The sequence below is a fragment of the Prionailurus bengalensis genome, chromosome B2 (assembly GCF_016509475.1).
Source record: "Prionailurus bengalensis isolate Pbe53 chromosome B2, Fcat_Pben_1.1_paternal_pri, whole genome shotgun sequence".
Taxonomy (NCBI): domain Eukaryota; kingdom Metazoa; phylum Chordata; class Mammalia; order Carnivora; family Felidae; genus Prionailurus; species Prionailurus bengalensis.
The window spans coordinates 10,051,962-10,196,140 of record NC_057349.1 but is presented as its reverse complement, the minus strand read 5'-3'; the positions used below and the strand labels follow the sequence as shown (position 1 = coordinate 10,196,140).

Sequence of the window (144,179 nt, the reverse complement as noted above, 5' to 3'; positions counted from 1 at the left end):
CATGACTCATGAGATCGGGCCCCATGTTGGCGCTCTGTGTTAGCACAGAGCCTGCTTGGGATTCTCTCTCTCTCTCTTCCCCTCCCGTGCTGGCACATGCTCTCTCTCTCTCTCTCTCTCTCTCTCAAAATAAATAAATTAATTAATTAAAAAAGAATAACTTTATTGATGCACCAGTCACATCTCATACAATTCACTCATGTAAGATGTGTCATTCAGTGGTTTTTAATATTGTCATTTATTCAACCATCAGCACAATCTGAGTTTAGAATATTTTTGCTGTTCCAAAAGAAGTATTAGCAGTTAGTCTACACTCCCCCCCCCCCATCTCTGGCCCTAGGCGATCACTAACCCATTTTTGTGCACAGATTTTACCCTTCTGGCCATATTCATGGAATCATCTGCTGTGTGGCTTTTTGTGACTGGCTCCTTAAATTAGCATAATGCTTTCCAGGTTCAGCTGCATCGTATCTCGTATTAGCCCTTCATTCCTTTTTACGGCTGAATACTACTCTTTATAGACACAGCACATTTTATTCATCTATTCATCAATTGGTGGACAGTCAGGTTGCTTTTACTTTGGGCTATTGTGAACAATGCTGCTCTGAACACTCATCTGGAAGGTTTTTGTGGATACGTGTTTGCATTTCTCTTGCCTTTATACCAAGGGATGGAAGTGCTGGGCCAGGAACTGTCAGACAATTTTCAAAGCCTCTGTGCCATTTTACGTTTCCACCAGCTATGTGTGAGGGTTCCTATTTCTCCTTATCCTCATCAATACTTACTATTGTCTGTTGTTTTTCTTCTAAATATCTTAGTGGGTATTTATTATCTCACTGCGCTTTTGATCTTATTTTCCTAATGACTAGTGTTGTTGAACATATTTTCACGTGCTGTTTATGTAACTTCCTTGGGAAAATGTCCATTCAAAGTCTTTGACCATTTTTTAGTTGAGTTACGTATATTTTTTTATTATTGTGTTGTGGTTTTTACATATTACAGACATAAGGCTTTTGCCAGATATACAATTTGCAAATATCTTCCCTCCTTCTATGTGTTGACTTTTCACTTTCTTGACTAGGTCCTTTGAGTCACAAAAGTTTTAATTTTAATGATGTACAATTTGTCTGTTTTGTTTTTTGTCCTTTGCACTTTTGAAGTTTTATCTAAGCCATTGTTGCTTCACCCAAATTCATAAAAATGAACTCTTATGTTTTCTAAGAGTATTATACATTTGATGCTCACATTTAGGTGTATGATCCATCTGGAGTTAATTTTTGTGTATAGTATGAAGGGAAGTTCAGCTTCATTCTTTTGTGTAAATATCCAGTTGTCCCAGCATCATTTGCTGGGAAAACTAAGCCCTCTTTTAAAGGACTCACCTGAGTAAGGCTGACCTAGCCAGGATAATCTCCTTCTGATTAGCTCAAAGTCAACGTATTAGGCACCTTAATTACATCCGCAAATCCATTCACCTTTGCTACATAAGGTAACATATTCACTGGAGTGATACCCAACAGACACACACGTCCCACTTATAATCAAGAGGAGGGCATACACTCTAGGGGGGAAGGTTTTAGAGGACATGTTAGAATTCTGCCTGCCACAGGAAGCTGCCAGTGGCTCAGGCCTGGGCTTGGATGCTGACAGAGCATCATTTCCATTATATTCTGTTGGCCAAGCGGTCACAAAGCCCACCCAAACGCAAAGGAGGAATTATAGAAAGAGAATTTAGGAAGTCGTGCCTGTCTGTAATTTACCACAGTGTGCTGTCGCAAAAAGCAGCTTTAGGCAAGGCTGTTTATTAAAATATTTACTTCTAGTCTTCCCTACCTTAAAATTCGAAAGAACTTTGTAAAGCAAGGAGATAACATCTTGTAAAGAAAAATCTGGAACAGAATGCAATAGCTACCTGAGTCCATGTACTAAAGAGGAAATAAAAACCCAGTTCTAATGAGAGTTGGGTCTGATCCTCTATTAGTCTGGACTCAGGACACACCCAGATGAATCACCTTGGCTGTCCCTTGGAGTACATTTCCTTCTTTGTGAGCAGCAGGTGGCCTATGAATGACCTTGGAAAGATGATTCAAATCACGCACAGCAACAATTTTCTCAGAATTAAGAAGTCCAAAAAGACTTGATTAGAGCTGAAAGGGAAAATCTCATTCTGATCCTGGAGGAGACGTTGATACCAATTTGATTTCTGTGGCTCCAGGCTCTGAGCTACTGCTACCAATGACTCTATGCCCGCCTACATTACCCTTCCTCTGTCTTCTGGGTTAGGTCCAATGACACAATGTAATTAGTCAAATTGACTCTGAGTAACCTATGGCAGTTTTTGTTAAAGTGTCCAGAAAAATGAGGGGCGCCTAGGTGGCTCAGTCAGTTGAGCGACTGACCTCGGCTCAGGTCATGATCTCACGGTTTGTGAGTTTGAGCCCTGAGTCGGGCTCTGGGCTGACAGCCCGGAGCCTAGAGCCTGCTTCTGATTCTGTGTCTCCCTCTCTCTCTGCCCTTCCTCCACTCGTGCTCTGTCTCTGTCTCAGAAATAAATAAACATTAAAAAAATGTTTTTTAAAGTGTCCAGAAAAATGAGACCTATTTCAATATGCAAATTACATAGGAATAAGCAGCCTGTAGTAGCCAAGGCATTGCAGAAAGCTTGTCCGCATGCAAGATGACCAAAGTTTTCTTTACTTCAGATAACTTCCTACATTACTCAATTTATGCAGCATGTGAATAAATTGAGTAATGTAGGTCTATCAGATATATTAAAAATAGAGTCTGGAAATAGATGAAAACCAACGGCCTCTCTTTCCTTTGGAATCCAAAAGAAAAACTGAGTGGAAATCTTGAAATCTGAGGCAGGTTGGTAGAATATACAAAGGAACAATTAGGATATTGAAGTAGATGTGGATTTTGCTCTTTTGTTTTGTTTTTAGCCTGGCTGGAATGACTCTAAATGTCTTTTTTCCAGTTGGCCGCAACATGAAAACAAAACAAAACAAAACAAAACAAATATATATATATATATATATATATATATGGATTCACAAAAGACCTAGCTAGGTTCCAGAGCAGTTTCTAAAATTTATCATGATTAGTACTCTCAGTAAAGTCATCTCCACATTTCTTGCTTGCATTCTCATTTTTTAAACGATAATAGTCATACCTATCCTACCTGCCTCACAGAGATGTATTATTAAAATCTAGTAAAATATACCTGTACGTCAAGCGGGATGCTTTGAACTGCTTTGAGGAAACAACCTAGCTTGAAGAGTCAGATAATTTCTCTTCACACGACTTCCAGAGGAATGGCTAACTTAGAGGTCGACTGCTTCGATAACCCCATGATGTCATTAGGAACAGATGTTCTTTCCAAGTCTCTTTTCTGTGGTTGACAGATTTTGGCTTAACCCATTGGCTTGTTCTCCAACTCACTGTTGTAAGGCAATCTTTGCCTCTTTTATTTATCCAGGGAGAAAATAGAAATATTTCATTCCAGGCCTTATAACTATTCCTGGACCAATAACAATGATCGGCAAACCGCGCTATGATTGACTTATACCTGGATTCCTAAAACGATCCGCCTTTGATTCATCAGGATCTTTTCCAGGAGCTGAAGAAAAGAGAAGGTTGCAAGGGTTATGTGAGGGACAAGAGGACACATGAACAAAACTGGGGTTCTGTGAAGAATTATGAGAAGGAAATAAGGGCTGAGGAGGCAATCAACAGTGGTACATCACTTAAAAATAGCACATTTTAATAAATATTCTAGAAAGTGTTTTTAAATTGTATTTCATTCAAAGGCACTGGTTCATCTTCCCCTAGAACAATATTGAAATTCTCCAAAACAGATTTCATGGGGAGAATTTGGCTCCCTCGGTAACTATCAGTTATGACATGATAAGTTATGAATTTTTTATAAATTATGAAAACTATGATATAAGCAGGAATGGTTCAAGGCGTACGTATAAAACACAACATTGAGAGAAGAGTTTTGAACAGATACATAGAAAGATTTTATAATACTTTAAGCTATAATATTTTATAATATTTTAAGCAGGTTTAAAAAACCAAAAGATCGTCAGGCTCTGAGCTGATGGCTCAGAGCCTGGAGTCTGTTTCCGATTCTGTGTCTCCCTCTCTCTCTACCCCTCCCCCATTCATGCTCTGTCTCTCTCTGTCCCAAAAATAAATAAACGTTGAAAAAAAAAATTAAAAAAAAAAAAAAAAAGGGGCGCCTGGGTGGCGCAGTCGGTTAAGTGTCCGACTTCAGCCAGGTCACCATCTCGCGGTCCGTGAGTTCGAGCCCCGCGTCAGGCTCTGAGCTGATGGCTCAGAGCCTGGAGCCTGTTTCCGATTCTGTGTCTCCCTCTCTCTCAGCCCCTCCCCCGTTCATGCTCTGTCTCTCTCTGTCCCAAAAATAAATAAACGTTGAAAAAAAAAATTTTTAAAAACCAAAAGAATGGAATTGTAATTTTACCCTACACTTCAGACAAAAATCAACTCAAAGTCCACAAAGATCTAAATGTAAGAGCTAAAGGAAAAGACTTCATGACATTGAATTTGGCAATAATTTCACGGATAGGACACCAAAAGCACAGGAAAAGTAAAAAAAAAGAAAAAAAAACAGACAAACTGGACTACGTTAAAGACAAACAAACAAACAAACAAACTTGTGTTCAGCAAAAGACGCCATCAACAGAGTGAAAAGGCAACACACAGAATGGAAATATTTTCAAATGGTATATCTGAAAAAGGATTACTATATAGGAGATGTAAAGAACTCCTACAACTCAACAACAAAAAAACAAACAACCTGATTTAAAATGTGCAAATCATATCTACTTTTATGTATATACCCAAAATGATTGAAAGCAGGGTCTCAAAGAGACATTTGTACACCCATGTTCCTAGCAGCATTACTCACAATGGCCAAAAGGCAGAAGCAACCCAACTGTCCATCAATGGATAAATGGATAAAGAAGATGTGGTCTATGCATACAATGAAATATAATCAGCCTTAAAAAGGAAGAAAATTTTGACACGTGCTGCAACATGGATGAACCTTGAGGACATGACGACAGGTGAAGCAAGCCAATTACAGAAAAACAAACACTATATGATTCCACTTACATGAGGTGCCAAGAGTAGTCAAGTTGAGAGACGGAGAATAGAATGGTGGTGGCCAAGGGCCAGAGAGGGCAGAATGTGCAGTTATTATTTGGTGTGTATAGAGTTTCGGTTTGGGACGATGAAAAAAGTTCTGGAGAGGGATGGTGGTGATAATTGCATAACCGTGTGAATGTCCTTAATGCTACCAAACGGCACACGTAAAAATGGTTAAGACAGTAAATTTTGTGTTATACATATATGACCAGTTTTTTTAAAGCAGTTAGCAGTTAAAGGATTTAATAAGGATACAGGTGAGTAACAGGTAAAGAGATACATAGGAGAGGTCCGGAAGGGTCCCAAGCAGAGGACCCCATAAAGTTGAAGTGCATTGCCCTCTCAGGTACATGGATGTGTTCACCTATCAGGAAGCTCCCTGAGCCCTGTACTATTGGGATTTTTATGGATGCTTCATCAGGTAGCCATGATTGATTATTAATTCCATGTCCATCCCCCCCGCCTTCTCTTCATTAGAGAATAACACAGAGGGGGTGGGGACCGAAAGTTCTAAGCTTCTGCTCATGGCTTCGTTTTCCGGGTGACCAGCCCTCCCCCCATCCATTAGCCATCCAGAAGTCCACCCCGAGTCACTTCATTAGAACCAAAAACACCTCTATCACCCGGGAAATTAAAGGGTTTGGGGAGCTCTGTGCCAGGAACTGGGGGCAGAGACCAAGATAGATTTTCCGTCATGGCACAGCTTGAACAAATGAATGGGGCAGAACTGCAAGGAGGGAACTACATTAGTTAAAATGTCATATATTATCCACCCACAAGCACAAAAAATTTGTCTGCATTTTAGAGCCATTCCATAGCTCCTTAAAGTCCATCCGAGATTCCAAATTAAAAGTCCCTCTCTACCTCTACTTTTCCTTCTCTGTAATGTTTTTATTGATATTCTAGTCTTTATTTCTCTGTTACTCAATTGTCATTTCTAAATAGGACTCACCAACTCAGCTGAGTGCCTTTTCTGAGTGCATTGTATCATCTTTATTTTGGTTTCTAATTTTTTATGAGTATACTTGGCATACAATGTTACATTAGTTGCAGGTGTACAACATAGTGATTCAACATCACTATATCGCAAGTGTCTCTATACTACCTTATTACAGTATCAGTGACTAGATTCCCTAGGCTGTGCCTTTTATTCCTGAAACTTAGCCGTCCCATAACTGGAAGCCTGTAACTCCCTCTCTCCTTCACCCAGTTTTCATCCCCCCACCTTCCCACCCCCCCCCATCTCTTTGTAAATATTCTCTGTATTTATAGGTCAGATTCTGCTTTTTGTTTGTTTGCTTATTCACTTGTTTTTCAGATTCCACCTATGACTGAAATCATATAGTATTTGTCTTTATATGATTTATCTCATGTAATATAATACCTTCTAGGCCCATCCATGTTATCACAAAAAGATTACATCTTTTTATGATTGTGTAGTATTCCAGGTGTGTGTGTGTGTGTGTGTGTGTGTGTGTGTGTGTGTCTCACATCTTCCTTATCCATGTATCTATCAACGGACATGTATGGGCTGTGTTTTCTGTCTTGGAAATTATAACTAATGCTGCAGTAAACATGGGGGTGCATCTAGCTTTCTGAATTAGTGTTTCCATTTTCTTTGGGTAAATATCCAGAAGGGTAATCATTGGATCACATGGTTTCTCTTTTTAACTTTGTGAGGAACCTCCATACTGTTTTTCCATAGTGGCTACACCAGTTTGCATTCTCACCAATAGTGCACAAGGGTTCCTTTTTCCCCCACATCCTCACCAATACGTGTTATTTCTTATCTTTTTTTTTAAATTTAAACCACTCTGATATGTATAAGATGATAGCTTACTGTGGTTTTAATCTGCATTTTCCTGATGATGAGTGATGCTGAGCATCTTTTCATGTGTCTGTTGGCCATCTGGATGCCTTCTTTGGAAAAATGTCTATTTAGGTCCTTTGTTCATTTTTTTTTTATTTTTTTTCCAACGTTTATTTATTTTTGCGACAGAGAGAGACAGAGCATGAACGGGGGAGGGGCAGAGAGAGAGGGAGACACAGAATCCGAAACAGGCTCCAGGCTCTGAGCCACCAGCCCAGAGCCTGACGCGGGGCTCAAACTCTCGGACTGCGAGATCGTGACCTGGCTGAAGTCGGACGCTTAACCGACTGCGCCACCCAGGCACCCCGGTCCTTTGTTCATTTAAAAACATTTTTTAACATTTATTTATTTTTGAGAGGGGGGGGAGGGGCAGAGAGAGAGGGAGACACAGAATCCAAAGCAGGCTCCAGGCTCTGATCTGTCAGCACAGAACCTGACGGGGGGCTCGAACTCATGAACCATGAGATCATGACCTGAGCTAAAGTTGGACGCCTAACTGACTGAGCCAACCAGGCGCCCAGATGCTTATTTTTTCAATTATATTATTATACTGTTGTTGTTGTTTGTTGTTGTTTATTGTTGTTTTGGTGTTAAGTTGTATAAGTTCTTTATATATTTTGGATATTAAACCCTTATTGGATATGTCATTTGCAAATATATTATTCCATAAATTGTCTTTCATTTTGACGGTTTCCTTCACTGCACAAAAGCACTCCTAATAGTTTTTGCTTTTGTCTCCCTTGCCTTAAGAGACACATCTCAAAAAGTGTGGCTACGGCTGATGTCAGAGAAATCACTGCCTGTGTTCTCTTTCAAGATTTTTGTGGTTTCAGGTCTCACATTAGGTCTTTAATTCATTTTGGGTTTATTTTTGTGTGTGGTGTGAGAAAGTTCACCACAATTATTTTTTCTAAGTGTACAGAAATGTTTACAATTTTGCTATTTTACTCCTAAAGTTTATAAAAGGTATTATGTGTGTAACAAGAAAAGCATTGATTTACTACAAATATCTAGTCTAGGTGTTATCTGGTTCCTCTCTGCCTCCTAAGAGTTTCAAAATGTTGCTTGAATTCCTATCCCAAACCTTGTAGAAGTTGAAACTTCTATCCAAGATTTGTACTAATTCTTAGTAGTGGAGTTTGTCTCTGGTGTTTAGTTCTTTATCCCATTAAATTATCCCACATTAAGAAACTTTTTTTTAAATTTTTTTTTCAACGTTTATTTATTTTTGGGACAGAGAGAGACAGAGCACGAACGGGGGAGGGGCAGACAGAGAGGGAGACACAGAATCGGAAACAGGCTCCAGGCTCTGAGCCATCAGCCCAGAGCCTGACGCGGGGCTCGAACTCACGGACCGCGAGATCGTGACCTGGCTGAAGTCGGACGCTTAACCGACTGCACCACCCAGGCGCCCCTAGAAACTTTTTAGACACTCTCAAGAAAGCTATTCTCCTCTGCATTCTATCTACCTAGACTCTCATCAGTTTCACAAACATGAAATGAAGCATTAAATGTTTCACAGATGAGTGTAGTTGGAGAGTTAACTGAAGTTTTTCAGAGATGGAAAGTGGGGTTGGCTTAGATCACAACCCAAACAACATCAAATTGAATATTAGCCACCTAGCTCTTTATTTTATTTTATTTTATTTTATTTTATTTTTATTTTTGAGAGAAAGAGAGACAGAGTATGAAGGGGGGAGAGGCAGAGAGAGAGGGAGACACAGAATCTGAAGCAGGACTTGAACTCACAAATGGGAGATCATGACCTGAGCTGAAGTGGGATGCTTAACCGACTGAGCCACCCAGGCTCCCCAGCCACTCAACTCTTAAAAGTCATTTTTGTCTCTCCGCCTTGGTCACTTCACACATGTAATACCCCAACCTCACACCACATCCAGCTCATACTATCTCCTGTCTTGCTTTTATCTCTAACAATAACTCCACGAGTAACAATTAATACTTCAAAAATGAATGCACAAAACAATTTGAGTCTCTATACAAGGCTGGCCTGGTTTGGCTTTTCCTAATCATTTATTTTGAAGGAGGAGGAGAATGTTTTCAGTAATGTCTTTCAAGTTGTTGAAAATGAACGGTTGCTAATGTTTCAATACAATATTTTAAGATTCCTAGCCATCAAACAAAAAACAACAAAACACTCCATCATGTTACTCTGATAATGTAAGGGAATTACCTGCAAAATATTTTGGACCAGTACTTTATTATTTTCTGAAATTTATTCCATTTATTCCTCTCTCTATAAATTAAGTGACTAATCTGTTTCATTTCACTCACTGACATCACTCTCCAAAGATGTACACATAATATATTATATGCAAGACAAAGCAAGAAGAGTGGGAAGGAAAGTAGTGGAAGTCACCAGAATGGTGAATGGAAGGGCTTCTATGATTTACTAGGATAAGAAATCAGAGGAGAAAAACAAAAACGCAAACAAAAACAAAAACCCTATAGTCCAAAAATAGCCAAATGGATCATCTTGAAAGAGCTGCCAAAATGAAGCTGTTAAGCTCGCAAACCAGAAAAGTGACACATATTTAAGAATGGAGGGGAAAATATCTACGTGCATGTACCTTACGTGTTTTGGCAGCCAGATGAATCGTGAGACTATTCTGAAGACTTTCTACCCGCATTCAGCAAAGTGCACTCTGGTGTACAAATGTGGTCAACACAACACACACGATCCAGCGTGAAATGATTGAACTGGTGCCAGGCTGTAAGTTGGGGACCCCCATTAACTCACTAGGAGACCAGATCATAGTCACCGAGTCACATTCATTCGTCCTTTGTGGTCCTTCCATAAGTTTTTTCTTGGAATGCTCATTACTATGTGCTGACCCATGATAGTACATTCTGGATTGCAAGGATTACTTAAAAATGGCCAACGACCTCAATGAGCCGCTAGTGTAGATAACAGACATTTGCTGTGTGTCTTGTTTTTAGGGTAGCACCAGGCAGCACGTATTGTGCTAGCCAAGAGGGAATCACATTCTTGTACCACATTCCTCACTGTCAGAGGAAATACCACAGGGCCTGAGCACCTTGGTCATGACGCAAATACACCACTGAAGATAAAGTTCTGGGTGAGCTGTGAAGGCCTATCCAGCCAGCCCAAGTGGGAGGAGTAGAATCTTCTCATTCATTCCCAGGCTCCTGTGTCTGGACAGTAGGTACCACAGATCCGATGCGAAATGTATGCACCCTGAAAAAGACAAAAAGCAAAAGAAGAAAACTGCGAACTCAAAAACTATAGCTGTTTTAAAGCCATCAGTTTCGACTTTTTCAAATGTGACCCAACAGAGCTGGTGATATATAAATACTGTTTGAAGCGGGCTGTTGATCTGAATATATTTGAAAGAACATGGGCTGGGGCCCCCGAAATTAAGCGTATCAGGACTCACAAGGGTCTTTGAATAGTCCCTGCAGAGATAAGCCTGGGTTCCAGTCCTGGCTCAACCATACACATACTGGTTGGGGGCCTGACAAACCAACTTACATGTTTTAAGCTTTAGCTTAGTGTTCTATAACATGGGGACAGTAATATCCAACAAATCATTGTCAGTAACAAATGCTTTATTACATAGAAAGTGCCTGGCACACTTTAAAAAAATATATTTGTTGGGGCGCCTGGGTGGCGCAGTCGGTTAAGCGTCCGACTTCAGCCAGGTCACGATCTCGTGGTCCGTGAGTTCGAGCCCCGCGTTGGGCTCTGGGCTGATGGCTCGGAGCCTGGAGCCTGTTTCCGATTCTGTGTCTCCCTCTCTCTCTGCCCCTCCCCCGTTCATGCTCTGTCTCTCTCTGTCCCAAAAATAAATAAACGTTGAAAAAAAATATATATATATATATATTTGTTGTTTTTCTTTTTTTCCATATATTGTAGGTGCTGCTGTTGACATATCTTTTTTAATTTTTTTAAATGTTTGTTTTTGAGGTAGAGAGAGAGAGAGAGAGAGTGGGGGGTGGGGTACACAGAGAGAGGGAGACACAGAATCCGAAGCAGGCTCCAGGCTCCGAGCTGTCAGCACAGAGCTCGATGCGGGGTTTGAACCCACAAACTGTGAGATCGTGACCTGAGCCGAAGTCGGATGCTTCACCCACTGAGCCACCCAGGCGCCCCTGCTGTTGATGTATTTCTTAACATGTTGTTCGTGGATAAGGATGTTTGGAATGGATTGACAGGTAAACACTTGGGCACACAATTGTTCTGGTCATGCTAATCCCAACTTCCCTCTGTGCATATCTGATTGTCGCTGTCCTCCCAAACAATAAGCCCTGGGGGGATTGTTAGGAAAATAATGATATATCAGGAGATGCCTTGACTTCCCAAGGTGGTGCTATGGTGATACTCAGGAAAGGGCTTGCCTCGCTGGGCTGGAGGATGATGACTCCAGGGACACTTCATGGTCTCCTTAGACACTTTCCCTCTCGGTTTCTCCCGTTCTCTCCTCGTCTTTCTTTTGCTTGAACCTCTGTGAAAAAATGAACAGATTTTGCTTTTGAGAAAGGTATCCATGTTAATTAGTGATGTGCTTGATCATAGGATTTCTTTTTAAAATTATGAAGCCTTAAGTAGTTTTCTGAGAGTTCATTTTTTTAAATTTTATATTTGGTAGCTACGGTCCTGAAATAAATTTCATCTCCAGAGAGATAGGAACATTTGTGTGAGGGACAGATGAGTGAAATTTTCACAGTTCAGCCTCCATTTCTCCTCCTTCCCCAAAGTCCATCATTTTTGTTTTAAGCATCGCTTTCTTGCCAGTACACCCCAAGGGTATTCTTTTCTTAATCTTTCTTAAAAAGTCTTATGTGGTTTCTTGTCCATGCATTAACCAGTCGTCTGGTTAGAAGATCGCATTGATTTTATTGGTGTTAGTATGGTATACAGCTAATAAAAATGTTAATAAATAAACGTAATTAATTCCCTTCCAATCTCAACCACCTTGTTTCTGTCCGCTAAAAGTAAGATTTACTGCATTTTGAGCTTTGCATGGTCCCGAACACCCTGGCTCGCAGTGACCCAAGAGAACAGGAACCCACCAAGAACAGGAACAGGGATGCTCTGAGATTTCCACTTTGCTCCAAGACGTTACATCAAGGCATCCATGGAGACAAGAGATTTTTGGCTCTTGTAGGGCCAGCTCTAGTCACACAAACAAAAATTGTTTTTTGATAGAAATATTGCACAAAGTGTATGTCTTCAGTGGAAGGCCACAAAAAATCCCAACGATGAGCCCATGCCAGTGGGCTTCACTGTTTTCCAGCCGTACTCTTCTCTTCTTATGAGAACCTGAAGGTCCGGGCAAGAGACTCCTTTCGTAGAGAAGTGAGTTTCCCAAGCTGGCCACTGGTTTGATGCAGAAGTAGGAGAGAGTTATCTGACAACAGGTGAGTTAGCAGTCATGTTTCTTTGACCCTGACCAACCCATCAGGGGTCTAAGTTTGCGGTCTTCCGCCTTCCTGAAATTCTGCTTTTTATTTTATTTTATTATTTTATTTTTTATGCTAAAAGGAGTACAGGAGTCAGATACTGTGTGGCACAGCTATACTCCCGAGTGGAAGTGTGTATTTTTCATATACTCAGAGTCGTTCCACAGTGATACTTTATAGATACATTTGTTGTTGTTTTTAATCCACTCCCAGGTTGTGAATTATTTAGCTGAATATAAAACCCTTCATTCATTTTACAGCAATGTGGACTGACAGAACGGAAACCCAGAAACAGTGAAGTTAGATAGCTACACTTGCTTAGCACTTCACAGGTTAGAAAGCCTTTTTCATATACATTCTCTTTACTTGACCCTTCCAACAACCATACAAGCAGAAATTGTTGTTTCCATTTTGCACATCAGAAACAAAGTCTCAGTGAAGTGACATGACTTGGCCAAGGTTACTCAAAGAAGCAATTGGCAAACTCTTATAACCTTGGATACCATTGGCAAGAATCTAAATATTCATTTTCATATGCATATGCTTATTTATAAGTTGTACATACATGACACTGTTCATATGTGGAATATATTAGAAAACCTACTCCCAGGGCGCCTGGGTGGCTCAGTCGGTTAAGCGTCCAACTTCAGCTCAGGTCATGATCTCACAGTTTGTGAGTTTGAGCCCCGTGTCAGGCTCTGTGCTGACAGCTCAGAGTCTGGAGCCTGCTTCGAATTCTGTCTCCCTCTCTCTCTGCCCCTCCCCTGCTCACGCTCTGTCTCTCTATCTCTCAAAAAATGAATAAACGTTAAAAAAATTAAAAAAAAAAGAAAACCTCCTTTCAAAATGGGAATTTTAAGGACGAGATAAAGATAAAATAACCAAGAATTGTTTAAGTTACATATTCTTACCAATGAAATAAAAATTTGTGCTAACACAAAAAAAACAGTATTAATTATACTTTGAGTGAGAAAACTATAGCTCAATAAGGTTTATTGTTTTTTCAAAATTCTGATTTATTCTCGTATTTTAGCCATCTGAATTTCTGGTTTTAAGCTAATTTTATTTGGGCACTTGGTATTATGGCCAGACAAAAATGTAAAGTCACTCAACATTAATATGTAAATAAAATAGAAGTGTGTTGTTGGTCGTACTGATTAAATTGTGGAGATCATTTTCAAGTCCAACCTCTAATTATGCAAAGTTTTCTCTTTTTTAATTTTTCAATGTTTATTTATTTTTGAGACAGAGAGAGAGAGAGAGAGGCAGAAAGACAGAAAGAGAGAGAGAGAGAGAGAGAGAGAGACAGAATCCGAAGCAGGCTCCAGGCTCTGAGCTGTCAGCACAGATCCCGACGCGGGACTCAAACCCATGAACTGGGGGATCATGACCCATGACCCAAGCCAAAGTCAGACGCTTAACTGACTGAGCCACTCAGGTGCCCTGCAAAATTTCTACTAAAATTCTGTTCAAAAATTTTCCTCTCATCTGACCCGAGCTAATCATTCTTACAAACTAAGCAGAAGATATTAAAATACTGCTATCTCGTATTATGAGCCAACGGGCTCCATCTTCCAGTTCTGTCTCTGACAGGGCACTTTCAAGGCAACACTGTCATCCTTTCAACAAGATAAAATTTAACGAACTAAAAAAATCAATGATTTTTCTTGTATCTGGGAGAGAACTGATGTCATGAGGCAAACCATGACCCTGAAATCTCACAGCTGAGGTCTGGTGTCCAGAGCAGAGGCCACAAGAGCCTCTAGGAGAAACACTTAAGTGTAGGCTAAACATGGATGACCTGGAGGGTGAGCCACTTCTGGTGGCTGCAGTCTCGGGGGGGGGGGCGCCTCACTTTCTACATCTGGGAAGTCCAACAATTCCTCAAGATGGAGAGCCAGGAAAGATCCACTCATGGAATACACCCAGAGTGTTCTCTGTCACAAAGGCCTACTCTCCAAGGGAGACTAACAGTTCAGAAGGCTCCTATCCCATCCGGAGAAAGGGCATTTCTTCCGGTATAGCCTTCTCCAGTCTTCTCGCCTCATGTAAGGGGAGAACGAAAGCTAGAAATTACTTGCACAGGTCAAAGCCCAGGGACTCGGGCCACTACAAGACTGAAGTTTAATCATAGGATGATAAGACACTTTCCCTTTCCTACCTTATCCCTATACCCACAGGACTCAAGTATGATAACGGCAGTTTAGAGCCGAAAGAGCAGCGAGGAAGAGTACGTAGGCAGTAGTGGGAATTTAAGGCTGTTACTGTCTACATCTATAGCAGACAGTAAACATAGCAAGACTCTAGCCATTACCGTAAATCTTTACACTAATGACCCCAGTTCTCTCCATTCAATATATGTCTACCTTTTATTTTTTATTTGTTTTAATTTTTAAGTGTTTATTTACTTTTTGAGAGAAAGAGAGGGACACAGAGCATGAGCGGGGCTCATGAGGGAGACAGAGACACGGAATGCAAAGCAGGCTCCAGGCTCTGAGCTGTCAGCACAGAGCCCGATGCGGGGCTCAAACCCATGAACCGTGAGATTGCGACCTGAGCCCGAGTCAGATGCTTAACCAACTGAGCCACCCAGATGCCCCTATTTCTACTTTTTAAAAAACAATTCCAGGCATACTAAAAGGCAATGAAAAAAAAAAATACAACACAGGCTCAAGAGACAAAATAATCATCAGAACCAGACTAAGCTATGACCTAGTGTTTGGGACTGTCAGAGAATTTAAAAATAGTACAGTATGTTAAAGGCTCTAATGGAAAAGGTAGACAACATGCAAGAAAACATGGGTGACGTAAGCAGAAAATAGAAAGTCTGAGAAAAAACAGATTTGTTCAAATCCATATAAACTTGAACGTGTTCTCATTTAGAAGACATAAAAGGATGCAAATAAATAAACAATGTCATCATCCTCAACCTCTCCCTGATATGGAGGTCCCGCTCTTTTTCTAGGATTTCTTCTCAAATCATATATGATGAGAGACACTGATGTGCAGATCTAATGAATGAGTAAATATCAATCTGTATATTAAATATGCATGCATCCATTTGAGAGACAAATGCCCTATTACATAGCCAAACTCCAATTTACTTTGGCAACGGATATATGGAAGAATTCATTCATATTCATTCAAATTGATACCATTTTCCATTGTGACTCTTGGGTGAACTATGGCTCCAATAGTTGAATTTTCTTGTATAGAGAATAATAATACTTTCCGCTCAAACTGACACTCACCTGAACTGATATACAGAATCAAAAGCTAGTCAGAGTAAACCAGTACTTACAAGGAGGGAGATTGGGTGACCAAAAGTTAATTCATCTTGCATTTAATTTAAAAATAGAGTTGTCTCCACTTAATATTTATTTCCAAATTATTTTAATTGACATGTGTGGGAATTGAAGAGTCTTGGGTTGGACTCTTTCTCTGGTTGATTAGGACAGAATTGTAGTGTTTGTCAAATGTTCATGTCCCAGCCCTCTTTGAATACAGCAGGGCATGTGACTGGCTCTGGACAGTGGGTTGTGAGCAGAACTGGCATGGGTCACTTTTAGGTCAAAGCACAGAAGAGGTGTGAGTTCCTCGTCTGTGTTTTTTCCATACGGTAGCGGCCATGTTGGTTATTTCCAGGGGTAGAAATTCTCATACCACACACACACACAACTCTCTCTCTCCACACACACAACTATATTGGAATACAGCAGGCAGGGAAAAGCATTGGCCGAGCCACCAAGACTTCAGAGCTGATGAGTTAACCCTGGTATGACTGAGCCACACAGTAATCGTGAGGCTCTTGTGGTCTTTCGCTCTTGTGTCTTCTCTGCAGTAGAAAAAAACAAACAAACAAACAAAAAACAGAATTAGAAATCTATCTCTTTGCAAGTCGTCATGAAGAGTTAGTCCTGGTTAGTCTATATAATCTTATATAGAGATTAGAAAATACACCATAATACTATATAACACTACAACACTATATATGTGAATATTAAGGTTTCTATAGATGGTATCATTCAGGAAAACACTAGATATCTTCTACATAGGAGTAGGGCAGCCTGTGATTTTCTCAGTATTGGGCTAGGTCTTTCTAATCAGAAGAATACACTCCAATATGCTCTCCTGGTTTGCCTTCCGGTGTTACTTCAAACAAAGATCTTCAATTTGGAGCTGAGTTCTTTGTCCCCCATTCCCCCGATTATGTCCATACCCACGTGCTGTGCCGTGACCTCCGCAATCACACACGTATCTCCCGTCTCCTCAATACACAAAAAATGAGATCCCTAGAATCTTCAAAGTTTCGTTCTCCGGTTATGTTAGCACTGGCCTGTTGCAGGGAAAGACAACTCTGTGGAGAAGAAAACACGAGAGAGTAGGAGTTAAGTAGACACAGGCAGGATCAGCCTGCATTTTTCTCTAGCTCTAAAGCTCTGAATACTGCATAAAACTGTCATGAGTAAGTGACAACTGAGAGCAGGCAATTTCTTGAGTAACAGGTGAGGTGACTCACAAGTTAGTTCTTCCAGTAAGTTGAAAGATAAAAATCTAACCACTGAAGCAATGCTTTGTGTTGTCACTAATTGTGAATCATAAATTTAAAAATATGCTGAAGGTAGAAAAAGAGATCAAACTGATTTTCATTGTTGCCTACTTACACAGTCGACTTATTTAATAAATGACAGTGATTCCGTGGTCTACATACTGGGCTTAGAAATATTAGCAACTCAACTGCTCAGAGTGATAAAATGTTTCTAATTTAAAGTTCTCCTATTTTAAGTAGAGGACATTGACAACACAGCATGTGGAGATTTATAGAATTAGAATTGTTGAAATGACTGTGTTATATGTCTTATACCTGATTTGTCCAACATAGAGAGGTCTATTAAAACATTAAGTATGCATTACTACAACTTAGAACTTTATGTCATTTACTTCTCAAAAATGTAGTCTTTTAATTTTAAATTGGGCTTAAAGACAGAGTAAGATAAATAAGTACTTCAGGATAAATTGGTCGCAAGAACAAGGAAAGATAAAATTGCCATTTGTAATTCAGCTGCCTCTAACTGTAAATGTTTACTAGGAGCATGACCCCAAAGGAAACGCTTTGAGTTGATACTTAATGTTTGATTTATCCTTAGATACGGTTTCAAGTGCCTTCTAGGAGTCAGACAGAGAACTGGATGTTAAAAAGACAGATTTGGGTGTTTTGTTTTAAAGAGAAACTGCATTCAGTTTTTCTTTTCTTTTTTTTTTTTGAAGAAATGTTTATTTATTTTGGGGAGAAAGAGAGAGAGAGAGAGCACATGAGCAGGGGAAGGGCAGAGAGAGGGGGACAGAGGATCTGAAGCGGACTCCTCATTGAAAAGAAAGCCCGATACAAAACTTGAACTCTTGAACCGTGAGATCATGACCTGAGCAGAAGTCTGCTTAACTGACTGAGCCACTCAGGCACCCCAAAGACTGATACTGATAGCAGGGAGTTCACACTCTAGTGGGAACAGGCAAGAAAACACAACCACAGTGAGTGTTCTGCAAGAGAGGTCCATAGGGCTGCAAAATCCACAGAAAGAACACCCGCCCCAGGTTGGGATGGGTTTGGGACAAGGTGAGTAGGATGTGGCTAAGAGAAGGGTCACTGGGACACTGGATGGAGGGGAGAGGCTGGGCAACAACGTGGAAGAGAGGGGAGTGTGTGTGGTTGGGAAACTCGTAAGCAGATTGAGCACAGGCTGGCCGTGTGAGGGACCTCCAGACAGTGCCACCCAAAGGGACCGTCCTCATCGATGCTAAGGTACCCGCTCCCCGTCTCACCAATGCGGGGCCACCGGCCACACATGACTATTAATCCCTTGAAATGTGGCAAGTGTGAGGGATGGAATTTTAAATTTTATTCCGTTTAAACTCATTAAAAAAAAATTCGAGCAGCCATCTATGACTAGTGGCCATCCTACCAGACACACAACTATAGATTCAGAGCTGCTGAATCGGGGGGGTTTGCAGAGTCGTTGAAGAGTCTTATAAGTCACGTTAAGTAGTTTGGATTTTAGCCAAAGGTAAAGAGGACTTAGTGATGAAGAATTTTAAGCAGGGGGTAGAGTGATGAGATTCCCGTAGAAAAGTCACTCTAGCAGCTGTGCTCACGACAGGTGGAGAGGCTCGCGGCTCAGGAGAAAGAGCAGAGAAGCTAAGTAGAGTAAAGGATAAAAATGAGGAAGAGAGTGTGAGGGAATTAGGAGGAGGAGACAAACGTGATCGGAGGTGAGAGTAAGCAACCGTATGAAGAGCCGCTTCCTGGTGTCTGGGTCAAGTGCAGAGATGGGAGAACGTTGGTCTCCCTCATCCACAACAGGTGTGAAGAGTGGGAGGTGTTGCTCTATTCCAGTGACCGCGAGTTTGAGTTGCCTGTGGGACAGTGAAGTTGAAGAAATGCATAACAAGGACTTCTGTGGGCCCATTAGCAAACAGAGAAAGAAACAAAAATGGCACCTAGGCACATTTTCTTAGTTTCTATATTCATGGGCAGAAATTTTGTGACCATCTGTTGACACCTTGCAACCTCAGAGGATTCCGGTTTAGTTAAATGCATTCAATACTAAACACTGTTAAATGTAATATAATAAAGATTTTTTTATTAAAAAATTGTTTTAACGTTTATTTTTGAGAGAGACAAAGAGACAGAGGCGCAAGCAGGGGAGGGGCGGAGAGCAGGGGAGACACAGAATCCAAGCTGGCTCCAGGCTCAGAGCCGTCAGCACAGAGCCCGACCCAGGGCTCAAACCCATGAACTGCGAGATCATGATCTGAGCCGAAGCCAGACGCTTAACTGACTGAGCTACTCAGGTGCCCCGATATAATAAAGACCTTAAAGTGCTTGCAAGTTTTACTGTAAACATCACTGTATAATGCTTTGAAAAGCATATTAATTATTTAAACTTTGGGACTAATTATACTTTGGATTAATTTGAGGTTAGTAAATTCTCACATGCCAAATTACAGTGTCTTTCCAAAGATGCATTCTAGTGACTGATGTCCTGTATAAATAGATTTAATGTTAGCATAATATGAATGTCCTTTTCCTTGCCAATGTAATCAGTATTTACTCTCCTGCAATCCCTTTCCTCCATATAAAAGAACTTTTATTGTTTCAGAATTCCTTCTGGAAACTTATAAATCCATTCCAGGTTTCTACAGATAATAATTATGGCTCATATCAAAATATGCAAAATACTAATAGGAAAAATCATTTCAAGCCTACCCAATGACTATGTTAGTGTCCTAAACTCCTATCTGACATCTAAACGAAAACCCTTTATGGGGAAATATAACCCACTGAACACATCTCAATTTTAGTCACAAATAATAAAATGATCATTGGTTTAAAATCAATCTTTGGACTTTTCACATCATTTTTCCAATGATTTACGTGCATCTTTGCAATTTCCACACCAAAAATCTAGTTTTTGTATGTGGGTCCTTTATTATTTTTTTAACTATTTAAAAAAATTTTTTAATGTTTACTTATTTTTTGAGAGAGAGAGAGAGAGAGAGAGAAACAGTGCAAGCAGGGGAGGGGCAGAGAGAGAGGGAGACACAGAATCCGAAGCAGGCTCCAGGCTCTGAGCTGTCAGCACAGAGACTGAGGGGGCGTGGGGGGCTGGAACTCATGAACTGCAAGATCATGACCTGAGCCAAAGTCGGATGCTTAACCGACTGAGCCCCCCAGGCGCCCTGTATGTGGATCCTTTAACTATGGAGATGCACGTCTCCAATCGTAACCTGGCTGTGTCCTAAAAGTCTGGGTGGACGGTTTGGTGCCCAGAATAGATCTTTACCACAGAAACAACGTCCTGTTTGGGAGCCTCCCGGGATGATGCACAAATGCCAATCTGCCATGTGGTGGGAGCTAACAGTGCTGCAAAGCCAGAAGGCAGGCTGCTTGCGGTCCTGAGACCCGGCCTGCTGGAGGGGTGAGACCACTGACGGAGGGCTAGAAAGGGAACCATAAAGGAGAAGAAGGGAAAGGACAAGGGCCAGGGATAGTGAGCAAGGTGGAGAGAGAACTTTTGGAAGGGCGAGGTAGGGAACGAGACCGACGGACAGGACCACGTCACAGTCCATTGCTCTGAGTTCGCTTTCATTTTAATCCCCTAGTGGCTAGTGAAGGAGAGAATGAAGAACAGGAGAGAAGTTGGGAGTGAAGGAGAGCTTTTTCCTTCTCTTTTCCCCCTCCCGATCCTCCCCTCCCAGAACTGGCTGTTCCAGCTACCCCCGCCCCCAGCCTGGCCACATCACATGGAGAGAAAAAGACTGTATACAAACAAAAAACTTCAAGAACAAAGGCTACCCAGTGAATTGTTTCATGTAGATAATTATAATATTGGCCACTGTCTTTCAGAACCATTGCACGCTGTGGTCACACGGCTGTAATGAAGAGATCACGCTGTGCACTGAAACGTCTCCTTATCCTCTGGGATTAGATTTAGATTCGGCCTTCTTCAGAAGGGTTTCCCATGGTAGGGAGAAGAGAAATCGAAAGAGGCAGCAGAAGGAATTGTCTAGCTCTCCCGTTTTGCTAGCCTGTAGAAAAGGTGCCTTAGCAGGAAACTCCGTTTGCAAACAATGAACATCTTTTGTGTTCCTTGTTGGCAAAGCAATTGATTCTAGTTAGAGATTGGCCGGGTGCCACGCTGTGAGCAGTTTGTCTTTTCTGTTCTGAGGGGTACAGTAGGAAGAGCCGTGGTCCAGGCTTTTTTTTTTTATTCTTCTCTTATTATAGCCAGCTTATTTATAGCCTTTCTTCCGGCCACCCTTCCACTGTGGCCAGCTGTATGCAATGCATAGGTCACATTTTCAGAACATATATTTATTAAATAGAGAGAGAGAACAAAAATAAACCGTTTGAGACATTAAAAATGTTTTAAATGCTTATTTATTTTTGAGAGAGAAAGAGAGAGACAGACAGACAGCATGAGCGGGGGAGGGGCAGAGCGCGAGCGAGGCACAGAATCCGAAGCAGGCTCCAGGCTCTGAGCTGTCAGCACAGAGCCCCACGCGGGGCTCGAACCCACGAACTGTGAGATCGTGACCTGAGCTAAAGCTGGACGCTCAACCCACTGAGCCACCCAGGCGCCCTGAGACAATTTTTAAAGTGAGAAGCTAGAAGACAATTTCTTACAACCAATGTCCTCTCCTCTCCCCTGTCCCTTATGTAATTTACACTGACCTCTTCTGTCCTAAGGAAGAAACCAAACCCAAACGTTATACTATAAGCAGAAAGGGAATGGGATTTATTCAAACTTTATTTTTTTTTTCAACGTTTATTTATTTTTGGGACAGAGAGAGACAGAGCATGAACGGGGGAGGGGCAGAGAGAGAGGGAGACACAGAATTGGAAACAGGCTCCAGGCTCTGAGCCATCAGCCCAGAGCCCGACGCGGGGCTCGAACTCACGGACCGCGAGATCGTAACCTGGCTGAAGTCGGACGCTTAACCGACTGCGCCACCCAGGCGCCCCTATTCGAACTTTATAATGCTGATGTGGATGTAACAAAGATGTACTTCACTGTAAGAACGTTCCTTTTGCCTAAGGAGCATACGGGGAGCCCACGGCAACCGTTAAGTTTCTGTTAAGTTTGCTTTAATAAAAGTAAAAAGTACCTAATATTGATTTTTATTTAAATTTTAACTGTTTTATGAAGAAAGAGTTGAACATCTATTATTACTATCATATTTATTAGCTCCTTCTTATCTGCTGTTTAAAGAAACTTGAGCCCTTTATTATGACCATGGAAGGTATTATACAAATGGTTTAATATGAAATGGTATCTTATGATAGGCTTTGGTATCACTGACACTTTGAAAGCAATGGAAATTGAGGACCCTCCAGATGACCACAGAGTGGCTGAGGCCCCGAAGTGTGGCTTCCCTGCTCTGACAAAGGGGGCCACCACGATGTCAGAGAGGTGCTGAGTAAATCCGCTCCCCTCACACTACCGCTTTCTCGTTCGTGACATGTGATCAGGACCAACTCTGAGCAAAACCCATTTTGAGTATCTCCTGGGATGTCCCTGAGTTGGGCTTAGAAGACAAATTCTGTGCCTAGGAAGGAGAAAGAGAAGGTGAGCCATTTCCCCCAGATCTGGAAGGGATGTTGTTTGTTTGATTTTACATAGGGAAGGAAATATAATCCTTTGTAACAGTAGAATGGGTTCTGCAAGATAAACATCCACGCTTATTTCCCAAAATGCAATACCCAGCAACAAATGCGAAAAAACCAAGCAAAAGGCCAACCAAGAAAAGGCTTTCGACATTGTTGTACTGATTAATCGCTATCCAGGCCAAGCGTGAAAGAACAGCCTTTCCTTTTAGCAAATATCCTGATGGCAACAGAAGAATATTTTAGAGGACTATTATTTAAGTGTATTTTTTTAATGTCATAGAACATTGGGGCACCCAGGTGGCTCAGTTCGTTGAGCATCCGACTCTGGATTTCAGCTCAGGTCATGATCTCACAGTGTGTGGGTTCAACCCCCACATCATGTTCTGCATTGACAGTGTAGAGCCTGCTTGGAATTCTCTCTCCTTCCCTCTCTGCCCCTCCCCTGCTCATGCGCTCCCTCTCCCAAAATAAATAGATAGCCTTTAAAAAATAAAATGTAGAATATTTTGGGAATGTAATACTAATCAAAACCGTTTCTAAAGATGAGTCACCAAATGCTTGCTACACCTTAAAGAATTACAGAATTGAAAACCACAAAGGGATCTCACCACATTCCCCTGAAGATTTTGATTTAGCTATCCAGGAATATACACTTGTGAAACATTCTCACAAAAGTTAAGAAATCAGCTCAAGGCAAAAAGATGAATTTGACTTCTTTTAGTCAAATTTGATCTCTGAATAGAAAGATAGAGAGCCGAAGGATTTAATAAGAATTTTAAAAATTTAAATAACAAAATCAGCAGCAGCTTAATTAGGACTGTTCACGAGCAACTGAGAGGTAAGACTGTGTGCTAACTCCTTCTTCCATTTATATGGGGGTATAATTTATGGCAAGTCATTTAACCTCTATTTTAAAGGTTGATTTGTTTTATTGTAAAAGAATGCATGCTCATTAATAAAAGGAAATAAAGGAGAATAAGAAAAAAAAATATGACTCATAGTTTTGGCACTTGAAGACCCTGTAGGCATTTTGGCTTGTTTTCTTTTTGTTTTATTTGTGTGCCTATATTTGTACATATTTATGATATAGTCTTCTGTATGCACACATGATTTTGTCTTCTTCCCTTTGTTTCTTTCATACCTTCTTTGTTTAAACACTAAAATACATTTAATAAGACATTCTCTTTTTTTCTGATGATAAAAGTAACATTTTAATTATTTTGTTTAAAAACTATGGAAAGCTATGTAAGGAAGACGAAACATCATCATTAATTCCACGACAATGGAAATAACCACATCTGGTGTGTGTCTTTTTCACCCACAGTCCCACATTCACCCATTCATCCATTCGTTCAGACACACTTTTGGAGAAGCGGTTATGTTCCAGGCTCTATCGTTTGCGCTAGGAATCCAGCAGTGAATGAGACGAAGCTTTACGTTCCAGGCACATTAAACATAAAATAAGTAAATAATTTAAATGTGCCATTTGTCTGACAGTGAGAGGGAAAGAAAGCAGGAAGAAGCCACACGGGGAGTTGGGGGAGTTGCAATGTAAAACAGCAAAGTCAGAAGAGAGTTCAGGGGACCTTGAAGGATGCTTGAAAAAAGACAGGAAGGAAGGAGAAAGGGAAAATATTTGACTATTTGGCAGAAGAGCGAGTGCAAAGGTCCTGAGGTAAGAGGTCAGCCAGTGAATTCAAGCAATAGCAAGAGGCCAGAGCAGACAGAATGAAGAAGGTATAAGTAGAGATCCAAAAGGCAAGGACAGTGAGATTCCCTTTCTTTTTCTCTGCATGAGATGGAAGTCGCTGGAGGATGTTGAGGAAAGAATTGCCCTGACCTACTTATGTCTTAAACAGTCCCTTCTGGAACCTCGGGGTACAGAGGACCCGAAGGAGGCTGTTGTGATCATCTGTGTGAGAGATGATGGTGGCTTGGACTAGGGAATTAGAAGTAAAGATGATGTAAAGTGTTTGCATGCATTTTGAAAGACCAGACAAGAGGATGTGAGAGACAGTGGAAGGTTAAAGGGAATCCACCTTGGGTCCAAGCGTCTGGTCCAAGGTTGTCTCATTCCCTGAGACGACAAGGACTCAGGGAAGGACAGGTATGTGTCAGGGGGCCCCAAGTTCAGTTTTAGACACGCCGAGTTAAAAGGGACGTTTGAATCTACAGTTGAGGGGAGGGGTCCAATCTTGAGATAAACCTTTGATAATTATCAGAATATTTTCATGTAATTTCTGATAACTTATCGGAATATTTGACATGTAATGGGATGAGATGACAGGTGGATTGGGGGACAGTCTCTTTTGGGCAAAGCAAGAAAAGAGAACCGTACAGGAGTGATTAACAACATAAGATTGGTGGGATGGTTAAGGAGGAGTTTACTCAACCATAGGCTAGTCTCAAAAATAAAAACATCTGTGGCTTTGGATGTTTAACATCTAGAAGGACTTTTCAGAAAATAACGCTAATTTGTCTGGATGACATACACCGTATTTGGTCTCCAAATATCATGTAGAGACCTTTAGCAGTGCCTCAAATAGTACACTGAGGATTGCATAGAAACCATCAGACATCAACTCTACAAGAAGTTAAAATCTAATATATATTGTAATGATAATAATATTATATTATGTGCTTTAGGTGAATTGACAGTAATATGCATGTACGTGTGCACACGCGTGAAACAATTTTCAAGGCGAGAGATTTAAAACGCTTGGAAAACACCGTGCCATAGGGGTAGCATCGGCACAAAGCTGCGAAGGTGTTTTCACTGCTTACTTGTGTTATGGATCGCCTGGCTACCCGTAGCCACCCTCATATTTAAACAGGTGAGTTAAAGGGCCAGAAAGTGACCAACCACGTGGCCCAGCAAGGGTAGGTCCCTCACATAAGCATTGACTTCTCCTCTAGCAATTTCCCCACCCCGCGGCCCAGGCCCTGGAGATCCTGGCGTGGGCTCCGATTCCATGCCTGGTTCACCCACACACCGAGAGGATCCTGCTCGGCCACCACCCCGAGAGGAATGTGGGCCGCACAGTGAAATCAGAGGGCTTGAGAATATCGGCCCGTTTCCCTTTGTTGTGTTTTTCTGAAATTATGTCATCTGAGAGTGACCCTCTATGGTTCCTGCATTTTGTCCCCTGGGCGGGGGAGGGCAGCCCAGCAAAGTCTGGAAGCCTGCTTAAAAACCCTGCATGCGGCACTGTGATCATTTCTCGTCATTTATTTTTGCTGAAGTTATGTACCTTTGATTAAACCTGGCACAGCACTTTAGAAGCCAGTGATACACATCAAAGAAGTTAGCTCTCCTAGATCAAAATAGACTGCAGGTTTGGACCTAGACCAGCACTGTTTGAACACTAAGAGCAGTCCACAGCAGGAAGCAATTGCTTTTGGACAAGAATCAGGAAAGAACCAAATGGATTTCCTCTATTTCTTCCTTCATTAGCAACATGGCAAATGCCTTCATCACATCAGAAGAGAAATCTTTATTGGGTTTTCATTCAAAAACCTGTTTGGGAGGTAGAATTTGAGGCGGAAAATTTAAGCAACCTTCTAACTAATTAAAGTTTGTAATAAGGGTAAACATAATTTATATTTGAGAGGTAGAATAAATACTTTATTGTTCCCTTTGTTAGGTAATTGTCAATACAGCCCAAATACGTTTGGAGAATGTGGATTTACTTTGTCTCCTTTTAGTGATCCAAGCACAATTGAAAGGAATATATAGATGCGTCATAAATAGGATTGAGTGGAAAAAATTATACACATAGATAACGCTCTTGAGAACTCTTCTCCGAAGGCATTTTGAGAGAACGACGGAGTTTCGTTTTTATATAATCTGTCTTCAGAGAAGAGCACCTGGTTTATGATAGACATTCAGTAAGTATTTGTTTAAATCCTTCTCGATGCCTATTTCTAAATCACACATAAACAGATGTATGACGTAGACCACACATCGTCTATTTAAAAGTAAGTTCAGTCAAACTGATAGAAGGTCAAGTACAATGATCGGAGTGAACCAACGGGTAATCAATAATTCTGTTTTTTACTTTTGCAACAGTAACTAGTAATTCTGTTTTGATTTTTTTTTTTTTTTAACAATGAGATTTCTAAACGCTGAGAGATTAATGACCTCTTTTGTTCTTCACAGGAGCCCTGTGATGTCGCCGCTGTTATTGATCCCGGTCTCCGGATGGAGCCACTGAGGCCCTGAGAGTAAATTAACTTGCCCATGATCAATCAACTGTATGAATCGGGGATCCGCAAAGCGTTTCTGTAAAGGGCCAGATAGTGAATATTTTCGGCTTTGCGGGCCATATGGTTGCTGTTCCAACAATTCAGCTCTGCTCTGCTGTGGTAGCATTCATTTAGACCATGCCTCAATGAATGAGTATGGGCTGTATTCCAGGGGATTTTATTTATGGACACTGAAATTTGAATTTCGTGTCATTTTTGTCCTGAAATATTGTTCTTTTGCTTTTCCCCAGCCATTAAAAAAAAAAAAAAAAAGGTAAAACCCATTCTTAGTCTGCAGTTAGCACCAGACGGGGTGGTGGGTGGTAGTTGACTAACCCCGGATACAAGTGGTACGGTCAGGACTCAGACCTAGGTCCTCTGCCACAACCCCGCTCTTCCCACTGCGCGATGTGGCTTTGTTTCATAATTGAGGAGAGACCCTACTCTGAGACTTGAAATCTGGAGAGTTTTACTGCTGTTCCTACTTTTGAAATTAAGTACAAGGCTCAAGCATTAAGCCTCAGCATCCAAAGAGAGAGAGAGAGAGTAATCACAGTCAGCAGAGCAATTAGCAAAGAGAGAGCCAATAGCAAGCCCCAAGAACACTTCATTGTCAGCTGGAGGGTTTGGCTAAAAGTAAATTTAATACTCATTAAAAAATGAACATTGCTTTAATGCCACTTCAGAGGCTGGTAAATTGTAGCCGGCTCCAAGCAATTCAGGAAGCAGTCCCATTGCTTCAAGGCTAACATCTACTTACACGCAGTTCCTTCACGAGGCAGAAAGACTGGGAGAAACCTGATCTTGGAGAGGTTAGGGATCCCCTGAAACAGTCCAGACTTGGAATTCTGTCCCCCGCCCCACGCCGCAGAGTGAAACACACATGGTCGTGAGCAGAAGAAAGTAGCCATTGATTCTACAAAGGCGCTGGCAGATAAGCTTCATAAAGTATGGCCCCACCGAGAGAAAGTTTTGAGAATTGCACCTGCCTATAAAAATAGTGATTAAAAACACACTCCTATCAAGGTACATTTCATCATTTTTATATTTGTTTTCCTCCTCCCATGCCATGATTTACAGCCACACCTCTGAAGCACGGAGCTGAAATCTGTCTCCTTAAACCTCTCTTCCCTGAGTGATTTTGTTGGGATAGAGATGTTCCCGAAAGTTGAGCAATTGCTGGTGTGCTGTGGAATAAAACTGTCAGTGTGATTTAAAAATACATATTGTAGAAAATAAGAAAATGCGTTTTCGAAACTTTGTCATTTTGTCTTCTCTGGAAAATGAAGGCAGTGACGCGGAGAGTTCAAAAAAATAAAAAGGCTTTGTTAATTGTGAGGCATTTACAACCTCAAAATCGTATCTGAGTTCCCTGAGAGCTCATAGTTATTCAAGTATCTCGGATCTAAAATAATAGGAGCTAATTGCCTGAGTGATCGATGACCTCAGAAAAACACACTTGAGAATGTACATTAGTGAAGACAGACAGGGAAGGAATTGAGTGACTACCCACATATATGTACACGTATGTTCTTTTTGGGACATTTTTCACTTTTTGGATTTTGGATACAGGAGGTTGATCATTTTTTATAGTCCCCATTTTCTTTTTGTTCTGGTTGGTTTTATGACATCATGGAAATTGACCTAAAAAGATGAAATGCTGGGCCTGTATTTAAATTGCTATTAGTTTTACATTCGCCTACTGCCTATAGTTGAAGAACTTCCTCAGCTCCGGGGGCTTGTACGCACACATATGGGCTTGTGGGATATTCTTTCATCAGAATGACATTAATATATCTCATCTCATAATGAATATTCTGCACTACCCTTTGAAGAGAAAATGCATATTCATGCACTCATGGTGAGTGGGTAAGGGAGGCAAAGAAAGAAAGGAAAGAAAGACTATCTGCAGAAGAGGGAAGAATTTACTCCTCCCATCTCAATAGATACATCGATGATAGAGATAGATAGATAGATAGATAGTAAATAGAATTTCAATACATCCCTTAAGCACAGAAACAGATATTTGCAGTTTGAAAAATAAATTCTTCCCAACCCTTTTTTTTCATGAAACACACAGAAAATGATAATATTTTTTAAATGCACTGTGGTAAACAGGAAGAAGTTTGAGAATGCTACTTAGGGATTGGTTACCGATAGTCTCTTATTTTACTCATATTGTAAAGTCGTGGTAAGAGTACTGGGAAGGAGATCCATGTTAAATCAAGTGTCCAGTACAATTATATCAAAATATTTAAAGAGAAATTTGAGTTTGATTCTGTGAATATCTTTTTTTCATGCCAGGTTTTAAGCTTGAAACAGCTATGCATAATTCCTAGCCAAAGCTTTGCAGTGATGATTTCTTCAAATTCTTAGTATTTGTGATCTATGAGATACATCTGTATGAGTAAATAACGTATTTTTAAAACATCTTTAAAACTTCTCCATTACAGCAGTTGACTTTTTAAAAGAATTTTCTTTTCTTAAATTATCAATTATATTGAAAGTTCTTGAGCTATTGTGTTTGGATTTCAAATCCACGTTAACTTTTTCTATATCAATTATTTCAGTAACGAGGCTCCAATTTGCAAACCATGCCTACATTTGTTGGAGTATTCACTCTGTGGGTAGCTTATATGTCAACAGAAGGCATATCCAGCAAATGGACAGAAGTATACCAGAAGGCCCGAGAGGCCCTGACCAAGGTTCTGCTTGTGTCTCTCAACTTTCCAACCTTGCAAGCAAAAGAACCAATCACCAGCTTGGAAAATGGCTTTCCGTCCTCAGATATACTGGGATTCTGAGGGTCTCCAAGCCCACTGAAAGTTTCTATACAAGAGATTTGCTATCTACCAAGCAACCAACCTTAAAGGTGAAGCAAGAGGTTTCTATACAGCCCTGGAACTAAGAGGTCTTTCCATGCAGAAGGGAGTCAACCCCTTTCCAGCCATTATATCACAGATGATCCCAGTTGGCTACACTCTCATCCAAGGAAGCTACGATTGCTTATTCCTGGGCTTTTTCACTAGCTTATTCTAGGGATGGGGCAATTGTGAAAACAAACAAACAAATAAAACAGTTTGATCAACATCACTAACACAACCTAAAGCCACAAATTAGGTTGGTTTGTTCGTCGTTACACCTTGCTAATGGTTGGAAAATGCTTTTCTGTATGTAAAGGGATTTTGTTCTGATTTGCTAATATTATAAAAACCACAAGCTTATCATTGAATTATGAAGAACTCAAAAAAATGTATGTCTTAAATACAGAGTTTCCCTGACTTATGATGGGGTTACATCCTGATAACCCATCGTAAGTTGAAAATGTAGTAAGTTGATACACTTATCCACCTAACTTACTGAATATCACAGCTTAGCCTCACTTACCTTAATGTGCTCAGAACACTCACAGTAGGCTACTGTTGGGCAAAATCATCTAACACCAAGCCTATGTGGTAAAAAGTGTTGAAAATCTTATGTATTTTATGGACCCTTGTACTGAAAGTAAAAAACAGAAGGGTTGTGCTAACCACTGTAAGTGTATCCGTGGTTGACATTCCTGATCACGTGGCTGGGGCTGTGGCTGCCACTGTCCCACATCAAGGGGGAGGATCATACTGCATATACCGTAGAAAAGATCAACATTCAAAATTCGAAGTACAGTTCCTAGTGAACGTGTATCACTTTCATGCCATTATAAAGTTGAAAACTCAGAAGTTGCACCATCATAAGTCAGGGACCATCTGTAAATTACATCTCTTGCCTAAATTTTACTTTCCCCAGAGATTGTTTGTAGAGGTTTCACTTTGACCTTGGTCAGCATGTGACGTTTAGAATTAAACGTTAAAAAATGTATGTTTTGCATCAGGTAAAAATTAGATCATTTGTAATTGCAATATCAGAAATTTGTTCTTTTGTGTTCTTCATCATTAATATATGCAAGGTACTTGTTAAAAATAGTCTCCATTCTTTACAAGCTCAAAAGATATTCTGATGGGGTGTCTGGGTGGCTCAGTCGGTTGAGTGTCTGACTTAGGCTTAGGTCGTGATCTTGCAGTTCATGAGTTCAAGCCCCGCATCCAGCTCTCTGCGGTCTGTGCAGAGCCAGTTGCAAATCTTCTGCCCCACCCCCACCTCCCCTACTCATGTGCTCTCTCTCAAAAACAAATAAACATCAAACAATATTCTGATGGTAAGAAAGTTAAAATCAGTTTGACAGTGTGGGATTTTAGGTAGGATCTATGAGCCCAGGACAATCTGGGGACATCAAATCCAGTCTCATGAAGCTGAAATCTTTAGACAGCTACTTGTCAGGTCTGGTTAATCGTCACAGGAACTACCAAGAAGAGCTGAAAAGAGCCAAAAGTGTGAGGCTACACTCTAGTTATTTGGTTACTTAGATACCCCCATAGTCCAGCAATATAAACAGAAATATTTAATAAGAGAGAAAGCAGATTAAAAATGAGTTGTATTGATAGATGTGATTAACCCAATTTCAATGACAAGGCTCTAATATTTTAATAGGCTTAAGTCTTTTGTTCTTAGTCACACGCATAATTCCCTGTTCTCATTCCTTTGACTTAACAACAGAAAAATCTGAATCATCTCTGTAGAAAAATACACAGTCGGAAAAACTGATCTGAGTGGGTGCAATTAATTGTTACCACAGTTCTTCCGTTATGTTCTGTGTACATTATATATGACCAGGTATAAAAAGAAACATTTATAATCATGTCTGACTGTGGTGAGAAAGACATTGTTTCCTCCAAGTGTGATTATGGCAGAGCAAGACAACGTTTATCTAGTCAGCCTTTAACTCGAATAGCTTGTGTCAAAATTGAAAAGGGGAAGGAAAAGACAGAAGTTTTCAGCATACAGATCCCCGGATGCAGGCTGACTCCCACACAACAATTTCCTCCGAGCTTCTTAAACACAGGATATGCTCAAGTCTCAGAAAACCGGCAAAATTCAATTACTTAGTAATAAGTTCTTGGGAGGCATATTTAGATGGTTTACTGCTGTCAAATTCAGAGATTCCCAATTAAAGCCCTATCAGAATCACGAAGAGAAGCTTCAAAATGCGTATTTTGCCATGGAGAAATGATGCACATAAATGAATAGTAAACTCACCCCTAATCCACTCCAGCTGGAAACGTCTGAAACAGAAAGAGAACAATGAAGAAAAACTATTCATCCAGGGGTATCATGTAATTATTTGTGTGGGGGATGTTACCTATGTGTGTGCCTACATATACGTATATATGTGTGTGTGTGTGTGAATAAAATGAGCTTCTCACCCTACATCTGTGGGCAAGAAGTCCTTAATTTGCTGTTAGAAACATTCACTTTCAACAGAGATCCCAGGTCCTGTCTCTACACCCTAAGGCATGGTTAGAAGGGGGATTTGCCAAGCATCCGTGTTTCAGTTCCCCAGGGAAGGGATAATCACCCTGACCATGCTTTCCTCTCATTATGCCATTGAGTTTACCAGAGACCTGATAGGCAAGGGCAGAGCCAGGATTTGCCCATGTAATTTGGGGGATTCTGTGGTCTCATTCAGAAAGCTTAACACATTCATAGTTTCTGGGAGGCCAGGGAGTGAATGATTGATAGGCATGGGCTAAGATTTCTCAGAAATGATTTCCATGGAAGCGTAGGTGTCTAAACATTAGCAAGGGCCATTTGGGTTTAGTAATGCCTCCTATTAATGGACAAATTCTGCAGGTTTTTGTCAAGGTGAAAACGGTCTGTGAATACTTAAGTATTATGCAATCATTCTTACCTGTTCTTTCTCCTCCCTTTTTTTCTTTTAACCCAACCCCTTCCTCTAGGGAAATCAGTCATCCTAAACATTGTCCAATGAGGTCTTCAAACACACTGGGACCCCCTGGAGAACTTTTCAAAACACAGGTGCCTGGGTCACACCCCCGGAGGTTTTGCTTTGATTGGGCTGGGGTGGGCCTGGGCATCAGGGGTTTTAAAAACTCCCCCAGGTGATATGCAGCCAAGATTGAGGGATCACCGCTCTTTGGAGAAAAACAAAAACAAAAACAAAAACAAAACCCCCAACGAACAAACAAACAAACAAACAAACGAAAAGCACACACACAGAAACTGAGTCTGGGAGTGAGAGGAGTTAAAAATGTGAGTAAATCAACACGATCCAACGTTCTACTTCCAAAACAGAGAGATACCCACTTCTGTAGGGGTAAAGGATAGCCCAGCCCCCTTTGCTCAGAATTTGCGGTTTGTTCACTGTTTCACCATCTCCGTGGTATTAATTTTCCGTTTCATAAACCTGACAAACCTAATTGTTAATTACGTAACATACGCTCCACCCTCACAGCTCCGGTTCCTCTCAGAACCCTCAACTGATATAAAGCTACCATGCTATGACCCACTATATTAAATTTCAATTTAATTATCTTTATGACAGCATCGCCTCCTTGGAGGAAACGATTAACTCTGAGATGGACTTCTAATACAAGGGAACGGTATTGCAGTGAGCCTTGCCCTAAAGCCCTGTGCTACGATAGAGGCTGCATTCGCAGACACAAGAACAACAATAAAATGGTGGAGAAATGAGCTTCTTTTACGTTTCTCTCAGATCCCAGGGATGGGATCCCTCAAAGGTCCCTCCTGGCACACACAAAAGTGAATGGCATAAAAAAATGGGGGGTTCATGCACAACTCATTTGTGCATTTGCACGCGCACACACAGAGGCACGCTTTAGTTAACAGCAGAGAATGATTCTTAAATAATCAGCACGGAGACAATAGTCAGTAGCTCATGGACGGTACATGTTCATTACTTAATATTAATCTTCTTCTAGTTAAACTTGATTTAGTACTATGTAACCTTAAAAAAAAAGCTTAGAGTGTTTTACTTTTAAACATTACTGGAGATGACTTTCAGTAAGAATCTCTTTAACCTTGGTTTGCAAATTAAAAGAGCTAGAAGCTTGCAAGGTTAGTCGAAGTAATCGTTTCCCTAAATTAACACTAAAGGGGCTTCAATTCCATGCAACTATGAGATTAGGTGACTGCGAAGAAACGGACTAGAAAATGGAACCGCGGGGCTTTGAGAGCCATGTTCTGGAAGCAAAGCCGGGAAAGGAATTTTGTTATCGTTAACTAAGCATTTATATAGCACGTATTTACAGAGAGTACTTTGAAATCAACTGCAATCAGGAGTGGACTGTCACCATCCCACATACGTGCTGCCTTGTTCCCGTCTTTGTTCTCTTTAAACAGGGTAAGGAAATCCAGCCACCGAGAAATCAGTTGGTCCAAATCTCAAACAATGGCCTCCAACGTAGACACAGACAATACCATGGAAACTTGGACTCTTTGATGAACTGAAAATATTGTGTGTAGCTAGGGCTCCAGCTTGGGCCTGGTTCAGACTCACTACGGTTTGGTTTGTGGGGGATGTGGGAGGGAGAGGTGAAAATCTAAGAAGCCTTTTTGGTAAGAAGGCATCTTGAGGGAGGACACACGTAGACATTTAAGTGAAGAACCAGTCCAAGGGGAGGGAGTGTTTAGAGGGCACCACGTGCCTGTGACTCATACAACCAACACCTTCAACCCCAGGGAGAAGTTGCAATAAAAAGTAATACTTGAAATAGATATGTTACTAAAATTTCTGCAACAGATTCGGGTGATGGATGCTCTATCTAGTTGGGGTTATACCCAAGTACAGACGAATAGAAAAGATAGCTTTACAGAATTTGCAGATACCGTGTATCAGGGGAGGTAGGAAGAGGCTTTACGATATCACTGAAGTCCGGCTTTCCATAAGCGCTCGTGTATTTGATGGAATAATATGGTGGCAAATGGGAAGTATGAGGTGATAACTCAGAGCGCCGTGCTAAGAGGGGAGACGGGTGACAATGCCAGAGGTGTTTATTGTTACCATCAAATTGGTGTGTATGGAATCAAGATAAATGATTAGAGTCCAAACAAAATTCTCGCATCATAAGTTAGCAACCTATGTAGCCTGAATATACAATCTTTGTACTCTGTTCCGCATTAGGACTTAGTGCAACGTGTTGCCAATGGAAATTTAATAATATTTGCTCAATGAGACCTGTACGAACAATCACTGCCCCACGATTCCCCGTTTGGGTATTTCCCCTCTGTATTCTAAGATACTGTACAGTTTTGCAAGATGCATGGGTCAGGGCTCAGTCAGGAAAACAGAAACAACTTTTGGAATTTCAAATGGAGCTAACAATACAGGGAAATGGTTACTAAATATTGGGAAGGCTAAAAGAGTAACAGGCAAGTGTTTGAGGGCACCAGGGTGGCTCAGTTAGTTGAGCATCTGACTCTTGATTTTAGCTCAGGTCACGATCTCATGGTTTGCGCAACGGAGCCCTGCTTCGGGCTTTGAGCTGAGAGTGAGGAACCTGTTTGAGATTTTCTCCCTCTCTCTCTCTCTCTCTCTTCCCCTCCTCCAATCTCACACATTCCCTCCCCCTCTCTCTCTCAAAATAAATAAATAAACATTAAAAAAAAAAATAAAGGAGTAACAGGGGAGGGTTTGATTAGTAACTGTGAGACAACATTTCCAGCCCATTGGAGAAGGAGCAAAAGAAAAAACACAAGCCAAGAGCCCACGGGTCTCTGTTATTGAAACTGCTGGATAATCTGCCGCTGGTGGAGCCGCTGTCCCTGCCACTTCTCTGCAAGACCAGGGACTAAGCTGATTGTTCGGCAGCTGTTGCCAGAAGAGCTGCCTGAAGCAAAAAGGAAAGAAAATGTCCCCTCTCCTATTCCCACCTTTCAGTCTCCTGCTATAGGGCCTCCTGCTAGAAGATCATGAGGAAGCCGCTGGCTAAGGGAGTCTGTTAAATAAAGTTTGCAGACTTCCACCCTGCTTGTAAAAGAACGCAGATGCATGGGAACGGACCTGAGAGGCAACAGACAACCAGCCAGCAAACTGGCCAACCAATGCAAGTCAAAGGAGGAAGGAAGCTGACAAGACTGCAGAAGTCCCCGTAGACTCAACTCCGTGGCCAGAGGGGATTTTTTGATAGAAATTGTGTGGCGATTGCCTCGTGGCGTAACAGGATAACCGTCCCATTTCACCTCTTTGCTCTGTGATCCATAGATTTCGCTTTAAAATATTTGCTTCTATTTACTTGAATTCTGGTTGGAAAACTTTGACAAGCGCCATCAATAATACGCATAATGTATTACAAGCTAAAGCACAATCAATATAAATAGTATACATTTGACTAGACTCATAATCGGCACATGGATCACCTGTAGACGCTCAGGAGAAGAAAGACAACGCCAACAAAGAAATCGAATGCCTGACACAGGGCCAAAGGCGGCATCTGAGCATGAGACTTGATGGAAATAGCTTGTGAAAATTCACTCCCATTAGAGAATGGCTTTTTTTATGTCAGCTCAATAACTTCCAGGAAATAAATGAAGACATGTAAAAAATCAAAGTGATATAATCATGTAAGTGGAGCTTTCTAGAAATTGATAATGGCATAGCATACCAGCTCCAAAGTATGACAACATTAACCACATCAGGAGAAAGTAATGAATTGTAATAAGTCTGGAAACAAGCTCAGAAGTAATTAATATCTCTGAATCAGTTTTGTGAATCTATTATCTTAATTTTGTGGTATTTTGAATAGAATGAGAAATACTGAGTAGCAAGATGTTAACTAAATGATAGTGATTTCTGAGACTTGGGCACATACCGCATCTTGCCTTTTTTTTTTTTTTAATTTGTTTTTCAACGTTTATTTATTTTTGGGACAGAGAGAGACAGAGCAAGAACGGGGAAGGGGCAGAGAGAGAGAGAGGGAGACACAGAATCGGAAACAGGCTCCAGGCTCTGAGCCATCAGCCCAGAGCCTGGCGCGGGGCTCGAACTCCCGGACCGCGAGATCGTGACCTGGCTGAAGTCGGATGCTTAACCGACTGCGCCACCCAGGTGCCCCCGCATCTTGCCTTTTTTATCGGAGACTGGAACGCTACATTTCGTCTTCGGAGAAAGTAATCATCTGTATAAGGAAGGAAAAGTTTTAAAGCAAGTTAGCAGTCAAGTAGAACCTGAATGACAAATGCCAGATCTCCCCGAAGGCTGTAGCTACGGACAACCCATGGTCTATGGAGGGAAGAGGTATCCAGTGCAAATTATTATAATGGCTTTATTTCACATTGACAGACTTGGCCATACTTTGGTGTATACTCCAAAATAAAAGCCGTATCATTGGTTTTGTTGTTTCTCATCCTGTTTATTTACTTTTTTTTAAATGTTTATTTAGTTTTGAGAGAGACAGAGCACGAGCGAGAGAGGGGTAGAGAGAGAAGAAGACGCAGAATCTGAAACAAGCTCCAGGCTCTGAGGTGTCAGCACAGAGTCCCACGCAGGGCTCGAACCCACCAGCGGTGTGATCATGACCTGACCCAAAGTCAGACGCTGAACCAACTGAGCCACCCAGGAGCCCCACATCACGTTTCTTTCTTTTTTTTTTTCAACGTTTTTTATTTATTATTTTTGGGACAGAGAGAGACAGAGCATGAACGGGGGAGGGGCAGAGAGAGAGGGAGACACAGAATCGGAAACAGGCTCCAGGCTCCGAGCCATCAGCCCAGAGCCTGACGCGGGGCTCGAACTCACGGACCGCGAGATCGTGACCTGGCTGAAGTCGGATGCTTAACCGACTGCACCACCCAGGCGCCCCATATCACTTTTGTTTCTAATAATCAACTGCTGTTCTTAAGCCAAGGATCCGAGCCATTCCCTGTGAAGAGGCTAGCATTACTCCCCTGAGCCCCAGAGGTGGCTCGGGTTTGCTAGAGACAATCAAGCCAAGCCCTGAGGGGACGAGAGAGGCAGCTCCCAAGTACACGCTTCTCCCAAATGCACAAGGGCACATCTACCAGCAGTGGGAGCAGTGGGGAACAGCCACCATCAGTGCCTCCCTGAAGTCAACCCCGAGTGCATAGGAGCTTTGCCCAATTGCTGTCATTGAGGTGGTGTCCTACAAAAAAAAAAAAAAAAAAAAAAAAAATCACAAGCTGCAGAGAAGGAAAGGTCTATAACCAGACAAGGATATTGGAAACTTATGCCTTGCATGGGCCCAAGTAATATGTTTCTGATTCTAGGACAGCCTCTAGCCAAAGAATGTCTTAAATCTGGGTGCAGTCCTATCTTCTACTTCCTCTTCCGGTGGCTGCCTGCCTCCCCAACCTAAACAGCTATCCTGATTTCCCCTTCCCTTAGGAGAGGACATATCCCTATTCTCTACAATGTTCTGTTTACGAAAAATGAGGGTGCAAATTATGTATTTCATGAACGAGAGGTATGTTTGTATTAATGGGGTAGACTTACACTTACAATCTCTCTGCAACTGGGATGTGAATTTCCGTCTTACTGTCCAAGTGAATTCATAATTTCAATCCGCCATGTTTCTTTTTCTGTCTTACCGGTCCATGTAGCAATGGTATATTTTACAATCTTTGGTGTTTAGAGACTAGATAAAATATAACACTTCATAAATGTGTACTGTTGGGTGAATTTCAGATTCTGGCTCTATAAAAAATGAGGGTCACCGGTACGCGAAGGTGATTTCTTAAAGTTTCTCCCACCTTTGATACCTACTATACCGTATCGCGGATTCTCAGCAAGGATTGTGTGGTAAAGGAAATGAATTGTTATTGATGAATGATCCTGTGAAGAAACGATGCTGTGGCTCAAAGTTAATAGGTATGAAACAGCTTAACGGACTCCAGGCTGTTCTGACTCCAGAACACCTCTCCATACCGGATATTTTTAAAGATCAGGAAGTGGTATTCACAATTTACAAATCAAGTTAGAACTTTTCTGTTGGGAAGAAAAGGGAATGAATTATTCCATGCCAGAAAGAGTCCAGCGATTTCTACGACGGGAGTGGTTCCGGAGAAAGCGACCAAAGCCATTTATCTGCCGAAGGTATAATTACTTTTGAGTTTACAAACTGTATCGAAATTTGAATGTGTTATGGACTGTGATAAAACGCCCCCTTTCCCCTTCGCCTTTTGAAAGTGAGTGCACTCAAAGACCCGCTAGATGCATTACAGGGACACATCAGGCGTTCTGTGAGCTGAGAATGTCCCACTTTGATCTCCCCACAAGCAGATTTGTGACACAGTGTCCCCACAGAGCAGAATGCACCGGCACAGGAGGGTCTTTTAACTAGAATGCACAGAGGGAAAAATTTATGAGGTTCTTATGAAGTGGTTTGTTTTAGCTCTGAATGGAGGACAGGAGGGAGAGAGGAAAAAGGGGCAGTTTTGTGACATAAAGATCCAGTTGGGGCCTGGTGTGATTTTTATCATCTTAGATCACATTTGAGGAGACTAACTTCAAAGCCTAAGACTGCCTCAGTACAGCACGTGAGACACGAAAGGCGAAAAGTAGCTGGTCTGTAAACAGCCCGTGAAGCCAATCGCCAGTTGATATTTCCTGAACTAAAATTCTTTCAGTTACAATGGGAACAGCTTCTCGGCATATAAAGAGCGTCAGTCCTCTTTGGTTCCAACGGGGCTTTGTCATGACTTGTAATGAGCTGAACATTGTAATGCAGGTTCTAAAAAAAAAAAAAAAATTGACTATTACTGTGTGTGCAAAAAATACAATGCCCATGCACCAGGACGTTAACAAAACAGCAACGTGCACAAACTAAGATCACACGTCTATTCTCAGCTTATCTTTGCTTTTCGCTCCCTGGGATCGTTTCTGTCTCAAAGGGAAAGGAAAGCCGCGTGGGCAAGCATAATTCATATGTCAGAACGGGCGCTACCACTTTTGTGTGAATCGGCACTCTGTAAACAAAACAAAAATCTGAGAAATGTTGAAGTCCAAACATTCTCGGACAGACAAACAGAACAAGCTTTCCGATGACAATGGTAATCAGGGGAGACGGTAGGTAACACAGGCTTTTAAAATTGGAATTGGAATTTCGGGGAGGCGTGCCGGAATTAGGAGCTCTTTAAAGAGCTTTAAGGTGACCATACTCTTAAAAAGGGGTACATTCAAACTTTATTCAAAGCCACTCTTAAAAATAACTTCGTTAATAGAATTACAGAAAGGAAGGTTAGGATCGGTAAAAGGGTATAAATCGCAATGATGATTATACTGATTCATCTTTTTTTTTTTTTAACGCCAATAATTAGCAAAACCCTCCAAATCGAATCCATCATCCGTCTGTGGCAGGCGAGTGACAGATGTGCCGACTAATTGGGAACAGACAACCCAGGTGACTAATCAAAACCACCACAGCTAACAAATACTGAATATTTGTAATTGTCTTCACTGGACGTGCCATGCTTTGCACGGGATCCTTCATAGTTACCTTAGCCTTTTCGGCAGCCCTGTGAGGTAGGTAATTTGAGCTTGGCAGATAAGCAGCCTGAGGTTGGGGTGTTTCGGACCTTGCTCATGTCAGACTGCCGGCCGTGCTCGATGTGACACTGCGGCTGTGCCCGGAGCCCTAGCGCCTGACTTGCCTCTACGTCTCAGTTACTATCGCTATAAAAGGAAAAGGGAGAAACGACATCAAGATTGCTGTTACTTGGGCATTTGTGGAAAGTGAGATGGGAGAAGCTGGAAGTGAATGGTGAGCCCCCGGAACAGGAATCATTACGATCTTGCAAGACTGAGACTTGGTCCGAGCACAGAACCTTAGATCAGGAAGAAATTCTCAAGAGGATTATATCCTCTTCTGTGCAGTGCGTTCCTGGCCATGTAGTCTTTCCTTGAATACTTCCAGCGACAGGAAGCTTACCACCTATCGGGCGGCTCATTCCAATGTCGAATGACATGAACTTTTGGAAAGGCCATCCTTATATGGAGCCAAAATCAGGGTAATTGCTTTTACAAAAGTCATACTAAGCCCTCTATCCCTTGATCATTCAAAGGGACCACTGTTTCACTATAACCACGAGAGGTAGAGTACAACTCAAAGGGCATTATATTCGGTTTCCTAAGTGGTGTATCCAGATTTGGATCTGTTTCTGTCAGCTGGGTCGAGGCTGGGAAACCCCAACGGCAAGCTCGATTACGGTGCACAACCCTAAATGACAGGTACCAATAAGCCGGGGGCGTCGCACGTCACAGAATCATCGCACTTTTCTACAATCTTCATGGAAGCTGTGTCGGCAAAGATAGACCGGCCACATGACTGAACCAGGATTCCGAACTGGGGAAGGCAGCAGGGTGTTGGCAGTGGGTCTGAGAACGGCCGGTTCCTGCCAAGTGGGTGAGGAGCCCAGGAGGGCGTGAAGACTGATCCGGTGTCGCGGGGAAGGGAGGACGCAGGGACAGGCCGAAGAGTGACCGTGGCTCTCCAGAACCCCAGGCTTCCTTCGGGGGCACGGCCTCTGAGGGACGCAGCCAGGCATGGCGCCCCGCTTCACATGCCCACTCTGCCCATCCAGCCAAACAGACTTAACTTCAGGGAAAATATTTGTTCTCAAAGCAAACAGAATAGGAGCACACGTTAGTCTCTTTTACAGACGCACGGTGCCGCCTCTTAGCCAAATGCCTCGCTCCTGCGCAGTTCACTGCACTCTGTAAACCAAACGCCAGACGGGACAGGAGAGTGTAACTCCTTCGTTTCTAGAAGGAAATGTAAGACCTGCTGGTTCCACCTCGAGCTTTACATCCATTTCGTCTGACATGAACACTTAGCAGTGACCGAGTCTGCGTTGTATTCGAAGTAGAAAGTGCATCAAAAGAACTTGGGAGTGTGGTTCCTTAGGCACGCTTGGCAAATCCACACAGCCCTGCTGAATCCCCCCACACCCCCACGTTCCCCACCCCCCATCTCCGAGACGAGCTCCCCCGACCTCCAGAACCGGCACAGCTCTGCGGTCTCGCTCTGAATTTCTTTTTTATTTTATTTGTTTTATTTTTAAAAATTTAATGTTTGTTTCTTTTTGAGAGAGAGAGAGAGAGAGAGAGAAGGGGACAGAGGATCTGAAGCGGGCTCCAGGCTCTGAGCTGTCAGCACAGAGGCCGACACGAGGCTTGAACCCACGGAATGTGAGATCACGACCTGAGCTGAAGTCGGACACTTAACCGACTGAGCCATCCAGGAGCCGCAGCTTTGTGAATTTTTAGAATTTTTTTATTTTAATTTTTTTCCAGTCTCTCTTGTGGAAGATGGTACATACTGCTTAAAAAAAGTTAAAAATGGGGACGCCCGGGGGGCTCAGTCGGTTGAGCGTCTGACTTCGGCTCAGGTCATGACCTCGCGGTTTGTGGGTTCGAGCCCCCCGTCGGGCTCTGTGCTGACAGCTCGGAGGCTGGAGCCTGCTTCGGATTCTGGGTCTCCTCCTCTCTCGGCCCCTCCCCCACTTGTGCTCTGTCTCTCTCTGTCTCTCAAAAATAAATAAATGTAAAAAAACCAAAAGTTAAAAACGAGGGGCGCCTGGGTGATTCAGTCAGTTGAGCATCTGACTCTTGATCTCTGCTCAGATCACGATCTCACTGTTTGTGAGATTGAGCCCCGCGCTGGGCTTGGTGCTAACAGCGTGGAGCCTGCTTGGGATTCTCTCTCTCTCTCTCTCTCTCTCTATCTCTCTCTCTGTCCCCCCCACCTCTCCCTCTCTCTCAAAATAAATAAATAAACTTAAAAAATTAAAAATGATTCAAGAGTCACAAAATTTCATACTTGCAAAAGGAACACAAATAATTACTATTTCACAAGATTTCTCTAAGGTAGTGCATTTATACTTCTGAAATTTTAAAAGCCGAAAAGTAAATGGAAGCTTTTTTTTTTTTAATTTTTTTTTCAACGTTTATTTATTTTTGGGACAGAGAGAGACAGAGCATGAACGGGGGAGGGGCAGAGAGAGAGGGAGACACAGAATCGGAAACAGGCTCCAGGCTCTGAGCCATCAGCCCAGAGCCTGATGCGGGGCTCGAACTCACGGACCGCAAGATCGTGACCTGGCTGAAGTCGGACGCTTAACCGACTGCGCCACCCAGGCGCCCGTAAATGGAAGCTTTTGAGACACCCTGTGAACAGCTTCCTGTTTACAGTATGTCTGGAGGGAATACAGCCACTGGACGACATCTTTGTGTCGAGGCTCCTTCACTCACTGCCTGACGGTGAGCAGGCCTCAAAAAGGAAGAGGATCCCCGCCTTTAAGATGCCATTTCCGGTTTGTGAACACTCTTCCTCAATGGTGGAGGAGTTTGCAAAAGGGCATCTGCTTCTAGATTGAATCCTGGCTCTGCCCACGACTCACGACTGGAATTCAGAGAGCAACATTTCACCCGCCATGATTACCGGATATAATCGCCATGAAGAGGAGAGGCCGAGAAGAGATTTTCTTGACTGAACTTCCAAAGCCAGAGCTTTCAAAGAGCCTGCTTTGAGAAATTGAGGGGACGTGCTGACTTGGTTCATTCTTTCTCCTCTCTGAACTAGAAAAATACAGAAAATTTGAGCGCGGAGCTCTGATTTTCATTCCCGTTCTTTGACCTCAACTCTTGACTGCCTCTCCCCTTCCCATTTCCCCTAAGGGCCACTGAATGTCACCACCCCAGAAAAATATGACTGGACTGTGAGGAAACCAACATCAGGCTTCATCACTCAACCAATACAGGATAATCAAGCAGAAATCATTTCCTAGCCTAATCACGTTGAATTATTTCATGAACACGGAAAACAGACAGAATGGATCTTTCATCATCTCGTCTTTTATTAATCTTGGATAAAACTCTGAGTTGGAACAGAAGTTTCCTGCCTCTCAGTAGACACTTTGTGGAAGACACTGTTCAGGCAGCTTATGTTTAATTTCATTTCTCCCACACAGACTATAACCTGATTGAAGGTAGAGACTGTGTCTGTTCCGTGTTCTCTCGCTGGCACAGACCTGGCTCATGGAACATAATCCAAACGGAATTATCAGAGTAATAGCAAGGCTCACACTAAAGCAAGCTGTGAAAGAATGCTCATGTTTTGCTTCCTTCCTGTCTATTCTGGGTGGGATAAAAAAGCAAGTGTACTGGGGCGCCTGGGTGGCTCAGTCGGTTAAGTGTCCGACTTCAGCTCAGGTCATGATCTCACACTCCGTGAGTTCAAGTCCCGCGTCGGGCCCTGTGCTGACAGCTCGGAGCCTGGAGCCTGCTTCGGATTCTGTGTCTCCCTCTCTCTCTCTCTCTGCCCCTCCCCTGCTCGTGCTCTGTTTCTCTCACTCTCAAAAATAAATAAATGTTAAAAAAAAAAAGAGCAAGGGTACTTTCATAATAAAAGGATGATGTACCCTACTCTAAATTTTGACGGGCCAAATTCCAGGAAAGGGTCGAGATGGCTCTGGCTTGAATTTTCAAAGGGAAAGATGCCAACCATAAGACAAAGTGTGTTGGGATAAGAAAGAAGTCTTGAAAATGGTACAGAGCCATAAGAGACTCAGAAGAGGATGTAGATTGCAATGGAACGGAAACTTGGGACCATTTCTTGTGAATGTTGCTTTACACGTGTGTGTGTGTGTGTGTGTGTGTGTGTGTGTGTGGCAGACAGGGCTCCCCATGTAGATTTCGTTCCAGGCCGGCTTTCTCACAAATGTCTACGTTTGCTGACAAAGGAAAGTAACATGTTCATTTCAACCAGGAAGGCCTATTGTCTCTGTGTGTCTCTGGCTTATTTGCTTGGGAGGCTTAACCAAGGAGCAACATGCAGGCCTGAGAACGGGCTTTGAAGTTGCGCAGACGGCTAGTTAAAACGTTTCAAACTGTGTTCTGCCTGTGTGTTAACTGCTGTGGAAGAAAATGCTTCAGAACAAGAGGTACATTTTTAGTATATGGAACCCTGAAAAGCTATTTTTATTTGTTCTGACCCTCGCAATACCCTGTGCCTCTAAATTCCTTCGGAAACACTAAGAGTTTTCATTCCCGCGTTGCCTTCAAAGCACTCCAAGGGATGGGAGGCTTGTGCAAGTATCTTTTGAAAACGTGGAAAGGAAAAGTAAATTTAAAATTTTTTTTTCAACGTTTATTTATTTTTGGGACAGAGAGAGACAGAGCATGAACGGGGGAGGGACAGAGAGAGAGGGAGACACAGAATCGGAAACAGGCTCCAGGCTCTGAGCCATCAGCCCAGAGCCCGACGCGGGGCTCGAACTCACCGACGGCAAGATCGTGACCTGGCTGAAGTCGGACGCTTAACCAACGGAGCCACCCACGCGCCTCTGGACACAGCTGTTTTCATTAATGGTTAAAAACTATACAGGGCGCGTGGGTAGCTCCGACGGTTAAGCATCTGACTTCGACTCAGGTCATGATCTCACGGTTGCCGGGTTTGAGCCCCGCGTCCGGCTCTGGGCTGACAGCTCGGAGCCTGGAGCCTGCTTCAGATTCTGTGTCTCCCTCTCTCTCTCTCTGCCCCTCCCCCGCTCGCCCTCTGTCTCTGTCTCTCTAAGAAATAAACAAACATTAAAAAAACTTTAAAAAATTGTGAAAGAGATGCTTCCTTTTTCACCTCTTTATGTCTGACACACAGAAACCACCCTGAGAATTTGCTAGACGGTACCTGGAGACTCCCGTCATACCATACGTGCAACTGAGACCTACTGTCTGGTATCTACCCAACAACCATCCAGCTGGTTCTGTGGACCCAACCCACACTGCTGCCTTGTACCGTATCCTCTTTCTTCGGCGCTGTAGTAAAATATACATCTGTTTTGGTGGCACTTTGCTAGATGCTTTACATGGATTACATCAACTGTCCTTGTTATCTCCCTACAAGAGCATCTACTCTCTCCATTTGGATGAGAAAGCCGAGGCCCAGAAAGGTTACCTCCAACATGACAAAGCCTGGACAAGAGCACAGTTCGGACTGATCTCAAAGCCACAGTGGCTAAGCTACCATGTCCCTAAATCTCCAAGTCAAATGAAAATCTGTATCTGGAAACGGAAGTGAAGGAAGGGGTTTCCCTAAAGACTGTGACAGGAAAAAATTGTGACGATCAGGCTGTTTCTTGACCGTCATGGGATCGGCTTCATGGGAGAAAATCGCGCCTAGACGCGGAAGCCCCAGTCCTGCTCCGTCAATCACTAACTGAGGGGAACACTTGCACAAACCCACCCCTCTGGGTCTCGGCATCCTGTTCGCTGAGGCCAGGACTCGAATCCACTCCACCCTCCCCCATCTGGCTGCTGGGAGGATCCAGTGGGGAAGACAAATAGGAAAACAGTTCCGGCCAGGTATTAGAGGACTGATCGTTTCAAATTCTAAGCACGGTGCAAAGTGTTTCAACACTCTGCCTTTGCCATCATCAAATGGAGAATTAACTAAGTTGATGGATGGATCAGTACAAAACTGAAAAATGAACACTTCTCGGGGCACCTGGTGGCTCAGTTGGTTAAGCGTTGGACTCTTATGGGAGCTCAGGTTGTCATCTCTCAGTGGTGAGATCAAGCCCTGAGACGGGCTCTACAGTGACCTTGTGGGGCCTGGTTGTGATTCTCTGTCTCGCCCTCTGCCCCTCCCCTGCTCTCTCTCTCTCTCTCTTTCTCTCTCAAAATAAATAAATAAAAATTAAAAAAAATGAACACCTCCACTATGTTGCTCAGGGAGGAGATCATTAAGAAGATTTGCACCTGCCATTTGAGAATCTCCTGCCGTTTATATCATTCCAAGAAATAGTGAGAGTGAGAATGTAGTGGGTTGAATGGTGGCACCCCTAAAATCATGTCCACCCAGTACCTCAGAACGTGACCTCATTTGGAGGTAGGATCTTTGCAGATTAGTTAAAGATCTTGAGATGAAATCATCATCGTGGACTTTGGGTTGGCCGTCGAACCCATGACTGGTGTCTTTCTAAGAAGAGGAGAGGACTCAAGGACACTAGGAGACTAAAACAGAGGGCGATGGCCTTCCTGAGTGCTGCTCTTATGTCACCATGGAGACCACCGCTCCTGTATTCCCACCTTGAGATGCTCCCCCATACAGGGGAGCTTCAGGGAATGGATGGCATCTGTCAGCCTGCATCCGTTGTTTAGAGCTAACCCGCACTCACCGATCAGTGCTTGGCTGCTTGATAGGATAAATATCTTAAATATTACCCCTGCTCACAGATATTACAGGGAAGCAATATTCAGTTGCAACCATATGACTCTGCTAACTGCTTATCTATCATTACGTTTGATATAATTTTGTGTTTGGAGCTTTCCATGCAAATAGACTAATGCTGGAAGGACGCAGCGTCGCAGCTGGGTCAAGAATAAAAATGTTAGCGATAAAAATTACACAAGACTTGGGCATAGCTTATGGTCTCTGCAGAAACAGTCCCAGCGGATAATAATTACTTCTACTTTTCACCTTTGCCGCAAAAAGAATGCGAGAGACAGGAAATGGGAAAGAGCTGTTTTAGCTTAGAAAAGGAGAGAGGGTGTAAATTAAAAGAAAAAGAAAGAGCAATCCTTTTACGTATTAAAGGGATTGAGATCAGGGCCAGGGTTCAAGAAGTTTACTGAGGACTCCATGGGTGGGAGGTCCTTAGTATTTGATGGAAGAACAAACAAGAAATAATTTTCTCTATAACTATTATTAAAATTATTATAGGCTATACTGCAACGTGTAATCATCGAGACTGAAAATATTTGGCAAATGGTAAAACACTGACTGCTCTACGGGGGACCAGGAATGGAAATTTCCTAGGTAAGGTCAGCTCCAAGCATGTTCTTGCCCTTCTTCCCTCTGGTTCAAATTCCTCCCAAGTCACCATTATTAACCACATCTAACCAGAGATATAAAAAAGGCTAAAGAACCATGAGGGGCTGTTGAGAAGAACAATAAAGCTTAGCTGTAATAAAATCCTAATGTTTAACACTCTTCACCTCGCTGATCTTGCAAATAGAACTTGAGGCCCCACCTCACATATGTCATACCGGGCAAGAACGCAGGCAAAAGAAATAGAAGCAGGTGTTGCCCATAAAGGCTTGGACCCTTAGGGCACCACCTGTGTCCACATAAATCCAACGCAAACAGTATCCAGCTAAGTCGTGAGCGAGGTTATAGGATTCATCACGACTGCTGCCAAGGCAAGAAACCGAGGACAGGTAATTTGGCCCCCTTTAAGCGTTTGAGACACATCGCCAACTATGTAGAAGGGGACAAAATTCTCTTCCCTCCCGAAATTCTTCAGGGAAAAAAAAAAGTGGGAGTCTTGGCCAATACAAAGTGAAACCTCGGAAGGTGCGCCGAAAATGTCCAACCGTTCAGGGGGGTCAAGCAACTCTACTTCAGTACGTGGCTCATTTGCCAGAATACGCCAAGTCACACGCGCCAGGAAGTGAAGACAGTACCAGCTCCAGAAACAGTACAAAGTTGCCGGCTGTATGTCACCCGACCCTTTGATCATCAGGCTTCGTGGTAATATCTCCCTTCTCCTGGCAGCAGTTCTACAGGAGGAGTGACAGATCGAGTGTAGATGGATTTCTACGTTCAGTAAGGGGACCCCATATGGAGCCTCCTCTGTTCTGATCCCAGCGTGGAGCCCGACGCCGCAAAGCACACGGAATGTCTAAGAGCGGGGGAGACGTTTAGGGAAGACGTGCTGATGTATCCACAGGGTGAACTGTGTCTAATCTTCTCCAACGACCTTCTCAGCATCGGCTGGAATCATTTCCTCTCCCAAAGCAGACACCCACTATTAAAATGCAAAATTCCACCCTCTGGAAAATCACACGTATGTGCCTGACTTCCTTGGAGGTTTTGCCTTCACTGGGCCAAGGTGACACCTGTTGTATTCCAAGCTGCCCGCTGAGTGCCTGCTTGGACGCTGCAAATCTGAGAGCCTAAAAGGGGGTTCCTCTCATATCCGGAGAATGCACAGCAAATCTAGACATGCCGAAGGAAGCATCTGGAAAAACACACAAAGAGCCCGAGCCTCGTCGAGAACACTCAGTCTCGAGCTGTTGGACTTTGACTACTACGGGTTACAGCTCTGATTTCCCAGGGGCGATGCTTCTGATGAAATATGTCAGTTCTTTGATATTTTTGCATGATGGGTTTTATTGACATAATGCTGGACCCAACACCTGGGCCTCATCAACGCCATCGTTAGTGATGATTTGTGAACGCTTTCTGGTCTTTGGGCATATAGAGGTGCCCTCCAGTCAGACTCTCCCTGTTCACTTCACATGCCCAGCGTGAGATCCTCAGCGTGTGGGAAGTGCCTGTGACTCTCGGCCAAGGGCCGGGTGGCAAAATCAGACCTACTGTTGTAAAATAAGAAAAGAATGTCCAAACTCTAGATGCCTTTCGAAAGCTGTTATAATGGCTCAAATCCGTTTGTGCATAAAACATTTATACATCTGTATAAATTCATGCCTCTTTAATTAAATTCTTTACTCATTAAATTTAACTCAGTTCTCTCTCAATCTCTCTCTCAAAATAAATAAATAAACTTTAAATGGAAAAAAAAGGTAGGGGGTGGGGGGAGCCGCCTGAGTGGCTCAGTCGGTTAAACGTCCGGCTCTTGGTTTCTGCTCAGGTCATGGTCTCACGGTTTGTGAGTTCAAGTCCCATGTCGGGCTCGGCAATGACAGCACGGAGACTGGTTGGGATTCTCTGTCTCCCCCTCTCTCTCTGGCCCTCCCATGCTCTCTCTCTCTTTCTCTCTCCAAATATATAAATAAACTTTATGAAAAATGTGTTTAACTCAAGAATATCTTATTCGTTTAGACACAGGAGAAGACAAATGTTTTGGTTTACAAGATTTTCTTAAAATATGAATAGTCAGTTTTGTTCCTGCAGAATCAGTAGTTAAAATATCTATTGTTGTTTGCCCGGGTATATTTCAGGTGTCTCCTTCCCGTAACCAGGATGTCATCTCATAAAACAGCCAGGTCAGTGGCTTTCGAAGGTGTTGTCGTCAAGACCAGATCTTTAGCAGCGCTTTTAAAGCTAAAGGGACACTCGGATGGTGATTTCCATAGCGCACACAAATTACTCCGTAAGATGTGTACAGGTTAAAGAACCGAAAGGAACACACGCTCGCTAAAACCATCGCCGAATATTGCCGAAATTAAATGTGCAAGAAATTCAGGGCACTTAATAGCATCAAGAGGCGGTGTGGTTTGTCGACCCCACCCCCGAAGGCTCCATGGCTGAAGTTCCTGCTTTGCAAATCTGCTTTCTTGGCCAGGATGCTGCTGATAATTGGCTCCTGGGCAGGCATGCCCACTGAGAGGTACGAGACGGCTGTTGATATTTTGATGCCGGAAAGGGTCTGTCAGATTTCTCTTTCCTGCAACCGCTCACTTTCTCTTTGCCTCTTGTCACTCCCCGCCCCCCTTCTCCTGCTCACTTTACCCACATTAAAGCTGTAAGTAAATAAATGACAGGCTGTGGCCTATCATCAGGTGACAGATCGTCCAGCACGGGCTCTGAAGAACGGAGACGTCGTCATCTGTCTGGTCCCCCTCACATTCCCTGTCAGCCTCGCCGCATCCGGGTGGCATGTCACAGTCGACGGAGCAAGATGAATACAGCAGTGTGAACATCAGCTTGGGAGCGAGTCAATCAAACATGTGACTCTTAACTGCGCAGCAGCCCTTCTGCTCCCGGGAAAGAAAAGCACTCCGAGAGAAAGAAATGCCTTTTAGTGGCCTGCTTCTGCTGCTGGTGGTTGTTACTTAATTGAATTTAAAAGGTTTTTTTTTTTTCTCCTTCTTCTTCTTCAAGTTGAGGGGATGCGTCATATTTCCCCCTATTGAGAGTGGGGGGCACGACACAAATCTCCGTGTAAAGAGATCAACTGTTATGGAACCATCCGAGGAAGAGGCACACCAGTGCCATGGTCCTAAAGCGCTCTCACAGAGCTTCATACCCTCACCCAAGAGAAAAGTTTAGGCAGCTAGTAAGAAGTGACAAGAGAGGACATGATGAAATGTCTCATCGGCTACGCTGAAGGGCCATTTGGAGGAATTTTTTTGAGGGCTGTTCCAAAACAAACAATGAACCATGTATTAAAATAAACGAAGTCATAAAAATGTCAGGAGGCGTGCCAGAATCATAACGACTTCCCAGTGTGAGAGGAAATTTAAAGAAAGATAATGAACCTTCTCCCCAAATGAGAACAGCCAGCTCCGACTGTCCCCATGGGTCTGTCTCCCATCTCCTTCCTGCTATGGTTTGAGAAGCTTTTGGGTGCCTCTTTCACGGCCCATGAAGAGAGAAAATGTGAAGGACACTTCCTTTGTTCTGTTGAAATAAATCACCGTCGGCCGCCATGTAGGTTGAGGTGGAGGTGCAAAGACCAATACGACGACAGCCGCCTTCTGCTCGCTTCCTGGACACTGGGCACCTCACCCCCATGTCGACAGCAGCCATTGATGGAACTTCCACCCTTTAAGGCCATGCACTCAAGCATTAATGGTTTCTGAAAACTGGGTAGTTTTGTTGTCTGCCCAAAGCACTTATGAGACTATTCAACAATATAAAGCACCAAAGCGAGAGTGTCAAAAACTCTGGAATTATCCCAAATCCTTAGCGATTCTGAGGAAAGGATGCACAGTGTTAGATGAAAAGCCACTGAACACTGAATGCTGTTATGCCTCCATTCCTTGATCTACCATTGGAGTCTGCACATTCTGGCCCTCTCTGAACTTTTCAGCCAGATTTCTTTACCTTTTAGTACTCCCCTGCTTTGGTCTGAAGGCTTGTGTCCCCCCTGCCCCCCGACCACCGCCCCAAAATGTATGTGTTGAAACCCCAACCCTCAAAGTGATGGTATTTGGAGGTGGGGCCTTTGAGAGGTGATCAGGTCATGAGGGTGGAACCCTCATGAATGGATTAGTGCCCTAGAAAAGAGACCCCAGAGAGCTCCTTCATCCCTGCCACCAGGTAATGACACCAGGAGTTGGCAGCTATGAACCAGGGAAGGGCCTCTCACCAGATACTGAATCTGTTGGTGGACGCCTTGATCTTGGACCTCCCAGCCACCAGAGCTGTGAGAAATAAGTTTCTGTTTGTCAGTCACCCAGTTTGTGGCATTCTTGGTCTAGCAGTCTGAATGGACTGACATCTCCCTCTACCCTATTCTTCAGGCAAAACATAATCTCCATTACCCTCTATCCCGGTGGCCCACACTTTCCTATACCTTGGCTATTGTTTACATTAATTCCCTCCTGGGAGGCATCTCAGCCTTCTACCAATTTGTTAAAAAAATGCATATGCATTGACCTAAAAATTCCATTTCTAGACATTCGTCATTAAGGAAATGAATTCACTTTAAGGAATCCACTTTCCAGCATGTTTATGACAGAAAATTAAAAAAAGACAACAGCTTCAAATTCCCAACATTATAGGTTTAGCTGAATAAATCATAATACATCTATATACAAGATAGCATTCAGGCAACAAAAAACGATGCTATAGATCAATACTGATTCCCATGAGTGATATCCATGGTACATTTCTTTGGAAAAAAAAATAAGTCACAAACTGTCGTGTATAAAGTGGTTCCATTTTTATAAAAATGTCGATTCCCAATTATGTCTATATCCATTTATAATTATACTTATGTTTGTATCGACATTCCTATTTATATTGAGACAGACACTAGAAACGCCCACCTATGCATACATGTAGATTCTCTGTGGACCCGGGAACAATTTTGTGTGTATCTGTGTACAAATGTGTATATTATGTAGTCTTTCACAAGTACAGATGGATTGCCTTAGCATTAAAAATAATTTCAGCGTGAACCATGTTTCAAACTTCAGCTCAAATGCTCTTTTTTTTCCACCCAAAGCTTTTCCAGAAACTTCATCAGTAAATTCTTCTTTTTCTAACTCTATCTATATCTATTTTACGTCATTGAAATTTCAGCTTACCTTAAAGACATCTGTGTATTATCAGACTACAAACTACACTGGGTGTAGCACTCCTTTCTAATTTATCCTTGCGTATAGACTTGTAGCAAATGTTTAACAAGTGTCTGTTGTATAAATCAATACGGTTTGCTGAGTCAGTAATTCAGAATTTGGCCCCACATCAGAATCACTTGTAACGTGCCTTTTTTTTTTTAATTTTTTTTTCAACGTTTATTTATTTTTGGGACAGAGAGAGACAGAGCATGAACAGGGGAGGGGCAGAGAGAGAGGGAGACACAGAATCGGAAACAGGCTCCAGGCTCTGAGCCATCAGCCCAGAGCCTGACACGGGAGCCCAGAGCCTGACGCGGGGCTCGAACTCACAGACAGCGAGATCGTGACCTGGCTGAAGTCGGGCGCTTAACCGACTGCGCCACCCAGGCGCCCCGTGTAACGTGCCTTTTAAAGGTACAGAGCCCTGGGTCCATCCACACTGTTCTCAGCCCAGCCAGCCTTGCTTTTTAGGTCAGAAGGGAGGAATAACAGTCCTGAGGCTACTTCTAGATGGCTTCCTTAGCATAATAAGCATTTCTTCTTCTTGCAGGCATGCTTACAATACCTGTCCACAGACTAGGACTTTGGCTGTCAATGCCCTGAATTAATTACTGCTCCTGCAAAAAACACATGAGCAATCATTAACTGATCAGACTTGATAATCAAGGTGCCTGGAACATTGTAAATGTTTAATAAATGCTTGCTGAAGAATGGTTATATTCTCCTATGTTCCTAACCTCAGAACGTGTACATCACCTAACTCTTGACTTATGTAGGGATTTCGCTGTCTAATTGCCTTGACTTGGCCCCTTTCTGTCTCCTCAATACTCATCTAATTGTCTTCTTGAGAGCTGATTCACCTCGAAGGCTGATCATATTATTTGTGTAAGTACAGACCTCTCCGCCAGCCCGGCACAGGAAAATCAGACAAATGTGTACCAGGGGGATGTTTCAAGTACAGGATCAGAGGTTCTTGGGTGGGGAATGGGATCCTTGGGGTCAATCCATGATCTCAGAGGTGAGTTTGGGGCAGAGAGGAGCAGGTAATGAACATCATCATCTGGCAGTAGGAAAATGGGGAAGAGAAGGGAATCCGAGCAAGGACATTCCAATATTGCAAGGATAGTCAGGGAGAAAGCTGTGCAGTAGGCATGTGGGAATCCTACCAGGGAGGTGAAAGTGGAGACGCTGTTCAAAGGGTTGCGCCAGGCACCCCCTGCTCCCCACACAGGCACAGCTGGGTGCGTATCACTGTCACCTGTTGTCCCTGCTGCTTAGCAGCTTTGTCCTCTACTTGCCATTTCTGCTGACCTCACTTGCCTAGTTCTATCTCCCAGAGATGGGCTGTGGTGTGTCTGCCCAGAGAGATACATATCTTGGGGAGGGGGGAGAGAATATGGAACACAACAGGAATTCTCACCGAGGCTACTGCATCGCTATAGACCACACTTTACCTGTGTAATTGTTGTGTTTAGACAATGTAGCATACAGAATGTTATCGATCGCAACATTGTCACATTGCAAATCCTTCTCCACAGAGGTCGAAGCCCCTTTTCTGGACATTCATGAATTACAGGTTTTAAAAGCCCATGAGCCCATATTGAGCAACACTGTCTCAATTTTTCGATTTGAAACCAGTATCTACGGTAAAGCTAGGTTCCAGTCCTTATTCAGTGGAAACAAAGAGGATACTCTGGTAATTAAACTGTGTGAATGTGTGCTAATATCTCGAGCACACTTTTTTTTTTTAATTTTCCTGAACGCCCCTCCCTTTTTCTTTGAAACGAAATAACTGTCACAGACTTTGGAAGTCACTTGGGAATACCTTTGAAGATGTTTGTTCATAGAAAAAAACTGAGTCTTATCATGATATAAATATTTAAAAGTAAAGTCTGGCAACTTTTACGAAAGTGAAATGATTTGATACTTTGAGCTCCTCTGTCTCCACGAGCAGATTATCTGGGAAACAGCAAGTATAGGTCACCTTTCTTGATATTTTTCTTAATTTTTTTAATGTTTATTTATTTTTGAGAGAGAGAGAGTATGTGAGCAGGGGCAGGGGAGGGTCAGAGAGAGAGAAGGAGACACAGAATCTGAGGCAGGTTCCAAGCTCCGAGCTGTCAGCACAGAGCCTGACGTGGGGCTTGAACTCACAAACTGTGAGATCATGACCTGAGCTGAAGTCGGATGCTTAACCAACTGGGCCACCCAGGTGCCCCGATACTTTTTCTTTAGCGAGTTTATTTGTAATTGATAGGATGTGAGTCTTTCCCTGAAAAATCCATATATTTACCTTAAATCACCCTTTGATGCCTTCTTATTCTAGAAGCCTCTTTCTTTCTTATCAAGCATCTGACCTGCGGTCTCCTCCACCCCCCATCTCAAGTCTCAGTTTTATCTCTAACTTCCCCGCAGGGACTTACCTGTGATTGTGGTTTTCATAGTAAACACGTTGTTGGCCCCTTATTTTCTTTTCATGGACTGTAATTCTCTAACGGCCGCCTTGAGTTTTCTCAAATCTGCCTACCATCCTCCCCTTTTCCCTCACCAAGATAGAAAATATGAAGCATCCATAGAAACCACATCCGCAATGATCATAAATTTATAATTCTCCTCGGGAGAGCAAGCTTTCAGCTTCTACTGCTTGTGCAGTTTGGGCCAAGTGCAGAGTAGCTAGGTGTGCACAACTGAGGCAGTGTGTGTGTGTGTGTGAGAGAGAGAGAGAGAGAGAGGGAGACAGAGACATACATATGAAATACAGAGAGAGAGAGAGAGAGAGAGAGAGAGAGAGAGAATGGACGTCATGGGGAGAAGGAATGGAGCAGGCATATGAACGTGACACCCAGAGGGTCTGACGAAAATTCAGGTCACGCTGAGAAATAGACCAGGTAACAGCCCTATGGCCTGAGGTGTGGAGCCCAAAAGAAGAAAGAGAAAGGGACTCAACGTCCGTGAAGTGATGTCTGTGGGGTTATAGAGGCCCACTCTCATCTTTAACAAATGTTTTTTCCCTGGCGACTCTTACCTGGCATGCACACGTGTGTGCGTGCACACACACACACACACACACACACACAGAGCTCCCTGCTTTACACAGGTCTATTACAAAGGTCTATTACACAGATATACAACCACTCTTACTATTAAACCCTATAAAGTAATATTATTTAATATAATTGACACTAAACTAACATTTCATTTAAAACAGATTTTATGGGGGGGGGGGGCCAGTTGGCTCAGCCAGTTAAGCGTCTGACTTCAGCTCAGGTCACGATCTCGTGGTTTTTGAGTTCAAGCTCTGCATGGGGCTCTGTGCTGATGGCTCAAAGCCTGGAGCCCTGCTCCGGATTCGGGGTCTCCCTCTCTCTGCCCCTCCCCTGCTCATGCTCTGTCTCTGTCTCTCAAAAATAAATAAAAGTTAAAAATAAATAAATAGATAAATAAAACAAATTTTATACAAATGATTCCAATGTCATAAATTCAGGCACAGCTTTTGAGATCTTTGGAGCACCTTCACTCTCAAACCATGCTTTTTTCTTTCTTTATATTTTTTTATTAAATTTTTTTTAATGTTTACTTATTTTTGAGAGAGAGAGACAGAGTGTGAGCCAAAAAGGGGCAGAGAGAGAGGGAGACACAGAATCTGAAGCAGGCTCCGGCCTCCGAGCTGTCAGCACAGAGCCTGACGCGGGGGCTCAAACCCACGGACTGTGAGATCATGGCCTGAGCCAAAGTCGGACGCCCAACCGACTGAGTCCCCCGGGCGCCCCCATGCTGTTTTCTAATGTTATACAAAACCACGAAAAATGAACTCCAGTGGGAGTTGCACGTAGTCTTACAAAGACTTGAAAATGTCTGTTCCGGATAAATACTTTGGCTCTAATCTGTCATACTGTTCTTCTACCTCCATCCGAGTGTAAAGATAGAAAAGGTTACTCTGAGAATCAAAATGCTTAAGAGAAAAAGGAACATTTTAAGGAATTTTCCTGAGGAGTGGCTTATGCATCTCTTCTGATAAACTGCATAATGAATTTTCCACATTCTCAGAGTTATTTAGGCTAAAATTAATTAACCGAAATTTTCAAATTGAATCCTAAGAAGTGTGGAGGCTGCTTTTCTGTGTTGGCATGCAAACTTTTGAGTCTGCATCTGTCTCCATTCAAAGATTCCATCAATGGGCATTTGAAGTTGGCTCGCTCCATCAGCAATTCTGAAGGTGGGAGAGCAGAAAAGATAAAAGGGCTCGTTAAGTGATTAGAGTCACTGGAACTGAGAATTTGCCAGAGTGAAAGATTTTGTGAAGAAAATGAGACTTCAGGGATGTTTAGATACATCATTTCTAACTTTGGGTGGGGGGGGAAAGGACACCCCTATCCACAAGAAGCCCCCCAGCCCCCACCCCTGAGGCTCCTGGCAGTAGTCATGGAGATGACTTTGGGACGAATCTCTGCATCTGAGATGACCTGAAGGAACTTGCCAGAATAAAGAAGGCAGACTAAGACTTCCCCAGCTTCTGTCTGGGTGGGGAACTTGCATCACATCACCAGCGAGCGACTCCTGCAGAGCCTCCAAGGAGAAGTGCTTTTGAACTTGACAAAAGGTATTTTCATACCAGTGAGTCTGCCCACCCCCGCAACCTATCCATGCTTTCAAATTCTTGTCGTCACAGGTAGGAAGGTGCTCTGCTCCACCAGCGCAGCACAGGACAGGGACGTCACATGTTGGGGGAGAGACATACCTGTGGCTCCTGGAACAGGAGGAGGACTGGGTACAAAACCAAATGTCTCAGTCTTCACCAAACCATCAGTAAACTTACGCACGAATCTCCATGCCTCTGAGCTTTTCTTTCCTTATGGCGGACTGTTACTTTAAGGATATGTCCTAATGTGTTTCTAGAAATCCCCCCAGGGGTCCGCGAGTCATGCATCTGACTTCCTTGCACAGCTCTGGTAGGTCAAGTCAGGGCTCTGCTGTCTGACGTGCTAACAGCACCTTCGAGGAGGTGACAAGTGGCCAGACAGTTATCACCACTGTAGCTGATGAACTTGACTCCAAGGCTGTGGTGAATCAGACATCACTGCAACTTAGTGCTAGGGACCCGGATGAGAGGGATCTGTCTCATTGCTTTTGTAAATTGAGGAGTGCAGTTTTTTCTGTTCTAATTTGTAGGGGGTCCAGGAAAAGCTGCTCCAGACGCAAAGCATTACAGAAAGCTCAGTTACACAGTAATTTTGTCCCTGGGGTGCAAAATGTTCCCTCAATGGCTGAGCCAGAAAGATTTTATTTGTCAATCACCAGACTGTACCTAAGACCACCACTCTCCCCCAATGGGGGTATATACTGAATAAACTCGGTAGACCGGCGCTCAGAAATAGTGCTCAATCTCTATGCCGCTAAGTCGGCAAAAACCGACTTCGCTTAATATGGGAAATTTTTATTTGCTTGAACATGTACGTTGAAAACATATTTATTTTCTAGTTTAATATTGATGGGAAATACAGGCAACCAGGGTGCCTTCTTTTTTTCTTACTCAATGAATTAGAACTCAGAATTCGTGGCTCACAGCTTGCCTATGTATCTTCTTTCGCCATCTTTCAAAAACTCGTGGTTCTGTAAAATGGTGCCATGAAAGAGAAATGCATACCCTGGAGAAACCATGCTTCTTTATAAGATTGGCCATGAGAAGAGATGTCTGAGAGAGCATGTAACACTGCCTACTCAGAATCACCTACATGAAAATTCGACCCTGAAGTATTTACTCCACTTTGGTTTTTGATACTTTGAATGTCATCTGTGAACGAGGAAAGCAAGATACAAAGGTTGAGAGCCATAAGGAAAGATATAAAGGTTGAAAGCTATAAGAAAAAAAAAAAAAGCTAGAATATCATTTCGGTCAGGGTATTCTTTAAAAGCTGTCAATAATATTCTAAAACCTTCCCATATTTCTTTCTAAGATAAATCTTTTCAAGACAGTCTTTTTCATTGTAGGCGTGACAATACAGCGTGGAGATATCACGTTCCTATAGAATGTCTCTGTTGTCTTTGCTAAATACCTGTGAGTCTGCAATGAGTCAACTGGGATAAGTTGGAACTTAATTTCCTAAAAGTCCTTCTGTGTGGGTCTGAGTTAAAGCCCAGGGAGGAAAGCACAGGAGATCTGGAAGCAGGAGAGAGACAGTAGACTACGCTCTAAACGAAGGTCGTCCTGATCAGAAGCGGGGACAGAAGAGGCAGAGACGTCGGCCGGTTCCGGCTCACCCTCAGTCTCCCCCAAGCTGCTTCCAGCGACTCTGGACGAGCGGACCCTGTTGACCAACAGCAGCCCGAGGCCCACCACCGAATGTGTGCTCGCAAACCTGCAGAGGCCCAGCTCCCCAGGGCCTCGAAGACCTTCCCCTTCACCGTCCACCGTGCTTGGAATCTGACTCACTGCGCCTCGGACCCCCGCCTGGACCCCCACCTCCAACACCCCCCCCCAGCTCCCGCCACCCCACCCGGTGGAAGCCCCGATTCCTGTAATGAATCCCTTATCCCATAACGCACACTGGTCCTGGTTCCCTGACTGATACAAGTGGATGCATAGACATCCCAAGTGACAAAGGAAACATGAAAAATGATTATCTAGTATTTTTTTGTAAATGATTTCTTTATGGGGACATTAAACTACAGTACAAACTATCGTTATGTTTTTAAAATCCTAGGCTATTGCTCTGTAAATCTTTCCCTTCATTACAAGACAAGGCTTGGGAATGAACCATACATGTATGGATGGACTGTCCAAAATGCACGTGAGTTATCAAGTTTCTCATGGTCCGTTCCCTCTGAGGCAGGAGAAAAGGTTTCCACGGTCAGGGAAATAAGCGTATTTGGTGTAGCTTTCTCTCAGTCAGCCAGTTTCTCCCCAGATTTAATAAACAGCTTTCAAAAGGGGTATAAAAGTGTCTGCTCAAAAGCCTGCAGTCTGTTATTTGTGGAAGTGCCTGTGGAGTCACAGACCTGTTTCCAGAGAAGTGGATTATCATCTTGTGATAACTCATTGCTCAACACTGAGCAATACAGTTCTGTGGGCAAACAAAAAAGCCATTCTGTTTTGGTGACAAAAGATGAAGCCAGTTATTAGCAATTCGATACAAAAGGAGTAGAGAGGACTGGAAATGAGGAGTCAAGCCAAGTTCGGCACGTATTATTCACAAAAAGCCTTCTAGTAATGACAACCACCAGAATCCTACAAAAATCCTTTTCGCGGAACCCATTTTCTGGCTTTGCTGTCAAAAGTAAAGATGATAGATTAGCTTCCAGTGACTGTCAAAATTAAAATCAAATCAATTTTAATGACAGAAAATAGACTATTTCCGTTTGTTGGTTCCAGAGAGAATGTGTGATGATGAATTTCTGAAGTCTTTAATTTATCATTGCACCTTGAAAAGGATCTGTTTTTGCAAACAAGACTTTTCTAAATCGTTGACATCCGTGTTTTTTGTTTTTTTGGTGTTTTTTTTTGTTTTTTTTTGTTTGTTTGTTTTTTTGAAAGTAGATCTGCTGTTTCTGAACTCGTCCACCGGGTTTTCTCCCAGAGATACTTTTTTGTATATTATCTCATAGCTGCAGGCTTATTCAAAGGTCATCAGATCCACTGATTTTTGTCAAATATCCCCATGTTATTTCATCTGATAAATTTTAATTTGTGATTGGCCTTTTGAAATTTCAAAGGATGCCAAACAATAGATATAGTTTCCAAAATAAAGAACGACGGCAAATAAAAACCAAACTCAAGCCTCAAACAAATAAACATGAGGGAAAATATTAGAGAGTTCACAATTCAGGTGGCTTAATCTTATTTAATGAATTTACTGGGTTTTTTTTTAATTTTCCAAATAAACATGTGACTCGATTCTTCATAAATGCTAACACCATGGGAACAAAAGGGCACATGTGACAACTTCCATCTGAAGTTAATATTTGAAAGATGAATGTATCTCATTATCACAGGGGTCACACACTATCCCCAAACCCTGGAAGGCCAAAGCCAACCATGACTGTTAGCCAGATGTGATGTTAGTATTCTTTCAAAACACTACTTATGCTTAATTATATGTGACACTACAATGGCCCGTGAGAACTCTGAAGGCCATGAGCACATAATGCATTTTTCTGTTCCTTGAAATATGTAGAAAACGAAACAACAGGATCAATTGGTACTCACTGGCATAATCCTCCTTTTGTTAGATCTGCCTTACCACAGCTGACCTGAACCCTAAGAAGCATTGTATTAATTGGGGGCCAGTCACGTAATGCCCTTACACTTCCACGGTATACAAGTGACTAGCATGGTTCTTGTCATGTGCTAGGCAGTCAAGATACCATTGGCTACAAGAATGGATCCGAAAGAGGAAGCAAGCAGAATAAACTAATTTGACTAATGCCCCACTTTGCCCTGAATCATCTCAAAGTCTGTCAGGTTTTTCTTTATTAATTTTTTTTTAACGTTTATTTATTATTGAGAGAGGGAGACAGAGCATGAGCAGGGGAGGGGTAGAGAGAGAAGGAAACACAGAATCTGAAGCAGGCTCCAGGCTCTGAGCCATCAGCACAGAGCCCGACGCGGGGCTCGAACTCACAAACTGCAAGATCATGGCCTGAGCCGAAGTCAGACGCTCAACCGACTGAGCCACCCAGACGCCCCTCAAAGTCTGTCAGTTTTTAAAAGAGTTTGCACCACGTTCTTCGATCACTGCCTTCTGTGTCTCGCTGCTCTCCTTCCCTGAAGCTTCAGTGGGCCTCTGCAGCTCCTTTGAACTGTGAACACATTGCTGACATACAAGATGGAGGAAAAGACTCACCTAGAAGTTTGCGTGCATCAGCTGTCTTAGCGATAATTTATGAGCAAATATCCACTCTAATGTATGTGTAATAAAAATGTACATAGTTTTACTTGTTAGGATCCCACCAAGGGTATCAATGCTAGTGACTTAAAGACCTTGGGCCTCAAAAGTCTCCTATAAATCTGCAAGAATGACACCAGCCCTTCAGGAAGAAAATGGGTGAAGGGTATTCATTAATAGATCAGTTACTCAGGAATAAAAAAACCACAATATCATTTCCATAGTATTTTTCTGTGTAGAAGTTACATATAAAACTAAATTTAATAACTTTTACTACTAATCAAAATAGCAAAAACATTAAGGTTATAATTAACGACATAGCCAAGTGGTTTTTTTCTTCCTTTTATTTTCCTTTCTCTTTCCTTCCCTTATTTTCCTTTCTTTCCTTCTATATTGGTAAAGGGAACACAGGTTGGTTCAAATTCTCTAAGTTGGACTCAATTCCTTTAACAACATATAGTCAAAGCTTTTAAATGTCCAAACTCCGTATGATGATGGACATTCTAACACACTATGAATGGGAATATAACTTGTAAAACTTTGTGACGGACAATTTGGAAATATCCTTTGGCATTTGAAATATTGATGACCTGGCATTTCCACTTCTATCTGTTCTCACAAAGGTACATAGACACATAATGGAGAAATTAGGATGACAATCTCAACATCTATCGGTAAAGGAAGGTTAAACCATGGTTCCTCCTCCATAAGATGAAGAAGTAAGAGGGCACTAAAAAATTGAGATATAACTGGGTACATCAATGGGAGAGTTGGACAATATACGATAAGTGGAAAGATAAAAAGTAAATCGTTTGGCAGTATGCTACCTATAACCTATTTTTAATTTGATCATAATACACAGTAGCCTATCTTTTCTATAATGTTAAATTTCAGAAAATTACTTATAGTCAAGAGAAAAACACAGATGTGTATATATGTAGAAATTCTATTTCTAGAAATTTTTCCCTATCGTAAATAGTTTGCTCCTGTTACAAACAACGATTTAGAGACTGGGTTTGATATGATATGCATATATAGCATGAAATTCCGTTCAGTACCTTGAAATGAGGTTTTAACTACATATAAAAAAATTAAAACATGTTTATAATATATTTTTAACATTTAGATAGAATATAAACTGCATGGACAGTGTAACATCACTTTGACAAACAGCTCCTAAAAATGTTCCTTATGTTTATAAGCAAAATATATGAATGAATGCAGACAAATGTATACACATATGCAAAGAAAAATGTCTGGCAACATGTTAGCAGTGGTTAATTTTGTATTGTTGGATTAGGAGTGTTTTTTCTCTTTTTGTTTAATGTTAACTCTATTTTTTCCCCAGAAGACATATACAGCCTGAAAAGATACGAAGTGAAATGTTTTTTTTTTTAAAGCAGATGTATAGAAACTGATAATCACAGTAATAAAAATAGAAATGCTCAGGAAACAAACAAAAAGGTTTACATTCTGGGGGATAACCAAAGAAATATGAATTTAAAACAATAATGACATGCCAAAGGCCACTATTAAACTGGCAAAGATATTTAAATTTTTTAACGTTTTTTCATTGTTTAAAAATTTTTTTAAGGTTTATTCATTTTTCAGACACAGAGAGAGACAGAGTGTGAGTGGGAGAGGGGTAGAGAGACAGGGAGACATAGAATCTGAAACAGGCTCCAGGCTCTGAGCTGTCAGCACAGAGCCCCACACGGGGCTCGAACTTGTGGACTGTGAGATCATGACCTGAGCCGAAGTCGGAGACTTAACCACTGAGACACCCAGGCACCCCTATTCACTGGAGAGTCAGGGAGAGAGTGAGCAGGGGAGAGGCAGACACACACACACACACACACACACACAGAATCTGAAGCAGGCTCCAGGCTCTGAGCTGTCAGCAGAGAGCCTGATGTGGGGCTCAAACTCACAAGCAGTGAGATCATGACCTGAGACGAAGTCAGAGGCTTAACTGACTGAGCCACCCAGATGTGCCAAATTGACAAAGATTTTTAAGAGATGACTCACTGGAGGCAGGAAGTAAAAGATTTCTCCTGCTTTGCGCAGGGAAGGATAAGTTTTGTGGAGCCTGTCTGGGAAGCCATTCAGCAAGAGTTACGAACTTTAAAGACGCTCATCATTTGGGCTAGTAACTTCACTTTTAGGAAGACATCTTAAGAAAGTACTCAGAGCCTATGGATAAAGATGTATGCCATTGGCCATTTAAAATTATGAAAAACTCAGAAACAGAGCATTCCATCATGGGGTGCATAGTGAAATCATACTAAGAGTCGTGTCGAAATACAATGATTTGAAACAAATGAGAAACCGATCGTGTCATTGTGTGAAGAGGAAAGAAAAAGACCCAGGGTTCCAAATCATACAGAAAGCAAAATTCCCAAAGAAGGAAAGACGAGAGAATATACATCAACATATACATCAACAGGTAATATTTTCTCCATCCTTGTGGGAGAATCGCATAAAATTTTCATGTTCATCTTGCTACTTCTGTTTTTACAAGTCGTGTCCTTAAAATTTGTCCGTTGAAAATTCGCTCAACGAGAGGCATGGAGAAACACAACTATTAATCTGTGACACTGGCTCCAAGAGAGAAACAGACTCGGGGCTTCTAGGATGCACGTCGGCTCCTATACGCAGAACCTTACACGTTGATACGGGGATTGGGAAGGGTAGTATCGGCCAATCAAACAGGAAGAACTTGAGGGTTAACACTGAGATGTACGGCCTTGCTGGGTGGTTCTTAACATGCGGTCCAGGACCAGGATCATCAGCATCACCGGAGGACTTACAAATGCAAATTTTCAGGGACTCCCCCCCCACCCCCACCCCAAACTTACTGAATCAGACCTCCTGAGGGTCAGGCCCAGGAAATCCGTGTTTTAACAAGACTCGTGGTGCTTCTGATGCATGCTGAAATTTGGGAATCACTGATCTTGCTGACACAAGAAACCTCGTGGCTTCACAGGCCAGTCACCGGGAATTCTGTGTATCCCACGCTGGCTTTGGGACAGGCACTAAAGCCAGAGGGCCCGAAAGGATCATTCCACGGAAACCTACTGGTCTTGCCTCAAACACCATAGTCGCAAATGGTTTTGAAAACACTGGCAGAAAGTTGCTTACTGTGTTGGCAGAGCTTTGGTTCTGAAAAGGAATTTGGCAATCGTCTGATCTCCACATAGTTAAAGATGACAACAAGACACTCGGCAAGGTGAAATCATGGGATGGGGTTTCCTTGGCAGCCAGAATCTGGACTGACATTCGCTACCTGCCCACCAGTTTATATCACACTCCATTGTCCAACGAGCAAAAAGTCAAAATGAGCGACTTTCCTTTTTTTTCCCGGGAAAAATAAAAAGTCAATATTCTTTTATGTCCTAAACAAATAGGGACATTGATTCCATTTCATAATATCTTTAATGTATCTTCCAGGCCTGCCATCAAATAGCTGTCTCTTTTGGATAGCCTTGGGAAACTATCTACTAGAGACATAGCTACACAGATTTTGTGAGTTGGAAGGAAACTAGGAGACCAAATAATTCACAAACTTAGGAGGCTAAAATCCATAGACATTATTCAATGGTATTAATATTTTAAAATCGTGAGTCCTCTAGGACCTTGTTAGACCTAATGGGGTCAGTGGGACAGTCAGCATCAACTTTATCTGGGAGCTGGTTACAAATGCAAACTCTTGGCCCCCACCCAGACCTACCAATCAGAAACTGCATTTTAGCAAGACCTTCGTATGATCCTTATGCACATTGAAGTTTGAGAAACATTGCTCTCGAAGTATTCCATTTGTCTTTAATGGTATGAAATTGTACTTCCCTTTGGAAAAATACGGTGCTTTCAATAGAATTGGCCAAGTTCTTACAAGAACATTAAAATCCCAGGAAAGTCTGATGTGTATGAATGTAGCACACAATTCATCAGGATGTATATATCACTAGGGTCATCTGGTCTGCAAGTAACAGGGCAACAAGTTAACCTGTCATACACAAGAATACTATTTGTTGACTCATAGAAGTCCAAGGCGGAGTAGGATCCAGCTTTATATGATCAAGAACTCAACTGTGTCATTAAATATTGAGTTCTTTGGCTTCTTGTCCTCACTTCTCAGACCTCAGGGTCAGAATCATCCTACAACAGGTGTCCCTCAGATTTTCAAGATAACTGTTAACAAGGCTACATACATTTTTGTTTATGTTTAGTGGGAGGGAAAAGAAAAAAAATCATCTCCCCCAAGGATGGTTTACAATAAGGATGAACAAACCTATAATTTGTTTTCCAAACCACCATGCTTTTAAGAATGAAAGGGAGGCACTGTTAATAGTCATGCCAAGAAAATGAGCATAAACTAAGACTGTCACGGACAAACCAAGACATATAGTCACTGGTCAGCCTATACATAAAATCTGTAAGTCTTTCCCTTCAGTCAAATTAGGTCACATATCTAGTGTGATATATAAACAGCAATTGTGGGAGTACCATGTCATAATTGACTTACACGAAATTTGGATCCTATTCTGTAGCTGGGACCAGAAAGGGTGTTAACTTTTAAAAATGGAAGAGGACAGGGGCGCCTGGGTGGCTCAGTCGGTTAAACATCCAACTTCAGCTCAGGTCATGATCTCACAGTTTGAGAGTTCGAGCCCCGCGTCGGGCTCTGTGCTGACAGCTCAGAGCCTGGCGCCTGCTTTGGATTCTGTGTCTCCCTCTCTCTCTACCCCTCCCTCCGCTTGTACTCTGTCTCTCAAAAATGAATAAATGTTAATTTTTTTTTTTAAATGGAAGAGGACATGGGGTAAATGTCATAATAGGAAAGAAAAAGGGGAGGAAATGAGTGTTTCATATGCAACTGACAGTGTTGATTACGGGAAGCATTGGTAAAACCTTCCAGCCCTATAAGTTCAGATGGAGTGTTGATGCTTAGCTACTAGGGCACCAGAAGCCAGGTACCCACAGCTATGTGGTGATTACCGACGCTCAACACTCATACCCCGGTTGCCTCTGATGCTTCATTAAGTATAGTTTTCTGGCGTTGAAACGGCCTCTTTGAAAAAGATTCTGACAGAAGATTGCGGAAACATTTCTTTCCTTACTTGCCAATGTAAAAGCCGGCCACCCAACGTCAGCTGCTCACATTTTTTATGATTTCACTGACCAGTAGAATTTCAAAGTCAGGGCACAACCTTGGCAGGGCTTGGTGTTAACTTTGATCCTCTCAGATAAGGTATTTGTTTTGACATTATTATCACGAAACTTTCAAAATGACAGAAACAGTCTTGATGGCAATATTAAAGAAGTTTTAAAGGTGAAAAATATATCACGTCAATTTCCTGCCTCTAACATAATAAATAGTTTTATCTTAGGGTTATTCCCTTCCAGTTTTTCTCACATGCATACCTATTTTAACACAGATGTAATCTGGGCATCACTGTAATTTTGAGTTCTGTTTTATCACTTTAGCACCATGCTGTAAACATCCTAATTAGCATGCCATTCCTACAAGAAGTGTTCAGGGGGAACGATGCTCAGGAAATAAAACCCCTGAAAGACCGACAGTTACCTGAAAATCTTCTGTTCAAGCCCGTCTACTCTAAATCACTATGGGGTTGGGGAAATCATTCCTTTTCCTTTAAATCTAGCATTTATTGACAATCCAAAATCAGTAATCATGGATGAAAGCCCCTAAAAAATATGGCACTGATTTTCAAAGAGAAGATGTAAGTAGTAAGAGGCAAATGGGTCTTTTTGGCTAAAGACAAAATTCTTCTCATTCTTTACCCTTATCTGGGATTTTGTGATCACACTTGTTCTGCTTTGGTGATGTTTTTTGTTTTGTTTTTTTTTCATAGATCGGGAGAAATACTTGACATTTTAGACTAAAGTGACATCGGTGTCCATATGTGCCATTTTTAAATGGAAAAAATGCTAAATGACTGTGGTCATTCATTCCAATAGCTGGACGGGGGAGAGGTAAGCAGTAATAAGGGACTTGATGTTTCCCTTTCTTTCTGTGCTCGAGAGAGGACAGAGCACATTTCCCCCAGGCCACACGTGCAGGCGAGAGCCTACTGCAAGGGGTCGGGTCCCTGAGTGTTTTCAGCTACCAGTCTTCACACGTCTGTCTACCCCCAGGAGGCTGTGAGCTCCTAAGTCAAAGTGAGTGTTTTATTCTTCCCTATACTCCAAATTCCTAGCAGAGTTCCTGGCAATGCAATGCATAAAAAATATTTGACTGGGTGTCTAACTTAGTCATTAAATAAGTTCCATGGTATTTAAAAATTTTTTTTAAGTTTTATTTATTTGAGAGAGAGAGAGAGAGAGCGCGCACATAAACACAAGTGGGGTAGGGGCAGAGAGGAGGAGAGACAGAACCCCAAGCAGGTTCTGTACCATTAGCACAGAGCCTGATGCGGGGCTCGAACTCACAAATCATGAGATCATGACCTGAGCCGAGATGAAGAGTCGGATGCTTACCTGACTGGGACAGGCGCCCCAGGTCCATGGTATTTTTGAAAACAATAGTGTTCATCCAATTGTTTTTGTAAAAGCGATGCTCTCTACCTCCCCAAGATGCTTCTTCATAAAAAGGCACATTTAATAAATCATCTCTCTAATTCAGGGACCAATCTGTTAAACAGAAGAAGATTTTGAGGGGCGCCTGGGTGGCTCAGTGGGTTAAGTGTCTGATTCTTGATTTCGGCTCAGGTCATGACCTCAGGGTCACGGGGTCAAGTTCGGTATTGGACTCTGTGCCAACAGTACAGAGCCTGCTTGGGATTCTCTCTCTCCCTCTCTCTCTTCCCCCCCACCCCCCAATAAATAAATAAACAACAACAAAGACTTTGGAGGCACTGGGGCACCATTTCATAAACCGTCCCCTGCCGTGGAAGCTTCAGTGCATCTAATCCAGTCGTCATAAAACACCAAGTGTGTGGTTTCACCAGAGAGCTGTGCCATTGTTTCAAAACTAATTAGTCTGGATTAATTGCTGTCATGTAGATGTAGAGGGAACATTTCCTGGGAAGCAACCACATCCCTACACGCATGTGGAGAATCTATCGGCACAGCCATTCCGAGGAAGCTGGCAACATGGATAAAAAGATTTTATCAAAAAAAGTCCATTTCCAGGAATTTACCCTCAAGGAATATTCGTGGTGGTGCCATGTATTCATTTAGGAAAATGCTGACCATTTACTGAGCCTCCCATAATGACAGAATTTGGATGGGGTGAAGCCTGTGCCTTTCGATCCTAAAGGGGTCCTTTCTATGTGATGGAGAAATCTGGTGGACAACACCGCCCTGTCCCTGGGCCAGGAGGTACCAGGTGCCGCATTTAGGGAAAATGGGAGAAAACTGGGCTTGTGAATTACCAAAGCAGCAACTTTTTCTCCGCTTCATTTCCAGATAATCCACTTGGACCTAATAGCCAGGAAAAATCTGCAGTTAGAAGTTACAAATTAATAGGAATATTTTTTTTTGGGGGGGGGACAGAGAGAGACAGAGCATGAACGGGGGAGGGGCAGAGAGAGAGGGAGACACAGAATCGGAAACAGGCTCCAGGCTCTGAGCCATCAGCCCAGAGCCTGACGCAGGGCTCGAACTCACGGACTGCGAGATAGTGACCTGGCTGAAGTCGGACGCTTAACCGACTGCGCCACCCAGGCGCCCCAATAGGAATATTTTTGCCATTGGGCAAATAAGTACAATGCACTGTGTGTGTGTGTGTGTGTGTGTGTACATAGTAACACTTCTCCAAGGCAGTCAAAAGTAACTGCAGAAAAGGTAGAAACAAGAAATGAAACATCTTCACATTATTTGAAGTACCATGAGCATGGGACACTGCATCTTTGACAGTCCAGTTTAATCCCATTTTAAAATTAGCATCTTTTTTTTAAGTTTATTTATTAAAGAGATTATTTATTTATTAAAATTATGTATTTCTTATTAGAAAGACAGAGAGAGAGAGAGAGAGAGCATGAGCAGGGGAGGGGCAGAGAGCAGAGAGAGAATCCTAAGTAAGCTCCACACTGTCAGTGCAGAGCCTGACCTGGGGCTCAAATCCATGAACTGTAAGATCATGACCTGAGCCAAAATCAAGAGTCAGACGCTTAACCGACTGAGCCACCCAGGTGCCCAAATCTTCTTCTATAGGCCTCCTTTAAATATTATTTATCCGATTACTTCAAATTCCTCACTCAGATTACTATGTTCAATGCAATGTTTATAGTAACTATGATGCACGGGGCACTGTGTCTGTACATTTTTGTTCTTCAGCAGGTAACAGATCTGGTCCCCATGCCAAAGGTTTTACAATCCAATTTAGTTTAGGCAAATAAAACATATAAGGGATTGGACCATAACCCCCCAAAATTATAGATATCCACGTATTTCTTATGGAACCCAACATTTTTTAAAAATAGTTGCTTTCATGAAGAAAAATTGGAATAAAACTCTGTGAGACAGAACATATGGGAATCTATCACCCACCTCATCCCAAGAGGGAAAATCCAGTTGCATGTATTTTTTTTTTAGTTATGATTTGTTTACATTCTTAGAAGTCATGGAGTCCCTCCACACTATGCAGACTTAGCAAACATAAACCACAGTTGTTTTTCTCCTTACTTACTTCCCTCCCAACAGCAAATCATTACCTCCTCCAACCCCCAGGTTCAAAGTACTTTATCCCCAGAATATTTCCCCCCAAATACAGAATATTTAGTCACATGCCCCGTCTTTATTCCTAACACAACTTAAGATAATTTACAAGACAATGCCTTGTTGCATGGTCCCCGGAAAACACAGAAAGCACTCCACTTTAATTTTTCCTTCTATTTCAGAAGTGCTTGCTCTACTGCAAGGGTCAGCGAACTATGGTCCGAGGGCCAAGTCTACGCCATGACCTCCTTTCTGGAAAAGAAAAAAAAAAAAAAGCCCATGCTGTGCCTTGACTAATTCAGTTGATAGAGCACGTGACTCTTGATCTTGGGGTCTTGAGTTTGAGCCCCATGTTTGGTGTGGAGCCTATTTAAACAATCAAAGAAAATACATTATAAGAAAGAAGGTAGAATAAAAACAGTTTTAAAGAGGCACATAAAATTTACCACCTTAAAATTTTATGTTCATGGTTTACTGTGTGTTGAGTATATTTACATTATTATGAGGCAGGTCTTCAGAATTTCTTCATCTTGAAAAACCAAAATTCTATACCCATTGAACATGAACGCCCCATTTCCTGTCCCCTAGACCTCGGTAATAATCATTCAACTTTCTACTGCTATGAATTTGACTAACTCACATACTTCGTATGAGTGGAATCACACAGTGTTTGTCTTTCTGCGACTGGCTTATTTTACTTAACAGAATGATCTTAAGGTTCATGCATGTTGTAGCATGTGACAAAATTTCCTTTTTTAAGGCTGAATAATATGCCATTGTATGCATAAACCATATATTTTTTTTTATCCATCCAGCCACAGACACGTGAATTGCACCTACCTCTTGGCTATTGTGAATAATGTTCCAGTGAACATTAGTGTATCGATATCTCTTTCAGACTCTGCTTTCAATTCCCTTAGACATATATCCAGAAATACAATTGCTGGACCATACAGTAGTTCAAGTTTTAATTTTTTGAGAAACCTCCATATTGTTGTCCATAATGGCTGCACCATTTTACAATCCTACCAACACCGTACAAGGGTTCCATTTCTCCTCATCTTCACCAGCACTAGTTTTTTTATGTTTTTGTTTGTGTTTTTTTTTTATTTTGTTCTTCTATCATGGCCATCCTAATGGGTCTGAGGTGATATCTTAACGCAGTTTTGATTTGTATTTCAGTGATGATTAGTGATATTGAGCATCTTGTCACATGCTTATCCATTTGCAGTTCTTCTTTGGAGAAATGTCCTAGTCAAGTCTGCCCGTGATATTGTTCTTGTTGAATTGTAGTTTTTTAAATATTCTAGATTTTTCCCCTTATTAGATGTATGATTTGCAAACATTTTCTCCCATTCTGTGGTTTGCCTTTTCACTCTGTTTATTGCTTCCTTTTTTAGGATTGAGGTAGTTTCATTTGTCTATTATGCTTTTTCACCTGTGCTCTTGGCATTGTAGCCAAGAAATTATTGCCAAATGCAATGTCATACATTTTCCCCTATGAGTTTCATATTTTTAGGTCTCATACCCATTTTTAATTAACTTTTGTATATAGTAGAAGGTAAAGGTCTAATTTCATTCTTTTGCATGTAAAAATTCAGTTTTCCCAACACCATTTGTTGAAGATGGTACTTGCCCCCACTGAGTGGTCTTGGCACTCTGGCTGAAGATCATATGACCATATATGTTAGGGCTTATTTCTGGAATTAGTGTTGGTTCCATTGGTCTATATGTCTGTCTGTATATCAGTTCCACGCTGTTTCGATACTGCAGTTTTGTAATATGTTTTAACATCAGGAAGTATGAGACCTTCAATGTTGTTTTTTTTTTTTTCAAGACTGGTTTTGCTATTCATGTCCCTTGAGATTCCATGTAAATTTTAGGATTTTTTTTTCTATTTCTGAAAAAAAAATGTCATTAGGATATTGATAGGGATTGCATGGAACCTGTAGGTCTCTTTTAGTAATATGGACATTATACCAATATTAAGTCCTCCAACCATGAGCATAGGATGTCTTTCCATTTATTTCTGTCTTCTTTAACTTCCAGTACACAAGTCTTTTGCCTCCCTGGTTAAGTTTGTTCCTAAGTATTCTTTTTGATGCTATGGTAAATAGTATACACACACACACACACACACACACACACACTCACTGAGAGAGAGAGAGAAGGAGAGATAGAGACAGAGAAAGACCTTCTTTTTCTCTTGTGGCTGATATTAATATGGACACTCTGCTATCTTTTGGTTTCCATTTGCATGGAATATCTTTTTCTCTCCTTTCAGTTTCTGCCTGTGTGTCTTTACATCTGAAGTGTGCCTCTTGTGGACAGCAAATAGTTAGATCTTGTTTTGTTTTGTTTTGTTTTTAAATTCATTTTATTTTGTTTTTAGTTTCATTCAGCCAATCTTTGTCTTTAGATTGGGGAGTTTAATCCCTTTACATTTAAAGCAATTACTGATAGAGAATAACTTTTGCCGTTTTACTGTTTTCTTCTTGTAGCTCTTTTGTTCTTCTTTTCCTCTCTCACGGTCTTCCTTTGTGCATATATTTTTAATATATAATGACATGCTTTGATTCCCTTCTGATTTCTTTCTGTGCATTTTCTATAGGTACCTTCTTTGTGGTTCCCAAGAGTGTTGTATAAGACATCATAAAGTTGTAAAATCTACTTTAAACTGATGATAACTTTAATCACAAGCACTCTACTCCCTTACATCTCTGCCCCCTCAAATTATATTTATATTATATATCAATTAGCAATAGATTTATATTTTTAGGCTTTGTCTTTTAAATTCCATATGCTAATTAAAAGTGACTTATACATCAACATTTTAATTCTACAAGATCTTATATCTGTCCATATGTTTACCTTTACTAGAGACCTCTATATTTTCATATGATTTTTGTGTTGCTGTCTAGTTTCATTTCATTTCAAGTTGAAGGATTCCCTTTAGCATTTACTATAGGGCAAATCTGGTGGTGATGAAATCCTGTAGCTTTTGTTTATCTGGGTAACATTTAAAATTTTTTTTTAATCTGGGGAAGTCTTAATCACGCTTTCATTTTTGAAAAACAGTTTTGTTAGATATAGTATTCTTGGTTGACAGCTTTTTTTTTTTGTACATTGAATATGTCACCCCACCCTCTTCTGACCTACAAGCTTTCTGCTGAGGCACCTGAGAGGTGATAATCTGAGAGGAGCTTCCTTGCACATGATCAGCCACTTTTGTCTTGCTGCTTTTAAGGTTCTCTTCATCTGTAACTTTTGACAGTTTGAATATAATGCATCATAATGTGAGCCTCTTTGGGTTTTTCACAGCTAAGGTTCACTGAGCTTCTTAAATTTGTATGTCCATTTATTTTCACAAATTTGAAAAGTTTTGGGCCATTATTTCTTCAGATACACTATCTTCCCATTCCTCTCCCTTCTCCTTCTGGGACTCTCATTATGCATATATTAATCCACTTGATTGTATCCATAAGTTCTTTGCCCCTCCTCAGTTTTCTTTATTCTTTTTTTTTTTTTTTTTTTTTTTGCTCCTCTAGCTTGGTAGGTTCAAATAGGCATAACCTGTTTTTGCAAATAAAATTTGTTGGAACATGGCTACACCCATTCCTTTATGTATTGTTTGTTTGTTTTTAATGTCTATTTATTTTGAGAGGGAGACATGAGGGGCAGAGAAAGACACAGAATCTGAGCTGTCAGTACAGAGCCTGACGTGGGGTTTGAACTCACGAACCGTGAGATCATGACCTGAGCCGAAGTCAGACGCTTAACCAACTGAGCCACTGAGGTGCCCCCATTCCTTTATGTATTGTAAAACCTTTTTGTACCTTTTGTATGACATTGGCAAAGTTGAGTAGTTGCAATTGTTTGTCACCCCACAACAGTAAGTATGGTCAGCAAACCCTAAAATATTTACTATCTGGCCCTTTACAGAAAAAGCTTCATAATCCCTGCCTAGAGCAGCATATCCTGTTTATGAAACAACAGAATATTTTTCATAAAGAGTAAGCACCCTAAGGATTCCGATTCTTTAATCCTCAAAGCAATGTCTTTTTATAAAAAATTTTTTCTAATGTTTATTTTTGACACAGAGAGAGACAGAGCATGAGCGGGGTAGAGGCAGAGAGAGGGAGACACAGAATCGGAAACAGGCTCCAGGATCTGAGCTGTCAGCACAGAGCCTGGTGTGGGGCTTGAACTCACAGACCACGAGATCATGACCTGAGCCGAAGTCAGACACTCAGCTGACTGAGCCACCCAGGTGCCCCTCAAAGCAATGTCTTATAAGAAGAAATGATTAAAGCATAGTAGAAAAGAAGAAAGAGTATCCTCTATGCTTCTGCTGAACTCTGATCATCCCACAAGGTCCAGACAGTTGCTGACTCAAGGGTTATAGTTCCCTGGTCAATAAGCCTGCTTTACTCTGCATTCACCATCTTTGGGAACCCATCAGGCAGTTATAGAAAAGTCAAGCCATGCCATCTCAATCTGACATAGAACCACAGTCAAGAAAATCCTTGACTACTTCTCACTTTCATGACAAAAGCCCTTCAAAGAAATCAAGCTAGTTAAAACACGGCCACATTAAAAAATTCTCTTAAGGGGCACCTGGGTGGCTCAGTCAGTTAAGCACCTGACTTTGGCTCAAGTTCATGAGTTCAAGCCCTGTGTCAGGCTCTGTGCTGAAAGCTCAGAGCCTGGAGCCTTCTTTGGATTCCATGTCTCCCTCTCTCTCTGCCCCTCCCACACTCACACTCTGTCTGCCTCTCTCTCTCTCAAAAATAAAACATTAAAAAATTTTTCAAATTTAAAAAAATTTAAAAAATACAAAATTCTCTTAAGACTTAAAGGGATTGACTGGGTTCAAAATGGCTTACAGGCCATATTGTCTAATGTTCTATGTTGGATACCTCCCTTTTATTGTATTCCCTTTTCTCATTTTCCATCCCATTTTCTCTTTATCTGAATGTGCTATTTTCCTCTTAATTATTCTCACCACTGCCTTTCCCCAACCAAATTCAATTCCTACATTTCAGTTTTCCCACATGTTGCATTAGTTTTTTTTTTCTACTCCCCTTCCCATCTCCAGACACAATTATAACAATTACTGAAATAGAAATGAGAATACACAGGTTCTGTTCTGGGGTTTGTCGATATTTAGCTTGGTATCATAGAGATGTCTTTTTAGTCCGTGGGTGTTAGATTAACCTATGACTGAGTACGTTGATCCAGGATCTCTAAGACACATCAGAAGTATGTGGGTAAGGTAAAATGGAAACGACTTATTTCTCAGCAAGGAAAATAACAAGGAACAGGTGTTTCAGATGCTTTGTGTGCAACATTTCACAGCAATACAACAGATGTATATGGGCAGATTATCTGCCGAGCTGCCAAAAAGGGGCACAAAGACATCTCCATCAAGGACTACAACCCAGGCGCTAATCTCTTTTAGCCGTGTTGCCAGACATGAATCCAGGGCCAAGAAAACTGGGTCTGGTTTCACATCAACCACCATCCCTGTTTTCTAGGAAAATATATTCTGTAGGCCAAAAAAGGAAATAATTTTATGTGATATAGTTATTTTATATAATATATTATTATGTGTCATATATTATATAATATAATATATAAAATGTAATTATGTAATGTAATACACAATGTTATATGCATTTTACTCCAATTCATAATAATATACAAAATATTGTAATTATATAACATATAATATCATGCATTTTACTTCAATTACTTTTTAAAAAATTTTTTTAATGTTTATTTATTTTTAAGAGAGAGAGAGAGAGAGAGACAGTGTGAGCAGAGGAGGGGCAGAGAGAGAGGGAGACACAGAATCCAAAGTGGGCCCCAGGCTCTGAGCTGTCAGCACAGAGCCCGACCCAGGGCTTGAACTCATGAACAGTGAGATCATGACCTGAGCCGAAGTCGGATGCTTAACCGACTGAGCCACCCAGGCGCCCTTTACTTCAATAACGTTTTATTAGTTTGCCCCTTAATTTTAAGCATGCAGAAGAAGGTATGAATTGAACACATCGGTCTGCCATTCCTGACACTCTTTCCATTCTAGTTGAAATGCACCTGCCCCGAGCTCCCAATTTATAGAAGCAAGTAAGTTTTCCTCTGAACAGGTGCTTGTAACAAAACTTGAAAGCTGACCCAAGAGTGGTCCTTCCATGGTTTGTCCAGCAACTCAGGAGGTGGCCCAATTAACAGCAATTAATTACCTGCCAATTACTTGGTTTCCTCTGGAATTTTGAGTGAAAAAATATAGCCATTCTCAAAGAAAAGGGAAACAGAGAGGATGAGCAATGAACGGCAAAACTGCTGTCAGAGTGACCCTCTGAGCCTGAAGGGAGACAAAAAATGAGAGTGCCCCTCCCTTCCTTATGACCCATCGGTAGTTTCCCATTTATTTATTTATTTATTTCTGAAATTGGTATCAGCCTTATATTTTGTTTTTGAGAGACAGAAAGAGACAGAGCATAAGTGGGGAGGGGCAGAGAGAGAGGGAGACACAGAATCCGAGGCAGGCTCCAGGCTCCGAGCTGTCAGCACAGAGCCCTACACCGGGCTTGAACTTGAGGAGTGTGAGACCATGACCTGAGCCAAAGTCAGACGCTCAACCGACTGAGCCACCCAGGCGCCCCAGTAGTTTCCCATTGAAACTCATACGTCATTCTCCTGCCGCAAGTCTCCCAACATCTGCCGTTTGCCCGTCTCTCAATTCTCATCTCTGTCTCTTCTGACAGTTGCTCCCCACTCCCTGATCACACTGAATTTTCTATTGTCTTTGTTCCTGTCTTGGAATACTGTGCTTCCTATTCCTTCTATCTAGGATTAACCTCTTTGTGTGGTTGGCCCCTTCTCATTAGTCAAATCTCCATTTAAAATAGTACTTGTCCCTGGGGCGCCTGGGTGGCTCAGTCGGTTAAGCGGCCGACTTCAGCTCAGGTCATGATCTCGCGGTTTGTGGGTTCAAGCCCCGCGTCGGGCTCTGTGCTGACAGCTCAGAGCCTGGAGCCTGCTTCGGATTCTGTGTCTCCCTCTCTCTCTGTTCCTCTCTCCCTCCTGCTCTGTCTCTCAAAATAAATAAAAATGTTACAAATAAATAAATTAATAAATAAAATAGTACTTGTCCCCTTAGCATCCAATCTACAGTACGATTCTTCTCGTCATTCTCTACCCCACTGGCTGGTTTCATTCCTTCCTTGTATCCCCCTTCTCTGTGATTAGCTTATTTCCTGTTTCATGATCTACTTCCTGCCACCGGAATATCCTTCCATGAGAGAAGAGGAGACGTTAACCATATTCTGTAGTGCTGCGCGTGCATTGACTGAAATGGTGAATGGAAGAATTGTTTCTCAATTATCCATCAAATTAACAGAATAAAATGACAATAAGTGAGTGAGACCCTAAAACCGCCATATGTGTGTTGGGTTTCTGACTGCAGTTTCAGGCCACGTGTCTTCTAATAGTCATGCCCATTTTCTTTAAAATGACCTGTACGGCTGGTCCTCGCCCCCAGAGAGTATCAGGCACGTGGGCCTGAGTGTGACTTTGGGCAGCAGGTGGTCACCCGCGGTCAGACCCTCCCCCCCAATAGGGCAAGTTCCACCGCTTGTGTTCGCCCAAATCCCTGTTCTGTTTTCAGTTCACTCCATACCTGGCAGCAGAGAGCCCTCCTGCTTTACGGTCCACGCCCGCACCAGACCCAGCTTCCCGAAGCCCAGCCGGGGCGCAACTCGCCAAGCAGTTGGGAGAGGAATTCAGAACAATTTTGCTCCGTCCCATTAAAACACTTACCAGATGCAACTGTGTCAGAGGTAACAGAATGCTTGTGTGCATGGAAATGCTGGAGTGAAGCAACGCTATGTTCACTGAGTTTCAGGGATCCATTCTACTGGTTCCCTACTCGGAGAAGAGACAACTTTTGGGTCTCCCTGGGTAACTGGAGAAGATGAAGGCCAACACGGGGCTGGCTGGACGAGGGTGCTGGCAAATACAAGCGGAACGGAGAAGACAGAAATGAGGCTGGAAAGGGAAGGAAAATGTGATAAGGACCCAGTTGTCATCTGAATCTCAGGGATGGGGGCAAAGATGTTTCAGTGATGATGCCACATTTCCAGCTTGAGTGACTGGCCCTTTAGAACCCCTGGCAGATAGACAAGTAGGGAGGAGCTAAATCACAAAAGCTGTTAATAGAGCCTATCACTTGAGAAGTAAAACAAATAGCCACATATATACTTGGTCTACATCGTAATTAATGTGGGAGTGATCAGAGATGAAAGAATAGGTTGGATAATGTTGCCTGTTGCCTTTTGGGACCCTCTCAGAGTTCCATGAACTTGCCTGACACTCCCACACTGCAGCTTGTATTTTAACCCAGAATCCTTGGGCTAGGTTACCAGGGGGGGAAAAAAAGCCAAGAAATGAGATGGAAGAGACATGCTCAATGAGTTTTAAGAAGCCAAACAAGTACAATGCCATGGAAACCAAAATGTGTAAGAACTTCAAGAGGGAGGGAATGGAACATAGTTCCACTGTTTAAGATTTAAAGACCCAAGAGATTTCAAAAAGTAGAACTGAGAAAAAGGTGATTGCACTTGTCATTAAATTGCCAGAGAGTCAATAATTAAAATTGCTATTATTGCACAAGACCTGACTGCATCTTTTTGGTTTTATTCTAGGAGATGGTAAAATTCATATTTGGGAGAAAGCTCTATATTTATTTTTTAAGTTTATTTATTTGTTTTGAGAGAGAGAGAGAGAGAGAGAGAATCCTAAGCAGGCTCTGCACTGTCAGCATGAAGCCCGACATGGGGCTTGAACTTATGAACCAAGAGATTGTGACTTGAACCAGGATCAAGAGTTGGACACCTAACCGACTGAGCCATCCAGGTGCCCCAGAAAGCTCTGTATTTAAAGAATTACCTCACTAATCTTTTTGCGCATACATCTGCACAGAGAGCCTCTCCACCTTTAGAAGAGGGTTTGAAAAACAAAGAATGAAACTGCTCTACAGAGAAGGTGAAAAAGATATTATAGAAAGAGAAGACAAAGGTCAGAGGGATAAAAGGGATAATGAAGCATGCGAGAATGAGCCGGGAAGCAAGGAAGGAAGACCCCCGGTGCCAAGGGAAGGGTCCTGGGAAAAGAGGAAGCTCACCTCCTATTATCAGAAATGACTACTGGGAAGCTAATATCTGATATTAAATTTAAATTGAGGTCCATATGGTACTATACTTATAATTGCCCACGATTACTGCCAACCTTGGAAAAAGTCTGCCATGCACGAGTTATTTTTCGAGTTATTCACGAAAAATGGAGAAACCAGGGTGGTGTTCACCTCAGGGGGAGAGTGGGCCAGCAAGAGAAAAGGAATCCCCAGGGATGACAAGTGACATTTAAGAAGCAAACTGCTCAGCAGGCCAATCAAGATTTCTATTCCCCTGAAATCTGCAGGAACACCAAAGGATAGTCTCATCCTGGTATGGGGCGGAGTCGCAAGTTGCCATATTTGGATATTAAAAGGAAGGGTGGTCTACAGAGTCTAGAGAAGCAGGTGACCCCTTGGGCTCCAAGAGTTTCACCATTTGTGTTTTTGTTTTCGTAACCCATACTGGCAACAGACGCCTGTCCTGACCCAAAAGCAAGCACTCAGGGCTTACTTAGTGTCATTGAAGGGATTGCGTGGGACTCCCCTCTGCTGAAAATGATCTCCCTACACTTCCTGAATGTCATAAATTACAGATTAATTCGGGGCTCTCAATTATTCTGCCTTGTGTAAAAATGATGGTCCTTCCTTTTAAAAGCTATCTGAGATTATCTGAAAATTTCGAAACCGGTCAAGTGGGGAGAGAGAAGAGAAGCCTGGACGTTCCAGCCTTGCCCAAGGCAGGGAGAAGGTTTTCCAGACCCTCAAGTGGCACTCATGCCCAGCGTTTGAGAAGTAATGGGGTGGAGCAAGGGGAGGCAAAAGTGATGGCACCCCAAATAATTCCACTTATTCAGAATCTCTGCTTAGAGCCAGATTGGTCCCCAATCGTCTATTTCCTCTCTCTCTCTCTCTCTCCTTTTTTTTTGGTGCCATTTCTGCTCTTCCACCCTTTATGTTCCATTCTCCCAAGACATCTTCAATGACTTGTTTTAGCCACCCTTCCCCCCACTTTTTCCTTTCTCTAGATGTGGAAACAAGCAGCAAAAGGGGTGACACTTAAGCCATAGGAAAAGGAGGTGAGACAAAGATCGTGAGTCATCAGCCACTCGGCACTGTGACACCTCAGTCCTAGAAACTGAGTCCATTTGGCCTGGATTTCAACTCACGCCTCTGCTTGGTTCATAGGCAATCTGTCCATGTCGAGCCAATACCAGTAACTGCCACAGAGGACGGGCTTTGAGACTCATCCAAGGAGACGGCCACCTTGTCTTCTGAGTTTAGTTTCTCACCTCAACTGTTTATTCGTTCTGAATAAAGACTGTAGGATTAGAAGAGCAATCACTTACTCTCTCCCGAAGCAGCTCTTTCAGCTACAGCAGTAAGTCGGAGGCCTTGTCTCGAGTTTTGATGATTATTAACATCTCTCTAATCTTCTGTGTTGTTCTGAATCCTCTCTGTGGAGAAAAAGAGGTTAAAAAAAAATGTAAGCAATGACAAAGCTTCTGCTTAGAACAGGTGTGAGCGATTCACAACCCACAGCCCCAATCTGCTCTGTTGTCTCTTTTTATAAAGTTTAATTGGAACACGGCAATGCTTACCCATTGACGCACCGTGTATGGCTGATTTCACACCACAACAGCAGAATCGAGTAGTTGCAAAAGAGATCGTGTGGTCTTTAAAATCAAAAATATTTACTATCTAGCCCTTTCTACAAAAAGCTTCCCAGCTCACGACTGAAGCCTCACCTTTTCCTGTATAGACCTCCTTGAATTTGTACAGTTCTTTGCCATCAATCATGCTTAACCGGTTTACTGCTACAAGAATATGCATAGCGTGGGGACTAGCTGAAGCGTGAATTAAAAATAAATATTCAGAGTGTACTTAAACTTGAATGTACCAAAGGCAGCATGGCGATTCTCTAAATTCCCTTTGGCCATTTTGAACAGAGCACAGGGCTTCCAAAAATCTACAGATCTTCAGTGGAGTATGTTGCAAACATTACAGAAGCTCTTCAAAGGTGTTCAGCTATTATTTCGCCAGCTCGAAGCAACACATCATTATCATGAGAAAGGATTATGATTTACGAAATAGTGCAGCAAAGCAAAAGGTGTAAGTCACATCTGCACCACCAGAGGTATTTATAACACAACCGTTAGCAGCACCCCCCCCCAAATTTCAAAACCCTTTAAACCACTTTAGCTAGAGTGCATTTCAAATGCATTTTCAACCAAAGACTGACATTCGCAAGCACTTAAAAAAAAAAAAAACCATGTAAGTTAGAAAAGAAATTCAAACTCTTTAAAACTTTTTAACTGAAGTGTAGTTGACATACATTGGTTTATGACCTAGTGGCTTGTGACGTAGGTATATGATGTAGTGATTCAACAATTCTATACATTACAAAATGCTCACCACCTGTCACCATACAAGTTATTACAATATTATTAACCATTCCCTATGCTGTGTGCTTTTCATCCCTGGGACTTATTTTTTTTTTTTACGACTTATTTATTTACAAGCTCTTAAAATTAGTATTAATACAGCATCTTAACATCTGTAATCATACTTGGGAGTGTCAGACTTGCCCATTCACTGCATATTTTCTATAAACAGTTCTTTGACTACAATCTTTGAAACCTTCCCACAAAGTAGAAAAGAACTATATTCTTAAAAATAGCATTCTTCTTTTATAGAAAATGTCAATGTTGTAAGTTCTACATTTTATAAAACAGAAATGTGGTTGGAATAGTTTGAGTATGAAATCAATAAAATTTGGAAAATATTTTCAAATTCCAATGGGCAGAATTATCTGAGGTTTTCAGGCCTGCTAATCTGATTTTTTTTTTTTTTTTAGTAAGCTTCATGCCCAGCACAGAGCCAAAGGTGGAGCCCAATGTGGGGCTTGAACTCACAATCTTCAGATCAAGACCTGAGCTGAGATCAAGAGTCAGACTCTTAACCAACTGAACCATCCAGGCACTCCCATCTGAAATTTTAATACCAAGACTTTACAGTATCTGCCTTAATTCCTTAAGTATTTTTTTTTACCTGTTTCTAAAGGCTATTGCAAACCAACACTAATGTGTGATGTAGCCCATTTTTTTTGCAATTTTTTCACTCATTATATAACAAACATATTGTCAGGCTTAAACATCCAGAATTGCTTTAAATTCAAAGAAACCAATTTAAAAATAATTTACAAACATGAATCTAAGTTAGAGAATGTTCAACTTTTAGTTCAATGTGGCTCAGACCTAAATTTAGCAAACTATAAAACAGCATTTCTCACCGGTTCCAAAGATGACCTAGTCCAAGGTTGGCTATCCTTCCAAGGTGATATGCCAAATCTTAAAGTGTTCACTCTTTACTTTAGAAGAGCCTTATTATTATGGCTTGAGGGAGACTTTCTGTGTTTAAGAACTTCTCTTTTATTAAAAATTTTTAATTACTTATTTTTGAGAGAGATACAGAGGGGAGGGGAAAAGGGGCAGAGAGAGAGGGAGACACAGAATCTGAAGCAGGATCCAGGCTCTGAGCTGTCAGCACAAAGCCCGACACGGGGCTTGAACCCACAAACCACGAGATCATGACCTGAGTCAAAGCCAGGTGCTTAACGGACTGAGCCACCCAGGCACTCCTGTGTTTACGAACTTCTTAAACACAAAGCAGTGATGGCCCCCTAATTCTGGTGTTCGTTTACAAGCTTGCTGTTTATTTACAAAGTCCTTCTACACATGTTATCTCATTCATTCTGGAGACAAGGGTATTGTTACTACCTATTTGACACAGATGTGGAACATGAGTTCAAAAGGCTAAGTTATAGGTCACACAGCCAGAAGGATACAGAGTTAGGGTTCAAAGCCACATCTTTTAACTCCAAGATCCAATGTTGCAAAAAGGAGAAAAGATAGTTGGGTCTGGACAGGTATCAGGAGTCAAAGCAGCTGAAGCAGGCAAGCTGTGTTTGTCCCCAGTAAAGTCCGGGTATTGAAACAGTTGGACCTGTTGTTAAGTGAGGTTACAAAGTAGATTCACAGCGAGGAAGAAAGACAAACATCACAACAATATAAATACCAGTAAATGTGAAACAGAAGATTCAATAAATAATAGAGAATCAGAGACCATCAGAAAAGGAGTAGCAAAAAACAAAGTGGATGACCAAAAGTCCTGTAAAAAAGTCAGCACTCAGAAAATTACAGGACACACACACACACACACACACACACACACACACGGGAGAAGGCCATGTGATTGCCAGCCATCTCTGCAAGGTAGGGAGAGGCACGGAAAGATTTTCCCTTATAGGTTTCAGAGAGAGTTTGATCCTGCTGACCCCTAGATTCCACACTTCTTGGCTCCTGAACTGTAAGATAATAAATTTCTTTGTTTTAAGCAAGCAAGCAAACAAACAACAAATAAATAAAAAAAACAGAATTGGGAGAACCAGGGAAAGCAGTAGCAAAAGAGATTCTTCTACTTATTTGTCAAGCCTTCTATTTTAATCTTATTTTATTTTTATTTTATTTTATTTTTATTTTATTTTATTTTATTTTATTTTATTTTATTTTATGTCAGGCACACCACTAGGTACTGAGAATGCGTTAACAAAATACTACCTTGGCTCTCTACGATTTCATAATATTGTAGGAAAGATAGAATGATGAGCAAGCGATCACCACACAAGGTGATAAATCACAGAGGGAAAGCCATATACAGAGTCCTGTGCAAGTACAGAGAAGAAATGATACAAGGACACAATGACAAGAGATAATCCTGGTAACTGCTTCACAGCCAGAAGCTTTCACATCGTTCTGCGAACATGGAGGTGGCGGCCAGACTGAAGTTTGTAGAGCGACATGGTTGAGAACTCTTGGCTGGTTTATGGATGAGGAAGGCCCATAGGCTGTTAGTCATACCAACATTTAACAGCAACCAATCACTAACCAGCTGAGACAGAATAAGTGAGGAAAACACAAAGGTGAGGTTGGGAAATCACGTAGCCAGGAGGGAGGAATGAAGGAGGTCAGATCAATGATGCAAGAAAGTCCCAAAGATGAATTCCTGCCACTTCACAATTTTGCACCAGATCAATTCTGGTGCTAATTAACTAGGGGGATCATACAATACATTGACTACACCGGCTATTGAGAGTCAACGGAAGATCTGTCAATGATTATCCATGGCAATGGGGACGAATAGTTATCTTATATCAGATCTGTGGGAATGTGACCAGGCCATCTTTCTGAACCTCCATTCAAATGGGATAGTAATCTCTACCTGAGAGTTGAGAGCTTTGAATTAAACAATGGAAAAGAAAGGTATGTGAAATTCCCGGTTTGCTGTAGGCAACATATATTATTGATAAATCACTAATTAAAAACTAGGGTCTCTCCCAACTCCAACTTGGATGCTACGCCATCAACACTCATTTGCTAGTCAAAAGCAGAGACCACAAGAGCAATTGGGACCTTTAGAAGTTCGGGAAAGGACTTGAGGACTCTGCTGGGTGAGACCATTCTTCATACGCTTCTGCCTGCCAAGGAGGCTGAAACATACCGTCGGTTTCCGAAACACAGAACACTGCAGGCTCTGCCTTGGAAACGGAGGTCATCCTAAGGGAGGCATCTCAGACACAAAGCCAGACAACAGCAGACACACAGGGGAATAGCTTTATGTTCGAATGAAACACCAAGCAATTTATAAGTTCTTAGGTCTGAACATCACAGACAATCCCTTTTTCCACGTCATCTTTTCCTTCGTCTGTGCTTAGTGTTTATAACGGCTATCCAGACACAGGAGATCAACTGTTCCAAATGACCAGATCTCATGTTTGCTTCTCTTTCATTTTACCAGAGCCGCCAAGTAAGTGCTGCAAAATTATACCAATAAGCAGGCAGACAGTTCAGCAAAGCCAGGGAAAAACATTATCTTCACTTTTGTAGGTGACCATCAGGTACCTGGGAGGCCTTCTACAGACGACTAGAAAATGCATCCACACCTCTTTTTTGATCTGATTTACGATTTGCATAGTTCATTTTACCATATGGCTCAAGGTTGAAGGCACAGTGTTGGGGAGAAGACAACAATTAGTGATTTTCTCAATCTATGGTGGTCCTAAAATCCCACACTTGCAGCCCAGATGTATCTACAGTGATGTATATAGGGCTTTTCTCATTGTGTATGCATGACTATTATAGTTTCTGCTACTGAGGATCTCTTGACCTTGCCCGTGAATCTCTTTACCGCACAGTGTCTCTGCTTTGCTTCTGCCTAATGAAAACAACATTTTTTTCTGCACTCTAGAACAGGTGCTATAAAGAGGACAGACATGGGGCGCCTGGGTGGCGCAGTCGGTTAAGCGTCCGACTTCAGCCAGGTCACGATCTCGCGGTCCGTGAGTTCGAGCCCCGCGTCAGGCTCTGGGCTGATGGCTCGGAGCCTGGAGCCTGTTTCCGATTCTGTGTCTCCCTCTCTCTCTGCCCCTCCCCCGCTCATGCTCTGTCTCTCTCTGTCCCAAAAATAAATAAACATTGAAAAAAAAAATTTAAAAAAAAAAAAAAGAGGACAGACTTTAAAAACAAAATAAGGGGACTCGGTGGCTCAGCCGGTTAAGTGTCTGACTCTTGATTTCAGCTCAGCTCATGATCTAACGGTTCATGAGTTCGAGCCCTGCACCGGGATACCCGCAGACTGCATGGAGCCTGCTTGGGATTCTCTCTCTCTCTCTCTCTCTCTCTCTCTCTCTCTCTCCACCCCCCTATCTGCCCCTCCCCTGCTCACCCTCTCTCTCTCTCAAAATAAATAAATAAAACTTAAAATTTTTTTAAGTAAATAAAATAAAACAAATTTACAAGAATAGATAATAGTAATGAAAGAGAAGGGACACCATTTTCAAGTCTTGTTTCTTCAATTAAATAGCTATATGGCCCTGGACAGATAACCTGATTTCTCCGAGCCTTGGATTTCTCATCTATAAAATAAAGATATTGGGCCAACAGACACCTAAAATCCCTCTCGTCCTAGTGTCCTAGGTTTCCATCATTTGAAAGCCCAGCCCCTCAGATAAGCAGAGTGTGGGATAGTAGAATGCATCGCTTACACCCTGCAGACATTTTTTTTAAAAGAAAAGAAAAAGAACACAGATCTTTATTCCTGAGATGACTCGTAGGCCTTTGGGGAGCAGACTTCCTCTCTTATGGAACAAAATGGTTTTTTTTCCCCTTTTTCTAAGCTTCAGAAAGATGCCATGTGCCTCTCTTGGGTGAGCATTTATTTTCCGGAATTAGAATTGATGTCAATGAAATGAAACATTCATCACAAGTGATAAAGACACAAATGCATTTGTCACAGCCTTAATAACATATGGCTATACTGCAAGCGGCTCTATTAACCCCGCAGTGACTTAGTGCCATTCTGGACCAACCAGAGCAAGTTCTCAAAGCAGCAAGCAGACTTCATCCTCCGGAGGCCGATTCAATGCAAAAAATAATAATAGAAAGGAGAAAAAACAAAAGTAAGCACACATCAGCAGGTAAATGTTTTAAAAACCTCATGAAGAAGAAGGAAGAAAGAAAGGAAGAAAGAAAGAAGGAAGGAAGGAAGGAAGGACAGAAGGAAGGAGAAAAGGCGTGCCTGGGTGGCTCAGTCGGTTAAGCATCCGACTTCGGCTCAGGTCATGATCTCACGGTTCGCAGGTTCCAGCCACGTGTCGGGCTCTGTGCTGACAGCTCAGAGCCTGGATCCTGGAGCCTGCTTCGGATTCTGTGTCTCCCTCTCTCTCTGCCCCTTCCCCACTCACTCTCTGTATCTCTCTCACACAGATGAATGGACATTAAAACAAAACAACAAAAACAAAAACAAAAAAAAAAAACAAAAACAAAACCTCATGGGAAAAAAATGTGAAAGATTTTATGCCATGCACAGTTTGAAGAAATATAAACTTTTCATTTTATATAATAAATACGATTTCAAGTTTTACAAATGTAGAGCATCGTTTGCTTGTCGTTTGTTTTTTAGGTTCAGGTATCCAGAGGAGGAGGAAGCCTACAGAGTTCTTCAGTTGGGTCTTTAGTTTCTGAAAATGGCCCAACTTTCTTGAACAGACAGTGCCTTGCTGCTGCTGAGAAGCTGGGGTTCCTGTCCTAGTCCCAGCCTGGGGCTTTTGGAGGTTGGTTGGGACAGGGCTGAGGGCCCTGCACTCACTGCTTCAGAGTCAGAAGGTGTTTGGATGCTGCAGGCGGAGGGGCAAAGGCCAGAGCTCACGAAGGCAGGGGCTCTTGGTCTCCAGCACTTGCTGGGCTCAGTCACTCTCCTCATCAGACTCTGAGTTCCAGAGATGAGCCCTCCAGGCGGTCAAGGGCCGGCAGGAGATGGGACGTGCGAGGAGGAGGCATTCTTGGGGTACAGAATCCTTGACTGCAGGGTCCCACAGCTCTGAGTCAACCACCAGGAAGCTGTGCACGACTACAGCCCGTGCCCCCTTGTAATAATCACAGTGCTCACTGTCTCCCATATGGGCTGCTACATGGGATCCACCCGCGCGAGCCACAAGGCCTCGTGGAAAATGTGGGGGTGGGCTTGGACCTGAGGGTAAATCAGACTTAGTTTCTGATCTGCAAAGCAGCGTGTCTGAATGGCGAAGAAAGAAATAAATAAAATTAAAAAATCATATATTCTTTAAGTCACTCCAGATAGGTGGTTATCTGTCCTTTGCTAAAACATCTATTGCCTTAGTAATGCTGGTAATGAGAGAAACAGGCCGACTGACTCTCCCGACTCAGTGGACTCACGTTAGCTGAAGTCCATTTCTGTCCCCAGGGAAGACATAATTGCCAGGGTTTCCATATACACAAAAGATAGTTATTGGTTATGTCCTAGCTTCCTTCACGGCCTTCTACACTCAAGTAGAAATATAGTCACATCCCCCTGCGGACGGGAGAATTATAGCTTCTGGAAATACTTTCTGTATAAGAACATTCTTAGAAACTTCAGTCTGACTATGGGTAAGAAAGCAAATACATATTCTAATAAAACAGAAGCATGCGACCAAGTTGGTAAAGTCATTTTAAGAAGAAAAATTCTGGCTTGGGTTCATCCGTTTCCCTGGATTTTTTTTGGAAAGTTCATGGTGGGTTCTTTGTGCATTGCTACACAGCCCAGGTCCCACCGCCCCCGGGACCATCCATCTGCAGGTCTCTTTCCTTTCCTACTGTTGCTATACGGCCAATATTCAAAGGGCAAGAACCTTTCATCTGATAAAGATGAAAAGAAGGAGTAAGAAGAAGCTGATGGCCATCCTGACTCTGCTCTCTCATTTCCAAACGTTCCACCACTGTGGTGACCGCTAAAAAGGCTGAGTCCGTGACATCAGTCCCTCAAAAGGAAGGATGGAATAGCCGGGTAAAAAACGACTTCAACATTCCTGCATCACCCCGGTCTACACACAAATCCATGGTTCTCCGCAATCCGTCTGATGCAGAGACGACCCAGGACAGATATGTTTTGTTTTGTTTTGTTTTTTTAATTAGAGAAACAGTCCCAAACCTGGCTGCCAAGAAGCGAGCCCTTCCTTTTAGTTAAAAGCAAGTAAGTCAACCGAGCCTTCCCTACAAGGTTGCAAACGGAAGATTTCCAGCCAAGGGAATTCTAAAGGGTCTATCAACCAGGAAGCTGACATTTTCCTAAGCACATACTTGTTGATATTTTTGGATACGGGAAACTTGTGATTACCTGGAAAGGTACAATAATGCCATGTAAAGGTCCTAGGCCCAATGGAAGAGAAGACCAGGCAAGGTCTAGAGCTGTGATATTTTAAGATACTTTCACAGAATATACCTAATTATGTCATCGTAAGCCTGCATGAGCACACATCAGAGCCAACATCTTTACATGCCCTTCCTGCAAACACATGTTTAACATCTTACTAACGCTCATGAGCAGGAGAATGAAGCCTTTGTGGGACAACAAAAGGGTCATACTGCTTCCTTCATACAACACCCACTTTTGTGTAGCCAGACCCTCCAACACCGAAACTTTTAATAAGCCACTTGCCCACAAATTAAAGGGGATTCTGCAATTCCATCACTAGAAAAGAATCTGATTTCAGCGTCACAAGAGTGAATAAAATAGCAATCTTCGTGTTATAAATTATGCATCTTTCATCTCAAAGGACAATAAATAAAGCATCTTTCATCCCTTTGAATCCCAAAGCAGTTAACAATTTATAAACTAACGCATGGGAATCACTTGATTCATCACTGAAAGACGTCTTGCCCTGGGATGCCATGTTGTTGTTTTTTTTTTTTTTAATAGCACACACAAAACCATATTGAAAGATGAGAACCAAGGAAATACTATACCAATAGCCTAGATTTGAGAGATTGGAGTAAAGGAGATAGAAACTTGATTCAAATTCACTCAGAATAGAAGCTCCCACTGCAACTCAGGAAGATGTTAGTTTCACAACTTCCCTGATCCCGAGGTACAAGCCTTCAGAGTTCTTGCTGGCCTTCCAATGGGCTTCTAATCCTCTCACTCGCATTACTACAAAACACATTTTTTGCAGCCAACATTTGGTCACATCATTCACCTATTGGCAAACCTGGTCACTCGTCACTTTCCTTGGTGTAGCAGGAAGCCCAAACGTTTTTGGTTTTTTTTTTGGGTTTTTTTTTTTTAAAGCTAGTTTTTTTTTTTTCAACGTTTATTTATTTTTGGGACAGAGAGAGACAGAGCACGAACGGGGGAGGGGCAGAGAGAGAGGGAGACCCAGAATCGGAAACAGGCTCCAGGCTCTGAGCCATCAGCCCAGAGCCCGACACGGGGCTCGAACTCACGGACCGCGAGATCGTGACCTGGCTGAAATCGGATGCTTAACCGACTGCGCCACCCAGGCGCCCCAACCCAAACGTTTTAAAATGGCATGAAGGATCCTTCACCACCTCGTTATGGATTATGAAAGATCCTCCAAAATCCAGTTGTCCCAACTCACTCGGAGAGGACAAAAAAGGGTTTCTCAAAAGGTAACCAGAGTAATTTGACTGATACGATTAACATTCTTTGCAAGCGTTGGAACTGTGGAGGAAGTAGATACTATTTATCCAGACAACCCCATTATTTCAAGGACCACATGAAACCACAGGAAAATTAGATGTCTTTTCCATATTCACGTAACTATGTAGAGACAAAGTTGGAATGATCCTGGAAGAGTTATTGTCAACTGGTGGCAGATTAGGATCCAGATTAAAAATAAGGCAACCATATACATTCAAACTAGGACACATAGGAGAATAAAAGGGACCCACACTAGTGATATTTACACAAAAACAAGAATAAACTGGGACTTATCCAAGGCAAACTGGACTATGGCTCTCCAAGTTAAAAAAAGAAACGGTTAGAATTTCCAAAAGGTTGATCATAAGCAGTTTGATAAATCATATGTAATATATCTACTGCCCTTGTAACAGAGAATCTTCTGGTGGTCAACATCTATTTGGTTGGCCTGCCTTCTCTGGAAGAAGAATGAAAAAGCATTGTAGGAGTTTCGACTTTTGAAATGTCAACTAACACCGCTCTAGAATCAACATGACAAAATTCTTTCCGGGAGCCTCCCAAGCTCTAGGAGCTGCATTTGATGCCAAGTCTTCTCACTCCAGGGGGATAAGGGGGGCTCCTGAAGAGAGGGGCACATTCAGAAAGAGAGGCTCTTCATCTGTGGCATTGAATGAGCCTCTGGATGGGTGCCAAAGGCTCTGAAAAGGGCTGTATTTTCCTTATTCGCACATTTCGGATATAACTTCATGAGTGATGACTAGTACCAAAGACCACATTTTCACCTGCCAAATATGGCATCTCCTTAATGAACTAGGCATCCCTACCCATGTGAGATCCCGGAGCTGGTTATGATCAAACAGGAAAAATGACATTTACTGAACTATTAACACCACTATGCAAATACTTGTGGTTTTTTAAAACAGACATCCTTTTAAATACACGTTTGAAGCTGAGACCCTATGGTATCAGAATCCAGGGCAACAGGTTAGATCAGCTTCTTGTAAGTGCCTCTTATCATCTTTTCCCCAGTCTGGAGCACTGTCTATGTAATAGTTTGCTTGCTTTTGGCTTCCTCCCCCCCCCCCCAATATCAACCCTGTAAGATCCTTTACACATGTAAGCATTTAATCAATACACAGAGTGATACTTAGAATGTGATCTACGGGCAGTTAAAAAGAGCGGTGTTCCAGACTAGTGAGAACAAATGACTTGTTTCCAGTCCTGGTCTCTGAATACACTGCTCAGAATAGGGTAGGTGTTCAATAAATGCTTGTGGAGTAAGTGTTGAAAGAATGCCTATAAATCTTTCTCTCCTCACAATGACTCAAACATATAAAGTGGAATGGTAGCCTCTGGGCTAGGAAGGTTGGCCTGCGTGCTCTCCCCATTTGCCTGCCTGATTCCAGGTGGTGACATTGTGGGTTGGCTGTGTCTGCTTCAACCTCCAATTCTAAGCTTTCCTAGAGTCTCATTAGATACCTCCTCTTTTCTTCACCCTAAGCAGATTCAGGAACAGATGGATATTTCAGGGGGGGAAAAGCACACTCTATGCTTGGTAAAGGCATAGCTGGAAAGACAGGCCACGTATCAGGAAAGGCCAGCTGATTCTGAATATTCAACCCTCTCTGGACCTCACTAGCACACCCACCGATGCAGACTCTGAAAAACGCTGGCACTTGAACACCAGACCTGTCTTTTTAAATGAATCTCAGGCTAGGATCACCTCCTAGTCTACGGCACACAGTCATGGTGCACCTGTCCATTCACTAAAAGCTTTTTTGCTCAAGCGAAATAAAACACAGATCCCTAGGAGTACTCAAATTGACCCACTATTACCCACTAGAAGACAAATCAACATGAGCTTAGGACCACGCAGGTCCTTTCGCATCTGGCATTATTTGGGGAAAAGGCGGCCCAGATTTACAAATTTGCCAGATAAATGGTTTAGGAAATGGTAGGCTCTCTATGCAGACCACATGCAAGGGACTGTGTGAACTCCTGATCAGAATTAAATCTGTGCAAGGAGCTAGGGGTCCCGGAAGGTAAATCCTAGAGGATTTAGTTGTAAATCCTCAAGAATTCCTAAAAACACCGAGAGGAACGCCTGGTTCTCCCACAACACATAGGGATTTGAGCAATTTCTCCAGGAATCTCAAAAGAGGTGACTCCCAACTAACACGGGAGGCGAAGCGACAGCGTGGGCTGGATTCCAGATGTTTTCAACCACCCCACAGCTCTGTCCGCGGGTCCTTTTGCCCTTCACATATGTGAAAATGCTCTCCGTCAACTTGCCCGGGATTGAGAGGAAGTTTTAGAATATCACTTTATAAAGGGCAGGTGGTGTGTTTCGTGTATACGAATATGTACGTAGATGTACACAAGGAAGAAGAAGACTGGCGGGCTTTCTGTGTCCTCTCCTCCTTTCTGCCTGATCACCGCGAATCGGGGCTCTTTCACAGCACAAGCAGCTGGGGAAGGAGAACGTTCGGGGCCAAAGCCGACGTGTTTCCACTCGCCACGCAGGTGCGAAGCAGTTGCCCCACCAGCTGCCCGGAGAGTGACTCCGCTTCTCCGCTCGCCCTGCCCCCACAACCACCCCGGGGCCCTTGCCCACACCTCTCCCAGCCCCACTGCTGGGCTTTGGAAAGAACCCAGAGGCCCCAGCGTTACCTGGCAACCGCGCACCTGTGAGTCAGGTCAGCCAGGCGGTGCTAACCTGTGTGTTCCGGCTTGTGGGCTTCCAGTGTGTTCTTAGGCTCCCTTATTATAGCTCACTCCCCCGGCCCAGGGAAGAGAACAGAACTGACTGTTTTCCTTCCCGGTTTCCAGGAGACAACAGATCCGCTGATTAACTCTCCGCTGAGGGTTCAAAAAAGTGAAGGGATACAGATCACGGCGTTAACCTTGAACAGGTGGCTTTTCAGAAAGGGTCCAGTTTTGTTTGGGGACATAGATCTCCACCAGTAAACCAGACCCTTCACTTGGGGAAATTTAAGAACTCTGAAGAGCTATAATAAATGTCTTTAAAGAAGAAAACAAAAGTTATGTAACAATTAGGGCGTTTGGGGTTTTGGTTTTCGGGGTTGGTTTGCTTGTTGCTTTGATCTGTTTCTCTCCAGCGTGCGTCCACCAGGAGGGGCTCCTGGTGTCAAAATTCTGGGAGAAAGTTGATCCAGTGGCTCTGGGCCGGGCCTATCTGCCCGGCTCAGTGAGCAGCGCTGGGGTTGGACCAGCAGTCACCCTCTAGCGAAGCCAGAGGTCCTGTTCCGGGCATGGAGACCTGATGCTGACCTCACTTCCTGTCTGCCGACCTCACTTCCTGTCTGCTGACCTTGCTCCTCAGGGACACCGTTTTCTGGAAACAGATGAACCTCTGTAAGGGCAGAGAACTGGGCTGCAGTGGTGGCTCTGGCTTCCGTTGCCCCAAGGGGGGTAAATCAGGGCGGGGGAGAGCCCAGCCACATGTGGATGTCCGCGTGCTGCTGGGGCAACCCCAGGAAATATTTTGTATACGTTTCTTCAATCCCCCTTAGTGCATTCAGTAAAAGAAATTCTCGTCTCATTTTTCTGTGTACCATACGGCGAGCTTTGTAGTTCCAGGCATGGGGTAGGCTCCAGTGAAATCTGACCTCCCTTGTTCCTGCAGTTTTCTTTCCCGATCTCTCCGCTCCCTCACCTGTTTACTCTCCTCTCTCATTCTCCTCACAGGGGACCCGTCATCTTCTCCCACTTCGTTTTGTTCTCTCTCCTCCATCCCGTCCATCCTTACTTATCCCATTCTTCGGCCATTGACTGCTTGGCCTGAAAGCGGCCAAGTTAGGTGTTTCAACCTCTGTGAAAGGTGTTCTTGGAATCATCTCGGCATATATAAGAAAGCATAAGCTGGCATATCAAGAAAGCCCAATTGCAAAGTAAGCCAGGGGGCCAGTGGTTTCCAAAGACTTCTTTTGGGGCTTAGGCAACCCTCCACGTGGAGGCACAAATGCTGGTTGCTGTTGCTGTCATCAGCCCCATTTTTTTTTTTTTTAATGTTTATTTTTGAGGCAGAGAGTGCATGTGGGTGGGGAGGAGCAGAGAGAGAGAGGGGCCAGAGGATTCAAAGCAGGCTCGGACAGGACAGCAGAGAGCCCTGTGCCGGGCTCTAACCCACGAAGCCATGAGATCATGACCTGAGCCAAGGGACGCTTAACCAGCTGAGCCACCAGGCGCCCCTCATCAGGTCCATTTCTTGTATTGGGGGTGGGAGGGGGGGCTTTCTGAATCACCCTGCTCCCTTAAATCTTTTGATGTTAGGTTTCGTCCCAAAGGGTGCTCCTTTCCCAGCCATCTTATACATATCACCCTCAGAGGCTTTGAGCTGGTAGAACTTACAAAGGGAGATACTCCTCAGGGCTCCTTTATCTGAGGGCAATGATGTGGTCAAGGTGACTTTGAAGTTCCTTCCTTTTTTTCCTTCCTGCCTTCTCACAAAGACTCAGGCATTTTCTTCTAGCCAAGAAAAACAAAACAAAACAAAACCAAAACCAAAACCCTGTTATGTTGGTATTGTTGATTTTTCAAATGTGTTACTTTAAAAAAAAATGATAAGTGATAAGGAATGGAATACCAAACAAGCTGTTTTTTAAGAAAACTAAATCACTCCCTTTAGGGGTCTTTTATAATTTACTTTGTTTTCCAACACTGGGATTTTACAAACCTGTTTCAGTCTTGCAATCTTACTTGAAGAAGGAAAAAAATCTCTCCAGCTCTCTTGCTCTCTCTCTCTCTCTCTTTTCTGATAGGGTTGATTGTGTTTTGAGTTTTCTTGTTTTAATAAGAAACATTTACATGTTTTATGTCCTGTATATATATAAAAAAGAAATCATTAGCAATGCCCAAAGTTAATAGCCTAAGAATGTATAGCATAATATACTGCAGTGTCACTGAGAGAGTGAAAAAGATTTAACATAGGACTCAGGGGGAGAAAGTATAAACTGTGTGAAACTATTACTACTCCAACTAGTTCTAAAAGAGCTCAATGTGAAACCAACCAGAAAATGATCATCTCACAACTATAAATATAAAGCACTAAAAAAGACAAAAGCTCTCCGGCATTGCGAAAAATCCATAAATAAAAAGCACCCCCAAAAGCATTTGCTGGCAAAAGTATTTAGTGTGGCAATAAAAGAGAGTATTTGTTTTCTTTATATTAAGTGATTTTTTATGGAATCTGTACAATTAAACACTGCATAAGAGCCTAAGAATTAGAGTTTGTGTTTGGCACCTAATTGAGTACAGAGTCAGGAAGACGCAGAATCTGAAGAGGTTATGTGTCTTTACATTGGACCATCAAGGTTACCTGTAATGTCTTGTTAAATAAAAAGCGTTCCATACTGAAAAAAAAAAATCCTTTCTTTGAATGCACACGTACATATATATACATATCAATGCACAATCTGAAAGCAGGATTCTTTTTTATCGCTTTAGGTTTCACACACAAATTGTGGAAATATAAGCAGAGTGGCATTTCCAAAGGTAATTCTAACAGGACACTCTTCATATCAAAAATATTTTAGTTAAGGAATATATGATCTCATTTTATTTTGTTGATATTCATTAGACTACAGAAGAGTGGTTTTTTAAGATGGACTTACCTGTTGTCCGTTAAGAGGAAATCACAACAGTTCTAAGTCCTAAGTCCTAAGCACGTAGGACCAAGAAACAGCAAAGAACCGACTTCAAAATTTATACAAAATATCAGCTCGAGTCATCAAGTTTAGGACTTCTGAGTCTCAGCCAAACCTTGCAGATCATGGGGTTGATAACAAACTTAATAAAGACAATAATAAAATAGTTTCATCTTATGTATGTTTTGTATTTTGATGAGATCAAGTAACCAAAGTGTACGGGCCAGGTGCTTCACCCCTCACAGTCACTCTGTGGGACACAGAGGAAACTAGGGGACCTGATGGGCAGGAATGCTGGTAATGAAGACACGGCAGCGGAGGTTGGCATAATATTTGCCTCCACCCAATATCATTAGCAAAAGATGGCCGAATGCAGCATCAAGGGTGCCATATGCCCCTCCAACGTCTGAACTCCCCTGGAGCCACGAAAGGGAAGCACTACCACTATTAGTTTGGATCAAATGCATTTTCCGAGAATTGCCTTTAAAAACCTGCTAAATACAGCAATTTCATATGGATTAAAACTAACAGTTTACAGACAGTCCAGAGCTTGACCCATTGAGAATAGTTTGCTTATTGCGAAGGCGAGGTTCTACACTGATTTAGTTCTACTTTTTGTCTCTCTCTCTCTCTTCTCTCTGAGAGTGAGAACAACTACGGGACTATAAAACTGGTCATCTCAGGGGCGCCTGGGTGGCTCAGTCAGTTAAGCATCTGACTTCGGCTCAGGTCATGATCTCACAGTTTGTGGGTTCGAGCCCTGAGCGGGGCTCTGTGCTGACAGCTCACAGCATGGAGCCTGTTTCAGATTCTGTGTCTCCCTCTCTCTCTGCCCCTCCCCAGCTTGTGCTCTGACTCTCTGTCTCTGTCCCTCTCAAATAAACATTAAAAAAAAAAAAAAAGCTGGTGGTCTCAAAGATTAAATCACAGTGTGTCACTTTATAGAGTTTGTATAGAACTTTTATGCGTATTAACCTCTGGAATCTTCCCAACAATACTTTTTTAATGTTTATTTATTTATTTTAAGAGAGAGAGAGAGAGAGAGCATGAGTGTTCTGGGGCAGAGAGAGAAGGAGAGAGAGAATCCCAAGCAGGCTCCACGCCATCAGTGCAGAGCCTAATGTGGGGCTTGAACTCATGAACTTGGAGATCATGACCTGAGGCGAAATCAAGAGTCAGACGCTTAACCAAATGAGCCACCCAGGCGCCCGCCAACAATGTTTTGAGAAAGATATTCCTATTACCTTTTTAAAGATAGGGACCCTGAGGCAAAAAGCAGTTCAATGATTTGCCAGAGGTCAGAGAAGTCCTGAGTGGTAAAGCCTGGTTCAGGTTCAAGTCTTCCCTGGCAGATCTAGTGTTCTTCCCTCTATTCCAGTGTCTATCTCAGGAACTAAAAATGTCCTGTAAATAATTACCATGTGGAAAGTGCTGTGATCTATACTGATTCTCCAAAGATGGGGGTGGCTCAGGGAAAAGGCAGATTTGAAGCGGATTCCAGGGTTACGAATCTACACAAACAGGGAATTCTTAGGCAGAAGTGGGGTTTGGAGGAAAAGATGGTAAGTGTATTCTTAAGCTCGCTGTCTGAAATTTTGTAAAGTATGTAGGTGGCCAGCCAGAGAGCACGGAAGGAGGCCGAGGCTAACACAGGACACTGGATGAGACCGGCCAAGGACAAGACAGACTGGAAATGGAGAGTGACTAGGATCTCAGGAAAACCTGGAGGTTGGGGGGAAAAACGCCGATATTCAGAAAGAGGGGAAAAGTCCAGTCCCATTTCAAGAAGTGGGAACATCAGCCGTAACACAGAGAAAGATCACTAGTTGCTCGAAGATGAAAGTAAAACAGTGTAGTAAAGGCATGAAGAGATCGTAATGTGGAAGGAAGAAGGGCTGAGACCATGCTTGTTGGGTTATCCCAAAGTTCTCATGAACGATAGAGGAAAGAGGCGGGTGATGTTCACAGAAGTAACATTTGGGGACGGCTACTGTGGGCAGGTCAGAGGAGAGGAATCGGGCCGGATCAAGACGACTCTGATGTTCACGGAACACCCAAGTGTGCTCAGACGACTTGAATGTGCAGTGGAAAATCATGGCAGCTGCCAGAATTTCTCCCCAGGGCCCAGAAATAGAAGAATCTGACCAGGTTTACGGGCTAACAGGAAACACATGCTCTCAAGTCCAAAGAATGAGAGGGATTTTAACATGACATGTGAAGTTAGCCAAAACGGCTAAACATAAATCTAGGCTTATATACGTAAGAGACAATGGGAAGAAGGACAGAAAAGATTGCAATAAATATGGACGGCAAATCCGGGAAGTGTGGGGGGCAAGAGGAATGCACGGGGAATACAATCTGTGTGTCGATTTGGTGGCTGGCCATAGAAGCTCAAATTCACCGTTGTTTTTTTGTTTGTTACCACTTGCATTTTCATTTTTAACCATTTACTTTACCTGCCTGTCCCGTGAGAATGTCTGTGTTTGCAACCATTTGTCAAAACTTTGTATCTCTGTCCTTTACTCTCCTGGCTCCAGAATGCCCATGTATTGGTTTCCTGTAACAAATTCAAACAAATGGGGTGGCTGAAACAACAGAAGCGGATTCTCCCTTTTGGAGGACTCTCTCCAAAGTGGACTCTCTCCTTTTGGAGGAGTCAGAAATCAAGGGAGCAACAGGGCCACACCCCTGGAGGCTCTAGGGGAGAATCCAACTTTTGCCCCTTTGAGCTTCTGAGGGCCTGCCGGGTGGATGCAACTTTGGAACCACGGTTCAGTCCAATGTGTATTTCAACCTACCTTCGATCCACATTTACTCCAACACACACACACACACACACACACTCCTGTTCACCAACCTTCACTCATAGCACGGATGGTTGACCTCCCCTTTTCTAGGTCTCAAGGTCAATTTTTGGTTTTCATGAGATTTTCAGGCATCCTGAGCAGCTGTGGACATCTCCACTCCCTTGCTGAACCTCTAGGATTTCCAGTTTCCATTCTTCTCACCATCCTTTTACGGGCTCATCTGCGGGCACAATCTCTTCCCCGATTCACCTCTAAATGGTGGTGCACACCAGAGGACTTCCTCTTCCTTGCTCCCCCTTTACTCTCTGGGTGAAGCTGTCCACTCGCACAGCTTCAGCTCCATCGCTGAGTTCAGTACATCCAATCTAACTCCACCCCGACTTCTTGCCTGACGCCCACAGCAACACTGGCCAATGGAACTTTCTGTTATCACTCTCTACACCCACACAGTCTAGCACAGTACCCACTAACCGTTCACAGCTACTGAGCAACTACATTTTTCATTTGATTTCCTTCTAGTACATTTACATAGCCACATGTGGTACTGGCTACCTTATCAGATGGTCCAGATCTAACGTCCCCTGTACCTGATGGGCCAATCCTAATGAACTTCTTGCTGTTCACACAATATGTCTCTCCACCATGTTGGCAACTATCATCCGGGACTCCACTGTCACCTCCTCTGAAGTCCTGTCAACAACTCATGTTAAGTGATCTGATTCCACCTTTGTCTTTCCACAACTCATCTTCCATTGTGTTATTATATGATATGATATGTTATAACAAATATATTACATATAATATACATATACATCATTTTTTAGTTTTATATGCTTGCATGATGAACTCCTTGAAGAGAAAGACTTTATGTTACCTTGATTCATTCTGTAGTCTTTATAAAGCCAACACGGGACCTGGTACCTGCTCACTGAGTCAATAAAAAAATGAATGACTGGATGTTGCCCAGGGATCACCTTGCATCATCGGAGACAAAGCTGGACAAGGCACAGGATCTAAAATATTAGGAGCTTCTGGCTCCTTTCACCATTCCCCTCGTGAGAATGGCCAAGTCTGGGTAATTCATGAAGGTTTTGCATTCATCAATTGGATGGAAAAAAACCCGTGTTTTGTGTTTGTCTTTTTGGGTTGGTTTGGGTTTTTAATGAGCTGCAGTTTCAGGAGCCTTAAAAACTGGAAGTTAGACGGGCTCAACGGGTAAGGGGCATTAAGGAATCTACTCCTGAAATCATCATTGCACTATATGCTAACTAACTTGGATGTAAACGACAAAATAAAATGCAATTAACAAAAAAACTGGAAGTTAACATGGTTAATTAGGTACGTGAACCATTTGGCTGTCACCCTTCATGCTTAAAGTGCAAATCATTCTAAGCCTGACTCTTCTCTGAGATCTGAAACGTGGTGATTTGGAGAATTCCAAATAGTGGTGTATAATTCTTCAGAATTGTAGTTAAAAGGGAAAAAAAGAAGCTGATACTTTTGCGAAAGAGGAAAGGGAGAAAACGCAAAAATCTTCTCTAATTTTGGCTATAGGATGTGCGTGGGTGCATGCATCTGTTAATGGGGTGAAGGGCAGCGTGTTCGTAAAGGGTTAGGCAGGCATACAGATTTCGGGGAGGGAGACTCAAGGAGGCTTTTTCCGATCCTGTGCATTCGAGGCAGACGTCAGCGCCTGTGGCTGCTCTTTTTATGAGAACTGGCACACGTTTAACTGCTATAGCTGTTGGCTTCTAGGCTTAGTGTAACCCACAAAGGAGGCACTCATTCACATTTTAGCTATCATTTCCATCAAACTGTGCAAATTCTAATGGTACCCAATCCAACTGGATAAGGCACAACCAAATAAGTATATTCCCTAAAAACTCTAGTACCTAAATACCTGAAGTGTCTAGAAACATAGTGGTGGTATATACTGAAAATAAGTACAATAACTGGAAACTTAAAATTTTCCTTCCTAACTATATGGAAAAACCAAATAATCTTTGCACAGAAGGCAGGGAGTAGCAATTCCATTAAGATATTACCGTGGGGGAAAAAAAGCCCTCGTCCCATTTTGTCTATTTCCAGCCCCATTTTGCTCATATTGTAACTTAGAGAATCATTCAGAGAAACAGAGTGGGAGGAAGAATATGAGCTACATTTCGTTAGAACTTCAGATACATTTTTCTTTCCTGTTTTATCTGAGCTTGCAGGCGACATCTTCTTAATGAGGGTCTTCAAATTTCTCTGCCTTTTAGAAATGTCTCTAGTGTGCCCTGGGACAACAGTCTCTGATTTTAGCTTCTAAATACGCTCATAATATAGAGCAATTTTTTTTTCCCTTGGCTCTATTCATTGTTTTACCTGCTTTAGAGGGAATTATGGGTTTGATTAATGGGCTGAAAGATTTGGTCCTTTTTAGTTTCCTTATCTCTATTCCTTCCTGATGCACGATGCTTCCAACGGTCTCTGAATACTTGAGAACCATAACTGCAAAGAGGAGTTTAAAATAAGAGTAAAAATAAAAGTGGGATGGTGTATCCATGATCGTGGTATTTGTGGCAACCGCTTACACGAAATGTATTCGTACGTACGTGTAGATGCTCGGTCATATACTCATTTATTCATTCGACAGACTATTTGCACCAGGAATGATGCCTGGTACTGGGAGGACTCTGTAATGATTTCAGGTTCTGCTAAATCAAAATGAGGTGGTGACCAACCATTTCACTCGACCTTCAATAGTGCCCACGGATATGACAACGGAAATAGGTATGGGAAGCGAAAGTAGATATAGTAGGGTTTATTTATTCTGTTTTAATTTGGGTCACTATGTTAATCAAGTAGATCATCAGGAGACACCTGTGTTCAGTGAGTTGCTAAAAATGTATGGCACGTGTTTGTAATGAAACAGACTCCCAATCTTGTAATCCACAGGTGCAACACAAATAACCACAAATAATCAGGCAACTAACCCCGTCATCACTGGCTGTGCAAGCTTTGAGTCAAATACGTGTATTTATCACCCTAAGTAGCTCTTAAAGATGAAGTAATGCACAGGGGCTTACTCAAGGGCTCGACAAAGAAGGATTATCTAAGAAGACAAAGTATTTCGGTATCAGGAGTCCAGTTAACAAAAGGCTTCAGTGAGAGCTTCTCTGTGATTCCTCTAACCAATAGAAATGTGCTATTTTGGGGCGCCTGGGTGGCTCAGTCAGTTAAGCAGCCGACTTCGGCTCAGGTCGTGATCTTGGCGTCCGTGAGTTTGAGCCCCGCCTGGGGCTCTGTGTTGACAGCTCGGAGCCTGGAGCCTGCTTCGGATTCTGTGTCTCCCTCTCTCTCTGCCCCTCCCCTGCTCGCGCCCTGTCTCTCAATCTCTCAAAAATAAATAAACATTAAAAAGAAAAGAAAAGCAATGTGCTGTTTTGGCATGTCCTTCATGTGCATATACAGAACCAGACAGGTGAACTTCTTTATCCTTGGGGTGATCAAGTCACATGACAGTCTAGCACTAGAATAGCACTAATAGCAACTCTTTGGAAAATAGCGTATTTTTTTCTCCATTTGGGCAAAATATGCGTAAGTTCACTAAAATAAGCTGGAAAATATTCCTGACTCGTTGAAATGCAATCTGTGAGCTCCAAAAATAAATAAAGATTGCTCCGAAGAAGTCTAGAACATGATATGATGCAAAGCAATGGTAACAGATTAAGTGCTGTCATGCTCCCAAAGATCTGAATCAGCCTGTTCTGCCTGGTTAACATGAAAATAAGATGTGCACAGAGATCTTAAAGTATAACTTTTCTCACAGGTCCTCAAATCTGGAATTTTAAACATGCATTTGTGGAAACATAAGCAGTGGTCATAAACGTGTGTGTGTGTGTGTGTGTGTGTGTGCATTCACTCTAAAATGTAACATAAACACAGACTAATATTTCATCTTTACGGAAAAAGGGAAATATTCTGTTTAATCATAGAATAAAATGAATATGCTCTACTCAATCATACATACACACAAGGTACGTATATACACACAAGTTTGCGTTCCCTGCCCTTCCCCCACCAACATCTCATTTGATCCTTAATAAAGAAAAATGAGAGCACAAACAGTGGTTGGGAAATTGATTACAAAGCAAAACCTTGAGGTGACGCAGCCAGTGAAGACCTAAGTGTATTTTGCAGGAAGTATGAGGCTGTTCACGTTTCTGCCCCAAAGAGGAGCCGTTGGTAGATCAATTTCAATCAAAAAGTTCTTCACACCGAAAGGGCATGTTTTATCCATGGCTATAGAACTCATAGCGCTTAGAATCCAGAGAGCTGGAGCAGAGGGCCTCATCACGCACTGAGAGAACAGTGCAATTTCCATGGTGATTAAGTACTTCCTGGAAAAGGGTTTTATCAGATGGCCCCGAAAGAGGAAAATGCCATCCAAAACATGTTAACAATGAACTGTGAGCAGACACAAAAGCTGAGCCTTGCAATTTTGCGGAAATAGTAATAAAATGTCCGAGAGAAGGAGCATAACCATCTCGGCACATGATCGGATCGAGCCAGAACAGCATGAGGGCATGCGGTGCCAAGTGAAAAGAAAGTGGACTGATGGCACCAATTCCTCACCCTTTCCTTTATCATTCCTTTTTGCCATGGGGACTGCATTTCCTTCCCTGCACCCAAAGAAAGAAGCAGAAGGTACTTCCTCATTTGGGGTTTGATCGTGGGACCTGCTTTTACCGATGGAATGTTAATGGAAGTGATAGGATCAAAGGCTTTTAAAAAGGTGTCAGTGGTCGGGCTGTCTTTTTGCATTTCTGCCACTGTTAAGAGAACTAATAAAATAAAGTACCTGCCCAAGCTAACCACTGACTCCACCTAGAGCGTAAGAGACAATGGGAGCCGATATCTGTGACAGAAGCCAAACCCTGTCTACCCTCCGCTGGGGACAAGGACAGTTTATTTTGTAAGTCGCTTAGATTGCTGTGGTTATTTCTTATGCAGCAGTAGCTAACTGACAGAGAGTAATTCCATTCAAGTATGGGAAGAAATTTCCTTTCTTTCCTGGAAATAAGAAGCTACTAAAAGAGATTCAGGCTACAAATGAGGAAGATAGAATCATTAACACTTTTTTCAAAAAAAGAGTTTCAGGGATGGCAAAGATACGTGCTGGAGCCTCAATTAGCCTCTAGAAGGAGAAAACCAACTGATCTTTTTTCCTTCTTTCTTATTTGATCCCAAACAAAAAATCATAGAAAACAGAAATTCTACCTGATTAAAAACAGACTCTCTGGCAGTTTCCTGAGATAGGTAAGAAATGTTTCCTTTATGCCAACCTGTTATTGACAGTTCATCCAGTACTTGGCTAAAGGCATGTGATTTAATTGGTCCTCATTAACTTGAACCCAATTTCTCAGAACAAACCTTCTCTCAATAAGTTGAAAGACAGGGAAACATATCAAAACTAAAAAAATCTTTTAACCCAAACATTGAGCTAAATTAAGAGTTTTTATTTTATTAAATTATACATTGGTGAGAACCAAGAAATTGTCAAAGAATATTTGCATGAATTTGCTTCTATTTGCAAATAATGAGCACAGTTGTTTTGGCTCTTACTCTAGTGTCGGACAGATAGAGGTACGGATCTCAGCTCTGACGCTTAATAGCTATGTGACCTTTCGAAGGAAGTCAGATTCTGAGCCCTGATTGCCTCTGAAGTAAGAAAAGTATACACATAGTAAGTGTCTAACACTACCACTATCATCATCAATATCATCATCATTCTCAAAATCATGGCCATGACAATGATCATCATCATCATGTTCATAAGAACTTTTGCAGAGCGGGAGAGACGATCCACGCCATGCCTCAGGAGATGACTTTGACAGAAGTGCTCAGAATAAACTGGAGACGGCAAGCAAACTAGAAACATTGATGGTTTTGTTAAGAATATCTCTATCTTTTCCATCACCCTCTTGCAATATCCCCCCCACACACATCAGCAAACTTAATACTATCACACAAATAAGAAATGCTAGCATTTCTGCCTGAGGTGAGTAATAGCCAAAGATCTAGACAGAAAATTCCCTCTCCCCACCTTGTTCAGGAGCTCGGAGCTAACTAATGGACAGACAGACTGCAGACTTGTACCTAGAGATCTCGCCCTCAGTACTCACTTGTGATGCTCCTACATGGTCTCTTTGCTGTCTACGCTGCCAGCCATCTGCTCTAATGGCAGCACGCCAGCTCACAGGATAGCTTGCTGGCTCTGCTGAAGCCCAGGGGCCAAGAAAAGGTTTTCAGCAAGAAGCCCTTTTGAAACCCACAAGGGTGCCTGGAGAGAGCTCCTGGTTGCCTCTCCTCCCCACACAGCGATGCTGATGGTGATTTTCACTTCATGACATTTTGTTTGACCTGTGGATTTAACTTGCTGGGTCTCCCATCTAAATCTTGAAGTCTGGAGAGAAAAAAAACCTGAGCCATGCATCGGTACCTGTGGCTGCCAAACAGACAGGTGGTGTTATTGCCTGCTTCTTGGCAGGGCTAGTGGGAAGTGGCAGGATTTCTATCAATACTCTGCTAGTGTCGTCTCTAATCCCCTTACGTTCTCCTTTTTCCTCCATGATACTTCCTGCTTCCCAACCCTTACATTATCTGTAAGAATTGGCAAAGGTTTCTTTGGTTTACTTGTCTTCCACCTGTATCCACGTTAGTTTAATTGGAAGACATTAAAATAGATACATAGAGGGGCGCCTGGGTGGCTCAGTCGATCGAGCGTCCCACTTCGGCTCAGGTCATGATCTCACCGTCTGTGAGTTCGAGCCCCGCGTCGGGCTCTGTGCTGACAGCTCAGAGCCTGGAGCCTGTTTCAGATTCTGTGTCTCCTTCTTTCTCTCTCCTCCCTGCTCATGCTCTGTCTCTCTCTTCTCAAAATAAATAAATGTTAAACAAAAAATTTGAAAAAGATACATAGAAATTATTCTCATAAGATATAGAAAAAAAAATTTTAATACATTTGGTGTTTTAAACCAATGCTTGTGTGAGACTAGAATGTATTTTATAAGTATATTAAGGATCATGTACCCTTTGGAGCTGATAGAACCATAAGAGTAAAGGTCTTTTTAAGTTAGTAAACTAAAAGTTTTCAACCTAATGACCAAGAGCATTTTCAGTTTATATTCTAGTAGGTAATAGCTTTTTTAAATGCTTATTTTTGAGAGAGAGAGAGAGAGAGAGCAAGTGGGAGAGGGACAGAGAGAGAGAGGACAGAGGATCTAAACTGGGCTCTGCAATGACAGCAGAGAGCCTGGTGGATGGCTTGAACTCATGAACCATGAGATCATGACCTAAACCGAAGTAAGAGGTGTAACCGACTGAGCCACCCAGACACCCTTTAGTAATAGCTATTTATTTATTTATTTATTTATTTATTTTAACATTTAACCACTTTTGAGAGACAGAGCACAAGTGGGAGAGGGGCAGAGAGAGAGGGAGACACAGAATTTGAAGCAGGCTCCTGGTTCCGAGCTGTCAGCACAGAGGCCAATGCGGGGCTCGAACGCACAAACTGTGAGATCATGACCCGAGCCGAAGCCACATGCTCAACTGGGCACCACATGCCACCCAGGCATTCCAGTAATAGCTTTTTCAAAAAAAAAAATAGAGAAGTGTACTCAAACATCTAGAACCTGTGGTAATAAGTTCAACAAAAACACCTTGGGTAGTCCTAATAGATATTTGCACCTGTTAAGGAGAAAGTGCAGAGGTAAGAGTTTAAATGTCACCAGATGATAAGAATGTTGATTTTAGGCCAATATTCACTTATTCGTCCTTCAACAACTATGGACCGGGCATTGAGCATAGGATAAGGCATTGGGCTTAAGGTTAATGATAAGAAGGCAAATCAACCAAAACACCCTCAGTCAAGAATTTTACTATCTAGAGTCGTGTGTGTACCTGTGACCAAACAAACATAAAACAAAGCAGAAATGCAGTGACGGGGAAACACACAGCTATTATGAGACTATTTCCTGCAGCCTGGAGGGAATTAGGGAAAACTTCTTGGGAGAGATCCGAGGCAGTTTCGTTACGAGTTTGAATTCATAGGGGTGCCTGGGTGGCTCAGTTGGCTAAGCGTCCAACTTCAGCTCAGGTCATGATCTCACGGTTCGTGAGTTCCAGCCCCGGGCTCTGGGCTGACATCTCGGAGCCTGGAGCCTGCTTTCGATTCTGTGTCTCCCTCTCTCTCTGCCCCTCCCCACCTCTCAAAAATAAATAAACATTTTTTAAAAATTAAAAAAAAGAGTTTGAAATCATATCACTTATCCTTACTCAAGAGGTTGGTTGATTCTATTCATGCATTTACTATTGAAATCTGGCTAAATTTCTGGGTTAGATTAAAAAGAATATATGGAATGGGACTAATTCATTCTTGTTTTCTGTCACCACAGGATGTATATAAAAATCCACACAGATGAAGGAAGTGCACAGCATTATAGAAATGAAAATTATTATCATTTATTTTCAATATTCCTTCTCATCTACTGAAGGAAAGAAAAGGTCAAAAAAGAAAAGAAAAAGAAAAAAAACTGCAAAGAATGTAATGAGTGGTCTCTGCTTATCTATTTCAGAAATGAAGTTTTCTACATAATCATGGAATCTTACTTAGCACCAGCACGGGCTTTGTGTCTGCCCATCTGTCTAGCTTCAAAGGGACGACAGAAGCCCCCAGTAATGCGCAAACCTTCCCATTCCTTCCAGCTCCAGTGAGACTATTTCCCTCTCCAGAAACTTCTTCTGCCTTAGGGGTGCCTCGTTGGCACAATATGGGTGGGATATACAACAGATGCTGGCAGTTGTGTCAACTTCCTAAGAAACAAGCAAACAGGAGAGACTAAATTTCTACTTCCCCAATACAGATAAATCATCACAATCGATATGCTTTCTTCTAAATAACTCAAGTTGTCTCCTGACCCTCAGGTTATGGTTAAAGAAGAAGCTCTTCTGAAAAAAAAACGCTTAGTCTCTGTCTGAGTAAAAGCAACACAAAGGTGTAGAGTGACGGACAAGAAATTGACAAAAATAGAAACATGCAGGGATCGTAAATGGTGTATTACAACCGGCCAGAGGGGGAGAAGACCTGAATTCTGGACCCAACCACTGGCCTCTTTCACTGCGAGAACACCCGCAAAGCATTCAGTGGGATCTTCATTCCTTCACCTGCGTGTGGGGAGTCAACCAAGCAATTCCCAGACTTCCTTTTCACTCTTGGCCATTCAAAATCTTGAACCAAGAAGCTTCGTCCATGAGCTCCACCCACAGCACTGATGGTCCCCTCCACTCTCGTTCCTCCATCGAGATGTACTAATGCAAGTAAGAAGCCCGTAATGGACTATAACCCTCTAAAGGTCAAATGACAGCTTTGCAATTTCTATTATGTGTAACCTTTCAGTTGACTCCTCATGGATAGAGGATCTTATTTAAATCTTCTGTGTCAAGACATAAAATGATTAACTTTCCTAAAAATTTTGGTGTTCTGCTTCTATTACTGCTTAGTACTATTTGTATTGATATTTCAGAAGCAAAATAATTAAACCCTGCCTTTTCTTTCTTGTTTGTTTTTAAGAGTGTCCAAGAAGAGTTAAGCTCCTAGATTCTACCTGAGTCAACATTTAGGATTAGCTATTTCTCAGAAGGTGGGAGGGCGATGGGGGGAGGTGATACTTCAACATCTCAACATTTGCGATGAAAAACGTGTGAATATATTCACACATGTACATGTATCATTCCCAAGCATGTACATGTTATTTTCCCCTGATGTACGATCTCAGTAAAATATCAGAGAGAAAAAATGTCAGACATACATAGCATAGCAATCAAGGGCTAATGAAGATCCAGGTATTAAATCAATTAAGAAGTATCAAAAGCTACCTAATCATCAAGGAACAAAATTGGCACCACAATATGTAGCAAGTATGGGAAAGCCTAATTTACTAAACATACCCTGCAGTCACATAATTGCATGTAATTTTACCAGCATAATTAACTAATTTAATTACCACTTCTCAAGTGCATCAATTATTGACATTACAGAGTTTTCAGACAGCAGAATTACTGTGTGGTACATCCAGAGAATGCAAAATGCCTCGTACGCCTATTTTTTCCCATCGTAGTCAACCACGGAGGAAAGGGGTGGGGTTGGAGGGGGGATAACTCCTTTAGCGGGAGGCTCGGCTGGGGGGCAGGTTTAAGGGCTGAAGCACCCACCAGGCAAAGAAGGAGAGGAAGTCCTACCACTATGCTCTTCAAAGCAGTTCTGTGCCAGGGGGTAGACGAAATGTGCAAAGCCCGCTCAGAGAAAGAATAAGGTGGTTCTGATTTTTTTTTTGGCAAAAAAAAATCCATGCAACAGTTTTTCAAAATATGACCAAGAACACTGGCTGAAAGCAAAGGAAATAAGAGAGAGAGAAATTTGGACATTTTTTTAAAAGAAACGAAGCTTGCCTTTGAGAATGAGTTTTCTCTATTTTATATCTTTTTTTTTTTATTTCATTGTTACAAAAACATTAATATGAGGGATCTGCCTAGAACACTCCTTGAGCTTGTCAAGTCAGGGAGATGTCATGGCCCTACTCCCAGAGGGATCCGAGCTTCACGTGTGTTTAAGAAGAAACAGACAACATTGGTCAAGATTGTTGTCACGTCACAAAATTTCTGAACAGCGATGGCTGAAATTACTAAGAGTCCTGGAGTGGCTTTGTGTGTCTTTCCACGTGACCCTCCTGTATCTATCTGGCCTTTGTCCTGCTGCCTACTCCTATCTGGAGGTGGCTGAACTGCGAAACAGCTCTCACACTAGCAGAGTATTTCAATGACGCCATTCAGCGTGGAGTAAGATGTGACAATGGAACTTCTTTCTTACCTTTCGAGTCCTTAGGCATCTATAGGACTTTAAACCCTTTACTGACTCTGGAAATAAGAAAAGGAGTCCTTGTTACTTTGATCTTCAAGAGTTTACTTGGTGCATCACTCTTAAGCGATTCAGAAATTAACTTTATGAAATGGAAAACATGTTTTCACTCACACGGATAAAAATCAGGTTATAGTCTCAAGACCCGGACCTTGTATTGGGGAACACTTTCAGAGCAAATTAATCGGGCCCAGTTTTACAAAGAGTCAGTTTCTGTGGAGCATGTGTATTTGCTTTTTGTAAGAAACTGGCATGTGAGAGTTGGAGACAGAGAATCCTCATCTCATCCTTGGCGTATCTCACTAAGCAGGGCAATGGCGTCAAGTGCATTGAATTTTCTCTGGAGCTTTCGACAGGGCTCACCCATCCCATCTTCTTTACATAATGCTTCTTCCTTCTCCACCACCTTTCAGAGTCACAGACCTCCTACCCTCTATCTTTTTCTTTTTTTTTTTTAATTAAAAGGCTTTCATTTTTTTAATGTTTATTTTTGAGAGATACAGTGAAAGAAAGAGAGAGAGAGTGTGAGCAAGGGATTTGCAGAGAGAGAGAGGGGGAGACACAGACTCCAAAGCAGGCTCCAGGCTCTGAGCTGTCAGCACAGAGCCCGACGCGAGGCTCGAACTCATGGACCACGAGAGCATGACCTGAGCCAAAGTTGGAGGCTCAGCCGACTAAGTCACCCAGGCTCCCCTTCTACCTTTTATCTTAAAGCAGCTTTAACTTAAGTCACGTGTGGATATTAAGTATAAGTTTTCTGTATGATATTCCATGTAAAGTTTTAGGCCTTCTGAAACGATTACAACTTTTAATACCATTTGTATTATTAAGAGTCAAGTTGAGAAATGGTATTTTGCAGGATGGAGGGCTGGGTGGGCAGAGAGCCTTGTCGGTGCCTCCTAAAACCACATGAGTTCAATAACGTTCTTCCTCAACAAAAGGTTGTTTCTAGTATTGAAACACTCCCGTGAATTAAGCCCTCTGCATTTTTCAGTCCTAATCCAGTTTTCTGTGAATGTAGCCCACAGAAGAGTCAATAAAGTGTGTTATGCAGGAGCAAAAGCCTTTCCATTTCAGGAGTGCCTTCTATGAGAAGTGTATTAACTTAAGTCACACCCTCTGTCTCGAGGAAGTCCCTGAGAATTAGGTTTTAAATTAACTTCAGTCTTCAATTCAAACTGCTGATATTTACTCTTCACTTCCTGTTATCATTACCCAAAGATACTGAACTTTCTATAACACAGATCTATGTGGGCAGTGGTCCAGGAAGACACATACAGGGGAGGAAAACGTTCCCTCTAGTTTGCTGGTGTTAAAATCTTTAAGCCAAGTAGATCAAAAATATCCCTTCCATCAGAGAGAGAGAGAGAGAGAGAGGAATAAAGACCATTTGGAAAGTGGTGATAGATCCTATGAATAGAGTAAATGTGTATAGGGCATATTCCTTCCGACAGTGCCCACAGACTGTCCAGACATTCACAGTGGCCCGTATAAGGACAATACAAGGATGAGTCAATGCTCTGTAAGAGCTCAGCGGGGGAGAGGACTGGTAGCGAGGGTCTTCAAGGAAGTCTTCATGGGGGAGATGGCATTATAATACATCTCAAAGGAAGGAGAGCATGTAACACAGAGAAACGAGACAAAGCGTAGAAAAGCATAAGAAACACCATGACGGAAAGCATAAGATGGCAAGTTTGTGAGAAAATAGGCCTAAAGCCTGGTGGCCACATACAAAATCAGGACGGCAGCGGGGAGGAAACGAGTCGGGAACTGAGGTCCCAAGGCTCTGTCCCTGCCCTTGCTGATAACTGGTCTGAGATCCAGAAAAGCCTCCTCAGCTTCCGTGTAAAATGAACAGTTTCATTTGGACAATCCCCATGTCCTCCCCACACGCATAAAATCCTGTGGGTTGAAATTGAAGTTTGCCATGTTACAAGCTTATAAATATTTCTTTCTTTCTTTTTTTTTTTTTTTACTCTTTTTAAAAATCTGGGCACACCTTCCTGGTTTCCTCCATACCTCTTACCATCCCTAATTGGGATTGATTTCCCATGCTGGATCAAGTCATTTCATAGCAATAAAACTTACAATATTGCTCTCAATCACATACTTGAGGCGGGATTACAGGACTCCCCACAGAGGATGCCCAAGTACCAGTCCGCCAAGCTGAGGATGCCCACAGACCACATGACCGCGTAGCTTCTGTCTTTTCTGCCAGTGCTTTTCAGACAAGTGACCGCCTCCCTGGTCTCCATGTCTTCAAACTGGAGATTCATCCCTTACCCTCAGAGTGGGTTTCTGCCACCCCATATTTTACTAGAACCTACTAGCAGAGATTTTTGATAATGTTCTCATCACCATTCTCTGTGAGTTCTCTGCAGCATTTATTTGTTGACATAGGGCTCCAGGAAGGTGACATTCATGTCCAAGAGCCAGATAAACACTTCCATTGGTCAGGACAGAGAGCCGAGAATGGTGAATTCCTGGAACTAATGAATGTTATTTATCAACTCCACACCCTCCAGGCCTACAGAGAAGTTTTGTTTCGTTTTGTTTTTCCCCTCTCCCCAGACACCACATCCATGGTATCTTTACAAAACACCAATTAATTCTCTGATTCTCAAACCCTACTGTTCAGGAGTTTTTATGGAGGTTTCATTACATAGCATGATTAATCAAATCATTGGCCATCGGTATTGAACTCAATCTTCATTGGCCATTGGTACTGAATTCTCCTCTTCTCCCCAGAGATGGACAAGGTGCTAAATTTTGCAAACTTCTAATCACAGCTCGGTCTTTCCAGTGACCAGTCCTCATTCAGAAGCTATCTAGGGGTCCCAGCCAGGAGCCATCTCATCAGCACACATAAACACTGTTATCACTCAAGGGATTTCGAACAATTTAGGATATCTGTGACAGGAGCTGGGGCCAAAGATCAAATCTTTATTTCTTTTTAGACCACACGCATCCTATCTAACATTATCAGGGTGTGTCTGATGCTACCGCCTGGCTCTTCAAAAAAGCACTTCTGGTCCAGAGGTAAGCCCAGGATGACCCAGGAGAAATGTTATTGCGCATAGTGATCCCTCCATCCAAGATCCTATTCACCAGCTGCCTGAAGCTCTCAGAGGCATAACTACAGCTAAGTTGGCACTTGTGAAAGATTGAGGATCAATCACAAAAAGGAAAATTAGTCACCAAGAAGCCAGGTTGTTTGGACAATGTTCAGTTCTTAGCCCTCTGCTCATGTCACCCTCCATGTTTCCTATAGATCCCTCCTAACAGCAAGGTTGCCGCTGTGGAAATGATGTTCTCTCTGAAAATGTTTCTCAAATCCATATTTCTAACCCTCTCCCCTGAAGCCCGGGCTTCAACATCAGCTGACGACAGTGTCTTATCTATTGATTATTACAATATCATGTCCTTCTCCAGGCTCCAAAACTAAACTTATCATCTCCCCTGAGATAAGATTCTTCCCAATTGTTCCTACTTTTTCTGTTTTTTTTTTTTTTTCCTTTTATTGGAATCAGGACAACTCTGATTCTCAACTTTTCAAGTTCCAAATCTGGACACCAACTTTATTTTTTTAAGTTTTTATTTTAATCTAAGGTGGTTAACATACAGTGTAGTATTAGTCTAAGGTGCACACTATAGGGATTCAACACTTCCGTACATCACCCTGTGCTCCTCATGACAAGGGCACTTCTTAGTTCCCGTCACCTATTTCACCCAGCCCCCCACCTGCCTCCCCGTTGGTAACCATCAGTTTATTCTCTATAGTTAAAAGCCTGTTTCTGGATTTCTCTCTCTTATTATTTTCCCCTTTACTTGTTTTGTGTCTTAAATTCCACATGTGTGAGATCATAGGGTATTTCTCTTTCTCTGCTTGACATATTTCACTCAGCACTATACTCTCTAGCTCCATCCATGTTGTTGCAAATGGCAAGGTTTCATTCTTTATTATGGCTGAACAACATTCCATCGTATGTCTATACCACATCTCCTTTATCCATTTATCAATCGATGAACACTTGGGCTGCTTCCATATTTTGACTATTGTAAATACTGCTGCTGTAAACTTAGGGGTGCATGTATCCCTTTGATTTAGTGTTTTTGTATTCTCTGGGAAAATACGCGGAGGTGTGATTTTTGAATCATAAGGTAGTTCTATTTTTAACTTTTTGAGGAACCTCTGTACTGTCTTCCACAGTGGCTGCACCAGCGGGCATTCCCACCAACAGTGCAAGAGCATTCCTTTTTGTCCACATCCTCGCCAACTCATTATTTCTGGTGTTTCTGACTTTAACCATTCTGATAGGTGTGAGGTGATATCTCATTGTAGTTTTGATTTGTGTTTCCCTGATGATGGGTGATGATGAGCATCATTTCATGGGTCTGTTGGCCATCTGGAAGACTTCTTTGGAGAAATGTCTGTTCATGTCCTCTGCCCGGTTTTTAATTGGATTGTTTGTTTTTTTCGGTGTGAGTTTTATAAGTTCTTCATATATGTTGGACATTTTGGATCTTTATCAGATATGTCATTTGCAAAAATATCTTCTCCCATTCCATAGGCTGCCTTTTAGTTTTGTCGATTGTTCCTTTCACTGGGCAGAAACTTTTTATCTTGACATAGTCCTAATAGTTTTATTTTTGTTTTGGCTTCCCTTGCTTTGGGAGACATATCTAGAAAGAAGTTGCTGAGACTCATGTCAAAGAAGTTACTGTCTTTGTTCTTTTCTAGGATTTTTATGGTTTCAGGTCCCATATTTGGGTCTTTAATTCATTCTGAACTTATATTTGTGTATGGTAGACACCAACTTTATTCTTTCTTTTTTCCCTAATTTCATATCCAAGCAGTCATCAATATGCCAATTATTTTGTAATAAGCATTCTCATATTTGCCCCTTTTTCCCATTCTCTGGCAACGACTAGCCAGAAAGTCAGCTCTGCTTAATCAATGTTGGGGTAAACTGGGTTGTCACTTTGTGGTGGGATAGTGGCTAATCTGTTGCCAACAGTTTCCCCATCGTGCGCTACTCTGCATTTCCATCGTAAGGTTCATTTAATTAAGGTATTGCTCTCTTTACTAAGATTTCTTCATTCAAACTTTACTGGTTCCCATTGTCAAATTTCTTGGCCTACCCTTGAAGAGATTGTGCAGTCTTAGTCTTAGCAAATTCCCTAGATACCTTTCCTAATTTTCCTATACATGAAAGCTTCACTCCAGTTAGATTATTCTAGTCTGGTATGCTTTGAGTTGGCAGAGGGCCTGAAACCAGAAGACAAGAGTTCAAGTCTGCCTCAGCTGCCTGATTTCTGTGAGACTTGAAACACTCATTTCCCTCCCTGAAAGTACTTTCATCAAAAATAGGGGTAACAAATACCATCATCATCGTAAGGTTGTGCCGATTATAGGGTTAAATATCAAACACAAGAAGAGTTCCATAAATCCTTCCATACTATGCAATTTAAAGGATTTATTACTTATCATTGAATCAGGAAATCGGAAATGTGCCCCACTCATTGCTTTTATCCAGCACCAGGCCTAGTGCCTAATACCTAGGTCCTTAATAAATACTAGCTGAGTAAATGGATAAATGAATGATAATACAATCATCTTGGCTGTCTCCTGAGACTCATGAAGAACTTCCCTAACACCATGACTTCATTCCTGTGACTCTTAGGCATTTGTGGTCTGTAGAATTTAGCAACGTTTTCATATAAATTTGACTTGTCACCTCAGCTAGATCATAGTTGAATTGAGGGCAGGGACTTCATTCCATCTCTTCGTGTTTCTGCAGAGTGCTTATACTTAACAGTAACCTTAAATCTCTTAGCAATAGTACACAAACATTGCCATTTTCTCTGAACAATTCTTTAAATTATCGGAGAGGAGCATGCGCGCGCGCGCGCGCGCGCATGTGTGTGTGTGTGTGTGTGTGTGGTTGTATGTACCAGATCTAACTAGACCAGAGAGCTACATCACTTCTGAATTAATTGGACTCTGAAATCCAACATCTCACCCTTATTAGCAAGTATTTCCAGATGCAGCGTCTCTCTCTGCTACTAATTTGAGGAAAATACCTTTCACTAACAAACCTTCATTTCACCCATCAAAATGATGTCTGGGATGCCATCTTTGGACAAATATGCTCTTCATTAAAATTTTCTACCTGATATGTACTGCATTTTGTTCCTTTTATTCCTAAGCATCTGAAATATTTCCTTGCATAAGAATAGGAGCCCCTCTGATACATGTGATCACAGACTTATTTGTTTATTTGTTTGTTTAGAATAAATCCATTTGGAAGGGATAAGTGACAGAACATTCAAATAGCTGTTGTTTGGAGCTTCAGGGCAACGAGAAAGAAAAATCTTCCTGGGCTTGGAGACCAAGATAAATAACAATCAATCTCCCATCTCACAAACTGAAAATTTCATCCATGCAACTGACTTCTTCACTTAAGCTTATTGCCAACAACATGACAGATCTTCCAGTAGAATCAGAACAATTTACAACATCTCGTGTCATTGTAGCAGCTTTTCATTTTGCTGCAATTGAGGCTGGTGAAACCCAAGAGTTAATTTTAATAAGACTAATCAGCCCATCTTGACAATAAAGGGGAAGGAACAGGGACAGGTAGATAACTGTATGTTTTGACATTAGACCATTAACATGCAAATCATATGCAAAATCATATGCTAACAAGTGTGAGCCTTTGTTTGTGGATGGACACTTTTTCCCCCAAATGGACAACAGCCCTGATTCAATTCTATACAGGAAGGCACTTAGCAAGGCATCTGATATGCACAAGGAAAGTATAAAATGCTCTCTGAGCCCTTATTTTGACCTCTTTGGAAGAGCAGGATTCCTTTAAATTTGACTTTATTGCCTGCTCACCGGAAGGGAGCACTGAAGCATGACAGGGAACAGAAGCCCACGTAATGCCCGTGCTCTCCGCACACAGTAAATAACAGTAGCGAGAACACAGGGCAGCCAACACAGACAGTGTCCTTCACATCACCCAGAGGCCACACCAGAGCTCCCGGGGACAAGCAGCATTAATTATAGACTAATGATGCCATTTGCATGCACATTTTTAAAAACAGTAGTGAATGTAGTCCTAATAATTGAGCATGAGTGAGAGATGAGACTGCATTAAAATGCTCTGTTGAGTCTCCTATCTCATTTTTTAAAAAGACCTCCATCACCTTGGCGCCCATCAGTACACATTAACATTGGGTACCCACGCGACACGGAACATTATGCTGGCTCTTTACAGATACAATCACTTCATCAACCTGCTTTTCAAGAGTTTCCCCCCCTCCTCAACCCCCTACGATCCTAAACAGAAGGTTCTGGTGGTAGGGGGTAAAAATAAAATATAGTAACTTTTGACGTGAACGGAAAGACAAAACGAAATACAAGAAATTCCGATGTAGGCGAAGAGATAGGCTTGTATACATAAATTGGGATTGTGTTCTGGGTACCGATTTATGTGATTCAGGCAATTGTAGAACCAGATGACCGGAAGGGAAAATCGCTTCAAGAAAGTAACTAATCTGTTTCCACGAAGCCATGGAGAGTCTTGGTATTGTTATGGGCTTAAGAGTAAACCTGGTTTAAGCCCTCTCAGAGGAGGCCATCAGCCAAACCAGGAGCTAAGACTTGCAGCTTAGGAGGGCCAGAGGCCGGTTCCAGAAGCCTCAGTGTGCCCTGGACTCCATAGGATTTCTCCATCCGTTGCCAGAAGGGCTAATGGTCGGCCAGGAAGCCTTTCAGGCAGAGCACTTCTGATTGAAAACAGTCAGGCAGATGGGAAGCTTAGAGAGATCCTTTCAAAGTTTCTCCTTTTCAAAAACTTATAAGACATGTTCTATGCACTCTTTTAACTTCATTTCATTCCATTCAGATAGTACTGAAGCATTGGAAACTGACTTAAGGGTTGATGCTAAGTCCACTTGGGCAGGTGCCCCTCACTCTTACTTCCTAGTTCTTATCATTCCTTTTACAGAATATATATATATATATATATACACACACACATATGTTTTACATATTTATACATTTTAGTTATATATTTACATATAAATGTATTTATAAATTTCCTTAGAAATTTATAATAGTCCTACAATATAAACATTTGATATTTATATTTTATGAATTATATATTAAAAATTTTTAATGTATATTTTATATATACTTTAAAATTATTAAAATGGAATAAAATTAACCTTCATTTATCAAAAGAAAAAGGACAAAAACAGGACAAAAAAGAAAAGGACCCTTCTTTGTCCTTTTCACAAATGTCAATATTTCAGTGTCCTCCCAGTATGAGTAAAACTGGAAACTGAATTATGGTAGCTTCAATACTGACAATGTACAATTTCAACAAGACATCTTTTTGAAAAAAGTTATTTATTTAGAGAGAGACCGTGTGCACGTGTGTGCACAAGCTAGGGTAGGGCATAGAGAGAGGAAAGGAGAGAATTCCAAGCAGGCTCTGTGCTGTCAGTACAGAGCCCAATGTGGGGCTGGATGTGGAGCTCAATCCTATGAACCAGGAGACCATGACCTGAGCCAAAATCGAGAGTTCTATGCTCAGTTGACTGAGCCACCCAGGCACCCGTCCATAAGACATCTTCTTTTTTTTAAAGTTTATTTTTTAGAAAGAGAGTCAGAGTGTGAGCAGGGGACAAGCAGAGAGAGAGGGAGACACAGAATCCGAAGCAGGCTCCAGGCTCTGAGCTGTCAGCACAGGACCCGACGTGGGGCTTGAACTCACGGACTGTGAGATCGTGACCTGAGCCGAAGTCGGACGCTCAACCGACTGAGCCACCCAGGCCCGCCCCCACCCCCCACCCCCGCCTCCATAAGAGATCTTAAGAAAAGTCATGGCATAGGGCATGAAGACCTGAGATGCGCCGGTGTTTTTAGGGGAGGTGCTAACTCGTGATTGTCCATGTCATGGTTAGAATGGGGTTCAGGAAATCAAAAATCCTTATAGATAAGCTGTAAGAAAGTAAGTAAGTCCATGGCGTGCTCACAACTGAAAAAAAGCTTTCAAGATCATCCAACCCTGGGCCTTCATTCTCATTTTGAAGATAAATAACCTGGCATCCCGAGGTTATTACTTGCCAGAATTACAAAGCTTGTTAGTGAGAGGACCAGAACCAGGATAGAGGTCACTTGACACGCACTCATGTCAAGTCTGAGGTTGTTCTTTTCTCCCCATGTGAGCTGGGTTGCAGTCAACGTTTACCCAGGAAAGTGACGCTGGGAAAGGTGTGTCTGGCCATGTTTCCCAGTACATGCCATGACACCTCTTCGGACCCTCGCTGGGTGTGTTTCCTGCCAGCAGGAGACAGGCATGAAGACCTCATACAAAAAAGCTCTTCGGGGCTTATTCTTAATCATATGAATAATAACATTTTGTGTTGCTACAGGCTTGGGCCTTTGTCAAAGTACTTTCCTGAGTTCCATTCACACTCACTCACTCACTCACTCACCCAGCTACTACTTCCTAAGCCTTCATCTACATTGTTTTATTTTAATGCTCAGATCAGGCCCCTGAGGAAGTGCTCCTAGTCTGTTTTGCAGACAAGACGCAGGCCAACAGGAGTCAAGCTGCTTGACCCGGGTTACTGTTACTGGTCCATAGCAGAACCAGGGATCAAACCCAGGTCTTTCTAACTCCAAAGCCAGAGTTCTTAACCACACTGGCGGGTGACCTCTGCAGTGACACATGTGTATGTCCACCTAGATTAGGTGAGCTAATTGCCACAAAATTATCAGAAGGTCTGTGTTGTTGTAACCATTTTACAGATCATTCATTCATTCATTCATTCAACAAATATGTAGGCATGCCTACTGTTGCCAAGCACTCTTCTGGTCATGGATGAACAAGATGTGTAAAGTTCCTGATCTCATGGAGCTTACTTTCTAGGAGGGAAACAGGCTGCAAGCGAGCCATTGTATAAATAAACAACACAATATCCAGGTGAGTGCCAAGAAGGAAATCGAGCGGAACAAGATGATACAATGGCACTGGGAATGGAGGACATCTTAAATGTGGAGGTCAGGGGCACCTGGGTGGCTGAATCGGTTAAGGATTCACTTTGGCTCAGGTCATGAGCTCATGGATTGTGAGTTCAAGCCCCACGTTGGGTGAGCTCCAGCCTCGCTTGGAGTGACCTCCAGTCCTGCTTTGGCATCTACGCTGACAGTGTGGAGCCTGCGTGGAATTCTCTTTCTCTCCCTCTGCCCCTTGCTCACTCATGCTCTACCTCTCAAAAATAATAGAACAAAATGAACTGTAAAGCAAATGGAAGTTCTCAGCAGGTGGTGTCTATGCGGAAAGAAACCTCTATGATGACAAAGAGTGAGCTATATGAATCTTGATAAAACGAAGCCTTACAAGATTATGATGAAACCAAACCATAGAAAAATAAAATAGCCCTACCTGAGGTCACATAGCTAGTCTGCTAGTGGCAGAACGGGGAATCAAAGCCAAGTCTCCAAGCCCTGCCTTCTTTCCACGACAGCACACAGGGGTTTCTACAGGTCAACCTTAAACCAATCAGCCATGCCGCTTTCGTTTTCTTTTCTCCTCCACAAGTGCTTTCAAAAGACAATTTTCATATAGAAACAGATAAGAGCAAGACACGTTTTCCCTTGTGCCAGCTAGTTTCACCAGAAAGAATTTACTAAACACTTCCTATGGGCTAGTTCAGAAAGGATGCCAAATATAAGGATGCCCATTTTTACCAAAAAAGGGGAGGGAGGGAGACATTCCCATACTGGACATGCCTTCTCAAATATGATTCTTCCCACTGTTGAGTCTGTGAATGGCTTCTATGGTAGGCTCAAGTGTATGTTTTAGTAGTTTTTGAAACTGAACTAAATTGTGCTTGTTCCATACGAGCCAAAATTGAAAGAAAATCCCAACTGATGTCCCTACTTTCCAGGGATTATCTGAGAGCCCTGGGCTGACACAGTCCAGGAACCCTGGAGAAGGACCTCTGGCCTTCTATTATTGATGGTCCCCTCCCCCGAGATGCTCGTTGCCCGTGCTCACGTGGCATACAAATATTTGGATGGCTCTGGTGGCAGCGTCCATACTTTCCAAGCCAAACTCATAAGCCAGGGTCTTCACTGCCACTCTCAAGGCCACACATTTGGTGATCAGTCTCCAGGCATCCCCAGAGCATCTCCTCAAAGGCTCTGCCACCTACGGGGCGGGGGGGCATTCCGTGCAAATGGGCGCCAGTTGCCAAGTGGCCTCCTCTCCCTGGGAATAATCCAGGAAGATACACTTGAATGAGCTCAAAACCCAAAGTTCGTCTCCTCTCTCCCCACTCCTTCTCAAACTTTGGGTGCCCAAAACTCACCCGGAGAATTTATCAGAGCACAGATTGCTGGGCCCCACCTCAGGGACTCTGATTCAGCAGGCCTGAGGTAGGGCCAAAGAATATACATTTCTAACAGACTCCTAGGGGGTGCTAATGCTACTGGTCCCCAGACCACCCTTGGAGTCGCACGGCTTGTGTTACTTTTGCTTAAAAGGGAGAACGAAGTTATCTTCTCATTCTATTTGTGAAAGGGTATAGGGCAGCAAAAAGGATAGGACCCCAATTAATTTTTCAGTAACTCACGCGGTCACACTAGTGAAGACAGAAGAGGGGGAAAATAACGAAGGGCACTTGATTTCCTGAACCAGGTGCCGGATGCTCGTGTGAGAGGGGCTTCCGTGGTGGGACCTTGGAACGGGGGCTGCCTTCCCAGCCCAGATCTCGCCTTACAGACCCGCGCTCGGGTAGACCCGTGGCAAGAGGAACAGTTGGGAAATTTGTCCCAGGCAAGTCCGGGCATTTGCTTTTCGCTACCAGTTAACTGGTCACAAGTGGAAAGCTCAGCTGCCCCAGCACAGAATGCAAGCAACACAAATACTCATTGTGTGGCCGCGTGTCTCTGGCACCATCAAGCATTTCATACTGCAAGTGCAAGTGTAGGAGGGAAGCCAGAGAAGAAAATACATGTGTATATGCACATACGTATAACACATTGCAGAAACCGAGAGCTCCGGCTTGCCACCGTGCATGTTTCACACTTCTTTTCTGCACTGCGCTCTAATCCTGTGTGCGTCTGACCTCTGCCTTCCACTACCATATTCCGCCGAGGCTATATTCTGTTTTCTTCGATGTTCTGCCGGCTTTGGGCAAGAAGGAGCCTTGAAGAACACACATGTACATCTAATGCCTCCTTTCACCACCTGAACCTTCACCAAACCTCATTTTAGAACAACGACAACAACAACAAAAGGTTCATGAGTTCTGCAAGAAATGCTGCAGAGGATGTGCGAGGAAAGAAAAAAAAGAACTTGAGCAGAGAGCATGGCCCGTTATCTGGAAAGTTTTCTCCTCCCTACAATAGATCGATGCTTTCATAACAGTGCTAGGAGAACCAGACCAAGAGTGTTCTGGAAGTGCTCAAAACAAGAAACTTGTAAATCACCTCAGTCCCAGGTAGCCGTTTTCTCGAATGTAAAGTAACGTGAAGCTTCTCTGGGGATTCTACGTTGCACTTAGAGTTCATGTAAACAAACAACCCGAAAAAAGTTAGTACAACACCAGGCTCGAGTACATGCACGGGGGTGCAGGGGTGCAGGCACGCCCTCAGCATTGCTGTAGAACTCTGAGTGGGGCAGGAGAAAGTTGGAGAAAGATCCACCGACAATAAAGGCAAGATTCGCCCAGAGCATCTCTGTGGGATTATGGCAGGGTGTCTTTCTTTTTTTTTTTTTAATTAATTTTTTTTAATGTTTATTTTTGAGAGAGAGAGAGAGAGAGCAAGGGAGGGGCAGGAGAGCGGGAGACACAGAATCCATAGCAGGTTCCAGGCTCTGAGCTGTCAGCACAGAGCCCGACGTGGGGCTCAAACTCATGAACCGTGAGGTCATGACCTGAGCTGAAGTCGGAGGCTTAACCGACTCGGCCCCTCGGGCGCCCCTGGAAGGGTATCTTTCAAACAGTCTCATCCCGGACACAACCCGGAAGGAGGAAGAAGGAGCTACTTGCATTTTTCTTATCCTGAGGCTATACTCAATTCAGACATCCTGTCAGGCAAAGTCTGCCCTTTCCAGTCTGCAGCAGCTTGTATTATAACACCAGGTATCACAGTGCATTATTCATCCATTCATTCACTGCTCGACCTTTCTCCCTGGTGTTGTCCTCTTACGTCAGAAACCATCATGGTGACAACAAAATTATTGATGGGAAAAGTTTGCTGAAGAGCCCCGATGTAACTCAATTTCCCTCCACAACTTGAAGGAGACATAGGAATTATCTATACAAGAGAGACAAGAACACAAATATAAAGTTGAGGGTCAATAAAACAACCTCCGCCAATGTTAATGGAAACATGGAAAAGCATCGCTTTCAAAGATGGACCACTAGGAGCACTTCCTCTCATGTACCAATGTAACTTTTTTCCTCCAGTGATAGCCATGACTTTGTATCCTTTCTATAGGTGAGAAACAGGAGCTGGGAATTTCAGCCATCTACTTGCTAATTAATATTCCAACCAAAAAAAAACCCAAAAACCAACAAAATGCTCTGCTATAGATATTAGAAATCGAGCTTCCCAAAGGACTGTCACATTGTTTTTAACCCAAAGCTACGATGCCTCGCCTTACAACTCTGAAGGTTTCATTACTGTCTGTTGTGTCTTCATTCTCCTTTGGAACGTCTCCAATTTCCCCGGAAACACAGGTGGTCTTTTGAATAAACAGAACTAACATATTGAGCTCCATAAGCTCTGTGATGAAACGCATTTCTCTCGTTCACAGCTGTTGCTTGCACAGTTGGAATAATGCGCGGCTATGAGGTGGCTACTTAGTGAACTGGAGGTTCCTATTCTGAGCAGAAATTCATGGAAAGGCGTCTTCAGGTAAAGGAGGAGCAGAAAATAACAAGTGGTGCTCCCCGGGGGTCTGGACATTTTCCATTGTCTGTGTGAGGGAAATGAAAATGTGCTTAGGGCTCCGGTGAAGAATTTGCTGGTATTCACCCGACTTCAGACGAAGCCCGTGCTGGGTGGACTTCATTCTATCACAAAATAATTGGCAGAGAGGTCCTTGAATCGGCATTCTCTACGCTTCTGGCATTTAATTGGGCTCAAATGGTAGCTGTGATAAGATTATTTTGATCACCTCCTGCTCGCTTGACACGAAAAATGTTTGAGGAGCCACAGGATGATGTGAAGTCCATTTTACAATGACACCGGGGTCGATGTTCAAGGGTTTAAATAACATAAACAGAACCAAAAACCAAGCAGGAACAGTGATATTTGTGCTGCAAAGACTTGATAGTGGCGAGTGGTGACACGGTCGCAGTCGTGACTCAGCGCACAGCCATCTTGAAATTTCGTCGGCTATGATTCCTCTCCAAATATAAAATTAATTATGAAGTGTTCCAGTGGCTTTCCTTACTAAACTGTACCTTATTACTTACAACAACACAAGAAACTGCTTTAGTAAACCGATGTCAATGCATGCCAAAAAGGTGGAGGGGGACTTCTAATTAAAAAAAAAAAAAACTATTAATAACACACAGGCAAATTTTTCTCAGGGGATCTAAAATGACACAGAATATCTACACTGGACTTAACCTGCCGGTCAAGCATAGCATAGAATCTCCTCCTTTCTCACAAAACTCATAAAGTGAAGAACATGATTAAATAAATATTTATTCTTGAAAACCAAAGAAGAGTATCACCTTGGATTAGAAAGACATACCTCAAAATAGGAAACAAACAGGAAGCCACAGTGGTAAAAAGAGACCAATGCTTTCAAAAGACTTTATTGCTAAAAAAAAAGAAAAGAAAAGAAAAAAGAAAAGAGAAGAGAAGAAAGAAAAGAAAGAAAGAAAGAAAGGAAGAAAGAAAAAGAAAGAAAGATTTATTGTTGTATATGCGTAAATACGTGTGTGTGTGTGTGTGTGTGTGTGTGTTTGCAGGGCAGATTTTATGTAACATTCCATCTAGTTATTTAAAACTTGATCTTTAATTAAGAATCATATAAAACTCGAACCTCTCGGGGCGCCTGGGTGGCTCAGTCTGTTAAGCGCCCGACTTCAACTCAGGTCATGATCTCACAGTTCATGGGTTCAAGCCCCGGGTCAGGCTCTGTGCTGACAGCTCAGAGCCTGGAGCCTGCTTGGGATTCTGTGTCTCCCTCTCTCTCTGCCCCTCGCCTGCTCATGCTCTGTCTCTCTCGTCAAAAATAAAATAAACATTAAAAGAAACAAAAAAAACCTTGAACTTCTCAAGATTTGGGTTAATGTCGCTACAAGGTGGTCTTATAAGGAAGTTATCATAATCCATAACGGACAGGCAGAAGTATTCTTAGAGAATAAAAACACAGCAGCAAAACATCAACCAAACATCTAGAAATGTCACACATGAAGTAAAGAAAACAAGGTCTACTTATGGAAGACTTTAAAATGGAAAGACTAGAAATAATGGAGCAGCCCAAAAGGAATTTTTTTTAATATGTATATTTTGTATCCAGGGAGATGGTAAGTAAAGATAGACATAGCTTTTTGTTTTTTTTACCGAAGGTGGAAAATATAACTTTGACTAGGGTCTGACACATACGAAGCATGCTATGATGGTTAGCCATTATTTTCATTCACTACAGTATTTGCTTCATGAAGGCAGAGTATTTATTTACTGCTATATTCTCTAGCACCTAGAAGCATTTCTTATATACAGTAAGACGTAAACAACCAATTTTCAGAGGAAAGGATACATTAGATAATTGCACGTGTGAAAAATTAACAGTAGGTTATTTTTTTTTTTAATTTTTTTAGAGAGAGAGAGTGTGTGTGTGTGCATGCACAAGCGAGCCGGGGGCAGGGAAGAAGCAGAGGGAAAGAGAGAGAGAATCTTAAGCAGGCTCCTCGCCCAGTGCAGAGCCCGATGCAGGGCTGGATCCCACGACCCTGGGATCATGACCTGAGCGGAAATCAAAAGTCAGATGCTCAACTGACTAAGCCACCCAGGTGTCCCAACAGTAGGTTATCAAACAAGAATAGTGGTTATGAAATAAGAGCAAGTTTTTATAAGAACTAACTAGATGTCTTAGATGTGAGTGGAATCATCGTTGAAATAAAAGATTTACAATCAATGGATCAGAAATCAACATAGCTATGGGGGGATTGGAGGTATTGTTGGCCCTAGAAAAGGTAGAAGCATTCTCAGGAAGCCCTCAGAGAAAGAAGCATGTGCACAGCTTGGCCAACAGGGGCTGGGGGATTCTGACGCTAGCATCTGAGTCGGGAGAACTCAGGAGTCAGGATAGGAACACAGGAGCCGAGGCCAGAGTTGAGGAAATTCGCTAGAAGCAGAAAAGTGCCTAAGTATCATGGAGCCAGAGAGGAAGTAGTATAACGAAAAGGTCTAATAGGTAAGTCTGAGGGAAGACAATCAGATGGAAAGTTTTCTAAATTTCATGTATCATTTAGGATATAGATAAAGGTATTGTTTAGCTTTACATTTTACTGTTAAATTTGCACCGTAAAGTTCAATTACCAGTAAGCGATTAAAAATAGAATGTGTACGGGCGCCTGGGTGGCTCAGTCAGTTAAGTGTTCGAATTCAATTCAGGTCATGACCTCACAGTTTGTGGGTTTGAGCCCTGCGTCAGGCTCTGTGCTGACAGCTCAGAGCCTGGAGCCCCCTTCGGATTCTGTGTCTCCCTCTCTCTCTGCCCCTGCCCCACTCGCGCTCTGTCTCTCTCTCAAAAAAAAATTTTTTTTTAATTAAAAGAAAATAGAGTGTATAATTTTGAATGAGAGAAAAAATTGAGGAAGAAAAAAAAGTTAAAAAAATTTCAATCCAAAAAGAGTAAGAGGAAAGAAAAAACGGGGCGGTTAGAAATTAATGGATAAAGTTGACGAGAACAACAATAAAAACTACCGAATGGACCAAAACCAGGTTTAAGGAAAAAGAGAATCACACTGGATTGAATCAATGTGTTAGTCCTGAAGGACTCACCCCAGTTCAGATCAAATAATTAACTCACAAACAAAATTACCAAAACCACTACTAGTAACATCAGTAAGTATGAACAAGAAATAACAGATTTTGACTGACAGAAACTACAGATTTCATATCACCAAAATGGACAAATCTCAGAATCTTAATAATGAACGAAAAGAAAGTCCCAGAAGATTTCGTACACAAGTACCCTTTGAATAAGATACACAAATAGGCAAAAGTAAACCATTTACTTTAGGCATATATCCCTGCGTGTTATAAAAATTCTTAAAAACCAAATGAAAAACACAAAACCTATGACAGTCGGGTTAGAGGAACAGAGACAAAAAGGGAACATAGGGGCATATGTAAGTTATTGCATAAGTTTCTGTTAACAACTTACTTTGGTGGCATATTCACATATGTCCACTGTATTATTGTTTAAATTAATTAAAAAAAATATTGGCTAGAGCAATGCTGTTAAAGTGTTCATGAACCAAGGATTAAAATGAACCCAATTCGGTGTACCCAAATCCTTAAAATAAAACCTCAGGGCATGGTCCTCCCAGCTGTAGAGTAAATCAGTCACTTGTAAGATTGGACTGAAGAAGTATTTTAAATGTAGCACGAAAGAGGGGGAAAAAAGATTAAAAGCCATAAGAAAATTTAAAACATTAATAATAGAAAACCCCCTAAACTTGGTATTCGTATAATTATCTTTCTAGAAGCAAATAGGAGACAGCATGAAAGATAGGCAATGCTCGGAAAAAAATAATAGCCAATTATTTCCCAGAACTAGTAGGAAAAAAAACATGAGCCTTTAGGCTGACAGTGCTCACTAAGGGCCAGGAAGGAAAACAAATATAAAGTCTCACTCAAAATGCCATAAGCACAAACACAACTATAAAGAGGAGGAAAAAAATCACAAAATCCACCAGAGAGAAAAGAAAGATTATCTTCAAAAATAAGAATGAGACTGGCATCAGACTGCTTCTCAGTACCACAGAACGTAAGAAAGCAGTGGAAAAATATTTCTAGGTCCTGGTAGAAAATAACTTTGAGCCTAGAATTCAAGGCACAATAAAAATGCAAGAGTAAAAGTTAAATGAAGGTATTTTAATATGTTTAAGCACTCGAAATTGTGCCATCCGTAGACTCTCACAGAAATAAACTCTTCCAACAAGAAAGAAGTAAACACAAAAGGGAACAACAGAGATTTTAAAAAAATGTACTGGTAAACAATATATGAGTAGTAAGTTGAACAAATAATAATAATAATAAAACTATTTGAATAATTAGTTGACATTAAAATTCCAGATGATAGCATGGGCTATGGTGGGTTTCTGTTTTTGTTTTTTTTTTGAGGGGGGTGGTGGTTAGCGAGGGGAATCCAGAGTAAAAACATTCTAACAATTTTAACATCCTTAAGAGGGTGAGAAAGTAACCAGACTTTATTCGAAATGCTCATGTTTATTTATGTTTGTTAAAAATGTACAGGTGAAGGGGCACCTGGGTGGTTCAGTCAGTTGAGCGTCCAACTTCCCGCTCGGGTCATGATCTCGGGGTTCATGAGTTCGAGCCCCACATCAGGCTCTCTGCTCTCAGTGCAGAACCCACTGCAGATCCTTTCTCTCTCTCTCTCTCTCTCTGTCTCTCTCTCTCTCTCTCTCTCAAAAATAAATAAACATTTAAAAAATGTACACGTAAAAATAGGAGGATGAAAATTGAAAGTATGGCTTTAAACCAATACAGGAAAAAGTAGAACAAAGAAATCTTGAACAATTCAACAAAAACACAATGGAGAAGAAAAGGAAACAATGACAAAGCACACTACAGGCATACCTCATTTTATTGTACTCTACAGATGCTGCAGTGTTTTGTTGTGTTTTGTTTTGTTTTGTTTTGCTTTGCTTTACAAATTGAAGGTTTGTGGCAACCTTGGATCCGGCCAGTCTTTCAGCGCCATTTTTCCAATAGCGTTTGCTCACTTCATGTCTCTGTGTCGGGTTTTGGTGATTCTTGCAACATTGCAAACTTGTTCCTTATTATATTTGTTGTGGTGATTTATGATCAGCGGCTCTGATCTTTCACGTTACTCTTGTAATTGTTCTGGGGCACCACGAACCGTACCCACGTAAGATGGCAGAATTGATTGATAAATGTGTGTGTTCTGACTGCTCCACTGACCAACCATTCTCCCATTCTCTCTCCCTTCCCTATTCTCTGAGACACGACAGTATTGAAACTAGGCCAATTAATCATCCAACAGTGGGCTCTACATGTTCAAATGAAAGAAGAATCACACATCTTTCACTTGAAATCGAAGGCTAGAAATGATTAAGCTCAGTGAGGAAGGCGTGTTGAAAGCTGAGACAGACTGAGAGAGGGGCCTCTTGCACCAACCAGTCAGCCATGTCATGAACACAAAGAAAACTTCTTGACGGAAGTGAAAAGTGCTACACCCGTGAACACACAAATGATAAGAAAGGGAAACAGGCTTTTTGCTGATAGGGAGAAACTTTGAGTGGTCTGGACAGAAGATCAAACCAGCCCCAACATTTCCTTAAGCCAAAGCCTCATCCAAAGTAAGGCCCTAACTCTCTTCAGTTCTGTGAATGCTGAGAGAGGTGAGGAAGCCGCAGGAGGAAAGTTTGAAGCTAGGGGAGGTTGGTTCAGGAGGTTTAAGGAAAGAAGCCATCTTCCTATCAGCAAAGTGTAAGGTAAATCATCGAACGCTTTTGTAGATGCTGCAGCAAGTTATCCAGAAGATCTAGCTAAGACAGTTAACGAAGGTGGTTACCATAAGATTTTCAATATAGACAAGACAGCCTTCTATTAGAAGAAGATGCCATCCAGGACTTTCAGAGCTGGAGAGAAGTCAATGCCTGGCCTCAAAGGACAGGCTCTCTTGTTAGGGCTAATGCCGCTGCTGACTTGAAGTTGAAGCCAATGCTCATTCACCATTCCAAAAATCATAAGGCCCTTAAGAATGATGCTAAAATCCACTCTGCCTGTGCTCTAGAAAAGGAACAACAAAACTTGGATGACAGCAAATCTGCTTACGAGCTGTTTTCCTGCATATCTTAAGCCCCCTGTAATCATCTAATGCTCAGAAAAAAATGATCCCATTCAAAATATTACTTTTCGTTGACAACGCACTTGGTTACCCAGAGCTGGTGGAGATGGACGGTGAGATAAATATTATTTTCATGTCTGCTAACACAATATCCATTCTGCAGTCCAAGGACCAAGGGGTCATTTTGACTTTCAAATCTTCTTATTGAAGAAATACATTTTATAAGGCTGCTACAGATGGTAATTCCTTTGGTGGATCTTTTTTTTTTTTTTTTAATTTTTTTTTTCAACGTTTATTTATTTTGGGGACAGAGAGAGACAGAGCATGAACGGGGGAAGGGCAGAGAGAGAGGGAGACACAGAATCGGAAACAGGCTCCAGGCTCTGAGCCATCAGCCCAGAGCCCGACGCGGGGCTCGAACTCACGGACCGCAAGATCGTGACCTGGCTGAAGTTGGACGCTTAACCGACTGCGCCACCCAGGCGCCCCTCCTTTGGTGGATCTTAATGAAGTAAATTAAAAACCTTCTGGAAAGGATTCACTATTCTAGATGCCACGAAGAACATTCATGATTCATAGGAAGAGGCCAAAATACCAACATGAACAGGACTTTGGAAGCAGTTGATTCCAACCTGTATGGATAACTTTGAGGGGTTCATGACTCCAGGGGAGGAAAGAATTTCGCATGTAATGGAAACAGCCAGAAGTGGAGCTTCAAGATGAGCCTGAATTACCACAACCTCATGATGAAACTTTAATGGGTGAAGAGGTGCTTCTGAAGGGTGAACAAAGAAAGTGGCTTCTTGAGATGGAATCTCCTCCTGGGGAAAACGCTGTGAAGATTGTTGAAATGACAACAAGGGATGTAGAATATCACATAAACTTTGTTGATCAAGCAGCAGCAGGGTCTGAGAGAATGGACTCCAATTCTCAAAGAAGTTCTACTGTGGGTGAAGTGCTAACACACAACATCCTCATGACTGGAGCCAAAACGAAGAGTTGGACGCCTAACCAACTGAGCAACCCAGGCGCCCCAGCAATAAAGTCTTTTTAAATTAAGCTACCTACATTGGTTTTTCAGACATAATGTTATTTCACACCTAATACACTACCGTATAGAGTAAATACAACTTCTATACACACTGGGAAACCAAAAAATTCATTTAACTCATTTTATTGCAATATTTGCTTTATTGTGGTGGTCTCGAATCCAACCTGAAATAGCTCTAAGCTGTTCCTATACATTGAAAACACAGGAAAAAAGACACCAGACATAAGACTAAAGATCTTAATAACTGTAGCAAATGTTCATTCTGAGAGAATCTCAGAATATAAAATAGTAGGCAAAAAGAGGCTTTTATAAAATGCACATAGCTGAAGGAAGGGGAATCTGGGAGACTGAAAACAAGGGAATGGAAAAAAGTGCAAACCAGTCAAATACTAAAAAAAAGGAGAAGGTATAATGATATTAAATCTGACAAAACAGAATCCAAGGAACACAGAGAGATATCTTATATATCAATAAATGGAAAAATGTAATAATGATAGAAATTTTTGAACTGGAATGAACCCAAATAAAGCTTAAGACATATAAATAAAGCAAAACCTGATAGAAACACAAGGAGAAACAGACAAATCCATAATCATAGTGCATATCTGTCATATACTGACAGATCGAGTAGCCAAAAAAAGCAAGGATGTAGAAGATTTGAACAAAATAATGAACAAATTTGCTGTAACGATTTGTAATAGAACTTTGCATCCCTAGAAACAGGGAATGTACATTCTTCTCAGATACACAAAGACCATTCACAAAGACTGCTCTAGACACAAAGGAAGTCTCAACAAATTCCACACTATTAGTACCAAGATGGCTACATTACACAAAATAAAACTAGAAATCAACAAGAAAACAACCTCTGGGGCGCCTGGGTGGCTCAGTCGGTTAAGCGGCTGACTTTGGCTCAGGTCAGGATCTCGTGGTCCATGAGTTCGAGCCCCGCGTCGGGCTCTGTGCTGACAGCTCAGAGCCTGGAGCCTGTTTCAGATTCTGTGTCTCCCTCTCTCTGCTCCTCCCCCGTTCATGCTCTGTCTCTCTCTGTCTCAAAAATAAATAAACGTTAAAAAAAAAAAAGAAAAAAAAAGAAAACAACCTCTTCCCTCCTAACTCCATATCCCTAAGATTTTTCCCGTGTGTCAGTAATTAATGAGTTGAGCAGGAAAACAAAATGAAAATTGCATAATATTTAATAATGTGAAAAAATACTCTATATCAAAGCCAGTGGGATAAAGGCTGTATATGGCCCTTGGAGGAGAATTTACACACATAAAATAACTTCTTAAAAACACTACAGATTAAATAAATTGATATTTCTACAGAATATACTACAAAAGCAGTAACAAAATGAACCCAAGTAAAGCAATGGTAAGAAGTAAAGATAAAACCCCGAAATGATAATAAGCATACCAAAAAAAAAAGAATGAATTAAAGCAAACCCGTGCATCACTTAAAACACTAATGAAATACTTTTGTGTATATGTTAAAGAAAAGAACATTAAGTGGTAATAAGAACAACAATAAATAAGTTCAAAATGAAACACAAGTAAATAAATGTCTCTACAAATCAAAATATTTTTTAAGCGTATTTATTTATTTTGAAAGAGAGAGAGCTAACACTAGTGGAGGAGGGGGAGAGAGAGAGGAAAAGAGAGAATTAACTCCAAGCAGGCTCTGTAACTGTTAGTGCAGAGCCTCATACAGGGCTCTATCTCATGAGCACTGAGATCAAGACCTGAGCCAAGATAAAAAGTTGGCTCTTAACCAACTTAACCAACTGAGCTGTCCAGGGTGCCCCAAATCAAGATATTTTTAATTTTGGGGGTGCCTGGGTGTCTCAGTCAGTTAAGCATCCGACTTCGGCTCAGGTCATGATCTCACAGTTCCTGGGTTTGAGCCACGCCCATGGGCTCTGAGCTGACAGCTCGGAGCCTGGAGCCTGCTTCAGATTCTCTGTCTCCGTCTCTCTCTGTCCTCCCGGGCTGATGCTGTCTCTCTCAAAAATAAATAAATAAACACTTAAAAACAACAACAAAAAAGATAGTTTTAATCCTTTAAGTTGTAACAGAACATTTCAAAATTACCAAGAATCTTGAAAACGTGTATGATAGGGACAGTTTTCTAGAAAAATATAAATTACCAAAGAGAAGTAGAAAGCCTGCACACACTAATTAGCACAAAGCATAGCTTGAAAAAAAACAAAATGCCAGCATCCCAGTGTCCCAATGTCACTGGTATCCTTCCAAGCAAGGTTGTATCACCGTAAATACGCTTAACCTGGCCCTATACTCATTTCTAGAAGTGAGGTTCTATGGACACTGAAATAAACTATGAATAGGAATTTAATCGGCACCCAAATTTCATGCCTATAGATAATTAACTCCTGGTTGTTCTTGCAAATATGGCAGCCTTTACTAAATTTGTAGTTTTTAAAACGCTAATAACTGTAACAATGGCTGTAATACAGGAATTGTTTCCATATCCAGTGGCATTCTTATTTAATCTCATTAAATTTATAATTTTCTTGGCCTTGAATTGTTCGTTATTTCACAGGGAGCTTGATTCTCAGATTCCAGATTTAATAACAAATGCCTAAATTGTGTTGATGAGGAAACCGTAAGAGAATAAACTTATAGAACGATACAGAAAAGCTCTTGCTTTTTTTTTTTTCCAGGTTTTACTCCAGGTTTCTAAATGAAAGACAGAGTGAGACAGAGACTGTGAGAGGTAAAAGTAAACTTTTAAAGCTACGATTAATATAAACTATCGATCCTGATCATTGCGGTGGTGGCCAGAATAATGGCTTCCCAATGACCATGCCCCAATCCCTAGGACACAGAATGTGTTACCTTACATGGCAAAAGGACTTGCAGATAGGTTAACGTTAAGAACTTCAAGGTAGACAGAACGCAGACAGACAGGTAGACCTGAACTGTCCAGGTGGATCCAGCCTTATCACATGAGCCCTTACAGCACAGAGAGCTTTCCCTAGCTAGAGTCAGAGAGATTCAGTAGAAAGAAAGATCAGAGAGATCCCAAGCGTGAGAAGGGCTTGACACGCCGCCACTGTGGTTCTGAGATGTGAAGGGACCATGTACAATAGTGGAAGAGAGATTTCTAGATGCTAAGGGCTGCCCCTGGCTGACAGCCAGCCAGCAGCTCTCAAATACTGAGGCAGCAGAATTCCACCCACAACCCAAATGTGCTTGGACAGATTCTTCCCCAGAGCCTTCAAAAAGGAATGCAGCCCTCCCATCACCTTGATTTCAGTCCTGTGGGATCGTAAGTAGAGAAACGAGCTGAGCTACAGCTGGCTGCACTGGAACCAGCTGTGTCCAGGCTTCTGACCCCCAGGACCCGTGGAGATGAGAAACAAACAATCAAATGAAGATTGTTTTACGTCACCGAGTTTGTGGGAATTTTTGCAGCAAGAGAAAATGAATACAACCACCAACGAAAATAACAGATACCAAGATGCAGTGATCTTACTCTCCCCCACAAGAGAGTGGGTGCTCAAATCTTCCTGAGGACTATCCCCAGGACTTAGAGGGTCACCCCCCAGTATCAGACTCACCAGTATGAAGAACTTTCCAAAACATCAGCCTTGGCTTTACTTGCGTCAGCAAGTTACGAAGAAGTGAAACCATTCTTTGTTCTGCTAGCATTACACCATATGGTAATGGATCCACGTTCGCTCTTATGTGCCAGATGGCATCGGGACACCAACCGCTTACAGTGTCATCTAAAACATAGAGGTAAGCAAAAATTTAGGAATCCCTGATGTTAAAATGGGAGACAAGACATTACGTGACCGTGTGAAAGTCCGCGATTTTTTTATTTGAACTGACCATGAGCCTATTTCAGGATTTTTGTCCAATTGTGAGTCTGTGCCCTAAATTATACCACTACTAGGCAGTGCTGAAATCATCTTCATTATCTATGACACATTACCAGTCATTAAAGCAATTTGAAATGCTGAGCCTCTCAGCCATCTGCCCTTAGAAATACCCAATTATATTATGCAACCTCCTTAGAAAATTTTGATGGCATAAGGTCTCCCTAACTTGCATCCACGCTTTGATAAAAAGGCAGATTTTACCATTTCACATTTCATATTAGTTTGTATCTGACATATTAGTTTGTATCTGACACCAGGTGTACAATTTGGAAGGTAGAAAAACTTTCTAAGAAATTCAAGCTATTCACCCATCATCAACATGAATTCTTTGCCATAAATCTGACTTTTTTGAAAGGTATGTATTATTACAGATTTTTGTCATCACATGATCCTAGAGACATCATATGCAAACAGCCTAGGAATATTTTTTTAGCTGGATACTAAGTGTCTGAAGTTTTAGGTCAGACTATAAGGATGATACAAACAAACAAGTTCTGGAGATGACTTAATAGACGGAGTTGAGAATCAATGTGTTGCTCAATAATCACGAACAGGACTCAGTCCTGAACAGACTTGCAAGCCTATCCAGTCTCCGTCCATGGAGGGCTGGAGGCACATACCCTGAGAACGTTCCATAACCCCTCTGCTGTTAGACAGGAACCTGGATTTCTGCCTCAGTAGGAGAGGGTTCCAAGCCTGTGTTAATTTGGTCCAGAACACGTTAGGTCTAGTCTAGGATTCATGCTAATCATTTGCTCATTAAGAGTTCACCTCTTCAAGGAGATGAATTGCAGAGCCATTCTTCCTGGTGAAGAAAACTACAAGCAACATTTTCTGTTTAATCATCCCACATTATGTTTTTCTCAGGCAGCCCCTCCCCTTAGTTCGTTTTCAGTTAAAGCCTAGCTGCTTGGAATTTCTGTTCAGCACAGGGACAACCTGATAACAAAGCACAAATTAACTGGCTACAGCTTGATGGTACTCCTGGGGCAAAGGTTGTATGTATGGCAAGAAATGCTGCTGGTCAAAGTTTGTGCTTTAATTTCTTTTGAATTCCTGCAGTGAGCGGATCATCCAGCGGGCAGTTTGGCAACAAGAAAATGATGAGTTGTTACAGAACCATTCTTTCCTTTCCTGTTTAATCTCTCACTGTTCCTTAGCAGATTGGGAGAGATACCTTCTGTGGGGGAGAGAGCCTGATAAATTCTATTCATTCTTTTAAAAATAAAAAATGAATGCTTACCATGTACCAGATGATATAAGAACAAAAATACGGAAGAGTTTCTGCTGCAAATCATATGTTCTCACAGCTTATAAGGAAACTGCATATACCTTTATAATAAGCAGAATACATTTGGAAATATCATGTCTCTCTCTCTTTCTTTTTTAACAAATTCACATGAATCATTTCTTAGGAACTAGCCCACAACTTTTGTATTTCATGATTAAAAAAAAAAATATATATATATATATATATATATATATATATATATATATATATATCATCCATTTCCAAACACTTTCAAAGCGTACAATTCCAGGCTTTATGATTATTTTTTTTGTAACATACATTTTAAATAGGCTTCTATCAGAAAAGGAAACATACTTTACTCAGAATATTTTACTTTATTTTTTTACTGTTTATTTAGTTTTGAGAGAGAGAGAGAGACAGAGCATGAGCAGGGGAGGGGCAGAGAGACAGGGAGACACAGAATCAGAAGCAGGCTCCAGGCTCTGAGCTGTCAGCACAGAGCCCGACTCGGGGCTAGAACCCACGAGCTGTGAGACCATGACCTGAGCTGAAATCATTCGCTTAACCCCCTGAGCCACCCAGGTGCCCCAATCAGAATATTTTAGATCAGATCGTGGGATGCGTTCCATGGAAGCATTCTATAGAAATTCCCCGTCCAATACTAGAGTAGAGTCACTAGCAAAATGAGGCTATTTAAATTTAAATTCTCTAAAATTAAGAACTCAGTTCCTCAGTTGTACTAACCACATTTCAAGTGCTCAAGAGCTACGTGTGGCCAGACAGCACAGAATCATGTGGTCATCACAGAGAGTTCGATTGGATAGCACATCTATAGTTGTCCCTGTAATTATCTTTATCCACAAAAGATGCTATTTTCTTGACCCAATGTCTTAGCCTTTTTGTACAATTGTAGACTGCAAAGGATGTCCAAGAATAAATGTATCAACACTTATTATTACCCGGGCATTATTACTAATGCTTGGAAAGTTGAGGAAGATCACTCAGGGCTTTCGTCTAGATTCTGAGGTCCATGCTGGATTGAAATCCTTAGCCTTCTGGTTCCTGACAAGAGTATGTGGCTGATTGAAATCTAGGGCCGGGATGATCAGATTTTATCCACTATGACAGTGCTGACTGATTTGTAATAGCTGCTTGATTCGGGCTCCTGAGCTCAGAGAGAAAAAGTGGCTTGATGTGTTAATGATGGCTTGCAGGTCAAGAGCTGATGTCACGCTTGCTGGGCATTTTCTATCACTACAAGCATTCACGTGCAACTAATAAGCACACGCACAGTGGGAAGATACACAGGCACCAGGAAAACAATTTCGAAGCAGGCAATGGTATGTTTCATATCCCCTGGACTACCTGAAAATCACCCTTCAGCTTTGGCTCTGTAACTTTAGAAGGAGATAGATGGAACTCCAGTGATAAAAGGAAAAACTTTAAATTACTCTCTTACACGTTCCCCAAGCCCTGAATAACCTAGCCCACCGTCTCTCCATCTTTCATAAGAGATATGAGTCCTGTCTGGACTAAGAAAAACCTCTTTGGAATGGTTCTGAGAAAGAAACTATAAAATAACCTTCCAAGAGAGTCTTTTATGGAGAAAATGAAATGTCACCTCTCCTGCAGTGGCTTAAAAAATATGTTTTCCTGAAAATCAGAAGACACACGGAAGGCTCCTTCGGGCCGCATGATTCTGCAATAGTCTCTTGAGGATTTAAGAAATACCATTTGTCATTCTTAGACCCTTGCCTGTCCCCTGCATAAATTCCTAGTGCACTCTGTCCCTAGGAGAAAAATGTATTCTTTTGCTCACAGGAAATGAAGTTTGAGATCTGCTGTAACTCCAACTTTCTATTTGGAAGGTTGAATTCTATAAAGATTTCCAAGCTTATCCATCTAAATCTCCACATTGAAAACTCTGGTTCAGCCGCTGTGAAGTTACACGGAGGTTGATCCCAGGTTGGGAGCTGTCTGAGAGCTTTGCTTCATTTTAGACTTTTGTATGGAGTTTTGGCCCTGTTTCCAAAGCAAAGAAAAAAAATGCAAATCTTTTTCAGCTTTGTTAGCGATGCTCATGGCATACATTGGTTAAAATGGAAGTCTCGTTGACGAACTGTGATTTTTCAATAATCTGTGTGAAGCTTTGTTCTATTTTCTGGGATAACCATGAGTTAGTGGTATAAAAACAGAAGTTTGTTTTTTTTTTAATTTTTTTTAATGTTTATTTGTGAGTGAGAGACAGAATGTGAGTGGGGGAGGGGCAGAGAGAGAGGGAGGCACAGAATCTGAAGCAGGTTCCAGGCTTTGAGCTGTCAGCACAGAGCCCAACAGGGTGCTTGAACTCCTGAACCACGAGATCATGACCTGAGCCGAAGTCAGACGCTCAACCGACTGAATCCCCAGGCGTCCAGAGAAGTTGTTTTTATTTTATTTTATTTTATTTTATTTTAAGATTAAAAAATCTTACTGAGGTGAAATTCACATAACATAAAATTCACCATTTTTTTGTTTTATTTATTTTATTTACTTATTTATTTTTTATTTTATTTACTTTAGTTTTTTATTATTATTTACTTATTTATTTTTTAATTTGTAAGTTAGCATCAGGGCTATAATCATTTCAAGAGTAGATTCCAGTGATTCCCCAGAAGTTGCTTTTAAAGCAGACATATTAAAGGAGAAATTCTCCAAAAGCATCAATTCAGACTGGAAGAAATTGTGTCCTTTCTTATGATCAAGAGGATCACATTTATATAAAAGAGAGACTACCAATTTAAATAGGAAAAAAAAAACCGGAAGGAAAATGATTCAATTTGGTTCTTACTGAAATGTCTATTTATTAAGATTTGGGAGGAGGGGCACTAATTTGTGATTTGGCATCACAATTGTTATCAGCCTGGAAATCTCGTTTCCATTAATTCCTTAAGAAAATTCAACCATTCAACGACGAGTATACCTTTGATGACTTAAAGTATCAGGCATTCTTCTATGGCAATGTGACTGCTGGGTGACGAACTTCCTTGTACGTTGTAAGCAGGTACAAGACTGACAAAGTAACGCACAAGCCTTCCATCAGCCAGACCTTTCAGCATGCACAAAATGAGTATCGGATGATTTAAAGGTATACTTTTAAAAATTCATGCTATAAGAGAAAGGAAAAGAAAATACGGAAACAAATATTTTGTGCAATTTTATGCAACTTGTCAAAAGAGCACAGTAGTCACAGTCTTAAGTGAGAAAACATCAAGGGGCACCTGGTTGGCTCAGTTCAAAGAGTGACTCTTGATCTCGGGGTAGTGAGTTCGAGCCCCACATTGGGTGCAGAGATTACTTAAATAAACAAACCAAAAAAAAAAAAAAACTTAAAAAAAGGAAACATCAAATATAATCATAAATACAATACATCCCCATACAGAAATATATATGTGTATATTTGTATATGAAAATATATATACATATATATACATACCTACATATGTATACATACATATACATATATATACACATATACATATGTGTGGGTATACATATGAAGTTTATCTAGAACCTAGAGAATCCCCACATAAAGAGTATTTCTAACAATGTGACATATGAATATTCTAATTACTAGCCATTTGCCCAAAAAAATGTTAAAAGAAAAAAATTGTAAATGAATTAACTTGGATATGCAAGCAGAATGTCCAGGTAATAACATTTATTGAGAGCTTATTATGTGGCAGATATGATGCTAAACACTTTACACACATTAATTCACTTGATCCTTACGAATCAGTAAGGTACAATTAATAACTACATTTCATATATGAAAAAACTAAGGTTTACAGTGCTTTGCTAATTTGTCCAGCTACACAGCCAATAGACGCCGAAGGAGACGCCAGATCTGTCTGATACTGAATCCTCTCTTTTGTGATGAATAGGTAAGAATTGTCTTACATTAACATATCAAAGCACCAGCTTATGAGGGTTAGTTTCTGCTCACTCAATTACGGTGTTTTATATATACAAATGGTTATTTCCCAAGTGCTTAAAAATACTCGTTTATTTCAAGTCAATCAATGCATACTGAATGTGTACTTTGTGGCGGGCACTGTACTAAGACATCAGGACAAAAGGATGAATAAAAGGTTTTTCAGGTCCTCGAGTAGGTCAGTCCAATGGAGGAGAAAAACAAATAAACATATGTTTACAATATACCGTGCTAAATACCATGCTTCCAGGGTTCAAAGTGCTTCGGCAGAAAGAAGATGACATTTAAAAGCCTGTTTGCAAGATTAATATTTTTAGGCAAGCTTTTTACTACATACCGTTTGTACAGAATTTTAACATAAATTTTCATTAATTCCCAAATAGGGGAGTTTTTAAGTGTTATTGTTGTTAATACCACCATCACTGAGAGTATTGAACAAACAAGCTAAGACAGTCTAGCTACTCTGGAAGGAAATGTGTCTAAGTCACCCAACATAGGTAGTCCTTTTTGGAAAAGGGTCAAACTGTGGTGGGAGTTTTTCTTTTAGTCATAGGTTCACGAAAGTCTTAAGCAGCTGAATACAAACTTGCTTCTGCCCCGTGGAAATATCTAATAATATTTTGAATGTTTATGTATAAACTACAGAATATTAAAATGATATTTTATTAATGATGTTAGGAATATTTAAGATTATAATTAGCTCTCACACAGAAAGCACATTTTTTTCAACACAAATGAAATCTGACTACTGAGGAGGAGCACTCAAAAGTTGGTATCTTCTTAAGGAATTTTTAATTAAATCCTTATTATCTTCTTGTTCCAAATAAAGTGATGGTGGCTCTCAAATATTTGTTCCACCTTAAGGAATTTTTCATTAAAATGTTTTGTTATCTACTTCAGGGATTTTTAAATACGCTGTGCAAACATATTGTCATACTACCAAGGGACCCAACGCAGGATAATAAAGGACTCTCAGTTTGTACTATGGCAACTGGTCTTTTCTTCATGGGTAGACTTCAGGACTAACCTTTCCCTGCATCTCTGTTCCCATCCACTCTGTTCCTAACTCAGTATCCCCATAAACTGCAGTCAAGCAACCAGACAGGAGACAGGGCTAAATGGCAGCCCAAATGAACGTGGCACTTAAGAAAGTCCCTTGGAGGGGCACCTGGGTGGCTCAGTTGGTTAAGCATCTGACTCTTGATTTCAGCTCAGGTCATGATCTCATGATTTGTGGTTTGGGGCCCCACATCGGGCTCTGCACTCATGGAGGAGAGCCTGCTTGGGATTCTCTCTCTCCGCACCCCCCCCCCACTGTCTCTCTCTCAAAATAAATAAGTAAACTTAAATAAAAAAAAAAAGAAAGGAAGCCCCTTGGAGATCAGATAAACCTCTTGATCAATGCATCCTCGCAGAGTTCTTCTAACCTCATAAAAGAGAAGATTTAGCAACCATTTTTTCACTGTAACTTATGCTTTGGAGTTGAGTCCGGAATTATACCATATACGTGAACTAACTAGAATTTAAATAAAAGCTTGAAGAAAAAAAAAAGAAAGAAATAGACTTTTCCCCGAGTAATTTTATCTGTAAAATGGGAACATTAAACTTGATCATCGGTGAGATCCAGCTCTTACGTTTATGAGGTCTTGATGCCCAAGAATCAGGTAAAATATTTGTCTACCCATATGTGAAGATAGTGTGTGCTTCCTTACGCAGCCAGTATGTAATACTGGGAGTCTGAACGTCTCCTATTTTTCTAAAAGAATTACATAAATGAGCTAATAACGTAGAGGAGATTTAGAGATTAGTTGTTGAGAAGATTCCTATGACTTTCGGACCCCTGAATAAAATATTAGCAAAATGAATCACTCAAAAAAATAGTGAAGGTATGACAGAAAGCTAGTGTTTGTCGGTGAATTCATGAAGCACACGGCAAGCTAAGATTTACTGTTTGGGAAAAGCCAAGAGAGGCCCTCTTCTCACACTTTCCGACATAAATAGAAAGTATAGATGTGTAGATAGAGATATTCGTATACCCTAAACATGTCCATTGCATAAAAGGTGGGAAAAAAGATGAAACACCTTTCAAGAGTAGTTACCTCTGAATAGTGAAACCACAGACAATTGCTGTTTTCTTCTCTTTTTATGCATTCCCTAAATTTCCTCTTATTTATCATCAGGAAAAGATATTTTGATACAATGGATTTGTTTCTATTAATAGACCCCTGGATGTGGTCTGCTCGAGAGTTTTAGCAAGAAGAAATGTTAAATAATTTTAGCATACAAGAATATCTATGGCCAATGTGCCTATGAGCAAGAAATATGAGAAGTTTGATCTAAATACAGAAAAGCTGAATTCAATTCACATGTCGTGGATGAGGCACCAAGAACAAAAAGAAAAAAAATGTATTATGCTCAAAAGTGATGGTTGGTGGCCACAGTTTATATTTCATGGCTTGCCAAGAGACTGTGTTTTGCCAACTTTGCAAGACCTACTCTTTACATGATGGGATGAACAACGAGATAAAAACTATAAATTACCAAGGACAATTTAGGGGATATTGTTAAGGAATTAGAGTAGAATGTGGTCATTTATTTCATTTTACTATATTCAGACATTATAAAATTTTGTTGGAGAAATTTACTAAATATCTTCCCTAAAATGAAGACATTTTTTAGACCCAAAGATCCTCAGATGCCCAATTTCTTGGATCACTATTGGCTCGTAAAAGAGATCATGCTTATTGATGTGATAAAGTATCTGAACAAAACGAAATTAAAACTATGGAAACACAAAACACACGATTTGCTTTCATGAAAATATGAACGTGTCTAAACTCAACGTGGACCCCTGGATGGAGTGATCTACATTCCTCCTTCCTCTCCATGCTGCACTCTGGGTAAATAGAATCGCAGTCTCAGAAAAATTGTGGAGCTATGTTATGGAAATTAATTTGCAGTTTCAGAAGAGAGTTGTGGGAGGAAGGAAAAAAAATTAACTGCTTCTCCAATCTTCCATAAATTATGAGTGCTTGACTGGAAAGGCAGAGGCCAGTGAAACCAAAGGAAGGGGAAGGGGCTCCATAGATGATCATCTAGGGGGCTGAATGTGTTCTATCGTCTGGGCAATGACACGGACCCCGCATCAACGGATTGCAGCACATTCTCCAAGTACGTGTATCTTCTTTCAGCTGGAAACAAGTGACAAAAAGTACGTATCCAACAAAGTTTTTGACACTTTTATCACTGAAGACCTTATCTGGAATTCTCAGAAGGAGAAAGTACTCATGGGACTGGATTATTTGCAAGACTTGTTACACATTTATTGACTTCAGCTAAGTATATGTTCAAATTCCAATCCCTCCCCCCGCCTTTTTTTCCCAATATGTTTGAGTGGCTAAAACTCCAGAATAGGTAATATATTTTTTAAACACCCATTTATGCAAACCCAGTATAAATTAGATATATTTTTTAATCACATTAATCCTTCTATGGCAGCCGTCACGAGCCTCATTTTTCAGATGAAATGTCTGAAATCCAAGGGTGAAGTGATGTAGGGTCTTACTACAGATCGCAGGTGGGAGAATTGAAATGCAAATCTATCTTCTGGTTGTAAAATGGTAACTTTCACATATAGCATGCATCCTTCTCCAAAAAGTTCAAGTTTTATCTTTCTTCTCTTTAACTCATGACAGTTTCTTATTACACTGGATTATGATCAGGATCTCCACTTATCTATTTATACATCATGTTCATTGTTCCTATCTTATGCAGAATAGTACAAAACGTTGTTCAATGACTTTTTTTTTTTTTTTTTGGCACGACTAGGACTGCTTTACATGATTTTTCTCTTCCAGTTTAAAG

General features: G+C 41.8%; 1 long non-coding RNA gene across 1 annotated transcript; it reads right to left on the bottom strand.

The window, feature by feature from the left end:
• Positions 1 to 77,428: 77,428 nt before the first annotated feature.
• LOC122489191 lies at positions 77,429 to 134,955 on the bottom strand. The gene is made up of 3 exons (XR_006298862.1): positions 134,767 to 134,955; positions 80,883 to 80,990; positions 77,429 to 78,371 (listed from the first exon to the last, which is right to left on the bottom strand). It is a non-coding gene; the product is annotated as an uncharacterized LOC122489191 (long non-coding RNA).
• Positions 134,956 to 144,179: the final 9,224 nt, after the last annotated feature.